This window comes from Scophthalmus maximus, chromosome 13, assembly GCF_022379125.1.
Source record: "Scophthalmus maximus strain ysfricsl-2021 chromosome 13, ASM2237912v1, whole genome shotgun sequence".
Taxonomy (NCBI): domain Eukaryota; kingdom Metazoa; phylum Chordata; class Actinopteri; order Pleuronectiformes; family Scophthalmidae; genus Scophthalmus; species Scophthalmus maximus.
The window spans coordinates 9,633,438-9,777,616 of NC_061527.1; the positions used below are offsets into that span (position 1 = coordinate 9,633,438).

The 144,179-nt window shown below is 42.2% G+C and overlaps 4 protein-coding genes and 4 long non-coding RNA genes across 13 annotated transcripts; 3 read left to right on the forward strand and 5 right to left on the reverse strand.

Annotated features, from left to right (window-relative positions):
• Positions 1-20,132: 20,132 nt before the first annotated feature.
• Positions 20,133-62,330, reverse strand: LOC124850923. 5 transcript variants are annotated; one of them, XR_007032016.1, is made up of 5 exons: positions 62,201-62,330; positions 61,981-62,092; positions 47,420-47,454; positions 39,793-39,882; positions 20,133-21,215 (listed from the first exon to the last, which is right to left on the reverse strand). It is a non-coding gene; the product is annotated as an uncharacterized LOC124850923 (long non-coding RNA). The 5 variants fall into 5 exon arrangements; XR_007032017.1 differs by lacking the exon at positions 20,133-21,215 and adding an exon at positions 22,155-23,388; XR_007032013.1 differs by lacking the exon at positions 20,133-21,215 and having other exon boundaries at positions 35,780-39,882.
• LOC118318400 lies at positions 21,962-31,623 on the forward strand. 2 transcript variants are annotated; one of them, XR_004795708.2, is made up of 4 exons: positions 21,962-22,059; positions 24,322-24,442; positions 24,750-24,862; positions 30,907-31,622. It is a non-coding gene; the product is annotated as an uncharacterized LOC118318400 (long non-coding RNA). The 2 variants fall into 2 exon arrangements; XR_004795709.2 differs by lacking the exon at positions 21,962-22,059 and adding an exon at positions 22,079-22,202 and having other exon boundaries at positions 30,907-31,623.
• A 32-nt stretch (positions 62,331-62,362) lies between the features above and the next one.
• On the forward strand, positions 62,363-87,607 carry LOC118318496. Its single transcript, XR_004795740.2, has 4 exons — positions 62,363-62,632; positions 74,720-74,833; positions 83,925-84,023; positions 86,609-87,607. It is a non-coding gene; the product is annotated as an uncharacterized LOC118318496 (long non-coding RNA).
• LOC118318497 lies at positions 67,610-85,843 on the reverse strand. The gene is made up of 3 exons (XR_004795741.2): positions 85,722-85,843; positions 80,475-80,532; positions 67,610-67,738 (listed from the first exon to the last, which is right to left on the reverse strand). It is a non-coding gene; the product is annotated as an uncharacterized LOC118318497 (long non-coding RNA).
• Positions 87,608-92,916: 5,309 nt separating the features above from the next.
• On the reverse strand, positions 92,917-101,498 carry ankle1 (ankyrin repeat and LEM domain containing 1). Its single transcript, XM_035648148.2, has 9 exons — positions 101,088-101,498; positions 100,338-100,490; positions 100,069-100,174; positions 99,818-99,941; positions 96,720-99,209; positions 96,224-96,395; positions 95,680-95,842; positions 95,453-95,585; positions 92,917-94,602 (listed from the first exon to the last, which is right to left on the reverse strand). The coding sequence occupies exons 1-9, from the start codon at positions 101,156-101,158 to the stop codon at positions 94,436-94,438; spliced, it is 3,579 nt and encodes a 1,192-aa protein (XP_035504041.2). The 5' UTR covers positions 101,159-101,498; the 3' UTR covers positions 92,917-94,435.
• A 455-nt stretch (positions 101,499-101,953) lies between these two features.
• Positions 101,954-108,026, reverse strand: alpi.2 (alkaline phosphatase, intestinal, tandem duplicate 2). The gene is made up of 11 exons (XM_035648149.2): positions 107,869-108,026; positions 107,301-107,417; positions 105,993-106,108; positions 105,629-105,803; positions 105,063-105,235; positions 104,452-104,577; positions 104,281-104,350; positions 103,848-103,982; positions 103,320-103,511; positions 103,084-103,200; positions 101,954-102,611 (listed from the first exon to the last, which is right to left on the reverse strand). Exons 1-11 carry the CDS (start codon positions 107,942-107,944, stop codon positions 102,340-102,342), a joined length of 1,569 nt encoding a protein of 522 aa, XP_035504042.1. The 5' UTR covers positions 107,945-108,026; the 3' UTR covers positions 101,954-102,339.
• A 1,989-nt stretch (positions 108,027-110,015) lies between these two features.
• On the reverse strand, positions 110,016-120,020 carry alpi.1 (alkaline phosphatase, intestinal, tandem duplicate 1). The gene is made up of 11 exons (XM_035648847.2): positions 119,835-120,020; positions 119,000-119,125; positions 117,165-117,280; positions 115,761-115,935; positions 114,869-115,041; positions 114,086-114,220; positions 113,923-113,998; positions 113,034-113,168; positions 112,599-112,790; positions 112,318-112,434; positions 110,016-111,220 (listed from the first exon to the last, which is right to left on the reverse strand). Exons 1-11 carry the CDS (start codon positions 119,926-119,928, stop codon positions 110,946-110,948), a joined length of 1,614 nt encoding a protein of 537 aa, XP_035504740.2. The 5' UTR covers positions 119,929-120,020; the 3' UTR covers positions 110,016-110,945.
• Positions 120,021-129,136: 9,116 nt separating this feature from the next.
• On the forward strand, positions 129,137-132,148 carry srek1ip1 (SREK1-interacting protein 1). The gene is made up of 5 exons (XM_035648415.2): positions 129,137-129,275; positions 129,959-130,006; positions 130,307-130,465; positions 130,581-130,662; positions 130,955-132,148. Exons 1-5 carry the CDS (start codon positions 129,263-129,265, stop codon positions 131,202-131,204), a joined length of 552 nt encoding a protein of 183 aa, XP_035504308.1. The 5' UTR covers positions 129,137-129,262; the 3' UTR covers positions 131,205-132,148.
• The last annotated feature ends 12,031 nt before the right edge of the window (positions 132,149-144,179 follow it).

The following is a 144,179-nucleotide window of genomic DNA, read 5'->3' on the forward strand; positions in this document are numbered from 1 at the left end:
GTGTGGATGTTGTTTTTTTTTTATGGAAACCCCTGATAAAGCAACTATGAACACCATCTTACTCTTCTGAGTGTAATAAGTGGTTAGTCTCTTTCAAGGTCAAATGCTAAACATGGGCATCTGAGCTGGTTGGTCAGCAGATAAATCCCCGACAAAGGTCCTGGGTACTGATGTCTCTCTTAGCTGCTTTTCCTCCACCTTTAGTTGTCTGTAAATTATTCTTATGTAATTAATTATGCAATGACAATGTGTGGCAAGCTATTCTTTCCTAAAAATGATCCTCATATCTGAGGGTGCTACAGGGGAGACATATGATCTATCTGGGTAAGAAAGAGTCACAAAAAACTGCTGAAATCAAATTCTCAACAGTCAATAAGTAAATGCATGATATTTACTGCGCTTAATCAATAAGTCAATCTAGCAACCAATTTTCTGCAAGGTTGCAAAATGAAGTGCTGAATACTTTAGCAATAAGATTGCAATAAATAAAAAGAATTGTGAAACATTGTGTAAGATTTACATTACAACATATATAAACTTTACATTCAACTTCATATAAACTTTACATTCAACTTTTTATAAAAATTTGGATTAAACAACAAAGCAATAAAACTTCAATTGAAGAGTGTTTTCAAAGATACATATTTTGACAAGTTTGAAAAAAAGTAGAGTAAGTATAAATCAAACATGTTTGAGTTGTCTGTTTAAAGATGTATTTTCCATTTTTTCAGCAGAGGCAGTAGGTGGCTCCGTGGTCGCGATCTACCACCATCTCCTCCTGATTGGTCCAACCTTACAGAGAGGTAATACAGCAACGTCCGGTAAATGTCTTTTGACTGACTTCCATTTCTCTGCGCGTGTGACCTACAAAATCAATACCATTTTGGCCCCTACTTGACTCTGACCTCAGTCTTTTAATAGTGTTTTGATATGCAGGCAAATTAATTCTCTTTAATGGAGAACAGGGGGTCAATGGACTTTGATCCCATTTGGGCTAAAGGCTGGGATGGTTCCATTTAGCTTTCCCGAGCCCTGGATGGTTTTATGTCTGTGTGCAAGTGTCAAATTGTGCCAAGCGGCCTCACTCCTCTTATCAGGACCCCTGAATTAATCCCCTGGGTTCAATCCACAGGAACTAATAGCTATATTATGCACAATTTCAAGATAGAACCTGTAACATAGATTAATTATTTTGCCATTACCATGACATCCTGTTATACAAATGTGTAAATATCCATCTTAAGCAGCTGAATTTGTCTACTTCAAGTACCTCTATCACTCCCCGGAAATAAGCAATAGAAGCCGAGCGGGCGAGCTTGATTGATTTAATCGGGAGCCCATTGACATCCAAATAAATTCGAGTTTGGGGAAGCTTTTCCGACTGCGCAGTGAATCTAGCTCACTGCGTCCCTTCGCCTCTCCAGTCCATTCGTATTGATTCCAATCTCTCAGCCTTCTCCAATAAAGCTGGGTTCATGAGTTCATTATTACAAGAATGGAGGTGTAATTGGCTTTCAGGCATATAAGAGGCTATTTGCACTAATCTATCTGGTGGGGAGATGTTAACGGTCACTTTGAATGGCATAGTGTGAGTCAGCTCTGCCCCGTGTTCCTGCGCTCTCAGAGCTTTCAAGTCAGTCAATAGGCACATAAAACAGATATACTGTAAAACCAAGGGTTTACTGATATGTTAAGGAAGAGGGGTGTTTATCAAGAGAAAAAATAGGAATTCAAAAATAACATCCAACTTTGAAAATAATACATGTGACAAAAAATATTGAATTTATCAGGAATAGCATGTTCATGTGGTTGCAGTTGTCCAAAAGAGGATGGTGCTGAGGTCTCTTCGGGGTTCTCAGTAGTCACACTTACACTCCTGTAGGTTGAAACTGCCTAAGAAAGAATCTGAGCTCACACATTTGTAAAAAAAAAAGAGGCATGAATCAATGGTTTAGTCAAGTAACTCTGAAATAAATGTCTAATAATGTCACTAAACTGCAGGTGTTAGATTCACTAAGTGTCTCAACAACCCCTTCCTGCTCACCTCTATTCCCAATGCAAACCACACAGATGCAAGCTGGTGATTGCAGAGATTCAGCCCGGACCAATCTTTTTTTTCCTATTTCCGACTGCGGAGATGGAGCCAGAGAGAAAGATTTCTCCCCTGCTTCCCAGCAGAGGCTTTAAAAAAAAAAAATTGGGGGCTGTAGGAGAGCAGGTGGGTTGGGTGTTTTAGGCAAGGGGGAGGAGGAGCAATGGATAGATGGATGAGAGCTGGCGGAGGGAGGCCCAGGCAGTTGTGGAGACTTCCTATGATGAAAAGGTCAGTGGCACCTGTAAATCTGAGCAGCTGGAAGAAATACAGGAGCGGGGGGGAGGAAGAGGAAGAAGTCTAGCTGCCACTGCCCCCGGCTGATTAGCACACACACACACACACACACACACACACGTACACACACACACACACACACACACACAGGTCCTCCTCCACTTGCTTAGTCTAAATCGAATTCTTCTTCTAACCAAAGCCATAAACTCAACTCAGTATCCTCAACTAACCCCCAAAAGTCAGAAGCATTCAAAATGACTTCCCTTTACAAAAAAACGTCAAGTCTGTGATTTTCAAAAACTTCAACTGCTTCTCACAAGGGTAGTGAAATTCCACACTCCCAAATACACTTAGTAGAGTTTCCTAAATAAGATTTTATGACAGTGTAGATTGGTATGTCGGTATGGAAACTTTGCTCACTGGCCAAATTAAGTGTCTTCTCTCAATCCAGGCTGTTGTTATGATGTAAATGGAAAATATATCTTCTGCGACTAATAGATCAGAAAAAATCGTAACTGCTGTTTGGTCTCATTTCACAAGTCGTCCAAGAAGCTTCCTCAGTTCCGATGTAGCCCAGACTCCCTTTAAAAGGCTCTTTGTATTGAACAATTCTGCAACAATATGATTCATGTTCAATGCCATCAGTGCCACTGCAGTTACCACAACAAAGAGTCAACATGTGGAGGCGGTTTGGTGCAGTATTAAAAACAAATTGTAGATAATAGTAGGATCTGCTTTTTTCTCTCCCTGTTGTCAGGAAACAGAAAACATGAAACGCACTGTTTAAGTAGTAACTCTGCCACCATGATAAAAGTGTTGATATATTTCAATCGGCGCCTTAAACATACACCAGGAGAGCTCCTCATGCGAGTGCAGGTGCAGATACATTTTGTGCGCAATCCAGCCATATGTGTGTGTGTGTGTGTGTGTGTGTGTGTGTGTTGCTGCCACTGTGGATTTACTGCCCACCCCTCCAGGGCAGCTGGGTGGCGGCGCAGGGCGAAAAAAGGCTTGGTCAAGGCTGCTTCCTCCTCCTGCGACCCAAAAGGATACAGCCTGCTGACAGATACCTGCTCTGGGCTGACAGAACACTTCCTACTCCGAAATATATACACGTTACATTTAGCTGACACTGTATCCAGAGCACACAGAGTTTGAAACCCGGGATGTTACACCTCTTGTCGTGCTCATAAAAGAAGAGCACAGTTAAGACTGGCAGATTTTTTTTTTTTTTCATAATGTAAACCATACGCATGGCACTGCCAAAGGTGAGGATTTGTTGGAAACAAAATGTTTTGGCTAAAATCAGCTGCGTAGTATCGTCATCATTTTACTACCACCAGACATTAGATGCCTCACAGAAGAGAAGCAGTTCCAACCATTGCTTCGGAGTAGTAAAGGATATTATAAAATTGAAATGGCCATAGATAGGAAAAAAATCTTTCGGTACACTGTACATTTCAGCATTCTCAGGACTGTTTATTAGCCTTTATACATTTTTTAATTAGGTAATGAGTTGAAGTATTTATCTTTCTTCAATCAGGAGGAGAAAAACAACTATTTTAGATCAACGCTTAAGTTTCTCATATTTTAACATGAGTAAAATCTACTAACATGTTTTCAAAACAATGAATAAAACAGAATGTAAAGTTAATAGTTTAAATTTTGCTTTTATACTGAATACCACAGTAAAAAAAGGTTTACCGTGGCAATGTTTGCCATGTCTTTACAGCACAACAATGCCAAAATGATCAGACAATTAATTTTTCCCTTTGACACACTATAATAAACATATTGCACTCGGACACTCACAAGACGCATCCCATGATTTGGTCACGCTGGCGTGATTGTATAGTTCGGAGGGTTGATCCTGACCATGGATAAGTATTTACAGCCAAGTCACTGTAGCTGGCAGCCTATTGTATCAGCTGCTGTATTTAATCCCTGGATTGTCGTCCAAATACACACCCAGCGGTGGGCTGGAGTTAAACCGCATTCTGAAGATGCATCCGAGGACAATAGCCCCTCTACGATTTCAGGTATCATTTGCAAGGAAACAATCTGTGCTGACCTTTTTTTTTTATTTCATGACATAAAGCCCATTGAGTGTCCCGAAGTTGTCACTTCTGATTATCTCTAGTGTTTGTTCCTCCACTTCTGCTCCTCCTGTGTTTTATTTTTTTGGTGGTTCACACTGCGAGCTCTTGGTAACGCAATCCCCCCACTGCGCACTTCAGCATGCCTCATGTCTGTCCAGAGAACTCTGGTCGCTGTCACAGGAGACCATTGTTATTTTGGAAGTAGCATGTGTTTGTCTAACCGAGGCTCGGGTTTCCTGGTCCTCCAATGCGACTCCACTTGCTTTGGTCTGCAAAGGAGCCATGACGGATGGTGACCCCGGCAGCCGCCGTGTGAACCCCTCCGCCCACAGCCCTCTCCACACATTCCCGTTCTTATTTATGAGAGCCAAGATGAATAAGAGAGGTGTGCAGCACTGGTAGCTGCGGTTAAGTGGTCAAATTTCATTTACTCGGATTAGGCTAATTTAAGTTGAAGCAGGTGTCCGGGTTTTAAGTCAAGATTTACTTTTTTAAAAATCTAATGTAATGATGTGGACAATATTCACATATAGGCCAAGATCGTGAAGACACGGCTTCTTAGGTCAATTTAAACATCCACCGAAGGGAAAAGTTTCTAAGTCTCCAGAAAGTAGAGTAAAATTGCACTGGTCTTCCTGGATTTAACAAAGAAACTCCCTAACCTGTTGATAACAGAAGACTATCTAGTTTTTATTTTCTATGAATTAAATCAACTTTGGCCCTAGAAAGGAAATTGAGACTGATCAGTCACGATGGGATCTTTACCTCGCTTATGGATGTAAGTGAATGTGAATCTGCCACGCTATGCTTCATTTGATAATTGATAGAGTGGGTTAATTACCTTGATCAAAGGTCAGACGTTTTAGTATTCTGAGGTTAGGCTGTAGGATTTGAAATGGACATGTCGAATGTTTATAAGATGAAAACCTAATGCAATCATGGGACACTGGCCAATTAAGAACATTAAGAATGTTTTATTCTAATCGACAGTGATATCGGTTGCAGACATCCACATTAAGCCTGATGAATATTCATGGTACCTCTTCTCTGAGCCTATGAAGCGCATATTAATTTCAAAAACATGTGTCTGGAGTCCGGAGACGTGATCACATTTCCCTCTGGCATCAATCCTAATATGCAGATGAATGCTCTTTTAAACCTAGCACGAGCCACTGAGGTACATTTGATATTTCATTCATGCGAGCGATGGTAAAAAAAAAAGGGAAAAAAAGAAAGGAAAGGGAAATGGCTAAAACAAACAAAAATACCCACAATGCCCCAGTGTGAACTCTCCGGAGGTTGCGCATAATTACCCTACGGAGCGCCTTACCTGCACACCTCTCGCTGCCTGTCAGCGCTGCATACAGACACACACACACACACACACACACACACACACACACACACTCACTCTTTCTCCTTTTTTCTTACCAATCCACAGTCACAAAACCCTCCCTTCTCCTTTCTCTCACACACATACACTTTGACTAACACACACACCAACACATAGACCAGTGCATCAGCAAAGAGCATTGCGGCTCTGCGGCTCTGCGGCCGACCACGGCGTCCACAGGGGAGAAATCTTCAGCTCGTTCCTGACCTGGGCTTCCGAGGTGTTAATTGCCCTCCTGAGTTAGCAGAATTTTCAGGGTAAAAGGTGCTATCCTTGATGGATCAGCACTGTTGCCACCAGTGACTGTTTCTTTCAACTTGGACGTGCACGGTGCATATCCTTCATCTCATTAAAACCGCCTGCAGCATGGAGAAAGAGGGCGTGTCGGGGCGCACATGTGCGTAGTCGGACACATTTGTGAGCACAAAAATAACTACATTTCTATGACAAAACAACATTTTCCATGTGAGAGCATTAAAATCTTCAACTAAGCGTGTTTTAACTCGAAAGGCTACAAGACAACTTGAAGAGTTGGTGCTTAACTGTGCCGTTAACTTAAACCTATACTTGTTTTTATAACCAGCAATCAAAACGATCCACTTTTGAGTGTCGTGCCTAAAGTCCCTTTCAGGTACACACTGAGTGCAGACTGCAGACTACATACAACATCCGGACGTCGGACGATGATGGTGTAAATATTGTACGTATATATTGTGTAAAATATTTCAACTAGAGCGAGTAGATTGAATGAGTTTCCAGTCTTTGCGTGAATCACTCCGCGCCATTCGCGCCTAATTTGCATCTAGCCGGGTCTTTGCAGTGACTCACCGCGAAACATTGACATGGCATTTGGTGTGAACACACCGTAAGCTTTCTGTTAATATTCATGTTTATTCTAATACTTAGTACTCAGATATAGTTGAATAGTGCCTGTTTTGACACCGCATTTTATTTATTAAAAACAAAAAAGTTTTCCGTGAGGTTTCAGGGCTCCAAGCATTTTGCACACGAATAGAAAAATAAGAAAAAAAAAACTACCGAAGCATAATTTCAAACACACCATTGCAATTCATGCAAAACCGATTCAACATTTTGCAGTGCCTGATACTAGTTAAATTAAAAGTCTGTCAATGTTTTCTGAAAATGTTAAGGGTGTGTTTACATCAGTCATATTTGTACAGAAAGGGGAAACAGACATTCATTTCCAATTATGATGAATTGAGAAAAACATCCACATGTTAACACAGCCTGTCAGTTATTCATGTGAAACACTCACACGAGCTTCATCTTTTAAGTAAGGCTATGTTTTGCTTTGATTCAGATCAATCAATTCAAAATGAAAACGCAAACATTTGCTCACATTTGATAAGTAAATGCTTTATTCCCTGTTTTTCCAATTTCAGGCTGATGAACAAGTCCCTATTTCAGATAGTGTTTCTGAAGGAAATCCTCATCCTGCACTCATTAAATTTAAAGCAAATCGAGCCTCCAGTCTATATCCACTCAATTTATATTTTAAACAATTTTACGTACAAGCATTAGAGTGTCTAAGGTGGTGTCGCAAACGTATTTTTTCCTTTGCTTAGAAGACAGCAAGTTGTACACATGTACAACACGTTTAGGTACGCACCCACATACAAACAGATGTTCACATGCATGAGTATGATGTATAAACAAAGAACCCACATGCACACAAGAGAGAGATGCACAGATGTCTGTGTTCTCACAGACACACACACACACACACACACACACAGACACACACAGACACACACAGGCACACACACACACACACACACACACACACACACACACACAGAGGTGTAGTGCTATTTAAGTACCAGAGCGCAACTAAGACGGTTAAGTTGTGGCTTATTTCATAGGTTATGTAACCACTGATCCAACGGTGGCAAGTTCACATGCATTAGCCAGTTTATGAATAGCATCATCATGTTGCGAATATTAGGCGGCAGTCAGACGAACATCTAGCTGAATAGTGTCAGACAATAGACGTACAGTAGTGGGCTGTGATAAGCATAACATTAAGCAATATGGATGATTGAAAAAAGTTTGTATTTGGAATGTTTCCTTGCCAATGCATGGAAAATAAAGTAACCGTCAGAAGAGTGAATAATATATGAAATGGTGTTTTTGCTGCCTTACTTTACCAAGTAACTTTAGCTAAGTTAAATAATAATTCACTGTGTTCTTTAGTGACAAAGAACACAAACAAAAAGAGGGAAAAACTGCAGGAAAACGAGAAGAAGACAGAATATCTTAATCAATGCACGAGTTGACGTTGTGAATCACTCAATATACAGTAAATGTCAGTATGACGACTTCGACCAAATCATTTGCTTTTATTGGCTCCAATTAACTCCAGTACGTGGTTTTTCCTCATTGCTCTCTTTCATGACATACAATTGGATGTTAATTTGATACTCAAAGGGAGATCCCGTCATTTCCAAAAGCATGCATATATTTACAGACAAATTTAGTTATATTATTCAATGAAAACATCCTCAAATCCTTACCTTCAAATCCTTACCCCACACCAAAGACTGACAACCTTTGATTTAGTAGGAAACAAAAAGAAAAAGAGCTGCAAAAGATCCCAAATGTTTGCAGAAATTCTTTCCCATGACTAGTGTAATGTAATATTAACTTTCTTTTCTGCACCAAGCCTCTTCCCTCAGCTTGGAATCCCCCCCCAGAATCTCGTGGGTATAGTGTAACTGCCCGTATATCTTCTCTAACAGTATTGAAATAATGACATGAAATATCTATTGATTAAACAACATGAAATAGATGCATTTGAATGTGATCCAAATTATTATACCTTTTCAGACATGTTTTTTTTTGCAATTACAGTTTTCATCATATAGACAGTGTATAGATCTATAAGGAGGAAGCATATACTGTACTTTCCATGCATTGCAGTAGTCACGAGTCATCAGCTGCATACATTAACAAAGAAGATTTATGAATAATTTCAATGTGATGCAATTATTATTTAACACCGGTGTCGCTGAATGCTGTTGTACATTGCACATTTTGAAATATTGAAAGTTAACATAAATTTACTAAACATTGACACATATTCGTACAACATTAATGCGAGATTCATTTTGGCCTTGAGGATAGTTTTTGTCTCATTGATTCAAGTGAGAAATTAATCTATTGGTGCAGCCAACCTTAGCAAAACATGAAAAATTGACAAAGAAATTGTAGCCTGACAGAGACATTAAGATTTAATGAGGTGTAATTGTCCAGTCGGAATCATTTAATCCACCAACAGGATATAGTTCAGATGTTATGAATAATGCTTTGCTCTGCAGTGTGTTGTTTTATCTGCAGCCATATACCATCATCTGTCCTCAGTGGTCTTTAATTAAACATGACATATTATTTTATTAAGCGTTGCAGGAACTTCATATCTTTTTAGATGACATGTCACAATATGATTGCAACATGAATGGATTCTTTGACACAGCGGTAGTTTCGGACAAAACTCTTAATTCCTATCTCGATGAAAAAGAAAACTGATTTCACCTCATTTACCTATATCCTTCAGAAGGAAAACACAAGTACATACACGAAATACATTCGTCCCACACTCACAAATAGAGCGTGAGAGAAAGACCAAGATAGAGACTGCGAATGCTAGTAGATGACAGCCCCGCATGCACACACGCACACGCACACACACAGTCAAGTGCAGCAGGGGGCCTGTGTGAACCGGGGCAGATATATGGCTGCAGGTCCATTCCCAGGCTCTGTAGGCTTTGGAGACTTCACTCACTGGTTTCCAGGCCCTGTGTCTCCCCTGTCACCAGTAAAAAAAAGAAAAAAAGAAAAAGAGGAGAGAACAATCCTGTAAAACACCTGTGCTACACATCTAGAGAGCAGCGGCACTGCACGGGTCAGTTATTACAACGATGTTCAGGGAAAGCTCATGGGACTATTGCTTGTTCCTCCTAACTGGTGCGGATCCGTCCATGTGCACGTGGATACTTTTTCCACTTCTGTGCCCTTTGTTGGTATTTTAACAGAAATATAAATTGAACTAACCAGCATCATTTTCATTTCAAAAATAATTTTCAATACTGTACTCTGTATGCATACTGTGTTGCTTTATTCTTCTCTATCTGATTCCAGGGTCTAAGGATTGTAAAGTCCGCCGTAGCAAATTTGTGACTTGTGACATTGGGCTCTATAAGTTCAATTGATTCATTATTTTGTAGGTGCTGATTCACTGCAAAATGCGTGGTGTATGGTTCTTACTGTAAAAAAGAATTGGGAGAGAAACATTTAATACATCTGCACTGGAATAAACGGCATATACGAACGGAACAGTTAAATGTGATAGCCGTGCTGTGGATGCCAACAGAAACAACCTTCACAGACAGAAAGGGGAAAAATATGCACTGCTACTGGTAACCAGTGATAGGCTGGGTTGCACAGGTCAAAAACACTGCATATTTTAACATGTTTTCGTGTCAGAGTGAAATGAAAATTGCATAAAAGGAAGGAAAAAGTAACACGGGAAAAACAAGCTTCATAAAATGAAAATACGCTATTTAATGAGATAGAAATAAGATAAAATAAATGTTAATATTGAAAAAAAAACACCTTTTTGGATAAAACGTCATGTCAATACTTAATTAAATTCTTTATCGACCTGAAAATAAACACCTGCCAAATTTTACACTCTAGGTGTTTGCAAGAGTCGCTTTTACCTAATGGACATCTCAGCGCAGCGAATGACGTGTTAACAGACTCATCATGGGCTGTGAGTGTTGAACTGGCCTATGTATAGTGACAACGGCACTCCAGCAATTTAGACTGCTCTAAATACACTCGGGCACAGCTCTGGTGGGAACTATTTAAGACGTGGAAATGATTTGGGGAAAAAACTGATGTGCCCCGTGAGAGACGCTGGACGCTGTCTGTCACCACCAGACATCAGACAGGCTTTGCCTCTGTGCTGTCGATAGATTGGCCGGGAGTTTTTGATGTGAACTACAAAAAGTTTGTTGTATTTTGAAAATGTATTTTTTTAAAACGCCCATCATTGTCACTTTGACTTGTTGGAGCAGAAAAAAACAGAGCATTTTATTCTAAAAGCATCACACCACACTAGAGTATTTTAGCACAGGGACACCATTAAGAGCCACTGATATAGGGTCAGCAGCGCTGCATGAATGTGTGTGAATGGGTGAATGTGACTTGTCCTGTAAAGCGCTTTGAGTGGACATTAAGACGCCAGAAAAACGCAATATAAATATAGTCCATTCGCCATTTGACCATTCTAATTTGATAAACAGAGTGAAAAAATAATGAGGAATTAACAAGAGATGTGGAAGCCGATCTGGAGGAGATGGGTTTCCTGCCTGTCCTTTACTAACACAAGACTGCCATCTAATGCCGGAAAGACCACACTGACTACATAATGTTCACGGGACATCTTCAGGCACTTCCTATTTAAACACACAAACACAAACACGTACATGTTCAAGGCAAAGACAAATTGTTTCCTCACCAACACACTTTTAATGCCATTGTGACTAAGGCCAGACATCAGACTGCCTCAATATTTTAGGGATTTGTAGCTTTAAACAGTATTCTACGGATTCAAACCTTTCTGTATTTTATATATCGAAATAAATATGTAACATTAATGTTCAACCAGGGTGAGGGAGTGTGCATTTGAGTATCCCTCCACACCATTTTAACTTTGAAAGAAGTCACTTAAAACCTTTATTTTAAATGTCAAGTACTTGACATCATGTGACACACAATTGGAAAAACTTAGTCTAAAAGCAATAAAATGTCTTCATCCATTGTCCATCCACTATTGTAAAACAATATTGTCCGAAAAACATCTTTATCTTTATTTAGGTCTCAGTTTTTGTTTTTTTTAATGTTGCATTGTCTCAATTTTGATTTGATTCCATTCTTGGATTAAAAAAAAAAGCCTCACTTGCTCCAACCTTATAAAATATTTGTTTGCCTTTTGTCCCCATGTGGAAGGCAGTCACCATAATGTGTAAACTTAAGTTCCCACAACATGTGAAATACATAGACTACACACACGCACACACACACACACACACACTCATAATATGTCTTTGGATTTGTGTATGGAAGTTTCAATGTACGTCCTTTGGTTCTTTAGGATATTCTAGGCTGTACAGCAGAACGCACGAAGGGAGACTGAGGAGGTTTTTAGATATTCGCTGTAAAGCTCGGAAAAACGGTGAATGAGCTGGAGCAGATTGGCTTTGCCGACTGCGTTCTGTGATGTAGTTCCAGAGAGGAGGGGCAGGCAGGCACACACACACACACACACACACACACGCACAGTTCTGATTCCTATCCAGGATCCAGACGAATGGTGTCTGGACGTGCACGGTTACGGCAGGTGTTGAACGATGAACCTGAGACACTGGCCAACAGGAAATTAGTCCAGTGGAAAGTAAGAGCAGTTGGACCGAATTCTTCAGGTTACAAAAGGAGGGGGGCAGCTGTAGCGTTACGACCACTGCGGGTGACTTAATGATCTGGCAGAGTTTGGTGGTTTAAACTGGCGCTCGCTGTAATTCCTGCAGAAGGCCCGTCTGGAGAATGAGCCTTCGGTGTGCAGGCGTCAGGTGAGTTGTTTGGTTGGGTTCAGACACAAATTGTTTAGATCATTGGGTTAAAATAACCATTTGTTACTGTGAGGTTAGGGGGTACTTTTGTCGTCATGGTTACGATAGTAAAATTGTAGGTTTCCACAACACAGGCAAATGTAGACAAAAACACATCCAGGAGAAAACTGCCTTACCAATTGTATCCAGGCCTAGCAAACCTCTAGCTGTTAACAGAAAAGTGTTATTCCATCAGACACACACACACACACACACACACACACACACACACACACACGCGCGCACGCACACAAAAGAAAACAAATGAGAAGAGTGACACTGCTGACCCCGAGCTGCAGGTCACTGGCAGGTCAGCCACTCTCCTCGTCACACTCATCTCCGCGGCCCTTTCATCGAATCCTACCTTTTTTATTCGCACTGTGATTAAATGTAGATTTGCAGTAATAAAAAGACAGGTCACAGGGTGATGAAAAAAAACCGTGAATGAAGGTGTGATTTGAAAAATATCAGGGGGCTCATAAAACACATCAACAGCTGCTCATCCCCATCACCATGTATTATGACATGTAACACTCTTTTCTGTATTACTACTCATTTCTTATATTTACTTCACAGTAACTGTTATTTAGAAGTCCAAACCTTTCCAAATGCTTGAAATTCCGCTCCCAGAGGTAATAACTATTTTAAATACACTGAAAATGATTGAAGATTGTGATGTGAAGATTCTTTATTTGCTGAATCACTGCCTGTTGTCCTGGCAATCCCCCGACTGCGTACATGTATGCCTCTCCAGTGCTCTTGATATTTGTATGCTTGCTGCAAACAACGTTCATACACTCCAACAACTCATTCCTTGTTACAGGCTTCTCCTTCTCAATTCCCTAACTTCCATCCCTCTTTAATCCCACGAGACTGTCCCTCTCTGCCAGCCAGGCCCCGAGGGACCCAGGCCACCCATCGGGGACTCATTGGTGGGGGATCGGGGCAAAGAGGGAGAGACGGCAGCAGGTCAAATCACTTTGTGGCCGAGGAGGGCCATCATTTACTGTAATTCGGGTCCTGTCAGACTGAAGGAGAGGGAAGGTGAAGTGGTGTGGCGTGCCCTGGCCCTCATCTGTCTCCCCCCCGCCCCCATTATGGCTGGCTGGCTAGTGGCTGGAGAGTGGGAGGATGGGTACTGGAGGAGGAAATATTACAGCCACAGGGAGGTGTATCAATTTTATTGTAGTAGCTGGGCATTTGTGTATTTCATTTTACACTTGAGGCACTTCACCGACTGCCTTGTTCCTTACAATGGGTGAGCAGGTAGGGATTAAGTGTCTTGCTCAAGGATACTTAAAATTATGTAAAAAAAAAAATAAATGAAATAACAATAGCTGGTGTAGCTTGTGATCCAGCCTGGGACCTTCAGAACAGTTTGATTCACCTGAGAGTCATCGCTGCTGTCATCCGCACTGTCAGTGATTACTGTAACTTCTAAAGACAGTGTGACAGTGTGTCCTTTTTTTTTACTCTTTGTCCTACTTGAGAATTTAGGAAAATACAACTATAAAGCAGATTGTGGGCTCGGCTCCGACCCCTGCCCCTTGGTGCGTGTCTTCCCCACTCTATTCCCCTTTCACACTAACAGTGTATTGTCAATAAAGACTAAAAAAGCCCCCCCGAAATATCCCCCCAAAACGCTTTGTTTAGCTTTTTCAATTGTATATGTATAATTTACAACAGTCTCTTCAAAGTAAAGCAACACACTTGAAAAATACGACTTAGTAGAATGTGGTGTGCTGAAAAGTAACACAAATACAAACGTGAAAGGAGTTGGTTGGTTTATGTTCATATATTTGCCAAAAGCCTTTTCATATTTGTCAAACAACAGAATCATCCAAATTTCCTTGCTGGCATCTTAAAATGTATTTACTCTTTGAATTCTTCTTGCTAAAATAGAGGGTTTGTCACTTGAAGGACCTGATATTGTAATTTTTCTTTAAGAAATGTGTTTTTTAGTACTCTTAGACATGGCAAAGATACAAAGAAAAAAACTGATGTAGGCATTTTAATTTCTATATAATCAACAACATCCTGTCCCATAATCATTCAGGCCTTTCTTCCCCCTCATTTCCTCTGAGCCTTCTAATTAACCAACTTCCTTGACCGCCAAAATTTCCAAAAGGGATTAAAATAATCTTTTCTTTAATCTTTAAATTTAAAAAAACTCCTATGGGCTGGTTTTGCTCTCACAGAGATGTTTATGAGAGAAGGGTTTTTTTTCAAATTTCATACTGGGCGATAAAGCTCAATTAAAATAAAAAAGGATGACTCCCCTGATATCTTGCTTCCTAGGAAGAACATCACATCTCACAAAGTTATGAGTCATCTTAAGATGTTTGCTTACATACCCGACTCTGACTGAATCCTGTCGGGCTGCAATGGTTTCCACCGTTGGATTTGTTCCCTTCCGTCTATGGACAATGGACTCATAGAGACAAGCTGCTGTGATGAGATTCGTCACTAGAGGACAGCATCTTCCTCTTTAACAACATCCACTAGGCCAAAGGAAACGCCCTTACAGTCAGGCCTCACACGACTGCTTTCATCTGAAGCACATCGCCTTTAAGTGTATATTTCCCTTGGAGGAAAAAAAAAAGGAGACGGAGAGAAAGGGACTCAATTTATCCAAACCTGGCTTTCATTCAGAATTCATTTGTTTTCACCATCATATACACATGTTGATAATGCTGTAGGTATGTTGGTTATTTAAAGGTAAACAACACATTCACTCGCACACGGTCCGTGCGATCAAAGCGTCACAGAAAGAATCACATGCAGTGCCTCCGAAACAACATTATGGAGGCTGCAGCAAATTACTGTTCAAATATCATCTGAGCTGACCTGATTATGAAACAGGCCCATAATCTCCGAATGCATGATGGCATTGATGAGCTGCCTGTTTAATACACGTCCTCAAGGGGGCGACGTTGTGCTCAGCTTGGAAACGTGGGACATTTTCTCTCTCCCTAAATCATCACTTCATTAAATAAAGCCCCACACAACAGTCACACCAAATCAGTTACTGTCAGCATTTAGAGAGTCACACCCCCCCCCCCCCCCCCCCCCCCACACACACACACACACATGAGAGCACGGCCTTTGTCTGGATCCCACCATTTAACAACACAATTCCAGCTTACAAATCCCCCCTTGCTGCATCCTTGTCGACCTGTTTTTGTCAGTCGTCAAGCGAGCAAGGTCTGTGGAATCGACCAACACGTTCCCGGCCCAAAAATAAGCCCTCTATGTCTCCCTCTTTGAAATGGGATCTTAAAAACAAGAGCTTGGCCCAGCCGCACTCTCTAATTAGAGAGGCCCACAGATGCCTGCATGCTCCCACACACGCTCACACACACATAGAAACCACACGTGCGCACACACACACAAATTACAGAAAGACAGGAGAGATCAAAGAAGAGAGCACAGAACAGTAGTTTGTGTATTTACAACACCGCTTCGAAAAAAAACGACGAGTTGTGAGTGTTGTAATTTTTGGGGGGGGGGGGTGAACTGATGCCGCTTGACGCCACCGAATTCAATGAATGCTGTCTCTCCTTGATATTATTGGCACACCCATTGGTTCCTGTGTGCGTGAATGAGCTGGCTGTCATTTTCTATCTATGCGCTTTTTCAGTAATGTGTCACATGATCGGCGAAGCAGCCCTAGCCAGCCTTTATCATGCTAATGTTTTTCAATTTCCCCCCACAAAGAGCATACATAGCTCGTACAAAAGATGGCTTCAGACAGGCCCGTAACTCTCCGTCTCCGTCCTCTCCCTCAAACACTCTCACACTACTCACACTCAAATGACAGTGTCCCATCTCAGTGGCCAGATACAGTCATTTCTTGTCCGATGCACACACGGACGCATTGAGGGCCACGCACGGACTACGCGAGACACACGTACACAAACGGAAACCGTGCGTGCGTTTGCACACTCAAAGAGAGAAACACACCAGCGCTCGAAACGCACACGCTCGTACTCATCCACACAGCTGGTCGCCCCTCTGAATACGAGCAAGTGGATCTTATCACTGGTACTTACGGAGACACACATACACACACACACACACACACACACACACACATAGTCCTACCTGACGAACAGTGGACTATTGGACAATGCCAATCAAGTTTTATACATTTTGAAAAATGTATTTTTTGACGTCTAATGAAAAATGTATAATATTATGACATTTGATGGGGTGTCCTCGATTAGCACTTTACGCTATTTAAGAGTAATACTGGTAATGTAGTATTGCATTGGATTAGCAAAGGAGTGGCCAAAAGGCACGCATATCAAGGAAAACCATAAACATATGTAATTTAAAATGTTATATATAGTATATATTAGCAGCTATTATTGTTGTAGGTTACTGCAGGTAGTTTTCTAGTAATATAACTATATTATAGGGGGGGGCAGGGGTGCTGGATCGGTTTTGGTACTCCAGGATTTTCGGAGACCAGACTAGATCTGAACCAGATGCTGCATCATTGGAATCTTAGCTGTTGCAAATAATTCCACCATGATACCGATTAAATTAAGAGCCTCTCCCTGAGCTCTTTTCAGTCTTTGAGGATGGACTTCAAAACTTCACTAAGCCTCATCAGCTGTGAACCCACACCCTCAGTACTTCCAAACAGTCCTCTAACTGACCAAGTTTCTTTTCTTAAATCCTTAAGTCTCTTATCTTGGTGTTGGACTTCACCAAGGATCGAACCCACAACCTCTAAACTTCAGGACTTCCTCACAACTCCCTCAACTATTTCGTCGGACGCAGTAGTGTTTCTCAGAGTATTTGAGTCTTTAAATGTTGAACTTCATAATTCAGTGAGCCACGTCCTCAACCCATTCATGCACTGTAACCCCCTGAACTATTAGTAAAACACACCTGACTGTCTGTTACTTGAATATTTGTTAGAGCCTTTGAGTGTTTTTCAAGGGAGAGTGAGAATTAAACCCAAGGTTTCAAAACCAACACCTCTAACACCTTGCAAAATTCAATAAGTTACCTCAGGATTGAACCGAATACAAACAAATTCTAAACAATTCTCATTTGAACCATTTCACCAGCCTCATTTTGTGCTTCATTTCATGGAGCTTTGACTTGTTCCTTTGGACACTGGACTTTAAAGTTTAGCGAGCATCATAATGGCCCAACCCTTGACCTCAAAACGTTCGTAAAAAGTCCTCTGAGTCTTGTAAAAATGTAACCCCAGAACTCGCTCCTTCAGAAAATTACCATTCATAAGTTTGAGGTTGTGGGTTGGATCCTCAAGCAACATGGTTACTGTTGAAGGTCCACTTACTGCAACAAAGAGGATTGTATCAGTAGCTGTCGTGTTTTGGGTTCGATCCCTGTGCAGGGATCACACCTCAACATCATCATTTCTTAAACAGTAAAGGTTAGGAAATAAAACTGCAAAAAGTCTGTATTCAATTACCTCAGGAATTAAGATGAGTTCAAACCTCAGGATCTGCATTGAAAGTCCAACACTCTGAGTATCCTTGTAGTGCACCAACCAAAGTGAAGATTGAAAAGTCGTCGGACAGAAGTAACCAGTGTGAAGGGTTCTTAGTAGCATGGTGGGTCTGTTCACGACCATTAGGCACCAGTGGTGCAGTGTCGGGGTAACCGGCCTGTTGTCAGTTCCTAAAACCAATTCTGCTTTGAGGGTGATGTAGGGGGCTTTGGCCCCTTCCAAGAAGAGAGAAGCAGAGTCTTATGTCATAGGAAACCACGAGAGGCTAAGAGGGAGAAGAGTTTCTCTCTTGTCTCTCTGTCGGCTGTCTTTGTTCGATCCCTCAAAAAACACTGTCTTTTTACCCTGTCCCTTTCTTTCATTCTCCTCCCCCTGATCTCCTCTGACCAAAGAAACATTTACAGATTTATTGTAAATTGGATATTTTTACCCCTCTAGAAAGTACACAGACAATATATTAAAACATTATCTCGGCAATTAGCACCATGTGCGGCTCACTTGCCAAAGCACTCAACTGAGTAAGTGAGATATGGGAATTAGCAGTTAAAGAGTACAATCATATGCATATTCTGCACGAGTGAAATGGGGACATTGAATTTTTCTGTTGATTATAGAAGTGTTTAAGGTTTTGTTTAGTATTTAATGTGTTGTACTACAAACTGAGATGTCCCTCCTTTGGATTTAATATATACATTTAATAAAATCATTTTTTTATTGTGCATATAAATGTAGTCTGTCAGATTAGAAAAGCAAGGGACAGTTGTCCTATGAGCCTACAGCTTTCTGACAGTCGACCTCGCTGCAGGCCATTGTGTCTTACAACAGACACGCACAAACACACAGATGCACACATGCATATGCCGAATCCCCCTCCCCCTTTGAATAAATCAACACACGAAGCATATAATTCTCCATGTTGGGGCCGATTAATGGGGCATTATGGCCCATTTTAAAATCTCATTAGCAGGGCAGCTGCACTTTGCACCCCATGCTGGTGACTGGGTCTCTCTTTTTGTTTTGCTTTTTTGTACAGGGGGCCCAAGCAGAAACATCACTGCCCCCGCCAACCTCTTCCCCCGCCACACATTCCCAAATGGAAATGCTGGCACACCCAGTGGCAAATTGTATAAAAAAAAACAAAAAAATACAGTATATGCAGTGGGAGAAAACTCCAAGGGTTCACACTGCATCGTCTGATGTTTTCACCTCAGTAGAAACTCACAAATCATGAATTTGTAATATAACAAATAAGTGAGCTTTTATTTCACCTGTGACAACTGTCTGACATCTAATGGTCTCTTAGCTACACAGTGACATACAGTATCTGTAATGGGCAAAAACAAAAGTCCATACATTTTTGTGGATTTTCCCACAGTGAAGTAGAAGCAGTGCTGCCATGCCAGCTCTTTGTGATCTCTAGTCTAATTTCTTCATTATTTTGAACATTTTCAAGTATTTGCTTATTGAAATGATGTCGCATCCATGATGTTGGCAAACAAAGCCGCCAAGTTTTCCCTCATGAAATTCAAATGAAAACCATATCTCAGTACTCCTCAGTTTTATACCATCGTCAGCTTCTATAACCCTTGACTACTGGCCTGTACCTGCAGCTACACTTAATCATTTTGCTTTTGTTTTTGCAAAATATAGTTATCCACAACAAACACATTCACCCTTCACCCATAGCTGCAACTACAATCCTGTTGTTAGGTTTGACAATGTTTACACCTTGTCACCAGTTTCTAGCTGGACACATTTTTTTTCTTCTGTTCAAGCATTGCTAAAACACGATAAGAAAAGGTGTGTGAAAATAATAACTTACACCTCGACTGAGGGCATTCGGCCAGTTCCCTTAAAGTATATTTTGGTGGAACAATACATCCCAGATAGAGAGAGAGAGAGCTTTGTACTCCCTGAAGCTTGCTTTTGCACGGTGGGGGCTTTGTATAGCCACAAAAAAGAACTCTGCAAGTGCACAAGTGCATTGAGGGTTAATATGCTAGGTGGTTGGTACACGCCTCTGGGCATATTATTGGCACCCTGTCCGTACGATACGCAACGAAGGATGAGGTGCCGGTGTTAGCAGTGAACGCCCCCCCCCCCCCAAAAGAAAAACATGAGAAAAAGAGAAATCCTTCCTTGACTGTCGAAATAATTCAGTGAAGTGTAGAATTTAGCAGGGACTATTTATAAACTGGGGGAAACTTCACAGCCTGTACTTTAAGACAAGGTCATGCGAGGCAAGATGGAGAGGTGCCATGAACGAGGTTCCTGGCAGATGTGGAGTTGTCATTTTGTCTCGTGTACTCCTTCTGCTTCCTTTCCTCACTTCCTCCTGTTTGCTTCTAAGACCGCGGGTATCTGTCTACTCTAACCTTCCTCTCCCGACCCCCCCGACTGCACATGTGTTCATTTAGTGCTCGTGAAAAAAGAGCACTGAAAATGACACTGTGCTCTCTATAGAAATAAATGATTTTGTTTTCAACTAGTTGGCGGCCCAAAAATACTGTTCACTCCTAATGAAACCAGCAGTGTACAAATGGTGCACTGGTAAAAATGGATGTACAAATGGGCGATGTGATGTTTGCTCAATGGCATTTTGAGTCAATATTGTTTTAGTGGTTACCAGTGTGCCAACAGTAGGATTCCGGCAAAACTAAGCAAATAATAGTTAATATCATTCAGCGTGAAGAGACCTTGAGTGAGTTTTTCTGCCCTCGTTGCAGGGGTTGCTCGCGTGCAAAAAATCTGTGCAAGTGTACAAGAACTGGCTTGTGCCTCTGAGGGATTATATGACAGGGGAGACGGGGAGATACATTTAAATGGCCATTGCAATGTTAAAGTGATAAAGTAAGCATTTATTTTTCTAAATTACTACATGATATGACCCTTGTAACTTTGATAAAACTTTAACTTTATTTCGACACACACACACACACACACACACACACACACGCACACACACCTAATAAACCACGTAGGATATGTATCTCCTTCCCCAGTAATTCGCTGTATGTCCTTGCCATGTTGAATGTAAAAATAGAGGGGAACAGGGAGAACATCAGATATCAGTGTGGCTGCATCCTCCCTACACCAGATCCAGCCAGATCCCCTGATAGTCGTGAGGCAGAGAGAGTATATGCTCCAGACAGGATATTAGAATGGACGTTTCCCTCCTCCATACGCCACAGGCAGGGCCCACTTGTCCTCTCTACAGAAAGACAGAGAGAAAAGATAAAGACGTGAGGAGAGCTGACAGGCTGCTGGAGCCACAGTCCTCTTTGCTGTTTGCATCTTGAGTCGCTTTCTGATTTGATCCTGAGAGGATGATTGTGATAGGTCTTATTTTTGGTATGTGGACGACAGATGGCAAGGGGACGATGAGGATCTCCGTGTCTGAGGTAGAAGGAAACTATTTCATGCTAAGGGACAATATTTGTCTTGCTTTAATTCAACCTTTATTTACCCATTCGGCCCCATGAGAGATAAGGAATCTTTTTATTTCAGGAGACAGGGTCAAGAGAGACACATCACGGTGCATTTATGGTTGTAAAAAAGCAAGAAACAATATGAAAAGGCAGATTACAAACAAAAGCCACGTGAGAGAAAATAGGAAAGGCCAAATTCACAAAGGGCAATGGTTAAAGGTGTCGCTTTTCTTGGAGCACCCATCATCTGCAAAACATATTTTTTTAAATCTAAGATTCATACACTAGGCGGTGGATTCACTGAGGCTTCTGTGACAGTTTTTGCTTTAGGCACATATGTGACTCATTTTGCCCCTGACGCGTGTGCTGTATATATCAAACATGCACAACATAGTGGAATTTGTGTCTAATTTTAGCAATCTTTCCAAATGACTTTGTCTGTTGTAACAATTATTTCACCCCAAATTAATTGATGACATTTGAATTCAATTTGTAGATTGATTAAAGTAGATTAATCTGAATAGTTGTCAACAGAGGGAGAGCAGCTACTGTGGAGCAGCAGTTTCAGTAGCTGAGCTTGAGGAAGGAGTGGGCGAATGTAACAGAGAGAGGACGGCTGCAACACAGGTTGGTAACCCAATTCATGTAACAACACTTTAATGCTCTCTTTAATACTCTGTTGGACTGACAGCTGACTGGATGCTACGGTGACTCACTATCACCTTCAGAGGTACAAAGTGATATGACGAGACGGGATGGACTGGGGCTAGGTGGGTAGCTGCTAATCTGCAACACAAAGAAGAGGCTTGTTTTGATAACTGCCTGTAACCTTTTTGGTAGAAACATTTGTGAAACCAGTTCAATCATATAATGAACTTTGCATGACCAGACGCACTTTGGCAGCAACTGTATCTAGTTAAGTGTGTGTGTGTGTGTGGGTGTGTGTGTGTGTGTGTGCATGCTAGTGCATTCATGCCTCTAAATTAGTCTGTATGCATGCCTGTGGATGGGCATTCCATATGTGTGAGCATGTGTGCATGCATGCATGTGTGTTCTATCACACATGACCTATTATTTTTACTGTACCTACATGCAAAGCTCTGAGCTCTATGCATTTGTACTCCTTGTGACTCCATAAAGTTTGGGACTACTTTGAATACATATTTAACCAGAATAATTTGTACTGGGTGTATATGAGTTTCCTTCAACTGCATCACCACCACCTCCTCACCTAGGAAATCCCCAAATTACCTTATGAACCCGATCGATGAACACCACTCCTCACTTTCATCATATTTCACAGACAACAGCTTGATTCTAACATGACCTCGTTAGCATGTAAAAGTGGATCCATATGCGGTCGCCGTGCCCGCGCATGTGAACTGACAAATAATTTACATAGTAAACAAGCAGCCGAGCGTGAATAAAACATGGGAACCCTAACTAGACGGGCAACATCCTGCAACATATGTCCCGATTGGATGGAGGCTCGTCCCTCTCCACCCCACTTCGTTTAAGTCTAGAGTAGAACACCTCAGTGCAAGAGCTGAAGCAGATGTCTTGCATTTTCTTCTTCACTGTATGATAGGAAATATGTATATATATATACATATATATATATAAACTCTCGAGCTGCGGGGGCACAGGATTTTATGGCACTTGGTGAGGTCATGGTATGTCCGGAATGGTTTTAGCTTGATGTAAATCTGGTGTTGAGCTACACAGGATGGGGCTGGCCAGCAGATAATATACATATGGGATATGTATATTATCTGCCGGCTAAAGTGCTTGAGTATAGACAGGGCCAACTTATGTTAGACAAGAGCGGGGATTTATGATAAAGCACATTCGCACCTGGCGTCTTCATTCTCTGCCTCTTCTTTCTCCGTCTCTTTGCTCTTTCTTTATCCCTTGCCCTCAAATACAATGCATGTGGACTGGTAATTTCCTGATACACTGTGAGTTAAAAGAGAAAATGTCAGGCAGAGGCAATCACCAGTTTCATGCTATTGGCTTTTTCAGCACAGATTATTTCATTGAATGAGTGCAAAAAAATTGGATCATTATAGAGCGGGTTTTTATAATGTGATACTGAGAGGGAGCATTAGAACAAGTAGACATGATGCTTTGTTGGGCTATTGCACTCATTTTACATTAATCTGTCCAGGAAAAGACATTTAGGGCACTTTTTTCAATAATGTAGTAGCAGTTTTTCTTTTTATTTGTACTTGATGAATCTTTTTCCAGGCAGTTCCAATGACATCAAGCTTTTTCCTATTTAAGGTCTGCTTTCAAATACAGCAAGAAAACATTAATTTGAAGATTGACAGACGGCAAAACATTTCAAAACAAATAATAATCAATCAAAAAAATATGGAGTGAATAAGAGAAGGAATAAGAAACTGGCAGCAAAGAGAAAAGGGAGGAAAGGAAAGGAGTCATCTTACAAATGGGATGATACTTGTTTTCAGCTGATGATGATGAAGACATTGATGAATATCAACTGTCTGGCATTTGCCAGTAAGTCTGCTGGGGTTGTACTGCACGGTTTGTTCATTCTTTTCAAAAAAGCCGAGCATTTAACTGTTTAGAGTTTGATAAGTAAAACATTTATTTAGGGAGCAAAAATATTAAAGCAGAGAAAGATAGGTTTTTCTTTTAAACACTCCTCCTCTCTCCGCTCCCCTTCCATAACACGCTTAAAATCAAGTGCACTCCTTCAGGCCTGGTTCCACAAACCAAGACATCTGTGTGGTTGGCATTGCATGGTCCTTATTTCCTATGTATGGTATTTTAAATGCATGGGCCAGACTGAGCAGACAAAGCCACTCTATCCAATGCCAGCAGGGCAGCACATAAACTCCTAATCCTGTCGATCTTTCCATCCAGAAAAGTGCTGGACGCGTTCCCAGAGTTACGGTAGGCTGAGGCTGTGATGACTTCACCCCAAGACGACCTAATTGTGGAACTGTCATGACATTACAGCTAACCCCCACCGCCTCAAATGAAGGTTTGACTTTGAATCATGCTGTAAATTATGGTCTTGAGGAAAATTCCTTATGGGATTTTCTTTTTTATGATTAAAAGTGTCAGAGAACGTATTGGTGGTGGGTCTGCGGAAAGGGAGGCAGTGGATCTGTGAATGGGTAATGGGTAACATCTGCAATCCCGGGCCCTGCCACCTAATACTCATGGCATGGTCCAAGGTAAACACAGCTGTGAAATGTCCTGAGTGACTGCACGAATAATAAATCTGTATGGGTGTAGTGGGCGGCTGCTGGGTTGCTTCTCCTCCGACCTCTCGCTCTTTCCCACAGGGACAGCAGCAGCACTCACAATCAGCAGTAGAATGCGGTGACTGTGTACGGTTGAAAGACGGCAGCAAATCAAGATGGATGCCAAGAGGAATGACAACACGCATGCTTCGGAGGTATTGAAGGTTTGGCTCCATCCATCCATTCACATTTACTCTCTATTTAGACATGGAGCAGCATCCTGCCAAGTGTGGGAAGCATTATGAGACAGAATGCATTCATGTGAGGAGAGTACAACGTCCTCGTAAGTACTATGACACATTATATGAAATGTTACCCCCGTGTCCAAATAGAAACTTATTATGATTTAAATCCAGATTTAGAAAGCCTCACAAAAAAAATAGTGCGTAAATGAGCATGACTCCACCTTTACTGGTGTGTGACAAAAACAATGAATGAAATCGAGTAAATATATACTTGATTCTTGGTTACAAATGCCTATTTTGACTAGTCACACTATTCCCTTTCCAGAAATGAAGCCGCCCCTGGCCCCCCAAAAAAATAATTAGTGAGTTGATTTTTAGAGCTACTGTCGACTACTGTACGACGACAACCTGACCCTTGCAACTTAGTCCCATGTTGATTGTCTAACCATTTATCAGGAGTAGAGTATAAATGGGGTCATGTTTGTTGTTTTTCCACTTAAGCATTACATTAACCAGCAGCACCTTCTTAATTCAAACCCTCCCTTGGCAATTGTCTCATTTTCAACCCTAACCATAAGATTCATACACTCTCTCTGACTATTAAATCATTTGAAAAGGTGAATTACAGATACATGTAATACAAACAAAATGTGTGCAGAGTCTGCACTCTCAAATCAAATACACAAAGATATAGTCTGGCAGAGAAACAACCAGGTTTTTAATAGGTCCTGGAATTTTGTACAAACTGCTTGACAATTTAAAAAGTCAAGAAATGCAGAAAGTCTATTGCACAGGTCAATGCTTGCTTAACCCATTCTGACACTTCTTTGTCGCCCATGTGTGGATATCTCCTAGAGGGGGATTCAAAGCAGGTGCAGGAACATTGACTTTGTCATTGCTTTTACTTATGCTCTTCTTGTCAAGAGGTGTTGAATACTCCCCCGTGTCGCTGGCAGTGAGAGCAGTGAGAGAAAGCCAAAGGTTCTTTTTTTTATTCTATTTTTTTTCAACTCATACATCACACACACCCAAAGCACCTACCGGACACTGACTGTCCATGTCAATAATGTCAGAAACATCCAGTGCTTGACCGGCCAAGAGCAAATTCAGTTTGACCAAATTCTGGGGGCGATTATGCAACGTTTCTGCCCTGAAATATGCAGATTCATGCCCATGCCTTAAGATAGTTCAGTCTGGATCACTATCCACCAAACGTTCTGACATCAGAAACAGCTTGTGCCAACAATGAAAGGTGAAGCAGTTTCCATGAGTCATCCGTTAAGTCAAGGACCCATCCCACAATATCCCAATGACAATCAGTTTGCTGGGCTAAAATTTACTCAAAGAGTACAACAGAGAAATTTCTAATGTTGTCAGTTATTGCGAAAAAAAAAAAATACCTTCAGAATCTCTGTTTAGCGCTTCCTGTTCCTGGCACGACCAGTCCACCACTACGTCCACCGTCTTGTCAAAACAAGCTTTCAAATTTATTTGAGTTTCATATGTTGAATTAATGTTGAGTTTTTGCACCAATTGTTTATGTATATATATATATATATATATATATATATATTTTCCCTGGACTCAAGGCTACATACACAGAACTGTTTTTGAAGACTGGTGTTGGTAGACGAGAAGACAACAAGATGATATCTGGGCCTAATGTCTCATTGTATATATTCACTGACGAATTGTTGGTCCTTCAGAGCCTAAGTGTTTTTAGTTTGAATGTAATAACATTCATGATAGGGTATGAGCACACAATTAAATCCTAGCACTCAAATCTTGTGGAGTATAATGGCCGCTTGAAGGGGAGATATAATCGGAGTCAAGTTATAATTTGCTTTTCCTGCATGAATACCAGCAAAGCACAATTTTTTTCACATTTGAGAAAAACGCCTTCTCTAAAGGAGATTAAATGACTTAAGATAGAGTGAGGTACTGTACTGGTCAGTGCTGGCTGCGGCCATGTTAATGAAAAGCATTTGGACATTTTTAATGTCTTCAAATAAAAGGTCACTTCGTCTGATTTCCACCTCAGTGACAGGGAACCGTCACGGTCACTCAACATTTGGTCGTGCCTTTATATGCACTTTCATACTTGGTTAAGACTTGCGTGTGTGTGTGTGTGGGTAACCGTGGTGTTGATTGAGTCACATCCAGCAGCGATGCTGTGGGTGCAGAACAGCCTGCGGTATTAGCATGTATAAACAGGCTTATAAATGGGGCACTATTTGGCTGTTCATTTTCATCCTCTTAACAGTAAACAAGGCGGAACAGGCCTTGACACCCTGAAATAAATGGAAACCAACGCACGCAAATTCGGCTGCAGCGGGGGAACCAACGAGGGTTGTTTGAGTTAAGGTCAATCCTGTTTAGATTGCATTGGTCATAGGCCGATTTTTTTTTTGTGGTTTGTTTGTTGAGCTTTTCTGCGAGGTTAATCACGTATTCATGTATTCTGAAATGTGATGTTGTAATGAATGTGACTGTGTTTGCTTGTGTTGTTGGGCTGCTTTTTATGTTGAGGTGTGTGTTTGTGTTTTGAGCGGGTGGGGGTGGGGGGGTACAAAGGATTCAGTACAGTGGTACTGATATAAATAGCAGTCACACTCCAGCAGAAGCTGTATACAATGCATTTTATGGAGATATAGTGCATGTGGATAGGATCCGTGTCTGTCATACACACTGTCTTCTGTGTTCATTTTCTGTTGTGTCTGAAATAATCACAGCTTTGGCTGGAGTCGAAATAGATTTTTAAGACTTGCTCAAGAAACTGACAGCTGTTCCACGAGTCAGTTGACCTTTAATTAACAGCATCAAAGCTGTTGCATACGCTGCTGTGTGTCAGTATCTTATATTCTTAAGTAGGTCATGCATCTGTTAAAACTAACAAATAAACAAACCTTAAACCCTAATTTCACATGCGTCTGAATTGAGGTCACGGCAGATCCAGAGCCACTGGGTCTCCCACTGCTAACTGAATAAATCAGATTACTGGCAGCTGTGTTCAGCAGACACACGCACAAGCCGAGATTGTGACACCTAAACATCGCAAAATGTCAACATCAAAGCAAAAAGGAGTTGGTCTGGAAAATAAAAGTTGAGTATTTAGCGCGCTTAAAGATCAACATACCAGAGTTTCAGGGTGAGTTAATGTTGCACTCAGATTAATCAGGTGATGCTCATTTTCTGCGGCCTCCACGATTAGGCAACTGTATGGTAACATCTCGATGAGATGCTTTACAATGAGGTGGTTGTGGTGTTTATATTTTATTTATGATTATTAATACAAAAGTGTAAATCATTTGGATTCACATTTATATGTTAGATTATACTGAGGAGCTGGACTGCCCTCATGAGCGTACAGTACAAATGCTGAATTGAAGCCAGAGACGAAGAGCTATTTTTACAAAGTCATTTGACAGATACATCCGACAACCTTCAGAAATACAAATTTGCAGTGTTTTTCTTCATCGGACGAGGTTTTCTGGACTTGAGTTATGCCACATGAAAGGATAATGGCAATTGTCAAAAAAAAATGGCGGACAGGTTACATATGAGATCTCCTTCCATTGAACACTATCAGTCTTTTCTGAAGAAGCCGTTTACACGAGCGCGCTGGAGACAATGCGGCGTGTCATTGTGATAGGTCCCATCTTGGCTTTTTACTGCTTCGCTAAAACAAAGACGGGATTAAGAGCGTGGATTGAAATGGTAAACCGCAGTCAAATACATTTGTTTCTCTAACACAAAATAGTCTCTCTGCTCCCTGGGGCGACCTGCTCCAAGTTATTTATGATGTCGAAATTAATCTCACTTAGCGCGATGAGGCTCTCGAAGAGGGGCCCTCCTTCTGAGTCGGCAGCCGAGTGAGGGATGAGAGAGAGATTGAGGAGAGCAGAGAGAGCGCACAGCGACCGAGGACTTATTCAAATCCTCCCTCGTAGATTAGCAATCGCAGCTTGACAAGCCGCCGCGCAAGTTATTATTTATTAAATTTTTGGAAAATTGAAGCTGTTTCTCACTAACATGTCAGCAACTGGGGGGTAATCCGTTTGGAATGTACGAGTGATAAGACAGGAGACAAACTCGCCAGTGTGTCACAGACTACCGAGGACGCAGGAAGTAGAATATTCAAATGAGGTCTGTGGGCTTTAAAGCAGCTGTCTGTTTGGTTGCTGCTCCCTGGCATTGTTGGCCTATGCTGGACGGAGGCTTTCATTGCAGGGGCCCATTAGGTGTACAAATATTATGATTCATGATTACACATGATCTGCGATTGTAGACTGACGCGAGGCTCTTTAAAATGCATCGTGCTCAGAAATGTGTACGTATTGCAAATATAATGATATTGGAGAATATATCACAATGTTCAGTTTAATGCTCACTGGTGTCTGCGTGTTAATAAAGATGAAAAATAAACATAGATTTAACTCGAGTAGTTATTGTGACGGCTCATGAAAAATTGCAAAGAGAGGAACTTGTGTGCAGGACCCTTTTCTCTTTCGACTAAGACTCAATCTATTAAGATAATCTTTGCGCTCAAACCAACAGAATGCAACAAGGACTGTCTGGGGGAATGAACACAGCTCCTTTGTTGCAGCTTCCTCACTGGGACAGTGTTTTAAACAGATAAACAAAGCGTGCAAGTGAATACCAGTCACCACTGGCACCCCTCTCTGCAAATACCGATTGTGATGAAATGAGTCGAGTTCAGTCGCTCGTATGGAGCCGAAGAGAAGCAACAGACACTGGCTCACGGTGACATCTAATTAACATGATATTCGGTATGTTGAACAATGTTTGCCACTGCGCATAAAATATGCCACTCGAGTACAGATTCTGTTGAACTTTAACTTGATGTAAAGTAACACTGATGTTGTATGAATTTAAATAAGTACAAGGGAAAGGTTGATTATTTAAGAAACAAAACACACAGAGGTTGTTGTTTTCTTTAAGTTAAGTTTTTAAGTTTAAAAAAGAATCATGAAATTCTCAATGTGGCCAAATCTAGATTCACATGGTATTATGAGTGTCCTGATTTTGTTGTTAGCAATGTTTGGAGTTAAAACACTGAAAAGGCAATTGAGTACAGTCCAAATAAAAGCAACTTGATTGCAAAATTAATAATTATTAAAAATAAATAAAAATGAATGTATTTCATCTAATGTGTGGATGGAAAATGATGCCAAAAACTTTAGATGTAGCATGTTATGTATTTTTGTTTTTTTTAACTCCAGTTCACTTGACAGCAAATTGCTTAAATATAGAGCTCAATTAATCTTGAGAAACAAGAGAATAGGCAAAAAAGAAAGAAAAGGTAGGTTAAATTCTTTTCCACCATCACCCGTCTCATTATAACTGGGACCCCTCGCAGAATATGCTGGCATCATTTGGAGGCCTCAGCTCCGTGACATTTATAAATATTTGACAACAGATGAGCGGGCTCCGTGGGATGCCACTCCAAGCACCAGTCTGCTAATAAAGCAAAGGCCATCAACCCGCTCCTGTGTCGAGAGTCGTGCTCAATGTCCAGTCGCCGGGATAGTTGAGAAAACATGCACATCCCCGGCGATGCACACGCCCGCGGACGCCCTCACCTCGCACAAACTCGCAGTGTCAATACACACACAGATATGAACGCACGCACGCACACACTGTCAAAATGTGAAGAGAGCAACCGAGAGGGTGTGCGAACCAGACATCACAATCAATATCAGAGCCAATGAAACCGCAATTAGACGCTTTGTGACCAACTGTGATGTGAGTAATAATATTGTGTGCTTCTCATTTTCTGATCCCCTTGTATTTTTCTGCCGCTACACTTGAGACAATTTGTAGCGAATAAAGTATGATCCTATATGATCACACTTGCCGGATGAATAATGCAATATGTGTGTGTGTGTGTGTGTGTGTGTGTGTGTGTGTGTGTGTGTGTGTGTGTGTGTGTGTGTGTGTGTGTGTGTGTGTGTGTGTGTGTGTGTGTGTGTGAGCATCTATCTTCTTCCCAGACAGCTGTTAACCTTCCAGGTCTGAATGAGAAGAAGGTGGGGGGCCGAGAACACGCTCTCGTCTCAGAGGAAACACCAAAACAGCGTAATGGCTTACATGTTGCTAATAATGCAGCAAACATCGCATGATGAAGTGATTTGGCGTGTTTCATTCACTGCCACATTACACACAGGCCAAAGTTAAGAACATCTATGTTAAGTAGCAGTCAACGGGGGGAAGCCCGGTTCGCTTTCTCCTGAGCTGCCCTCTTCCTCTGCCCCGCTTTACCCAACAAGTGCTTTGATGTTAAATAAATCGATAAATAATGAATAGATGTTGAGTAAAGCTGATAGTTATACAGTAGTCTGCTCGTGTGTTGAGAGTTAAATATGGGAATAGAACAAAAATCGCATCCACATCTGCCGTCTTTCGTAGCTTCTCATATTATTCTTTTGTGAAAACGATGGTATTTCTAATTTCCATGAGCAAAAACAGTAAATTCTTTATCCCACTACAATGATATATTGTTAAATGTGAAATGGAAACATATATAAAACATCTACACGGTGCAGTTTTGTCTTTTTGCATTCATTCTTCTGCTTCTTTTATTTCCCCCTGTCTTCTTATCGGCCCCTTCATCTGTGATTACTCCCCCTTTGTTCTCGCTCACTCGTCTCCTTTTCCTTCCTTCCATTCTTCCATCCCCCTCTCTTTCTGTCCATCTGTATATGTTGCTCTCTCTGTGTTGGCACGTGCATCGCTGTTCCCCTGTTGGTTCGCGGCCAGCTCCCCCACTCCTCTGTTCTCGCTCTTGTTCACCCACCCCCACCTTCCTCGTCCTCCTCTTCTTCTTCCCATTTTGCATGTGTGCCAGGGTCCGGGGGGCTCGGCACTGTGTACAGCCCAGTGGCCTAAAAGTGAATACTTACGTAATTGCCAACTGTCTCCAATCATTAGGGGCAGCCCTTAAAAAAGACATGCTTCGCCGACAGCTGCGTCCCCTCGCCTTTGCCAGCCTTTCAGATCGCATTTGCTTTAAAGGGGCTCGTCCACATTATATTTAACCCCAGAGCGCTGTGTGCACTGCGGATGACGGGGGAAACAGATAAAGGGTACGCTATTTATGCAGAGTTCTTCCACATGAAGTATGTATGAAAACAAAGTATAGATTCTCTCAGGGGGCTGATATGCACTAAAACTGATTGTGTTTATGTCTAATATTACTCCAAGTGATGTAGCAGATATTGTGACCTCGTAAACACAAGGTCCATCGCTGCACATTCATTTTCACAGCATGTGCGGCAACAGTATCTGGTCATGAACACAGCTGAGACACACAACATGACAAGTTTATTTATTTTTTTAAACATTAATCACGGTTGAATACATCCTTTTCCCATCCATATACGTGTAAATGTACCAACAGGTAGGACATTCAGTTTGTGTCCAAAGGAGACGTCACATGACCTCTCATGTACATCGTCCAACCCTGCAGGAATCCTGAATTTAATCCACAGCTATGATATGAGAAATTAAAGTTTAGACGTGCTCAGACGAGACCCATTTGTTTATATTAACTTCTGACAATTCCCTGCCAGTTCCTGCTGAGAGACAAACGGACATTTTTATTTCCGTGCTTTCAGAGAGACCTCCCGCAGTATAGTTTGTGACAGCTGGGTCAGGTCCCCATATATCGGGGACACAGCTGCCTGGCAGACATGTACTCATGCACACACACACACACACACACACACACATATGCACGCACACTCGCATGTTTCGGGCAAACAGGAACAGGAAAGCAGAGCATCTGAACAGCCTCGGAGCAGAAACTTACAACCACATTTCTGTTCCCTGACAAAAGCAATGTATCTGCAAAACGATATTTTAGCAAAGAACAAAAGAGTGCTTAATTTCACACCGATCTCCATGTGTTTCACAGAAAGTTTTGCAATACAAAAGGTTCTAAAGGACTACACATGGCAATGAACATTTTCAGCTTAGAAGAGAAAATATTTAAAAAAAAACCCTGGTATGATTCATCTCTTAATTTGCCCACAGTATTTGTAAATTGGTATTTATCTCCTTGGCTAAAAATGTTGCTTAAGGAGAGTTTTTTACTGTACAATGAATCCTCTCTTATCAGTCGACAATTAGCCCTGGAGTAACTGACACGACTAACACTCATATCGAACAACCTAAGTTAAAATAGCTAAATATAATGTAATTTCCTCGCCTTATTGTTGCCTTTCATAAGCACAAATGCACAATACAGTCATACAGTATGGCTATTCAAATACTTATAATATAAGTTTTTTCTAATCACCGGCTGAGGTGACAGAAACCAGAGGGAACAACCAAATGAAGCTACATGCCAAAATAGGATTGTGTCTGCAGTTCATGTCCACTGGGTCAGATGTGAAGCTTTAAACTCGCAGCCAGTCCTTGAATTTAAATAAAATGAATCAACTGTTGATGATACAATGACACTATGCTAAAGGAATAAATAAGTTGAGGCCTAAAAATGTCTCTGTAAGGTTTAGGGAAAGACCATATTTTGGAGGTCAGTGAACCTTTGTTGCCATGGTTACACATGATTCAAATTATGGAACAACCAAGGGACTGACAGTTGGAAAAAAGGAAACCGACAGTTTTGTTGACCCATGCATCAACCCTGACCTCCTTCCTCCATGAACTTTGTCACTCGTCACCTGCTTCCTCCTTTGCTCTCGTCACTGTTACTGTGGCCACTACGGACTTTGTCACTTAAATTTAAACATATTTGCATTTTGTGGCATTTTGATTACTGTTTGTGTCGTTCTTGTTGAGAGGACAGTGCAAACTGTCACTGCAACTAGACTCTGCAGCCTCCCACTGGAGGTCAATGAGACAAAACTCATGTCACTTTATCTGGAAGGAAAGTTATAGTGAACATTTTAAAAATAGCTGTTAGTTTTTCAAGCTGCATTAAAAACATTTTATTGAAAATACTTGAAAAATATCTGCTTTTTCATCTTAATTCATCAATTTTTTTGCGATACTTCAGTTCAAGTTCACTATGCTGCAAAATGTGAGGAACTTTAACTATTTTTAGAAAGTACCTATCTACTGAGACTAAGGGAATTTGAGATGTTCTAGAAAAAATTAAAATGATGCGCAAATAAGTGTGTCAGGCTGACGGCTTGTGTAAACGGTCCCCTAACAGAAGCTCAGAGGGCCATGAATCAACCATGAAGCATAATCAAATCAAATGCAAATGTGGTTTGTTTGAATTTCTTTTTTTTTGTTGTTGCTGATGCTTGATGCCCTGAGGGGCCCTGTCAGTTGTACAGGGAGGGGCCGTACATAATGAGGGGTCACGCTCAAGGGGCCCTTTGTAAGCATGATGAGTGGGAGCCCTTTTCTTGGGGACAAGATTGTGGAATTAGTCCAAGACAAATGGAGGTGTGAGCAAGGAGGACCCCCTCTCTCTCTCTCACACACACACACACACACACACACCATGTCCTTCTCATTCTCCACCGTGCAAACTGCCATTCATGAGACTGAGAATGTGTATGTGCATGAGACAACTAGCGAGGGGCCCATGGGAGGGGAGTGGGGGTGCCCAGGCCTTCGGGATGAGAAATGTGGTTTCATATCAATATGCTAAAGTTGGACATTCCTGGAAATCTGGGAAAGTGCTCTGAGAGTGGAGCTACATCCAACAGAGCTATTGCCATCTGCTCTTGTGTTGCGAAAGTGATGATGACTCAGATGAATTCTGGGAGGACCGTCCTTCTTTTGTCATTTATTTATTTAATGGAGTTTTTTTTTTATATAGATAAGTTTGATGTTGCGAAAGGTATTTCAACCTTTTTTCACATTCATACTGTCATTGAGCTGAGTTGACATCATAACTCTTCATAATTCTAAATTAACCGTTATTTTCATAATGGCTGTTACCCACAAAAAAATTATAAATAAAATAAAAATAAATGTAAGGTCAAATGGACGTGCACAGCAGCAGATACAAAATGTGCCAAGGCAGCTTTGGGAATCATTCCTCCTGTCCATACTGGACGATTAAAGATCCGCCTAAATGTAAGGGATGAGGACAAAATTCAAAGTCCTCATTCATGCAAGATTACATTCCAAGTATATCTGAGGCTAATATGAGTTGTCAGCAGTCTGACTGAAGCGAATCGAATGGATATCGTCCAAAGTTTTGATCTTTGTAGTAATATATTTAATCTTTGTGTTTCCCTATTTAGCTGCAGTGAAGGGATAGCATTGGCCTGCACTGAATTACTGTGTTATGTGCTCATTTTCAACCTTCAACAATGTTTTTGCTATTATTGCATTGCCAACCTCAGCATTAACAGCTGAATAATTACCAGTCAAGCATGAGCTATTTTCAAACATTAACTCTGGAAAATGGAGAACGCTGCAGGAGATTGTCCGAGCCGGACGCGTTCACAACAGCAGGAACATTCAGGCGATGGGCGGCACCTGGGTAGAGCGTCAACTCGCTCACCGTGAATCTTCCGGAGATTCTCCCACTGTATTCTCACATGGGCTCAATTGGACTTTTTTCGAGAAATTCTACTTGTGGACTGGTGTGAAAAAGGTTCTGGAAAATGCTTGGACCTCAAAGCTGACAGAAATACGGCTGAAGCAGTTGGCAAATGGCCATCATCATCATCATCACCACCTGCTCCCTGCAACAAACGATGTTCAGCAGCAGAGGGAACTTACATAAAGCACCTTTGAGCAGTGCGACATTAGTTTCATAGAGGCCAAATATATCATATTCATATGTGTATTCATGAATTAAAACCTAAATCTTCATGATAATGACAAGGATTGGGACAGAAAACGTTACTCACATGGTTTTTAAAAATCATACAAACACACAATAAAGCTCAAGTTTATTTCCACCGTAGTCCACCCTGAAACATTTAACAGTTTTCAGAAGTGATATCTGCGGGTTTCTTGTGGCATTGTTCCTAGTGGGCTGGATAGAATGTGTCATTCCCCCCAAACAGAGAAAAACCCCCGCAATGTTAAATAGCTTTGAGCCTCTCACCCCAGTCTCCTAAACGTCATGGCAGCGCAGAAACTTTGAGTGGGCAGGATGATACAAAGTCAACAATAGGTTTCCTGAAACAGCTGAAGTAAACTGAGTACAGTTGGACAAGTTGAGACGTGAGTTCATATTACTGTAAAGTGACTGGATCATTCATTTTGAATCAGACCATACTGCCATATCACTTCAGAAAAGTCACACTAGAGCTTCTTTTCACTGCGATTCGAAAATGAATAATCAATTAAAAAAAGTACCTAACTTGACTGAGCATTGCACACTGCTTAGGATAATTTGTCTGGTAGTTTTGGCACCAGTTAATCCACTGAATCAAGAAAAAAATAAACACACAAAGATGCAGTAATTTAAATGATTGTCTCATCACCCAGTTGCATTTCAAAGAAAATAGAATATCACCATGTTTCCAGTTTCCGTACAAGAAATATTCTTACTTGTAACATGACACATGGAGAGAAAAAAATGCAAATCATCAATATTTACGAAATATAATTCAAACCACTTGAAATGTCTCTTATCTGTGCTCTGTTTATTCACGTGAGTTGTAGACCAGTCGCCTTCATAAAGTTAAGAGCATTGTAACCAATTTATTCTGCATCCATCTAATATTTAGAGGGACATCGTTAGCATGGTAAATACAGCCTAAGCAAAGCTGACTTTAACAACGTGGCCCAGTTGATTCACATGCAAAACAGGAGGCTCTCTTTGTAGAGCAGTGTGGAAGAAGGCTTGTACGTAATTACAGAAGAGGGGTCTCAATGCCATCGTAATTGGAGGCAACGCCCCGGCCCAGAAAGGGGCCATGGGGCTCCAAACATGTTGAGAGGTTTATTGCAATAAGGTCCTCAGTCCACCACTCTTTAAAAACCTCAATGGAGGAGATTGGGGGTAACAATGGTGGGTTAACATGATTGTGCTTGTGTGTTTGACTAGGCCCTGGGAGCTCTCTGTTGTTTTTCTCTACGCTACCGGTGAAGGGGAGGTGAGGCGTACTGACGACAAAAGCGACGAGTGCTTGGGAGCATAAAGGGGCTGGTTCATCACGGCTCTAAAGTACAGGAAGTGTCTATTCAATGAAGCCTCAGGCAGCCAAGCAACGGTGCAATCTGGGCACTGGGGTGGACCGGGGCTTAGCAGGTCCAGAAAAGGTGGCGGAAGAGGAGGAATTGAGTTATGACAGAGTTACAGTACAGTGCACAGGCCTTTAGGGTTGTTGTAGGGTACAGTTGGACTTGCTTGAATTGCTTTCATATTTGTCTGGGCTACTTATTAGCATTGCATGGATTCTGGTCAGAGTACATATATGGTTTCACCTTCTTCTCTGTCTTGTGAAACCTTATTTACTCTATTGCTCCATCTGTGAGTCTTCTGACATTGCCCATGGGACATGAATGCATTCCCTTTCGGCTCTCATCTTTAACCCTCCAAATATAAACAAAATGAATTTTAAGTCCTTTCATAGTCACGTTACACCACAATAAAAAATTAAAAAAACCATCAAGACAGCAGAAGCCTTTTAAAGCAAATATGTGTCTTCCTCTTTTGGTGTGCGCCCATCCTGACTAACTGCTGAACAGATTTTCTGTGTTGAAAACATATTAAAATCTCTTTCTGATTCCGCCGACTTGCACCGGAATTTGTCGGGCTGAAAATAATGAATTGCCAGTGCCTCACATACACAAACGCATCTCTAATGAGCAGTGTCCTACTTGTTCAATTCATTACAGAGATTTTCTGATGCTTTCATCTTTTTGCACATGCCTCTGCGTATGACTGCAAATCGGGTGTGCCACAGAAGTTGTCCATGCTGCGTATAGGTCTGTGTGTGTGTGTGTGTGTGTGTGTGTGTGTGTTTGTGAGTAGGATGGGGGGGTGTTGGTAGTTTGTACACATCCGCATTATCTCTTGCTGCTCATCCGGCTGAGAAGCTGGCCTTAATTACAGCTGTCTGCCTGAGTCACTAGCATGCTCCCCTACCTACACAAATAGACAGCAACAACAGGCAGGATCTCAAAAGAAAGGCAAGAGTGGTTTCGTCTTGAAGCCGGAGGGCAACTTCTCCCTGCCAATGAGATACAAAGGTACTGTGGGTCCCAATCCAAATGGATCCCTAAACCATTTTCCCTTGGGTCTTGTTGACTTCCAACTGCTGTAGAGGGGCTGGGAGTTTGGATGGGCTAAATCCATCGTATATATGTATTTTTGCCTCTTGGTTAAGTGGTTTTGTTCTCTCATCTCTTTCAAGTCTTTTCAAATCAGCTATATGGAATCAACTTTGAGCTCTGAAATTGTGGCAGAGGGACCGGTTTACAATTAGGCTCTAAGTTTTCAGAGAATATACCTCGGTCTAATTCAGACCGTCATCATCCCAGAGGCATTCTGCTGTATCTTGTATGGCTCTTTTGATAGACTCTTTATGTTTAGGCAGATTTTCTTTTTTTCCTTAACCCACTCGCTGTTTGAAACTGTCGACTCAAATGAAAAACTTTACATGGGAACTGACGGGGCTACAATTAAACATCTGGAAATACCAGGCACAGCCCAGCTTGGGTGGAAATCGGGTTGAGGCTATAAATAAATTCCATACATTTTCTGTGGCCGGAGCCTACCCCAGCATGCAAAGAATTTCATTTCATGCTACCATACAGTATAACAAGGCTTGGATTTTGGCCAAGTCATCATCTTCAACCACAATGTTTTAGTAGCTGGCATTGGACCACTTGCAGGCAATACGATCACAATGAAATGGCAAACCATACACATCTGTGTGGATGAATGTATGTCCATGCAGAATAACATGTGATGCAACAAATACACCTCTCAGCTCAACTAAAATGAAAAAGGAGCTAATCCACTTGCAGAAGAACAGCATCTGCCACCAGCTTCAAATATGCAAAGAAAGGTTTCGGTGTTAAATAGACAATTTCTTCATGTATGAGTCCTTTTTTTTGACCGGCACCATTGTTTTCCATCCAGTATGTCTGCAGCTCTGGTTACATTGGCTAAAGTTTGAAATTAATAATTGTTAAAAAAAACCAAAACAGTAATTTCTTAGTGCCCTCAAAATTAATCCTTACTCACATGATTATAAAAAGTGGCTTGACAGAAATAATATAAAAAAGAATAATGAATCAATATTTTATAGCCACTGTAACCTGAACAATGCCAAAATCCTGTGATTCTTTTCATATTTTAGGTAATAATACTATTGTATGCACCAAAATGTTACCTTATTTGTTCGCACTTCCAGCATGTTTGACATTTTTTATGAAGATCTGTTTTTTTGCTAATTAATTATGGGATATTTGATGACCATAATACAAGCAGGCTAAGATGTGTAAATGGGGGAGAAAGCAGTCCAGCTGGAAAGAAATAAAAATATAACAAATATTTTCAGATGAAATTGGAAAAGTAATCTAACAACCAAGGATACCTTTAGTGAATTTTTATCTGCATTGCAGATAAGGAATAGTTACTTCTACTACTGTTGAACTATATCATATACAGTTTATTGTGGAATTTAAACTATTGATACTTTATTTTGAAATTGTTTGAAAATATCGCAACCAGATAGTTCTTTGTAATTTTGATATAATTCCGATATAAAAGCAAAACGTTTTACCAGAGAGCCACAATCGAAGTGCTGCAATAGTTCCACTGGCAAGGAGTAAAAAAAATAGAAAATAGAGGACAGTCAAGTTCCTCAGATTGCAAATGTGATTCTGAACACATAATAGCATTACGAATGTCACCGTTCTGCGAGCCCAGCACCTACTGATGCTGTATTATTACTGCTCAGAATGGAGTTTGTTCAGTCAATCACCTGGTGTGAGGTGGCCGCTGTCTTCGCTTGCCCGGCCGCTCCTCGGCTCCTCTCTCACTGCATTAACAGCAGGGAGTCGACTTCCAAGGCCTGTAAAAGACACACTCCATTAAGTCTCCTACAGGACCCAGACGCTACTTGGATACATGAGGAGAAGAAGTAAAGAAATTTGCACAACACTATATCAGATATGGACTTCTGATGTGCGCATAGTAGTGATGACATACAGAACAAAGAAATACTCGATTATCAGCGTAAATGAGAAAGCGTGTGTCGGTATACAGTATACTCAAATATAAATATACAGTACTATAAAAAGAAAGAATGCAGCAAGGCAAGGTAAGTACTGCATGTTGACAGACAGACAGAGGACGTGTGGGGGTGTGAGAGTGTGTATGCGTGTCGAAGAATGACAGACGGCGGATGTGCATTACTGCATGTGTTGAGGGGAAAAGAAAATAGGCCATGTGTTTGCTTTTGTGTGTATTTTTGTACATGCTTGCATTCGTGTAGACCTGTAAAGTTGCATGTCATTGCTCATTTTATATCTGTGAATTCCTGCAAAAAATTGTTTTTATAAGGTCAAGACCAACTCAGACATGTTTTGAATGAATTATTGTGACAATCACTCACTATGAGGACACCCAAAGATATTTTTCATGGGCACAGGCGAACTGGTTGTTTATTTTTGGCTTCTCAGACTTAAGAGATGAGATTCATCCTCTCTAATAATGACTGAACGCTTGGCGTCACCCATCTCTGTAGCTTATTGTATTATTGTGGTGTGTGCAGTTCAAGTGTTGGCTGTGCACATTTTAAAAGTTCAATAAAATACATGTCATTTTGGAGTTGTCACACTTCTGTGAAGTTGACAAAAAGGGGATTGATGTTGATGTCCTTTAAAAATCTTTCTTTTTTTTATACATATTATGTATAAATGCGTAACTCCTCCACAACCCCAAAACCTTTCCTACGTGTGTTTTAAACTCAGATTGTCATGCGGGAGCAAACGCAGCATCTTCATAAAGACCACAGTTGGCTGGATATCAAGAGACAGAGGCAGAATCAACCTCTTCCTCATCACATGCAATGCATCAAAATAATTGGCAGTACCCAATTACCCTGTGATCCGTGTGCAGGAGATCTGAGGAGTCGCCCGAAAACGAATGTGTAATCAGGTACCCTCTGGTATGAATCACAGATGTGACGCTGGCGTGTCAAAATGTTGGATGAAATATGGCAGTGCACCTGGCAGAATGACAAGTGTCTTTTTAAAATGTCACATCAAAATCCAACAAAGAAAGATAATTCACTGACAATAAGCGCAAGTTAATGTGGCTTAATCAACTGTGGTGTTACTTAACAGTCAATTACAGCTGTGACCGTTCATGCTCATGACTCTGAAGCCAATGGAGCTGAAGAACAAGTAGCTGTTATACAAGAGTCACATTGTTGTCAACATGGCTGAGAGTCAAACGGTGCAGAATGCACATGACCAAACCATACATATAACAGAGTTGTCTTTACTGGAGGCAAAAACTCCTTGTATGCTGTGGTTTATTTTTACAGTGTTTATTTTAAGAGAAATGTAGGGGTTTTTTTTCATTAAAAGAGAGAAGGATTAACTGTAATATCTATGAATTTCGAAGTGATTCGACTCCAAAATTGTACCTGGACTACTGCTGGTTGTATTTATGAGAAAGAAGAGGTGAATGAAGTGTAGAGGTACCGACCATAAGAACCTACTTTCACTACTTATATTCGATATTTTACTCTGTATAAGCAGAGACATGGCAACATTTACTGGTAGACACCTCTCTGGCTCAACTAGTGTAGTTAAATCTCAATGTATGTAACAAATAAATGACTCTTCAAAATGCATATTGGCTAACTGGCTAACTTACGACAAAGTGAAACACATCAACACCATCATCACAATGTTGGCAGAGAAGCACTATGCCCATTGAGGTCAATGGAAATCAAACCAGTGACCGTGTCAACTACCACCTACACTTGACCTACGAGAGCTTCAGCGTCTATTCTAACCTTTTCCAGCAATGGACATTCAGGAAATTGGCATAGAGAAATAACAACGTCCAAACCCAAAGATGACATGAAACGTCAAGAAAAATGTCCGAACACCTCATGTGGAAGGACACGGTGATAGGTCAAGCTTGAGTCAAAGTCCTCTGAATGAATGCCTTCTAACCATGAAATGTCGTCGCTGTCAATCAGTGGTCGGGTGAGATTGAAACTGGCACTGGCCATGTCACAAGGTGCCTCCTGTCTAAGTGGGCTGCTGCTTCAAACAGGAACAAATACTGAAGACTATATGACAGACTCTATGATTCAAATGACAATCGCTGGAATTGTGTTTGTTGCCACATGACAAACTAAATGTATGATGGGGTTAAAGGAATCATATGAGTACAATGTGTCTTTTGTTGTAAAGGGTGAACATGATGCTGCTCTCCAGAATGACTTGGACCATGATTCTATGGTCCAAATACGTTTTGACAATGCAAATATTTTGTGCAAACTATGGAATATAAACACGTGTGCTTTCATACTAATGCTAACACGCTGTCAAGCCTTCATCACACATCGTCAAATCAGCATTTGTAAATCCTTCTTAGTTGAGGGTGTGACCTACTTGGAAGATGGCTGGCGTTTTGTATCAAAACGGACTTGAATATTGATACAAATTCCTTAAATATCCTTGCTGATTAGAAGTACTAACTATTGGGAATTGTATTTTGTACGTTGTATATAGATGCAATAAAAATCTGGGACAGAAAGTGGAAAACACTGGCCTCCTCTTCTATGTTCAGGATGTGGGATAGTAAAGCAAAACAGATCTTAATCTTACAAAATAACTGCATGTGGGACCAAAAAGCCTCTCATGTGGATAAACATGACCCTTGAAAATGGCTTCTTCTAACCCCGTTGAATGCAGACAATAGGAATGTTCTTTAATTTTTTCTGTGGTTATTGTCTTCTACAATGAAATCTATATCCATGCTGTGCACAAGTGGAAGAAGTAAAAATAAGGGTTGGAGAGTGATTATGTAGAAATCACTTGTATGCCTTGTGTACATTGATTTTTAAGTATGTGGTGATAAAGAAATCAACAAGAGTAAATGTGTTTTCTTTTTTAAATTCTCATGCTTATTGTTCATCACTCTCAAAATAAGAGTGGATTCAGCTCTTTGAGAAATAATTCATGTCACACTCCCCCCTGAATGCCGTCCTCCTTCTGCCTGTATTCCTCTTCCACGTGCCCCTATGGTTAACTCAAAAATGCACATATATATTTCATTTATTTATAGACCTCTTATTTTCTTATCTTAAATGCCCTTCTTATAGCCTCTGGCAGCACAGATATGACGTTAAATCTGTTGTAGCTGGCTGCTGTGGCTCTGAAACAGACCTCCTTATTGGCTCTATTTGTTGTTGGAGAGCTCTTGATAAAGCTTGTTCTAATGTAGTTGCTCGAGCTAAAGGCTTTGAATCTAAACGCACAACAAAGTAGCTAACACTATTACATGTAATACATAGAAATATCTACTTAAATTGCCACTGTGTGACCCGAAAACTGTGAATTATTTTCTAGCACATTACAGAACCCCGTCTGAGATAAATGACTAACTCTGGGTTGCAGCGCCGGGGAGACAGAGGCTACATCGGCTTATGCTTGAGCGAGCATGTAGGCCATATACGCCACGGATGCACCACACACCCGGAGGTGAGTGCAGCAGAGCTTCTTCTTTTTTTTTTCTTTATATATAAACGTCAAACAAGCTTCACTGCATCCCTGTGACACAACCTCTAACTCAGAGAGGAGTCAGCCCCGTGCTGAATGGAAAAGGCCTCATATCAGCACGGAATATGGTAAATTGTTAAGGATGAAGATGAACAGTGTTTGGAGGTGTGAGTGTTGATATGATTATATTTCAACAAATTTCAATAATTGTGCAAATTGCTGTAAACCAATGTAACCAATTTGATGATAACAATACTAAAACTACTGTAATACTACTACTAATAATAATAAACAATTATTCTAACTTAACTGTAATTGCGACATTATTTGAAAATATTAATTTTGGTAGTAATGCTGAACCATAATCCCACTAGACATATGTTATTATAGTTTCTTCTTATTTCACTGTTTTTGATTAGTAACTGCATGATTCAACATAGAAACTCTGACTCTCGGCCATTTAGAAATGATCTCTTCTATTCAGTTTTCTGAATGTATTTAATATTTTCCGTATTGTCAGAGATTTTTCCTGTTGAAATAGATAGAGGAAGGTTCAAATCTTATAAACCTGTCACCACTTTGAAATTCAACATGTCAATATACTTTTTCTTACAGTTTTTAAGTTTATGACTTAAGTCTGCGGGAGCAGGTCCGAGTGGGTGACATCATTCAGAGATGCCAGCTGCCAGAGAGGAGACGCTGCATGCAAACCCTGCTTAACAACCACAGACTGTATATAAAAATGGACGCAGTCACCGTTTCACGAAAGTGAAGCTAATGCAGAACCAATACAAAACCGATATATAAATATACCAAGGGAGATGTAGTTACTCTGTTGTTAGGGGATGTGACCTATTACATCTTTCGGTGGGGATGGGCACCCCAATCCTCTTTTCTCGTTAGATATCAGTATTGAGATTAGATGTGAAATTTGAATATGAATAAGGGTATCTGAGCTAATTATAGCCCCTCATCTCACTGCTTCGTCAGCACCGGGCGACATTGAATGGAATCAAAAACGCCTGGATGAGAGGAGGAGGAGGAGGAAGGCAGGAAGAGGAGCGATAAAGAAAGAAGTGAGGAGGGAGGAGTCCAGAGATCAATCCCTAGTTTGGGATTACGTGTGCTCAGATAACATCCTCCACTCCGCCCACCCCCACAGAGATGTGCCTATATTCAGGGCGAGTGTTCCAAGGCTGCACTGAGTGATTCCCTAACCAATCGACACACACTCACATACAAACACGTACAAAAGCACCTTCAGTTAAACCCTGCTCCGCTCATCCGCATAATGCTGCTGGCCAAGTTTACACCTAGTTCTGCCGCCACGGTCTCCAAATGCGATTAGCGCTTATCTGAAGGAAGACCGAACTACCTTCACCATCGCGTTCATCATCATCACATCCATATTCATAATGTTCAAATCCCCTGTGGAGTAAAAGTAAAGGGATTCAAGCACCTGAGAACATGTAGCGCTTAGTGGAGAAGGAAGGGGTTGTAGATTTCATTCTATTGAGGTCACAGCGGCGTATAAGACAAAATGGATTTTCTGCCTACCAAGAGATATCCACCATGGGAGGAAAGTGACAACTCTTGTCATACAGCGATTGGCTGCACAAAAATGAGAACAATTCAGGGAACTACCTTTAAAATGAAGTGGTGTAAGACATTCCTTGACAAAGTTACAATCATTTGCGGACAATCATCTCTACTTTTGAGAAATACCCCTGTAATAAGATTCTTATTTGCACAAGCTTGTATATTCTGTAGTTTTCTGCTAACAATAATGTCAATTGTTATTATCATTATTTTTATTTTTATTTCATCTGTTTCCGGTAGTCCAGCACGCAGGTCTTAAAATGATGGATTCCTTCACAGGGAATTGGTGACACTGTTAAGTTTAATTCATTGCGAGAGGAAGAACAGGTTTGAAAACACAAACCGCGCTCCATGTGTGGCAGCGCTGCTGGAGACCGGTGGTTAATTCGAAAATGAGAAAAACCACCGAGTTTTATTGAATGTCTGTTTATTCCCCCGAAAATGCGTCGTGTGTTTCATGTTTGTTGGCTAAATTGTGACCATATTTCCACTGTAATCCTATCTCGGAAACTTTGTCACACCAACATCCGTGAGAACATCTTGTCTGTGTCCATACCTGCATGCTAGCAACAAGACACGCTTCTTACTGGATCGACAGGGATAAAGATTGACAGGTAATACAACCAAATGAAACCTATCATCTGCAGCATGAGCCCTGTTGCTGTCACAATATGCTTTCCAACCTACTGTAGCGTCATTTGTACAGATTGCTGATTGGCTTTCTAAAAGTTGGGCTCCAGCTGAGAAAATCAAGGCGATTGTGTTAAAGAGTGTCAACCTCTTCTCTACCAGAAGAGAACATGGCTGCTGAAATGCATGCTCAGATTTTAAGAGTCAACAGAAAACTTTTCGTGCCCTAGTGGCTCCAGGCGGTATTCTTGTTTGGTCACCGTCATAAAGACGGCGGTATGGACGCAGGTCATTTTCGTCAGAGCCGCCTCCGGAGGGAGTTGAACACAGCACTTTGGAGATTAACAGAGAATAAGGAAGAAGTATGTACACTGAAGCTCCTACTTGGTTCTGCTGCTCCTGGCATTAACGATTGGTAGCGTTAACATCATGGCTAACTCAATGCCAGCAGCCTGGCTACTGTCCGAAGCAGAAAGAAGGCCTGTATAAAATCCCAATTTGAACAAAACCTCAAGTTTGACATCCAGTAGTGTTGATAAGTAAACTGACTTTGTGAATTACTTATCTATTGGAGATTAGTGCTAAAGATGTTTCTCTATTGCCATTACAGTGGGCAATCAGTTTTACCAAACACCCAAAAAGTTGTCTGTTTCAGTTTTAAGTACGAGGTACAAGTATGAGGTGCTTGTATTTTTACTTACATTTAACTGTTAAACCAGAAACAAAAAAGGTCATCCTTTATCACATGTTGCACTTGTGGCTTTACAATGACAAAGCTTTCTCTCTCACTCTTTTGCTCTCCTTTCTCTTCTTTCTTTTGTCATGCACTGTGTCTCCAATATCTTCTTGTATTCCTTTACTTCGTCTTCCTATGTCATGGCCACAGCTCCTCTGCCCAACTGTAACGAATGTTTCCCATCATCGGCCACATAGACCTACCTTCAAACCACGGCCTTAACGGTTTCCTACCGCTTCCGACTCCTTTTGTGCGTGTGTGTGCGTGTGTGTGTGTGGGGGTTGGTGAGGGGGTATGCAGCACGCAGCTGCCAAAAGTGCTGTCAAAACCCTGATAGCATCATCACACAGGAAAGAAGCTAGTGAGCTAGACACTAGCTGGCGCTGCTCAATGTGGAGGAAAGGGGAGAATTGCGGTTCAGTGCTAATCTGTCTCTTTGTGGATAAAACAGATGTTCAGCAGGCATGGGAACTCTTCAAACTTCTTCACTGCGGCTTCTTTGTGGAGGTCAGGAAAGCGGCAAGTCCTTATCCAAAGTTTATTACCACTACTAATTAGCCAAGATGGATGCACAGTGTGCGTAAACCAAATGTTCACACTTAGGCTTTAGGCGGGTTTCAAAGAGAAGATGAAGTTACAGCCAGAGTCTAAGGCTTACAGAACGCCCACCCTGAACACACCCATTCACGCTGCTTACAATATCTGTCAGAGATTGCATGCATGGTGCCATTATTTGTGTGGTGCAGTATTCATCTCATTCCTGCAGGTGATGAACGTTGTCAAGATATCTCCAGTGTAGAGCTGCCAAGGGGTACTCGTGTTCAAACATCATGCAGTGTGGAAAAGACAAACCCACAGTACTGAAGCATACTGAATAAGACATGTGATCATCGTCTCACCTCTTTCCTAGGATTTCTGGTAAAGGCAATCACATCTAAAAAAAAACAAGACAGAGCAATAAAGGGCATTAATTAATTATTGCGCAACATATCATTATTTTTTTTTTAAAGCTTCTTCTAACTGAAATCTGTCAATTAACAATCCAATGTCACTGGCATGTGTTACAGGTCTTTGCTAGAAGTATTATAACTAAACCATTATACTAAATATGGTTATATTGGCTCTAACATTAATATGTAAATGGTATTGGTGATTTTGTATAATTTTTATTTTATCTTTGTATATCTCTTGGTCATGTTTTTTATATAAGCCATTACTGTTTTCTACCACACTACACACGCACTTTTACATTTTATTCGTGTAATTTGTATTTATGTTGTGGAAAATAAACTAAACTAAACTTAAAGTAAATACAATCAACAAACTCTTATACAAGAATTTGTAATGGATTAGATTTGCCATAAAAAAGTGTTTACTTAGTGTGTCTACTTCTAATGTGCGAGGGTGAAACTTCCCTTGAGCAATTCAAATGTGAGGTGAGAGGGATAGCTGCGCACACTAATTGTTACAAGTTTCAAAGTATGTACATTATGTAAATGTTGTTGTGTTAATCTGCATATACTCCAATCAGTTTTTTTTGTGGCGCTTCTATCTTTGGTGTCCATAATGGAATTTTCCTTTATAAACTAAAGTCACCCTGACTTCTATCAAATTTTAATAATTATTCCCAGGGCAACAGATGCATATCGGACCACAATCTAGATTACCAATCAGCATATCTAATATGCTGCAAGTGAACTTTGTTCTCTCCCCACATGTTCAATCCCGCGCTCCACTGCCACACCCCTCGTGCTCTTTTCCCTTGCTCCGCATCTTTCATCGTTCCACGTCCACAGGGGAAATGTAGAGCTTTTGGAGTAATTTCTCCTTCATAAACGCCTGTGCAATTAACTTTGCTATTTCTCCCACTGATTTACAGCAGCCATGTTGGAGACCGGAGTCAGCCAGGCCTTCTGGGTTTCAAAAGGTTTAGTTGGATAACTTCCCTCCCTCCTTTTCTCTCTCTCTCTCTCTCTCTCTCTGTCTCACACACACACATACACACACACGCACTTTCAACCACAAATGCAGACGTATTCACATCTGGTTCTCTGAAAGGAAAATGATGAGTGAAAATGAAGGAAAGAAAAGAGCAATGGGAGAAGGCGAAGAGGCATAATGGCAGAAAAATGGATGATTGAAAGCAGCAGTGCAAATTGATCTGACATCAGCCTACTTATAAAGGTGCATATTCAAAGTCATAAAACACAAGTATTATAGGGCCTTGACACATGATACATTAACCATAGAGTAATAATAATAATAATTCTGCTCCGGATAAACAATAAAAGAGTGATTGTGTTTCCTTTTACTTTATGAAACAGATGTGTCAAATGGACACATCTGTCAAATGGACACATCTGTGAGTTTTTGTCAAATCCTTTCATAAAACAAGCTGGTCTGGCATTAAAGTGCACTGTAGGAGCGTTGGCACTCACAATTTAGGAAGAAAAAAAATCAGGGTGTATTGGGTGACCCTGCTTTTTTCCTCATGGTCATGTCCACTACAGACTTTGTTTCTCATCATTCCTCTCAAAATATTACTCTAGTACATAAATGTGGACATGGATAGTGACAAAATGCAACGGGTTTGGTACAGATAAGGTTAAAAACTAAAAAAACATCTACATTGCTTAAATATTGGATAATACGGCTGGTGTATAGAAAACACCTGCAGTTTTGGTGGTTTTCTTCCTTGAATTGGAACCAGCTTTAGGAACTTTGAAGCCGTGGTGACGTTTCCTCTTTGCTGTAAATCATCACTCTGGCAGTTGTTTTGGATCAACATCTGTGATAAAACTGACCCTCTTCTGATAATGCATGGATGCAGATGGGTGGAAGATGTCAGAAAGAAAGGAGAACGAAACAATAGGAAAAAAATGTCCTATGACAAAGATTTGTGTATGTTTGATTAATAATGATGCTTTGTGTCTGAATAAAAACATTAAGAATATCGTAATAAATCAACCTGAAGCAATCGATTGGGCCTGATGATTGAATAGAGCAGTGGGTCAGATGACGCTGTTACTGAAACATCACATAGAGACGTACGCCGACTGCCCTGCCCTGAAGTGTCCTTGAGCAAAAAACACTCGCAGTTACACCTGTGCTCTCGCTGTAAATCGGATCAGCAGTGTCGCCTGAGTGGCTTTAAAGTTAAAAGAAACCCTGACACGGTGAAGTCAGATTTGGTTTCATAATCTTAATCACAGTTAAATGTTGGAGTCGAAGCACAACTGTGACGGGTTAAGAGGCTGACTCTGAAGCACCTTGAAAATTAGAGCAAGGGGGAAAAAAATGGAGATTCTGAAGACACAGTTCATTCGAGCCAGAGTTTCATTCTTTACTCGGGTAAAGGATTAGGATTACAGAGCCTGCAGTTTCCGCGTCTTCTCATAGAATTAACAGGTTCACATTTTACAGCTACCAAAGACGACTGCATTGCCACTGATTTTTTGTCGGTTATCATCCATATAGTTCTACACACAAATGTGCAGTTTGAGCCCAGAAATCCAGTAATAATACATCTCCTATATTTCAAGGCAGACACAGACCTGTGGGCATTATCTTGCTGCGTTTGCCGCCTCTGTGAAGTTCAGAAGAGTTTCAGCTGACAGGAAGGTGAGCAGACGATGACAGAGTTTTCATTTTGCAGGCAGTGTTTTTGCTCAAATCCTTTGAGTGCTGCTTTTAGACAAGCGTCTATATTTAGCACGGAAACAGTCGTAATTTTAATAATTTATTCCCAAACTGGTCTATCAGGATCAACCCTCCCATCCTTCCAGGGCTTTGTGCTGCAGATGCGACCACAGATCTCCCAGTTTGTCAGAATATGACTCCCAGAATGCCGTGGCTCCTATTTACGACTCTGTCTATTTACTCAAATGGATTTCAGACGTATAGGGCCCGGGCCCCTCCCAAAGCCTCCCCACATTTCCAAGCCCTCTGCGCTCCCAACACACACGTTACACGCACACACTCACACACACATATGCCCCTGCAAAAACCCCAGGCCCTGCCCTTGTCTGCTGGCCGCCTTGCTGCACACTGGCTCCATTCTTCCAGGCCACAGATTGAGAAGGCTGGTGCGTCTGTGTGTATGTTTAGGAATATATTGGTGCACACAGTGAGGGTGTGCTGGAAAGCCGGCGTATATGTGTTTCATGTCTTTTTCCTGTTTTTTTTTCTTGGTGATTATGCTGTTAGTGTCTGTGCAGAAGGCACAGGCTGCAGATGGTAGACTAATGTGTGCATGAGTGTCTGCATGTGACAGTAGCAGGGAGGGAGACAGACGGATGCAGCATGTCGCGATGTGTGCAGTAATATTCAGGCATATGACCCTCCACCCCCTCTCTCTTACCCCCCTGGTCCAACCCGCCATCCCTCCACGCTGCCCCGCCGGCAAACCCATCCACCCCACCCACATCTCCACCCCGCCACGCTCAGGCCAGGACACAATGTTCTCACCGAGGCTGGCCTGTCACGGCACAGGGCGTCAAAATGGATATAATTGGTTAGGGTCAGCCTCAACTTATGCTTTCACTTTTTGCTGGATTATGGCAAAAAATAATATGACACAACTTTATTAGTTCCCATGAAGGAGAGAAACTGGTAGAGGAACAGTACATGGAACACAATACTAAAATGAACATTATAAAAACATTTATTTCAAGGTTAAACTTTGATTTTCAAGGCATCACACATACACAAAGTCACAGTCGAACACATTCACTCTGTCATGCAACAGTTTTCCTTTAAGAATGAAAGCTATTTAATCACCTGTTGAAAAAACCTTGGTTTGAATTTTTAAGAAAGACATGTAACGAAAAAAATTTTGCCAAAAAATCCTATCACTTAATGTCACAATTAAAGATGTCTTTGTCGTTCCTCCTTTGCTTCCTGGTATTTCTCTGATGATCGAGAAGAAGTATAAAAACATTTTTTTTAAACCTAGATTGAGGCAAAACAAATTCTTACAAGTAGACAACTTTAAACATTATCGTAGCTACATAGTTAAATAATAATATTAGAATGGTGATTTGTTTTTTTCTTTTCTTCTTCTTTCTTTGGGCTGTAAAGTCCAATTCAGTGGCGCACAATATTCAATAGAATCCGATGTTTGTCTGGGCGTTGGTATGATAGTTGTGTTTGAGTTTGAGCTGAACACGGACAAAAGGCAGCTATTTATTAAGATACATTTTTGGTTCATGAGTAAAAATAGAGTGGGCTGTAGAACTGTGAATACACAGTCTTTGATCACTGAATGAAAAAAATCACCGAAGTCGTTTGTCACCGAAACAAAAATCACACAGTGTGCTGCAGAGAGCCATGGTGCTGCAACCCTGAACCTGAGAGCTGCCATTGCTCTCCACTGCTTGCACCACATGGCCACTAAATCACAGAGACAGGAACATAACAGCAGCTTACCTCTGTGTCAGCCCAAGGCACCGAGCACCTTCTCCCTGCCCACACCTCCACTTTGTAGCCCATGCCAAACAGTGTCACCCCAAATCTCATACTAACCTGCCTCCTTATGGCAGCGGCGCTCGATCAGAAGGAGACCACGGTGGCATGGCGGCGCCGCACGGCACCATCTGCTGCTGCGGGGGCGCGTAGTGGAGTAGAGGGACGGGCGTCTTCCCTGCCTCACCCGCTCTCTCCCTTTTACCTTCCTCATCCAAATCCTTCATCCTACCCCCCCCCCAAAAAAAATCCTCCTGATCATTTTCAAGTCCCTGTGCGCTGGGATTTATGAACTCCTGCAGTAGCCATAGCAACCATGGGCAACTTTGTATTTGAGGAGGGGAATAAGGGGGGCAAAGAGGGTGTTTGGTTGGGGAGGATGGTAGAAAGATGTGCGTGTGTGTGTGTGTGTGCGCGCGTGTGTGCGTTTGGAGGGGGTGGGGGGTCTTGCCGAGAAAGAAGAGGCATTGTTGTAGTGGTATTCAGGGTGTCAGCAAACCAGAGTAATTGCTGGGTCTTTATAAAGGGGAAGAGGTAAAAGCTTGTCTGGGGGGGTGCAACTCTCTAAATACTCCCAGAACATGGCTGTAGGGAATAAACACTCATTCTGTTTATATTGCCTGTTGACGGAGATTATTTTTTGAATTTTTTGGGGGGGCACAACAGTGATGGAAGGGTCAACTCAATTTGTCTGGGAGGCAAAATGAGACATGGCGTTGCATCCTCTATCCTTTATCATTGCAAGCATTCACAATCCCGTCACTAGGCTTCTAGGTGCAAAGGAAGAAGTTGGCCGGCTATTTACAGTCACCCTCTGCTAAAACATCTGTATTATATGCCACATGTAAATCCTAGAAACATAATGTACGTGATCTGTTTTTCTGTCTCCCTGACTGTGTCTCTGCAGCTCACTCCAGGATGTACATATCTGCTTTCAGCTTCTTATCAGCGCTCACAGTGCTCCCTGTAAAGCACAGCCTCCACCACTATAGAGACGTATTTGCTGTGAAAAGATGAAGTAAGAGTAAGAGAGAGAGAGGAGGGGGGGTGGAGGAAGGAAAAAAAAACTCCTGACACCTCAGACTCCACTTCACAGCCAGTGAAGGAAGAAAGTGAGCGAGCCGCTAAGCCTTCCCTCCCCACAGCCGCCTGCAAGGTGGAGATATTACAGTTCACATTTGGACAGATGTGAGGATCCCACTGTGGTGTGTTTGTGTGCGTGTGTTTGTGTGTGTGTGTGTGTGTGTCTGTGCAAGGGTAACTGTCACTGAGATTTCCATATACACTAAAAGTTTATCACTGTTTGATTTTGCTAAGTAACATTTCTCCCCCCCTACTCACAGTCTCACACAAAGATGCAGAGTTAAGAATTGATTCAAAGCATATCGGTAAGCTTGTCCTTACTTGTTGTGTCCGTTTCTGCGCGAACTGTGGTTGAGGTAATGGTCAATTTAGAGAGACTGTAAACGTTTTTGTTATGGTCATATTTTTTAAATGCACAGCAGGATTATTTCTGAGTGTGCGCTCGGAAAGGCTTTATGATTGAGCTGCCAGGGGGAACAAAGCAAACATGCTGCAAGAGACAGGGGCCCTATTGGGTGTAATACTGTGTACTTAGAGAACAGCAAGACAATAATAGCACAATCAAACATGACATGATCTTATTGTCCTCCAAATGTCAACTGCTGAGAGCAAACACTCAAGACCTCTTACTCAGAGAGTAGCCAAGCAAAGGAAAAAGAAGAAAAAATGCACTACGGTGGGCAAGAAAAGGCTGAAAAAGCATGTAAAACAAATACTCAAAAATAAAAACAGCTGCAGTCAGCATATGAACCGGCAGAAAGTGGATAACTAGGAGGAAGTCTGAGTGACTTGTCCAAACCCAAGTCTCATGTCTTATGCACTTTCATGTTGCATTATATTTAATTATAGATCATACTGGGGCAGCCCTGAACAGGGCCTGCTTGCCTCACAGGTAAAAAACAGTTGAATAATTCAGTGGCCGGCGCGTAGGATAGGATGTGGTGTGAGTGCAGCAGGAGAATAAGCTCACTGTTTTCCAAACCCTCAGCTCCATCTTTGCTGCAGGACAAAATGGATATTCAGTGAGGTTAAATGGCAGATTTTTACAAGCGCGTGCCTGGCAGCATAACCTATCGCGGACATCCTCCACGTATCCAGCTAGAGAAATACCAACCGTTACGGTTTATGTTTTACTTTTAATGCCACTACAAGTCATTGGCAAAGGCATTAATCTGAAAATCAATTGTAACACGCAGCAGCAAGCTTCGGAGCATTAAACCATGTCCACGTTCTTATACCCCGCAGTTTATTATGGGTTGCCAGTTGACTGCTATTACTTTCAGCCGCGCCCCCATTACAGTTTTCCAGTGCACCTAATATCTTTTTACACAATCGCAATTATGAGAAAGCAAATTGCAGGTGAAGCTATAAATACAAAGAGGGATCTTATTCTAGCTAGAAGGATGCAGAGACCACTCTTTTTTCTTTTCTTTTTTTCATTTCCTTTTTTTTTTTGCACACATTTATGGACACTGGAATAGGCTGCAAGAAACGGCAAATCTAGTGGCATATGATTCTTGTGATTCCTTAGTTAAAACAATGTGTTTGCCTCTCAGGTTTCTGAAAAATTACATAACATTCGATGTGAATTCAAACCAATTAATGATTGAAAATTACAAACAAAATGAAAAATAATCATTGAAAATGGTCCAAAAAAAGTGTTTTTGTGAGTGGACGACATTTACAGAGCTCAAGTTAGATAATAATTGGAGCTTCAACAAAATATTATCCAGTAGTGAGGCATAATTTGACTTGGCATTTGTGTAACAAGTGCCAAAGTTGCAGCAGACAGAAAGCTGCTTCTTTCATTTAAAAAAAACCCTAAACCTATTGATTGGTCCTGCGTTTGGAGTTCAGTAATGACTCTGGTGATTTCATCCTTTGATTTCATTGCTTTCCATTGTTTTAAATTGCCCTGTGATACGTGTTATATTCTCATTAAATAGAAAAGGTTTAACACTGTGTCTAAACTGGAATTAAGAATTCTCATTGTCTTTATTTGTTTTGCCGTTTGGAAGACTTTGATCAGATTTGACCTTTGACCCCAAACTGTGGCCAGTGCAGACACATGCAATATACATTTGAAACTGTCTCATTAAGTTTCTGATTAAAGGGCAGACATAACCACAAAGCCTATTTAAATAATGTTGTGTTTGCTGCTGTTAACCTTGACTTTCAGCTCGACACGAGACAGTGCTACAACACATCAGTGGAATATAGTCCCAAATAGACAAACATTCAGTATATGTTGGGGATAAAGTGCCATTTTGCTTTGTCTGCACATGGCTGACAGCATACGCAGTCAATGCTGTAGGAATACTGTAACATTGTAATTTCACAGCGCCGGCACACTTTGGGGAAAAAAAAAAATAGGCTAAAGACACAAAATCGGAATAAAGGAGGATGCTTGTAGAAGCATTTCAGTGTTCCCAGCTGCTGTATCTCCGCCGACTCTGCTGAGAGGCAGCTTTGGGATGCACAGCAGGAGTCTGCAGTGGTGGGAATGTGTTGTGCGCTTCTCAGTGGTTCCTGCTGAAACTTTAGAATGGGATTTCGTGTCTTTGTCTTTCCCCCAACAAAGTAAGCTGCCCATGTCCGTCAGCATATATATATATATATATATATATATATATATATATATATATATATATATACACACACACACACACACACACACACACACACACACACACACACACACACACACACACAGGGGATATGTAGGAATGTGGTTCTATTTGCTAAAGTTCAGACTAAGATGCCCCTACGTCTGGTCTTAGTCTAATGTCTATTTAGACATTCAAATGTACAACAAATGAGAAGTGTCAGCATGTGTGTGAGAAAATAGATGGTAAAGAGGAAGTCATAAAGAGGTGGGGGTTGTGGGAGTGGAGTGACAGATAAAAAAAAAGAGAGAGATAGAGAGAGAAAAGAGTGGATGCAATGAACAGGAAGCATCCGGAATGAATTCCCAGAGATGACCACGCATGGCTGGGCTGAACTGGCCTGGATCCGGGAGGAGGAGGCCGGGTGTGTGTGTGTGTGGAGAGAGGGGGGTTGAGAGGCTCCTGCACGTCCAGCTGGACGGAAAAGAGAGGGACAGGGAGGAAAGACGACAGAGAGAGAGGGAGAGAGGAGGGGAGAGACGGAGGGAGAGAGAGGCCCCCGGGCGCTGACAGGTGTAGCCCTCCACTCCAGCTGAGGCCTCACAGCTGACCTGGATCTCTGGATATTTCTCTCTGTGTCTATGTCTCTCTTTCTCACTCTCTCTCTCTCTCTCTCTCCCCCTGTCAAAACACATGCTCTGACTCGGAGGGTTACACACACGACAAGCGACGGAACGTTACGCCATGCTCGCTAGTCTTCGTTTAATATGGCGAGTCCCCCGACCAGGCCGAAGCACAGTCACAACTCATCACACAATTGCTTAGAGTTGAAAACTACCACCCATTGTTCGTGACTGGTGTGAAGTCGGGGCATACAGTGGCGGAGCACAATGACTCCTCAGAAGGCAGTTAACTTTTCACAAGCAGGGGAAGTGAGCAAAACTTGGTTGGTTTTTTTCCCCCCTCAAAGCAATTCCTCTTGACGGATCAAACAATGAACACCACGGGTCTGTATTTCTCACTCATTAAAGCAGCCGTCTGCGGAGAAGGCAGAGAGACTTCTTTCATTTTAATTCATTTTTCTGCCTCGGCCGTCGATGGCAGGCAACAGGAAATATGGGATCGACGGGGAAAAATGTCTTTGGACGCATCCACACCGAGGACATGTAATTAAAGACGACAGGACCTCCAGGCTAACTGGACACCACACAATCACTAAACGTACTCAGTGTGCAGGTACTTGACGCGGCTGCTGCTGAAACCTAAACTGTGCAGAGTGTAACACATGCACGGTGCATGGCGTCCAACAAGAGTCCAAAGCTGTCTGATTATCCCTGTGTTTGTCGCAGCACTTGCATTGTCGCTGCTGATGTTTCTGAAATTGAAACCTCTTTTTATTTTTCACTCCACAACACAAAGGTTCATTCTCTTTGCCTCTTCCTGTTTTGTGATGGAAAGGAATTTCAAAAAGTTCCCACTAAATCTGGTTGATAAAGCCAAACGTCGATTTCCACAGCAGTGGTTCTAACTGTTGCTGGTTAATGAGCAGATTTACTCCTCAAAATCAATGGGATAATGATTAGCAGATGTAAAAAAAAAAAAAATAAGATGAGATACGCATTAATTAAATACGGCTCAGTCAGTTCAGGTAAAAGAGGCCAGGTCCATCTTGTCCACTTCTGAAGAATTATGTGTACAACTAAAATTAATCCCTTCCATCTCAAAAACATTGTTTTTTTTACCAATTAGTTTTTCTTTCATCATCCGGACCTTTTTGTCATGCACTGTTACTTGAAACGTCAACACAATTAAAAGTAACCCAGAATTAATTTAATTTGCTTCACTGGGTCGTTACGTGAGGCGACTCTTAACATGACGAGTAAATGACTATTCCAATATGACAAGTTAAAATGATAAGGTCAGTGCTGCCGAACAAAGAGGGACAGTTTTATGTCATTCGACAAAGGACTAGATTACGCTCATGTTAAATAAACAATGAATTTGAGCGAGTGAACAAGGACAGATTGATTTGCAGTTAGCCGCACGGCAATTAATCTTACACCGCAAGTGAAGGTACAGAAGAAAAAAAGAAAGACACAAAGAAAGAGAAAAAAAATAATACAATGAGCACCATTGTGAAAGCAGCATTGTTTCATGTCATTGTCAAATGTAATGTGCGGTACTTATTGCATGCTTCGTGTTTCCCTGCCTAACAGCGAGTTCACACTTCGTTGTCGTCTAATTTCATTTCCTTAAAAGAAGTATGACAATGTGAAAATTGGATAATTTTATTTGTCTCCCGTGCAGGTTTTTGTGAGGACGCTAACACATGAGGCAGATGAGTCCATCAGCTTATTGTCACTCAACTGAAGACCCCTTTTTAAATGCGTTACTTGCTTAGAAAATAACTAAGCATAATCACAGTGTCAGAATTTGGTTCTGGATTAAATTAGTCACACAGGCGTTTATGCAGAATTGCAATTTATTTGCTGTTTATGTGAGTTTTGTTTTTGTGTTGAGCCATTCATGAGTCCTGACAGCGAGGGCATTCCTCTTGAGGAAAAATTTCTGTACACACTTGTGTGAACATTTGGCACCACACTTTGCAACTCTTAATACTTTGGGGACGGGCGTTTTTTGTCTTAGCTGTGATAAGTGACTATTTGGACAAACATGCAAGTGTGGGCATCGGTGCATGCTCTACTCATACCCCCACACACAAACACACACACATACACACACCCCTGAAACACACACACACACACTCACCCATCCATCCACCCCCCCCCCCCCCCCCCCCCCCCCCCCACCCCCCCAACACACACACACACACACACACACACACACAATATGTGGATATTATCAGTGGTGCTCAGCTGAGGCTCCAGGTCCGTCCGGTCCCCACGGCGTTGCAGTGACCAGGGGACGAAGAGCTTATCTCGACCCCAGGCCCCTCCCTCGGCCCCAAGCCTTGGCTCCGTGGAACTGGGAGGCAGATGCCACGCAGGCCCCCAGTGTGGCGTGTTTCTGTGGCCAAAGCGTATAGCGTTTAGTGCTTGAGGGACACGCTTTTGAACCAGACAGTCCATCTTGTCTGTGTGTTCCTGTTTGGATGTGTGTGTGTGTCTGTGCAGGCCACACAGCAGATGGAGGTAAAGGCTTTCAGTATGACCAACTCTCCCTGGCCCACCTGGACGCGATCAGAGCATTTGGTAGTGTCACACAAACACACACGCACGCACGCATGCACGCACGCACGCACGCACGCACGCACGCGCATACACACACACACACACACACAGAGGTAACCGTCTGTCCTCCCTGGGTAGTAATACATGGGCCTGAATAATATGTTTTTCCAGGAATACGTTCTTCCTTCGAATCCGTAAGGACGCGATCAGTGTGAAGGGATGTCGAATCACACGATGATGGAGAAGACAGAAACGAAGGAGATGACTAATCGGGCGACGCTGTCGTAGACACCGAGGGCAGCCTTTAAAACCAAGGTCCACACTGTTTTTTTGGAATTGATTTCACTTATTACCCTTGTGAGCAGATGGAAGATTCATCCACCTCCTCACATTCACAATATGGTCTCACTGTCACACAATGCGCCATCACCTCCATTCACAACCAACTATTTCCTCCATTGAGAGGGAGAGCACTTCATGGGGCGACAAAGGCGAGAACAGGTGTTTTTTTTGGAACGCTCGCCCGAAAAAAACTCCAATCGAGTCTTAAGGAGACGAGGTTAACAGCTTCCAAAAGCTCCTTTCGTCTCAGCGAATTATGCTAAGTGTTCACAAAACACTGGTCTAAATATAGGGGCTGGAACGCGCCGCAGATTAGCTTGCACAGTGATGGCTCCATAAGACGGCAGCACAGAGCTGTCCTCCCGTCTTTAACTGGCAAGGCTTTGAACCCCACAGCTCAAATTCTCTCTGCAGTGGGTAAATATCTGCAAACGTGCGCGTGCGTGCGTGCGTCTACCTATCAGCATCCGTGTGTCTTCATCCACGAACCAATGACCAATGGTTTTTCCTCTGTCCCGAGCGAAGCCTGTGCGTTCCAATGATTGGTTGAAACTGCTGTCGTATAAGCTGTACGGAGCACTGCGGTAGAATAAAAATGATGCTACTGGAGTTTGTTTCCGAGCGAGAGCACCTTCCTCTTGGCTGTTTGAAGGTATTAAAAGAGAGATTGACATTGTCGTTCTCGGGGCTAACTGTATCATAGAAGCTCGCGACCCCCCCCCCCCCCCCCCCCACCCCCCGGAAAACACTGAATGGTTCGACTTGCTCAAGTCCCTGTTCCAGCGGAGACACTCTAATATTTAGTCTTTCCTTTGATGTGGAATCAGACATGCGCATGTCGACCGCTCACACTCTCACATAGGCACAATGCATTTGCTGAGATAAAGTGACTGCAGTGTATGACCCATTTTGCAGAGGCAGGGTTTTGCTTTCATAACGATGGGGTGTGAGCGAGAGCGCGCGCGCGTGTATGAATGTACAACCAGTATCATACACCGGGATGATGCAGCACGACAGGCTTTTAAAATCTTGAAAAGGAAGTGCAAGGCTGGTTTCTGATAAATAAAAAAAAAAAGAAATGCTACTGTCACACGTCCAGTCTTAATGCCGTTAGCCATACTCCCCCGCGGCCACAGGCAAGCGAAAGTACTCACAAGTGGCAAGAAAAGGGGAAGCATTATCTTTCAAATTCCCAAAAAATATAAAAAATCTAGTGCAGATGGTGTTGTGAAATGAATTTCATGTTCCTTAAGTGTGACGACGAGCCACGTGAACCCCCGAACATGCTCCTCGAGCGGCTAATAATCACTGTTCCGCGGTGCTGGAGGAGCGCGGTGGAGATAATGCCTTGCGTCTCGATAACGCGCTGCCTGGTTCCCGCCGCCGCCTGTTTACGCACGAGACAAATGGACGGGGGGAACGCCTTGGAGCCATCCAAATGAGGGTGGCTGCCATGAAGTGAAGTAAAGTGAAGGAGGATGAAGAGGTGGAGGAAAAGGGGTGGGGGGGGGGGGGGGGGGGGGGGGGGGGGGGGGGGGGGGGGGGGGGGGGGGGGGGGGTTCAAGTGCCACAAAAATCAGGGGATGCGGCTGCCCGGCCCTCATGGCGCATCACGGCAGCAGTCAAGTGAATGTGAAAACAAGAGAAAGCTTTGCAGACTATTGATTTAATGCCGCAGCCTGAGCAAGGGAAGATGCGGGCTCCAGATTACACGCGCTCTATTTCCCAACCGTACAGAACCTTGAGTTCCTCTGCCTCCACACTCCAGAGAACCAGAGAGAGACCGACCGACTGCGAGAGAGAGAGCGTTGTGCCATGTGTCGGTGCCCTCTGTGAGGTCCAAGTGTGAAGGAAATCAATGAGGAGACAAAAAAAAGAGGTAGAACAAAGAGCTTAGAACAGCAGAAATATGTAAAACATAACATGTAAAAGAGAATATGAAGGGACACTCTCTCTGTAACCACGGGACCTATAGGGTGTATCCCATCCTGTCAGATACCCCCCTGTCCCTGACCCCTAAATAATTAATTTGCGCCAGATCTTGTTAGGATCATAAAAATGATAGTAAAGGTTCCTTTAGGTATTTTTCCGCGGGGGAAACACGAGGAAAACATTCAATCGAAACCCAATGGCACTCTTAGAAAGATGAAATGTTAAGTGTATTTACATTTCAAACCCTCTTTAACGGTATTCATGTATGGATTTTTTTTGGTTATATCATCTTTGAGTGGAAAACGACTCGCATTTGAGGGCGACCTGTGATGATTGCTTTGTTAAGTAGCTTGTTAATATAGTTTCTGTTCATCGGTTCATTATGCCACACAACGCTTCACGAATCAAACTATATTAGCCTGAATGAGATGATTTAATCCTGTCCTCATCATCAAGTATAGTCATGCCGATGTGAGTTTTATGCCACATCAATCACAGATAGATACAAGAAGTGGGTTGAGTTTGCGTAACTATTTTCCACAATAAAAACGAATAGTGTTATCAGTGCTATCTCAATTGAAAAACAAATCTCTGCCAACGCTGACATTTATGGAGAGAAGGTCGACTGACTGATATTAGTACAATTGATGTGAAACTCTTAGTGTATTGAACTGCCAATGCTCTCTTGTTGTCTTTTTGGAAGATGCTTCCAAATAGATTTAGTTTTCCTCTTTGTACTCTTCACTATATGAAAACTTAAAAATCATATTTTGCCTAATTTGGCTTGAAGCATTCACATTTTCAAGTTGACAGCCGTTCAAAAGTTGTTAGGTATAGACTCACCAGGCATTTCCCATTCAGTTCTCTTTTCTTTTCCTTATTTTTTTACAGGAAGCAGAATTGTGTCGATTTGTCTTCGCTGCACTTCGCGCAAAGTCTGTGCGCAGATGACAACCTAAAAAAACAGAAGATCTTTGGAACAATTTGTTACTTAATGCACCCCCCCCCCCCCCCCCCCCCCCCCTATGGCTGCTGAAAATTATGAACAGTGAGCCTCACTCACATTCTTGCGCACGGCGCAAGTGAGGAGGCGCCTCCGCTCCCGTCCTGGGCCAATGGCGCGCGGCGCAGCCTTATCGCGCCGATCCCCGGCTGGCCAATGGCGCGCGTCTCCCCGACTCACGTGACGCCTCCGTCTGTGCGCTCGCTCTCCTCTCAGCGCACGATCCCGGCGAGTGCGGGCATCACTGAAGACCTGACACCGGCGGAATCGGACGTCCAGTTGTTGGCGGCAGAAAATCAAACCAGGTGTTGTGCTGCTGAGCAGAGACGTCCGTCGCCGACAGACCGAAGCCGACGCTCCGCGTCAGTGACAACGACGCCGCTTCGCCGGAGGAGCAGCGGTTTCCCCCCCGTCTCCAAACGACCGGACAGGCGCAGGGGCGAGACAAAAAAAAAACAAAAAAAAAACGCCCAGAAGTTATTGAAATGAATCGTAAGTAGGCGATATTATAATTTTCATCTTCAAATCTCTTTTTTTTATTGTTACCAAATAGAAGTTATTCTGTATGTGTCGTCTTTTTGTAGTCGATTTGGTTTTACGCGTGTGATTACAACATGTGTCACTTCTGCTCCGTCTGTCCTTTCTGTTTTTCATCGAAATGAGAGTTAAACGTTAAAAAAAACAAAAACAGCTTCTATATGCTTTTCATCGCCGCACCATTTGACCTCCTCTTGCAACTTGACGACCTCTAAGTTCACCCAGTCCCGTGCACATTCTTTGTGCGCCTCTGTGAATGTCTCGCACCGTGGATGCGCGCTGCTGTCTCTCCGCGCGCAGCGCCATAGCATGAAATATAGATTTAAAAAAAAAAAAAAAAAACCCACACGGCAAACCCGCTGACCCCAGGCTGGGAGGCAGTGCAACCGGTCCACGCGGCTCAGTGAGGACAATTAGGGGGAGGGGGGGGCAAGAGGGGGGGAATGGAGCGCTTTAAAGCGCACGAAAAGAGGGCTGCACTTCTCCTCAACCAGCCGCACAGGATAAGGGTGGATCTTCACTAAGCTTGTGTCATTTCCAACACAGGATACGACAAAAAAAATAAAAATAATTATTATAAAAAAAAAAAAACGTCTCTGAAGTTTAGACTGGGGTCAGACTCAGAGAAAGAGGGGTGGACAGAAAAAATGCTATATTAATTTTTTTTTATCTTAGAAATGTCCAAACAAGCATTCACGTCAAAATTCCAGTGAAATAGACTGACACTCCTCGAGGTCATGTCATTCACTGAACCCTTGTATTGATTGGAGGTGAGGGAGGTTGTGTGTGTGTGTGTGTGTGTGTGTGGGTGTGTGTCTGCAAATTTTATGTACATGTGGGAGTTAAGGCGAAATTGGGTACCCTCTGATTTTCCATGATTTTTTGCACAATCAGAGGGGAAGGAGCGGGGGGACCGGGGCCATTGATGTTTTGAAAGGCTTCAGATGGCTTTAATTAGGACCTATAAAATCTGTCTGCCCCATTCTACTGAGGCGGTGCTCTGGAGGAGCGAGGAAGGGAGGGGAACTGAGGAGAGAGGGAGAAAAAAAAAGAAAGAAAGAAATAAAGAAAGAAAGAAAAGCAAACCGACACAGAAAGTCACTTCAGCAAAGGATCGTCTAATCAAATTTTTATAACCCTCCTTTTTTTTCTTCTCGTCGCTCCCCCCCCCCCCCCCCCCCCCCCCCCCCTCGCCTCACACCCTCCCTTCCTTGATGCTGGTGGTATGTAGGCAGCCCTCTCATTCCCTCTTTGTCTGGCTGCTATGTTATCTACACCCCCAACCCTCCCACCACCCTCAACCTTACTACCACCAACAGTCGGCCCGACCCCAGTCACCTGAAGGCTAGACATAATGATCAAGAGAAGTTCCTGTCCGTCTGGAGTGCAGCCAATCTTTTTCTTTCTTTCTTTTTTTTTTTTTTTTTTTTAAGTTTTTCTTCTTCTCTTCCTCCTTCTCTTATTTTTGCTTCTCCTGCTGGCCTGGCTGGCCCTGCCCATGCCCCTGGTACTTCTTTCCTTGTCTTCCATCCACAATCAAGAGACATTGTGATGTTTGCGCGCGTGTGTGTGTGTGTGTGTGTGTGTGTGTGTATTTGTGTGCACAATATGAGGGTTTGCAGCTTTATCGCTACTGCTGCTATTGCTGCCTCTGTGTAGCCTATATGGATCTTGGATGTTGGGTGGGTGACTCACACAGCTGCAACACACACACACACACACACACACACACACACACACACACACACACACACACACACACACTCGGGAGAAAACATCAAAGACTTCTTCTTTGTGTGTCTTGTGTGTGAGCGAGTGAGATTTCAGCTCTGCTGTTCCCGTGAGCGTCTACAAGACTATAGCTATGGCACGGAGCCTGTAGTTATTTGAATCTATTTCATGTTTTAAATGTACTTTTGGCTCTCTTACGTTAATTACTAGATGAATACTTTATCACTTTTCAGATTTGTCTTTTGTCTGTGCCACACACAGGAGGCCCTGAAGCTTGATCTTTTCCGCGTTTTAAGGTTTTCCAGTGCGATAATAAACACTTGATCTTGGAATTCAAAAGGATTGGGTACAATTATTCCATCGTTATTGAGTAAAGGTTGAGTCTTTTGAGCTTCCGAAATGAACATGGCGCACGCTCCCTGCTTGAAGATTTGTTTTTTGTTTTATGTACTGGTGGTTTTAAAAGGAGGCCCTCGGATTCTGTTGGTCACACCTCGACTCTGACGGTGGGCGTCTTTGAGTTGGCCAGGTGGCGTCTTAAGGAAGAAAGCAGTAATTAGAGGCAGGAGCAGGTGAAAATGCGTCGATGTGTGTACTTTTTGCGGCAGACAAATGCGCCTTCTGCGGCATTTTCCTTGTGAGGAGTACACGTCTTTGTTTTCTCAATGTGCGTTGGTTAGGGATTACATCATGTGTCTGTTGCTGGGTTGGCTAGATAATAAACTCCCTTGCTTTATGCAAAATGGCTGGTTGGGGTGGACTCTTTGTTGGACATTTTTGCTTGACAACAGTGAAAATCCGACGTAGCGTTGTGTGGAATCCCCCCCCCCCCGTTTACTAATTGAATGAGGCTAATCATTCTATGAACATTCCGAGTTGTTTTTCTCGAGTGTCCGTTTTGGCTAAACTTGTTTGTCAAAGGATTATCCCCCTAACAGCTGGAATGTGTTCTCTCCGTATCCGCAACCAGTAATCTTCTCAGACGTGATGTTTTTGAAGAACATGTGTTTGTAAAATTTGCACAGGGCCGCAGTCAAAATCCCACCACTTGTTTGTGTGTTGGTTTTCCGAAAGCTGACTCTGTGTATCATGGCATCAAGGAGACGGAGGACGTCTCTTCCTCCGCCACCACCCTTTGAAGGGGGAAGTAATAAAAAGCTCAATGGGTGCAGCAAGCTGTTCTGCCCTCCTACACTTTGAGGCTCTCTACCTGAAGATGAATAGGAGGCCCCTCCATAACGAAGGGGCTGAGGAGAACATTTTATTGAAGGCTGAGGATGTGGGGGGATGCACCGTAGCGTATAGACACTTGGTGTGAAATAGTCCGGTTGTACCACTTTGCGGGACAGCCATGTCTACTCAGTTTGACAAGAGAATAATTGCCGTTTTAGCTTCTGCAATGGCATACTGTTCTAAGAACACTGTTGACCTGTCAATATGTTTGAGTATGAACAATGTAAATCTGTTTTGGTTAAGTGGGTCAAAAGGGTGTTGGGTAAACATTGCCAAATTGTCCTGTTAAATCTCGTTCCGAGTAAAATACCGTCTTAATAGCGAAATAATAAAACATCCATGATAATGACATCGGACGATCACATAGCTAAAGATTAGGATTTTCTCTAACCAGATTTATGCGTGAAGGAGTGAAGTCATGGTCAGGAATATAAATGGCGGAGTCATTCAATTACCGCCGTGCCCTTTCCTGGGAAAAGACTCCAGCCGCGAAGAGGTTAATTGTTTTTGAATCTCCATCCAAGGGGAGAAAATGAGGGGAACAGGAGGGATAATTGGGCCGCTGATAGTTGAGTGGGTTATGGATTACTGCATGTTTCCAAAAGGAGAAAGGAAAAAGGAAGTGAACGGGAGAAGGAGGAGAGAGGCGAAGGCGATCGAGGCGATGTGAAAGGCCTATGTTGTGCAATGCAGCCGCGGGGATCGTCTGGCCCTCTTAGGAAGAGGGAGAACTCCAATCCTGACCCGTGACCTCTCGTATGCTCCTCCCTGCTCCAGGTGCAAGCCCTCACTGCTGGCAGCTCACACACAGACGCAGACTATACAAGCTAATTTTTCACACACTCCCTGCACGCACTGGGGGGAAACGCTGTATGAAAACGCAGATCCTTTTCACATTTTCACCCCCCTGCCTCTTTTCCTTCATGCCATTCTATTGTCAGGGGTTAAAGAGCCAAGCCGTCTTGCTGGGGTGGGGGGGACTGCTGCGATAATATTGGGCCTCTTTCTTTTTTTCTCTCTCTTCTGCTCCTTCCTCTGAAATATTTTCTCGCCAAGAAAATGGATGACTGTCTTTTAAAAGAGGTGGGGGGGAAAAGAATCTGGGGATCTGACATGGTGCAATAATCACAGGAGTGTTAATCAGAGGGATGTCATGTATAATTAGTGCAGTGTTTGATAACACCACAGCGCACCACCTCAGGCCATTAGCGAAAGTTTCTCTGTGCTTTTTAATGGGCGTTAATAAAATTCAAGAAAACCCGGATTGAATGAGCCCTCTGCATGGCCCACTGGTTGACGCGCTGTAAGGTTAATGAACCAATTTACATACGTTCTGCTGCCATCTGGGCGGAGTGATGAGGCAGATGCTCCCTGCGCTGTACTGTTGCGTTGTACTGTTCAGCATGGAGGAATGTGTCAGGTCTGCAGAGGTCGATGAGCACATTTAACAGTAAGTCTGCTGTCAAAAACATGCACGAGTGTAGAGTTAAGCAACGACCGGGCTGCTTTGTCCTGCGGCATGTGTTTGGTTTTTATTAAACCATGTTGCAGATGGGTGGGAACATGAGAGCTTCTCTTTCGGGTGGATGCTCAATGTGGTCAGGTCACCAGCCCGAGCCATTGTTCTTCATGAAAAAGGGAAACTTGAGCGTGGCTCATACCCTGACCCCTGCTCATGTCGGGGAGAGGGGAGTCCTCTGGGCCTCAGGTGACGAGAAACTCCAAAAGGGCGACCCACAAAAAAAAAAAAAGAAATCACTATAGACGACGGTGGAGTCTGTGGGTAAAGAGAGGATTAGTGTCGGTCAACCTCGCTGCCATCCTCATCTGGGTGATCACGTTACAAATAGAGCATTCTCAAAGCGCTGTTCTAGCAGAGGAACAAAATGAGGTCTGTCGGCGATCAATAAAGCGGTGTGAAGGCAGTGGGATATACTTAAAAAAAATCAAAGGCTCCGGCTGACATGGCCATCATCCAGCGCCGTCTGCTGGAATCAGATAAGGGAGCAGGGCCTTGCAGGAAAGGTTGTTTGGCCCCAGGGCAGCTCGACTTGACGGATATCCCTCCTACTGGCACCCAGTGCCGGCTGATTTCATCTGCAGATGGGCAAAAGCAAAACATTTCATGATCTATCTGGTCCCTCTTTGATAGTGTACACGTGGAAGAGCAGCGGAGGGGAGAGATGGGTAAAACATAATCCATGCAGCGTGTATGGGGAGAAAATGCCCAGTTTTTTTTCCCTAACCCCTCTGTTGTCCTCCGTGGATGATGGCGTCTACCTAATGCCTCACTTACATGATTTTTCGAGAAAAAAAAAATGAAATCACCCTGGCTTTGGTTTGACAATGTGTCGGAGCTGGTGCGAGTGTTCGTCTCAGATTAGTTCTTTGTGCCGTGGGGAGAGAGGAGAGACTGGGTACAGGGGAGGGGGGGTCAAGGATGGGGGGAACAATAACGCTGCGATCCCAGTTGAAAGAAATCGTTTGCACAATTTTATGAAAGCCGTATTTGTCCGGTCGGATGGTTCTATCAAAGCCTAACAGCCACGGGGCAACATGATTTAAGTGACGGGTTGAGGTACAAAGCCGGCAAGATGTCGGGCTGGAGTCGTTTCTCAGCTGCACGCTCTCCAGGTAAATGCAGATAATGCACTCTCAAGTTCTTCTTTCGCTTTCTTAAAGAAGTCTAATTTCTTAAAGCGGCTCTGAGCTGACACCAGTGCTGTCAAAGCTTCTGTTCTCAGCGCTGAGCTTGTACAACATTTATGTGGTAAAGATGAAAAGACATCATGACTACACTTCACGCCCGTTAATTCATCCCCCGAAAAACAGGCTCAGAAATGCCAGAGTTTCTTGTTCTTCTTAAAGTATTATCGGGGATTTTTCCCTTTTTTAAAATGCCTCAAATTCCGACTTATAAAACTTTAAATACCAGCGTAGTAAACTTGAGTTCAGGTAAGTGAACAGGAGATGCATTACGATGATGAGTGCAATGTCTCAGGTTGAAGCCTGCTGTTCTCTTGCAGTGCAGATAAAAGAAGATTTGCCCACCCATGTCTGCTGTTGTCTTCGGTTTCAGAACCCCCTACAGTATTTCCTGGTGACTCACTTCTTTCCGAGCCATTTATGCTCAAAAAACTTCCTGAGGAGGAGCCGCACATATTCGCGAGTTTTAGCGCTGATGAGGGACCATTGGGCATAATGAAGTTCTGTTTCCCAGCGTGAGTTTGTGAGGCTCGTGATTACAAATACTTCTGTCATTGTGTACCATCATCTCCTGCCTAATTGAAGACAATATAACTAGACAATGGGGTCTCGCTCATCATTCTGCATCAATGGCATGCTCTATGGAACGTGCCAGTCTGTTAAAAGCAGGGCGATGGTGGTGGGAGGTGTGTGTGTGTGTGTGTGTGTGTGTGTGTGTGTGTGTGTGTGTGTGTGTGTGTGTGTGTGTGTGTGTGTGTGTGTGTGTGTGTGTGTGTGTGTGTGTGTGTGTGTGTGTGTGTGCGCGGATACTTGAACGCGCTCGAGCTTGTTTAATTTGGACCAAGAAGATGGACAATTAAACAACAGCTCCCGGGGGGGCTGTTCATTTTTGGTCCGCTTCCCACTTCATGGCCGCCCGCCCTTGTAAACGCTCCTGGATGTGTCTGGGTCATGCGTCAGGGGGTGGAGTGGGGTTAGTAGGCGGGATGGTGATTGGGCGGGGGGGACTGCCTCTGGAGGCGTTGTCTCCGATGATTAGGACAGCCAAGTGTGGAGAGTCCCTCAGTGCCTGGCCTCCTTCACCTTCCTAATTCGCACTGAATAAGTCCCCCTCCGCTGTGCGTTTGTTGTGGGGTTTGGCGGGAGGTGGGGGGGGGGATTATGTCTGGCCATGGTTTAGGAGTGTTTGTCATCTGCCCCCTCGAGGCCTGCACCAGCTCCTTTGTCTGAGTGCCAAGCGTCGACACAATGTCAAATCACACAATGTGGCTATGCAATCAGGGCATCTCGGGTTAGGAACTGACGCAGGATTTAATGTCTGGATTTTACTTTTTTCTGTAACTTAATTTTAGGGTCAAGAATTAAAACAGAGCATGTACTCCAAACACTGTTACATTTTATTTTATTTTTTCTGTTTATTTCTTTTTAATTTAATTTAATTTATAAAAAAAACTATCTACAAATCATTTGAAAACTTCAAAAAACTGCCACACCGCACATCGATCCATTCTGTAGTTGCATTATATATATATATATATATATATATATATATATATCATTCGTTTATGAAAATGACTCATTGCCTCACATGTGACTAGGCTATTCTCAGAATATTAGAAGCACATTCTATCTAACAGGTTTGGTTATGAGTCGGCGAAAAACAAAAAGATCACCGTCCAGTGTAGAAGAGGAAGAGATACGCACGTCTCATCTTTGAGACGATACGGTGGCTTGTGTGATTAGTCGAACAAAATCTAATAGCGCGCATTTCTCATTCTTGTAATTTGAACATTGTGTCACAGTGACTTTATTTAATGTTGAACTTTCTGTAGTGCCGTCACTACTTCATGTGAGAGAGCTGGTGAAAAAGCTTTTTGAAAGATGCAGGATCAAAATCAATGAAGCAGGACTAGTTGAGGCAGTTGTATTGTATTTACCATGTAATAGTATGATATCATGTAGGGGTAATGCTTGCTTTATATCAGTGAATATAGAGAGCCCATGTGTCCACATACAGTACGTACAGTCTGAAGTGCACTTAAATGGTCTCAAAGGTGTTTCTATGTATCACAGTCAGTGCATCTCTGTATGGAACTTGGAAGAAACGATTAATTCATCTCAAACAATGGCTAACAAAGAGGGCTCTCAGCCCCGGCCAAACAACAGAAGTTACATTGGGGGGAAAAAAAGAAAGAAGCAATGCTCTCGCTGTACACTGTGGAGGCGAAACCTCCCCTTGAGTGATAGCAGTCCTGCAGGATTTGGCGTCTGTGGGATAAACTGCTTCTGTGGCTTTGCATTCAAGTCAATTCCGCCATTTGGAGCAGCAGGAAGTGACACACATTCCTCCATCACAGTAACGACAGAATACCCAGATTTTGCTTCCTAGAGTTGCTGCATGATTACATCTAAGATTTCGATTAATTACCTCGCCAGAAATAGTTAAATTAATTGATGGCCTTAATTTCGTTGCACTTTTTGGGGAAAGACTATGACCTTTTTGATAGGACTTTAAAAGTTCATTTAATTGCTTTGTGCAAGAATTCCTCCATCATAACTGGTTATAAATAAAGGGATTCAAAAAACATTTTTACACATGGTTGAGTGTTTTGATATCATATGTCTCTCAAATAGAAACAGTGTTCACATGTTCTTCTATTCAGGGAGCAAAGCTTTTTTTAACCTTAGCATCTCAGCATTTAAGATTGGGCATCCTGAATCATATTTTGATGGGAATATTTTTTCAGTCTCACTTCAGCCTTTCTGCTAGCCAGTCTTGTTACTATTCCTGGCTTTCAACTGCAATGACTGATTCTATCCCATTCTCTTGTCACAACATGCACTTGTTAATAATATGCACCAGAGGATGAACCTTCCTGCAAATGAGTACATTTTTTATGAGGTAGATTAGTTTGACAACCAACAAGCCACGTTTGATCACGATATGTGTATTGGGTGTTTTTCCCACACCTGTGTTTGCGGTCTCACAAGTTCATTAATTGACAGAAAATATTTCCAACTATGAAAATATGTAACAAGTGCACTCGACAACGCTGCCTTCCCCGCTCGTGTCAAGTTATTTTTAAGCTTCTAAGTAGTTTCCACATCATTTGACTGTGCCTGAAGGTACATTAAACCATTTTCATAACGATTTCTGAATAAACCCTTGAGATGTTTTTTTATAGCTGAGTTTTTAGATAGTCCCATCAAATTGGAGTGAGGGAGCAGAAGTAATTACAATTGTGTGTGTAATTGGGTTTTCCTTGGTTTGGGCCGAGAGTCTCATCTGACCAACCAGCAGAAATGTGCCCATTACTCCTTTAAAATATATATATATATATATATATATATATATTGTAGATGATGGAGAATAGTTGTGGAATCAAAGCAGTTTCATACTCTGCGTGATTTTTTTTTTGCGGATATTAAATGCTTTCAAATTTAGTTGCACCTCTTCCCACAAACCGGAGTCCTTTTAAAAAGGTGAGAAAACACGGGAATTAAATTAATTTTTAGGTTTTTTTTTTAACCTACACTGCAACACGGACATTCCAAAATCTCCATCTGTTTTTCTTCTTTCATCTGTTGTAGACATGGCAGGGTTGGAGGAGGTGAGGTTTAATGCACTTGCAAATATATCATTGTGTGCAAATCATCTATCAAACGGATTCAGACTTTCTTTTTCTTGTGGTACGAGAAAGCAAATCCAGTGCAGAGGATGTGTTGGCAGGAAGCCTTGAAGGTTTGCATCATGTCTGCCACATTCTCCTCGAGGGCATTCTAGCCACCTTACATGTAGGAACACACACACACACACACGACCCACGCACACACGTTTTCTTGCACGCATGCTACCATTCTTCCATGCGGCACAGCGGGAGTCTGTCTTTTTCTGTGCTATTGATTAATGAAGCAGGCACGGCGGGGTGTCCGAGAGAGGTAGGAGTCTAGATCAAGGCTGTGAGCGGCATCACTGGCAGCCACAGTCACAACACACACACACACACACACACACACACACACACACACACACACATTCACTGTCTCACGCACTCTTTCACTGTCATGTTCCCTCTGTGTCTGTCACAGTAGACAGTGAACGCACCGGCGGCCGTGACACACACACACACACACACACACACACACACACACACACACACACACACACACACACACACACACACACACACACACAAGTGTACACACATGCATACTGAGATACTTGACACACCCAGCAGTGCAGACACACACGTGTCATCATAACTCACAAACGTACACCGTATCAAATGCGCACACTAACATTCAAAATGAATTACCATAGCTTGGCTGTGCACGCGCCTAAGCTGGGGATAGGCGTTTTCCATAAACATAATGTTTGCAGATTAGTTGGAGTTAATGATCCGATTTTTCTTGGAGCTGCCGCAGCGTTCACGCGTGTGTGCGTGCGCACGCACATGTGTGTTTTTGGCTGCGGGAAAAAGGCAGCGTTCTACTGCGCCGTCTCCTTCACTTCCAAATGAGACATGCCCCAGGCACCATTACAAGAGCAGTATTTATGCCATTAGGGAACTGGGTTTGCCGCGCTAGAAGCGGTAGCAGAACGAAACGGCTAAAATTATGTCTCGACTAACCTCAGTGGGCAGGTCCAGTGTTTTCTTTGCGTAAATGAAAAATTACAAGTTATGTATTTAAAGGCTATTTTTACGGATCGCCTGTTGGAATATCACGCACGTTTCATTTCAGTGCTTGTCTTTTCAGTACAGGAATAAAAATCCAGAGTCATGAGTTTTTTGGGGGGTTTTTTTTTCCTCTTCCCCATCTTTACTTTGGAGTTTAAAATTAGATCCCTATAGACCAAACCAGAAATAGTCGACTGTCAATTACTCTTTGCGAGTCTGAGTCGACTGGAGTTGGTGGGTTCAGCGAGGGTGTGGTCTCGCCTCGCCTCAGACACGCTCTGAGAAGGCGCTTTCATGTAAGGATGAATGGACCCAAAAGTACAGAAATGAGAGAGATGGGGGAAGAACGACTGAAAGAATGACTTGAAGACCCCTTCTCCCCTCCCGTCCCCTCCCCTCCCGCCACGTACATATTTTCCTCCGGTCCCACCCTCCATCCTCCGCTCCCTCCCTCCCTCTCCTCCCGGTGTTCCTGTTGAGGCATGCCTCCGTCCCCGCTAACCAGCGTCGTCTGTGGCAGGGTGAGGGGAGGGGATGCGGGGGGGTGGGCAAGAAAAGACGAGTGGGGGGGGGGGGCACAAACAAAGGAGCACTGTTGCTGCTTTGCCGCGGGTTTTTGGGGAGGGTCGACACCAGGCTAGAGGGGTGTGGGTGGAGGGGTACAGACGGAGAGAGAGAGAGAGAGAGAGACAGAGGAAGTTTATCATTAAGAATAGAGGATAAAATGGATGGGGGGGGGCAGGGGTGTCTGCTCTGTTCACAGTGATAAAGAGGACAAGCAGTGCCTGTCATTTTTTCACACGCACCCAGACGCACACACAGACACACAAACACACATTTGACACACTCTTAGCAATGCTGCAGTTAGTGTGAATGAGTGTGTGAGAGATAGGAGAGGGATGGAGCTGCTCCATTGTTTCCTGGCCATTGTACAATATTTGCTTAACCCTGTTGCTTTATCTGTGCAGCTGCACGCTGCAAAATGAGATGGCGAAAAAGTGCGCAATGCCGGCTGTCACAGCTGTTAGCAATTTCATCTTTGCACAGTAAGACACCCCACACGCACACACGCACGCACACACACACACACACACACACACACACACACACACACACACACACACACACCACACACCCGTCAATCAGTGTGGCCACGATAAAATCGTCCTCTGAATAGCACAATTACACGTCAGCGTAGCCGCATGCAAACTGAAAGACGGACGGCAAAATGGACACAGTGACGAGGCAACGCAGGTATGCAAACTGTATATGGCAATCATGCAGCCATATAGGTGCATGATAATAGGAATAATAGGAATAGGAATTTGCCTTTCACTTCTCCCTGACCCCCTCATGAACCTCGCTCCTTCTTACGTTGAGCGCGATTGCTCCACTCTGCAAATATAAGTCTGGCCGCTGTCGCTCAGGACATCGCAGCATTGCTCGGGTTTTTCGGCTCTTTTGGAATGGTGACTCGACGTTTGGGATGGGGGGGAAAAACAAAATAATCTTAACTTAAATATTTCATGATGTAGACCACGAACTGTTCATTTCAGTTTTTTTCCTACAGCGTGTGTTAAAAAAATGTTCTTTTTTTTTTTAAAGATAACCGAAATTCGGAGGCGATAACTGGAATCCACTCAAACAGTTTGTTAATGGTTGGTTTCCCCCTATCTGTCCTCTTCCGTTTCAGGTCCTGAGAGGGGCTGACACGAGAAGCAGAAGCAGAACGAGCACTAGCAGCGTTGGCCTCCGCCGCAGAGGGAGGGAAGGGAAGCAGAAGGCAACGAGGATCCGAAAGAGAGAGGTAAGAGTTCGGTTTGCCCTGGGGTTCACGTTGTCTTGTCTTTGTCTACGTCTCTGTGTCTGTCTGTCCTCTGTTGCCCTCCCACCTGGTCGCCTGAGTCAGATGTGTACCTGGGGTTGATGTAGTGTTTCCATGCGTGTGTGTGTGCGTGTGTGTGTGTGTGTGTGTGTCTGTGTCAGTGTGTGTGTGTGTGTGTGTGTGTGTGTGTGTGTGTGTGTGTGTGTGTGTGTGTGTCGTTGTTCGTGTTATGCGTCTGAGTGCGACTGTTTGCTTTTGTGTGTGTGTCCCTGGCGACGAGCCACGGCCGCCAGGTGAGGAACGTACCGTCGGGCCTGACTCACCTGCTTCATACAGCGGCCGTGGCTGTTCTTTATCTCTTCATCTTTCCCCCCCCCCCACACACATCGTTCATTTCTTCTTTATTCATATGATACGATATCTAGAAATCAGAGGGAAAAAAAGTGGGATTAGTTGATGGGAACTGCTTTTTACCACGACTGTGTCTTCTGTCTGTGACCTTTTATTAAATATCACGTATTTGTGACCTTTTTTAAGATGAGGGTTTTCTCACTGCCACAGAATAAAAGTCTGAAATGGGATTTGATTGCACTGCTTGTATTCAGTTCGCTTTAATATTAAATTAGCATCCACAAGAATTTTATTCCATAAAAATCTTTGCATTGCATGATTACCGTAATAATGAAAACTGAATTTCTGTACAACAAGTAAGCTCACAAGTGGTGTAATGTGAATATGTCTTTATCAGTATTGACTTTAATGGACCCATATCTTTAACCTATAACCTGTGTTGTCTCAGATGGTTTGTCCTTATTTGTCTGAATACAGAGAATCCATTTCATGTTGTAAGGATCCGACCTTTTCTCTCCAGCATTCGTTAATTAAAAAAATATAAAAATATATATGTATAAAAAGAGAAAATGCAATAAGTCAGGGATGAAAAAATTGAACATTACCATGGAGAGCAGCATAGCCAAAAGCCCAAACACAGGAGTGAAACTGGGAGAAGAGCCACCTTATTGTCTTAACTGGGTTTCAGCGATTCCCACCGTGAGCGTCTCCCACAGACTAATCTCCTCGCTCTCTCGGTGTGAGGCTGAAAGCAGCAGTAAATCATTTTCCTGCCATGCAGGCATGGCCAGTGTGGCTGCCTCCGCACACAGATAGGGGGATGGTTAAAGAGGGGAGGCGGCGAGAGGAAAAGAAAATGTTGTCTTTCTCGCTTCGTCTCGTCCTCCTTCCTTATGAGACTCCCTTTCACCTCAACCTCCCGCCCAGAGGTCACAGAAGCCGTGGTGGGATTTTTCTTGGAGCCAGGACCAAGAAGATTTTGCTGGACGCAGTCCAGGGCTCTTACCTCCAGACACTGGAGGTAAGAGTCGCACATTTCCGACTCGCCTCTGTTCTTTCTCTCTTGAGCCACCACAGCTCCCCCCACCCCCCACCACCCCCCCATTTTCTCAGGTTAACAAGTCCTTATCTTCATTTACATTCTTCCAACACCGTCTTTCTGTCTCCATGCTGCACTAGCTGCGTTATTTTAGAAGACGAGAGATGGTGATTATGAACGAGAACAGGTGGATGAAGTTGTTTTAAAACGGAAGTGGTTTTGAACTCATTTGAGAAATAAATGACTTTAGGAAGAAAGAAAGGGAAAAGGTGGAGGATGTTGTATCCAGACATGCCACTGCTCTTTCTTCTTTCCCTCTTTTCTCCCAATTGTGTCTTGTCCTCTGCTCCGGTGGAGGAGAGTCTTTCAAGAGCAGCCAAGTCTGTCTAAGCTGGCGCTTTAAAAGCTGCCGGATTCAAGACGCAGCAGAGCTCTCTCTCTCTTGGCGTCCATTTGTATAATGTGGACACGGGGGTTGCGAGGCTCAAGCCACAGTGTGTCACAGTTTCAAATTTCAGAAATCGCATATGGGAAAATGACAGGCAAATGACTCACTCTGTCAAGTCGTATTGATCCGCCGCATGACCCCGGGGACAGAGCGAGTAATTGTCAGTTTCATGCTCGCACAATATAGTGGGCAAATGATGGATGATGGTGTACAATGGCGAGGGGGATGAAACATACTTTGTTGGGGAGAGGGCATGAAATCCTGATAGACAAGTGTCGAAAATGGTAACATTTGGATGGATGGATCAAAAGACTGAAGGGCATGACGGGGCAGGGATAGAAAAAATTCGACAGAGAAAGAAGGCGGTGGGCATAGGTTAGGGATAAAAAAAAAAAAAAAAGATTTCAAAGTGAGGATGAGAGAGACCACAAAGGGAAGAGATACTGTAGAACTGGTAAATAGAAAAGTGTGTGGGGGGCGGGGGGGGCAGTGAAGCGATGTCCCTAATGTCTTTATAAGGCCATAATACTCTACACTTCCTGGCCTCTTTGTAATTGCTGGGAGGAATAGGAAGGGGGAGATTCGACTTTTACCTGCCTACGAAATAAGGCCCCTAAATCCTCACTGCTTCGCCTGGGGGACGCAGAGAGAGAGAGAGAGAGAGAGAGAGAGAGAGAGAGAGAGATAGAGATAGAGAGAGAGAGAGAGAGAGAGAGAGAGAGAGAGCGCAATTCAACAAAGGTCTATGTTTGAATATTCTTCATTGTTTTTCTATTTGAAATTTAAGTTGAGAAAGAGATAAAAAGGAAGAGAGAGGGGTAAGTTCTCCCCTTAGAGTCATTTTGCAAAGGAAAAAAACCCAAAGAGATGAGATACGAGTGAGATTATAATGTACTCGTACGCTATTCCTTACAATAACCACTTGAAAAACGAGGCTGTGAAAGAACACACAGGAGTGCAGGATGAGGATTTTATAGGCTCAGCGGGAAAGAGCCATAGAAATGGTTACGCCTCCCCAAGGAGCTGTATGCTGAACTCTTAAAAACGTGAGAAGTAGCGCTCGCCGTCAATTGAAAAAGAAAACATTTTCATTTCATAAACTGCTTGTCTAAGGGACCCTGCCCCAACCTCTAACCCTCGAATCAGCACAGGACCGAACAGAGCCGGGGAACAGAGGAGGAGAAGAGCTTCTTCTTTTTTTGTACGTCCTGGTGAAAGGGAAAGCAGACATTTGTTCCAAAATTTTCCGCAGATACCTTCAGATGTACTTTAATGCAAATCTTTATATATATAATATTTATGAAGTACATATACTTCATAAATTAGTTTTGAACTGAGACATTATCAGCTTGACATTTATTTGTATATTGTGTTATATGTTAAGCCCACACATGTTGTGGTTTTGTTTTAAAATTAATAGTGACTTAAAACTAAAATTCCATGCTTCATTTTTACCCTTTTCTGTGACTTATACAGAGTCTGTGAGCTGCCGCCATAACTTTTGCTCATTTTGATGACATGAGTTCAGGGTGGTTTATTTTGTCTCAGCTTTGCCACGCGACAGGAGCTGTATTACATTTGCTTTTTTTAATGTGTGTGTGCGCCGGGTTTTATCAGTGGGTGAGAAAATGAAAAGGAGTCAAAGGCAGCCCCCTAAGCTTTCCATAATGCGTCCCGGGAGGAGACAAAGGCCTGCATTCACTGCTGGGTGTCGATAAGACCAATCATTAGTCTGCCATTGGAGGTATTACCAACTCACTGACGCACTTAGACTCACATACACAGGGTGCAGTAGGTTATTCACTCCTCTCCCCATTCTCTTTTTCCACATACACACACACATGCATGCATATTCGTATATGTGGCAGAGAAGTGAAAGAGGCATTTCTGACTCGACTCGGATTGAATAAAAGGCAGAGGAGTGGACTCCCTGCTGCTTTCCCATTGCTGCAGAATTCACTCAGCCTCACATTGTCGGGGCGTCCACACACAGCTATAGTTCATCCACATGTGGATGCCACTTTGACTAGATGACGCTACACCAACACAGCAATAAAGAATGCTCAGGTGATGAAGAATCTTTACGTTAAAGAGGTAAAAGCCGTTCAAAAGGCTCCCTTGAAAGTGGGCACGTGTTCCTTAAACATTAATATCATATTAATGGTTAGATTGATGCTGGTTTATTGCCATAAAAGTGCAACCATTGGCTCACGCGCTCGTGTTAACGGCGTCTTTGTAAAGCATTTTGTGCAGTAAAGAGTACGAGCAGACGCGTGTGGTTAAACGCTGTTGAGAGCAGGTGGAGGCTGCCAGCCATCTTGTTCACAGTAATAATAACAATCGCTCAGAGTTAATGTTGTATTGATTTGTTGATGACAAAATGCAGCACATAGTACATTTACTTAAGAGGACGGGAGTAAAATTAGATGCAAGGAGAGAAAAATGGTTGGTTTTCCCATTTCCTGTGCGTGTGTGTGTGTGTGTGTGTGTGTGTGTGTGTGTGTGTGTGTGGACTAAGGGAGGGACGGCAGCACTGCTGTCTAGGTCCTAAGTAGATGATGAACCGTAGCCCGTATTCCCATTCCCTCGCATTAGCCCCCACCCTCCCACAACCCCCGAGTTTCCCAGCCCAACGCTGAGCGTCGGCTCGGGGTCATTAGCCTCGCTGCTTGGAACAAATGTGCTCAGCTAATATAAAAGAGAAGCAGATTAACCCCTTGATCCTTGGAGGCTGTCATACTGAAAACATTAGGACGGAAGGAGTGACTATTTGTTCATATTTATTTATATATTTTTTAGTTGTTTTTTTTCCCCCAGTGTCTCCATCTCAACTTTGCTCTTTAGTTTTTGTTGTTGTTGTTATTTGAAAAAAAAAACAACCCAAAACCTTCTTATACTTTGCGTGCTTGGAATGTCATTGCTCTTCGGCTAAACATCACAGTTGCTTGCCTGAAAACAAAAAATGCAGAGAGACACAGAGAGAGAGAGAGAGAGAGAGAAGAGTGGGCGGGGGATCAAACCCGAGCAGGATCTGTCTGGCAGGTGGTCACTGGGGTCCAGCCTGTGCACACTCTCTCTCTTTCTATGTCTTCATGTGTCTGTCTCGCTGGGAGTGCAGACCAGGAGGTTGCTCCCGCGCATTGCCAGCTTGAAAATTCTAGATCATGACTCTTCCACCCTTCCATCCGAGTGCCCGCCCTGTGCAGGTTTTGATATTTGGGTTAATTCTTCGCACCGCGCACAATTCACCCGCTCGATTTTTTACATTCTGCGGATTTTACTGTTGAGCGTCCACGGGAAAGTTTTAGAGTCTGGGATCATTTACGAGGGGCAAAGCAGGAGATAATCCAACAATGAACAACGTAAAAATCAGTTTAGCTTCGGTAACCTCAGTAAAAACTACTCCACACAGCAGTGAATACGTGTATTTCCATCTAAGGTCAACGTGTCCACCAAAAAAGTTCTTTCCATAAGGTCTCGGTGAGGTTTGCGGCCTGTTGGCGGTGGGGGGGGTTGGGGGGGGGGGGGGGGGGGGGGGGGGGGGGGGGGTTGCTCAGATGTCTGTTTCGAGCAGAAAGACACGCCCAGAGGATGGATATAATTAAGACTAGTGACTTTTCTTTGTAAGTAAGGGGAGTGCATGGGTAACGGTTCTGGGTGGTCTAGCTCTACATGTCTGCACTAGTTTTTTTTTTTATTACAAACAGGCATAATATGGTAAGAACACCAACACATTCTGACACAGCACAAAGATCAGCATATATAATGTGTTCTGACATAAATACCTCAGACGTGAAAACAGCCATGTCACCCGTTTCCTGGCCTCGTAGCCGTGTGGGTTGTCTGGACGTGGAAGAAAAAGAAAAGAAAAAAAAAAAGATATGATCAAAGCAGTTTTGCAGACATACCTGATATCCATCGGGCTGCACAAGTGATTTGCTGCTTTACTTTACAAAGAACAACAGACAAGAGTCAGTGCCCTCTGCATTTCATCACAGAACCAACTTTAGCCGTCCACCAAAGTCTCTTACGGTTTCATCCAAGCCTTTATTGAGGCATTGAATAGAAGCTAGATGATCCAAAAAAGGGTTTTCTGTTTGTGTGGGTTTGTATTGTATCATGTCTCTGTAGCAGTCTGTGTGGAGGAAAATATCCCCTGGGTCACCACAAATAAGGTTGTTTGACTTCAGGCATGCTGCTCTACCATTCCTCTACCTCCCAAACTGGACGCTCCCCGTGAAATGGAGAAATGAAGATACCGTATTGTCTCAACACTAACTTTGTCTTCGTTATTTGTTAGCAGTCAATTTGAAAGTGCAACACATCTAATTGTTTCATACACACAGTCTCTTTTTTCTTTTTTTTTGACGCAATTGGAAACAAAGTGTAGTTTATACGAGGCTTCCTTGACTTTGTGGAAAAACCACAAGCCGAACAAAAGCTGCGAGGCCAGTCGATGCCATAACAAGGGCCTTTCCAGCAGCCAGTCCTGATTGATAGCATCTTCTCGTTAACACATAAACACCCTCTGTACCATCAAAACGTCTGTTCATTTGGAACTTTTTGTTTTTGCCCCTTTCGCGTGAATTGGCTCATTTAGCTGGCAGGGAGAACACGGCTCTTTATTGTTGCATTTTGTTTTGAAGGGGCCTAAACACGTGGGTGGTCCCTGGGTTGTTGTTTTTTTTTGGGGGGGGGGGGGTTGTAATGTACCGAGCAGCACATGGATCCGTTAATGAGAGTTTAAATTGGTGACTCCGTGTCGGGACCTTAATGATGGAGGTGCCTTCCCCGGTCTTGGCAAAGTCTGCTTACTGGGGCAGACAGAGGGATGAGAGAGAGAGGGATGAGAGAGAGAGAGAGAATGAGTTAGAAATGGAGAGGTTGCAGGGATATGATGGCGGAAGCGGTTTTAAAAAAAAAGGAACATTGAATGTAGCAAGGGACATACTGTAGAAAAGAGTAGTAACTGAAGGATACATCTCTGCTCTGCAAGACAGAAATAGTCAATTGCATGTGTATTCTGGCAGATGCAGGGAATTGAACAAAGGGCGAGTTTCAGAAAGAGAATCGAGGGGGCCATTTCTTCGGCGGCATAAAAGGTTTAATTTCTCCTTCAGCTGTGGCGAGCAGCTTTCCTGTGCTGCCCTGCGCGGTTACTGTATTTAACATCAAAGTGGAGTATGAACAATTGAAGCAATATTTCATCAGGCCAAGGTCAATTATTGTTCTGTAGATCCGGCAGAGGGGAATTCAGAAGAAACCATATTTCGGTGGCAAGTCTATATTAGCGATTCAACCTTTCAACAGCCCTGTGGGCAGATTTTTTTTCTTTTTCTTTTCTATTTGTAACATGGTTTTCAGATTGTACATATGATTGCTAGGAATGTTCAGGGTCCATTTATCACAGCTGGGGTGTAGTTTTCTTTAGAATGGTTTTCATCAGAGTTGTCTAGACCACTACTTACTTATGAAAGAATAACTAAGATTGAGGTGCGAGCTTAAAATCTTACTGCTTGATTTTTCAATAAATTTTAAGGTTGACCTTTCAGATTTGGCACAAAGATTTGTAGTGTAGGATTGAGGGCCTGCTCCTGTGTCAGATTTAAGCTCCAAAATGTGTACATGAACCAAAAATGTAACCGATTGGGACTTACTTAATCGCCACGCTTAAATACTGCACATTCTGCATATCTTTATCAAACCATGACCCTCGTTTGAGTTTTTGCTAAATGGTTCTTGAATCAAAAATTAAAAAGTAAAAAAAAATTAATCTGAGGGACTTCTTCAATCTACAAACAGCAGGGGTGCTCAAATAAATTATTCATACGGCTTAAGTGGCTTAAGAAAATATGAATATGTCCACTGTCTTTTTGATGCAGCAAAACAATCTATTTGAACGTGTCAAGTGTGAGTTTTGTGGAAAATTATGTCGAAACTTTTGATATATTTTCTAACATAAACTATTCAACCGACTATCCAAGAAATGAATCATGAGATCATAATCAGTAACGGGGAATAATAATTAGCTGCAGCTCTGGTTAACTTGTGTCTTCTTTCTCTGCGGTTCCTGTAGAGAAGTTGAGTAAGAGGGAAAAGACTGACTGTATATTTCATATCTTTGTCAAAATAAGTTAAATACAATTATAACTATGTTTGTTTTCGCAATGTCTCTTTTTTTTTCAAACACATTCAATTATGTATTGGTTTGGTTAAATACTAGGAAGGCACATTCGCTCCCCGCTGCATCTCCAGGTTATACTCTGGATTTTTTTTTTCTCTCCTTTTCCATCTGGTCAACCTAGGATGTTACACTCAGAAATTCTTTCTGATGATTCATTCTGTCTCACTGCACATCACTCCCAGCCTCATCATGCGGCGGCGGGCATGTCAGACACCCGGCTCCATATAATACATTACAGCCAGTGCTGTCGTTATCCGTGAATTCTTTATTGTGTTTAGGGAACCGCATGAAAGCACACCAGTGGCGTTGCAGCTTGCTTATGAGAGACACAATGACCGTCACTGCTCAAAACCACCAGCATGTTTCTATGGAGATCTGATTTTACAGACTGCAAAGTGGCTTCAAAGGCCGATTCCATATGTTTGTGTTAGCGGGGCTGGAGACAGCACGGTATTTCTTTGTTTTAAAACACCTTTAAAAAAAACAACAACTTTAAGATGAATTGTGTGTTAATGTACACACACTGCGGCTGCTTGTCATTATTTCTCAAGACCACCCGGCGTGCTTACACAAATTGGGTTCTTAGTGGGCTTGTTGCACATATAGAATTGTGTGTGAGTCTTTGGAGGGGGTGAAGTGCAGATTTATTTTTTATAATAATGTTACACATGCGTCTGTGTTGTTTAATAATTGAAGTGAATCATTGAAGACATCAACTCTGCAAACCTATTATTTGGAAGTGGAAGTGTGACGAACTGCCTGGTGTGAAAAGAGCACATTGAGTTTGTTTGTGAAAAGATTTTGTTGAGTGTGTGTGTGCCTGTCTGTCTTTTAACGTTTACGCGCATGTGCTTATTTCTCAATCGCCGTGTGTGTGTGGTGTGTGTGTGGTGTGTGTGTGTGTGTGTGTGTGTGTGTGTGTGTGCGTGTGTGTGGTGTGTGTGTGTGTGTGTGTGTGTGTGTGTGTGTGTGACATTTTAATAACAAGGTTTACCAAACAACACCTTCATTTATCCTGTGCTTTCTTCTCCTCTGTATGTTGTCTGCCCAGGTCCAGACATGAAGGAGGCGCACACACACACACACACACACACCTAGAGTCTGTCTGCGGTCGACGACCAGCCTGCCACACACAGGCATGCCTGTTACGGTAAGAATCAGAAACCACAGTATCAGGCGTGAGGAAGACATTAACGGTGTGAATGTGAGAAAAACTGATTCATCATTCGCTGCCGTTTTCTTCTCTGATAAATTTTTGACTGCTGTGAAATCTGTAATTTCAGAGAAATTTAAAAAAAAAAAAAAAGAAGAAGAATTGTTTGAATACAGTCAATTAGCATCACAGGAAACAGTGACAGGTAGTTTTTTTGTGCTGTTTAATAGGCTACGAAAATAATGTATTTTTATAAAATCGGAATGTCTAAATTACACATGCCATTTATATTGTGCCCATGTGTGTGCTAGCACAGAGACCCCGAGTCTTTTTTTTTTTCCTGTTTCCATCAGTCAAAACCAATCGCAAAAGTCAACTTCAACAGCTGCACCACCTATCCCACAAACCCCAACAACCTACCCTCCCTCACCAACCTGCCCCTCCCAGGCTTCCCAGCATCCTCCCTCCAAAAAACAATCCAGCTGAAATTAGAGCGCGGCGTTGTGGGAAACCCTTCCCTCCCTTTTATGTCCCGTAGTTGCCCTTCTTCTCCCTCCTTATCTTTTTTTCTTTCTTTGCGTCAATTTGCATCAAAGGCGACAGTAACAATAGATGATATTGAGATTAAGACGGTATTAACGTAGTCCTTAAAAAAAAGACTGGTGTCTTTGTATTGATTAGTTTTTATTTGCTCATTACAACTGCGCTGCTCTTCCACATTAGACTTTAGTCGTGTCATCTGTTAGGTGATTATTGCCCCATAACCATACAAATAACTGCTTCCGACTAACACTGCTACTATCACTCATTAAGACAGCACTCTGTAGTATTTCACCCTGTGAACCTTCCGGATTAAAAAAATTTGCTTTTGCTCTGAAAAGCTTTCTTTCTCTCGTTATTTTTCGCAACAGATGTAAAAGAAAGTGATTGGCAGAAAAGGAAAGGCAGAAAAATCCCGCAGTTGACAAGATTCTGTGACAAATTGATAGTGCACGAAGAATACGGCGCAAAATGATGTGGCAGCAAAAAAGACTTGGCCAGAAGAATAAACGATTAAATATATAAATCAAAAGAAGAAATTCTAGGATCGCTGCCTGCTGTAAAGCTACTCAAATCAGAGCGCAGCCCCCCGTCAGCTTGGTTTCAGGCTGCAGGTTAACTGATGGGCGCCACCCTCTCAGCGAGCGTGTTCCTAACCAGCTGTAATGACACACTCCATCAGTTTGGCGTCGCCTGCGCGGGGCTGACTTGGTTAACAGTCGTCCGAGGTTGCGTGCGTGGGTGTGCGCGTGTGTGTGTGTGTGTGTGTGTGTGTGACGACTATTAAAGCACTCAGAGACGAAAGGACTTGGCGCTGCTAATGGATGTGTCTATCGATGTTCCCATTTAGCGGCACACTGTAAACGATGGGGCAATGATTGTGTTGAAGACAGAAGGAGCTGGAGGAGCGTAGAGCGGTTTGGCTGGGCGATGATAATGACAAGGAAGGTTATTATACGGCGCCCTGCGGAGTCTCTCCCTGCTTTGCGTGTGTGCGAGAGAGCGAGAGAGGTTCTCTCTCTCTCTCTCTCTCTCCTCTCTCTCTCTCCCTCTCTCTCCCTCTCTCTCTCTCTCTCTCTCCCTCTCAGCCTACTGGCCATTATTTACTTCTCGCTTTTTCTCACCAATCTGCTCCTCTCTCATGACATTACTCACTGCTGCTAGTCTCACATCAGTTGCGGGCGTCTGTCTATCCACCACTTCTACTTCTTCTTCTCTTTTCTCAATGACTCTACCTTTAGAAAAAAAAGAAGAAAAAAAAGAAGCACAGTCCAGATAGATATCTTTTGTGATGGCAGATGAAATGGCAGAAAAGGAAGTCACAGACAGAATAATGCGGCAGAGGCGGCAAAAGAGTTTCTCCTCATAACATTTTTAGAATAGCAGGTTGCCCTTGAAATATTGATTTACTCACCAGTAGATATTTTCCCCCCCAACTGTGTGTGCGTGTCCTGTCAGTTCCAATCAGTGTGTGTGTGATGATTATGAATACAGGCAGCCTGCCTGCAGGTTTGGCAGGAGACCTCCTCCAGCTGGACTCAGACCCCTACTCAAGTGTGTCTGCTTGTGTTTTTTGTGAGCGTGGCTGTACACGTCGGCCTGTATCCGTCAGCGCCGTGACAACCTGAGGATGAATTAATGACAAATACACAACATGACGAACGCAGAGGAAGAATTCAGTTTCAGCATCAAGGGGAATTGAACCCTTTTCCCTAGTTACTGAGACCATATACAGATTTAAACACAATAAAATTAGATATCAGGAAAAGGAATTGCTCGTTGTGATCAATTCTGACAAGGGTTAGGAGGTTTTATGTCCATTTTTTTCAGTGAATGCAACACTGCCTTTGAAATAATTACTGTAATCAACCTCGTTGTTTCCAATCCATCTTGTCAGTGCCTCTGTCTGTGTGTGTGTGTGTGTGTGTGTGTGTGTGTGTGTGTGTGTCGTTTCTTGTAGAAGATTTATAGTGTTTCAATCTGTAAATATCTTGTCGGTGTACTAAAAGTCCATCTCTCATTCTGTGTGTTTGTAATCGCAGGGCAGCAGATTAAGTGGGCGACGCCATTCCAGCTGTGAGGAGACGGAAGGAGTCAAGACACACACACAAACACGCACACAAACCAGACGCACGCGCACACACACACACACACATGCACGCACAGCCACAAACACACAGAGCCGGAGGCGCGTGAGCATTAAGTCAGGCAGCTAAACAGATCACGTCGCGGTATGATATCTGCAGACAGGCAGACAGAGGAGGCCGGTTTGTACCTGCAGGCAGAGAGCAACAACTCCCAGCGCCCTCGCCAGGAATTTCCTCCCCCTCCTGAGAGAACGTGAGAGAGAGGGAGCAACTGACGATAGAGACATAAAGTGGGGTTTCCACTGTAAATGTTCTTCTTTTTCTGATCTGAATAGCCTCAATGTCACAACCTATTTTAACTTTCAACATGAAGCAGATGTTTTTTTCTGTTGATAAGTATTTTTTTTTATAAAGTAGTGGAGAAACATTTACTAACAAAATGAGGTCTATATTCAAGCCCAGCAGTTTACTGTATCTTCAGAAGAGGCTTTTGTCACAGAAGTTCTAATTATTACTTGTTTTTGCTTGTGCTCATGTGTTTGCAAAACATTTTTGCCTTTTAGGACCTTAAAATATTACCAACGCGTGGACCTTATTTGAGTTTTATAGCTATGTTTAGGGTTTTATTTGATCTTTTTTCTTATTCAGATTTTTTTATCTTTACGCCAACTTTGTGAAACAAATCCTACCTCGCAATTTTCTTTTGTTTGTTTGTTTGTTTAATGCATTTCTTTCCCCAAAGATTTCCTTTGAATGCTTTAAATGAGCTTGATGGAGAGATACTGATGCAGAGTTACAACTGAGGACAGTGAGATGGAAGAGATGAAAAAAAAAAAAGCCTTCTTGCGTCACAATTCAGCCCAACATTCTCCTGTACCTCTGCCGGTGAAAGGATATCCTTTGACATTAAAGAGGACCAACTCATTCACACGCTACTGTGATATCGAGCGCAGACGGCCCTTTTGTTACGTTGGCGTAATCCGACCACCTCCCGTGTGTCTTTTCTGGAATGACGAAGGTGTTTTGACAGGGTGCGCTGTACTAATTGTGAAACTTTTGACGGTATCTGTTTACGCAAACTTGTTCGGCTAGTTTGCCATTGTTAACGCTCCTCGGGCCGCTTTGAAATGTTCCCTTTTAACAGCTTCCCTTCCATTCACAGTCTGCTCAGCATAAGCGGCCGTTATCTGTGCTGTCCCGTGTCACGTTCATAGTTATTCCCCCTTTGGGAAATGCCCAGCACAGTGGTTGGCTACTGAGCAGCTTCACTGAACCAACTGTGGGTAGTTACAGAGCCACCAGGTCCCCTAATTCACAGATTCCCCTAACTGGTCCAGTAATTCACTTCCCCACAAATGTGCCTCTCTCCCCTTAATCTGCCCTTGTCCTTCAACTGGGGTTGTGTCAGTCATTAGGGACGATCAGCCATGTTCTGTGCTCCGCATCATTCCCTTGCTGATGTTTTGTTCTCGTCTTTCTCAAAGCTTTTCATGTCCGCAACTCTCCGCACCACATCCACTTATCTAAAAATGATTCAGTGGTTAAATGTCAGAGCTGTCTGTGCCATTAAGGCCAACACGTTTCAAGGGAGGACACCCTCTTCCCCTTCTTAACCCCCTCCCTCTCCCCCTTCTTCATCCTCTCTCCCCTTAGCTCTCTCACCCCCCGCCCTCTTCCAGACCCGGGCTGGTTCGAGGGCTGATGGGCAGACCTTGTCATTCAGATTAAGGCCACGTTGTCAGCTCAGGGCCCTTCTCTCTCTGGTTGCGTGTCCCGGATCTTTCTGCCTACTGTCACCCTCTTCCTTGCGGCCAGAGAAGACCTTATAAAGCAACATTTCTTTCTCATCCACTTCTGTCAATTCCAACACTGTCACTCAAATCACTGTTCGGGAGAAGGGAGAGAGAAGCCGAGTTTAGCGGCGGGCCCCTCACAGCAAGGACTGTGCTTTTTGGTCCAAGCTTGGGAGACGTGTCAGCAGTTAGCAAAAAGGTTTCTTTTATATATTTTTTATCAAATTATTTTGAGTTATGATATAGTTTTAGCTTTTGCTCACAAGTGACAGCCTTACAGACTACATCAAGATAAATACACAGGAAATGACAAAGTAGAAGCGGCTGTTGTGATCTAAAGAAGAAGAGAAGCGGAGATGCACACTTTTCACACATGAAAAAATCTAAACTTATTTTTACTTAATGCGATTCTGCTTTATAGCCGACTAGTGACGGTGTTAAATTTAAACTCTATGCTTTCTGTGTGAAAAGTATTTGGCAAGAGGAATCCACCGCACCACGTCACCCCTTATCCTGCCCGGTCACCGACTCCGTATTTATCATCCCACCACATCTCCACTCACTGCCGCAGCTTTTATTGTCACATCGTATCTTGTGTAATTGCTGCAGCAGCTCTGTGGCATTTGATTGTTGCGCTTCTCCCTCACACACACACACACACACACACACACACACACACACACACACACACACACGGTTGCTCATCACTTTTCTCATGATGAGCAACAGTTATTAAGCACTGTGCAGTGTCTATCCTGCAAGGTGGTGGACAGTTTCTTTACTGGCAATAGCACGAAACTATCCAGTCCTAAGCCACGGTGCCACATCATAGTGAGAACAACAGACGCTATTGATCTGGGTGAGTCTGCAGTTTCATACCCAGTTTCTCCCTCATCCTCCACCTTGCATGAAGCCCTCAAGGCATCAGAGTGCCTCTCTAGAGGCTGTGCTTCAATAAAGCATATGATGACTGGCTGCAGCCTCCGCCCAGGTGCTGTGTTTACTAAAACCCGCAATGAGTCATTAGTTTCGAGATGACTTCCCCTCTTCTAACTGCTACTTTTGAAAGAAAATGCGTTCCCATACACTGACAATGTGTTCGGTGCCATAATGGTCAAGTTGCCGTGGACCTTACTCAAATGTTACCATTGCCAGGATTTTAAGAAGAATCTTCTTCTTTTTTTAACACAGCATGTGGGATAGTGGGAAGCACGGGGGGCAGTTGTTTTTATAAATTGAATTCGATGTTTGTCTGTTCCTTAATATTAAATCCATTTCTGCCTCTTATCCTCAGGTTCAGTGTTCGAGCGGCCAACTGTGTTGTAAAAAAGCAGGATCATACCAGGAGGTGTGAATTAAAAAAAAGAAAAATACAAGTAAGACCTTGTATATAAATAGGAATGGAAGTATTGTTCCATGTTGAACTTTGTAGACATCTGATATGGCTTAATCAAAGTGTGGTTAAACACTCTTGACTCCTTTAGTGTCCTTGGTCAATGAAAAAGGGGATTTAGTTGCAAAGGGAGAGAGTTAGTCGCTCCTCCCCCCAAACTGAAGACTTTCTCCGTCTGCCATCATCTCTGGTCACCATCAGGTCTGTGCTCGCCCCAGTGAACATTCAACGCTGTCGGTGAGTTTAAGCTAAATTGAAAAACCATCGACCGTTGACTGTACCCTGTGGCCAGCCTTTTGTCACCAAGTTTCTCGCGAAAGGAAGTCAAACTCATGCAGAAGCCTACACACACACACGGCTGGCGACTCCTTAGAACAATCACCCGAAGAATACCGTGTCCCTCCTGCACAAACAAACAGAAAATATACTTCCAGCTTCCAAACCACAGCAAAGGTCACAATCAACATTCATTGCTGTCGGTGGGTTTAACTATGTGGAAGAGCTCACTGAACGATGAATGCAACTGTGTCCCAGATTTCATCCGACCGTCACAAGGAATAGCGTCTCGATATGCTGATGATGGCATTATTTATTTCTCCGCCTGTCACCCCAATTCCCTTCGCCTCCCACCGACAACAGGCGCTCCCGGGCGGCGTGAATTTGGAGGCAGTTCAGTTTGCATCTTGATCAAGCCGACTGGGGCGGAAGGGTCCAAATCTGGCTACAGCAGCTACGGATGAATAATAAAGATGGAAGAGATAGTCGGGGAAGAAAATGACCTTTGAAGAAAAAAATGCAGGTTTGTATTGTATCTATGGTTTGGTAAATTAGTTGAAATAAAAATAAAAACATAAGATTGTGCTGAATATAAACAGATGCAAAATGATGAACGACCTTTTAAGCCATTGAAAATCCGAATCAGACCACCACATTAACCACTGAAATGTAGACGCATGGCATATATTAAAATGACATGCTTTATTAACTGTTGGTAGAAGAGGAACTTTTAATATCTTTTAGATGGTGGACAAGCCATTATGGAACAAAGCTGTTTATATTATATGTACTAAAATATGTACTTTGTTTTCAGGTCTGCTTCATATGTTTAATTGTCAGACAAACCATTAAAGAATCATTATGTTACACATCTGTCCTGTGTTTTCCTGATTCTTATGATGCTGTGTGACTTGTAGTTTATCAAATAACTTTTCACTAGTTCAGGCCTCAGTGACGCAGCGATTCTTTTGCATATGGTTGCTCTACTTTGGTTTGGTTAGAGTGATTTGGTTGAATTTATTAGTCAGACCTCTGAACATTCAGAGCAAAACTGTCAGCGGTAGATTGTTAGAAAAAAAACCTACTGACTACTAGCTACATTTCAATAGTAATTGTCTAAGGTTTGTTCTTTTGAACTAAACGATTTTTCATCACTATATACCACGCCCATTTATTTTAATATTTTTTATTGCAATATTTCTTGAATAATGGATTTTTTATGTATAATACACTATTTATAATTCATCAATAACAGTGGTTTAGTATAAATGGAGAATAAAGTATTATATTAATACACTTTAAATTGTTAAAAAGATTAGTGTAAATTGTCTTTCACAAAATTGTCTGTATGTATTATGTACTGTATTTTTTAAAATAAAATATCAAAATGTCACAGCATGCAAAAACCACACTACAGTTGAGACATAAATGTGAACGTACAACCCAACAAGCTGTCGGAGCAGTCAGCACATTTAAAATGAAAACGGCTTGCAGCATGTGATGCCAACAACCTTGTGAAAAATCCAGATTTCTTTTTTTCCACTTATAATCTGAATTCAGACAGACCTAAATTAAGACAAGATTTCTATCCAACATTTTATGTAAAATTAAATATTTCAATTTAATTTGAATGTAGCGAGGGATGTGATAATGTAAAATGAATATAATTGTTTTACTGCAATACAAGTTACGGTAGCTGTTTATTCAGCTTGCGTCATTGAAACATTCTGCAGTTCTGTAAAATTAGGTTTTAATTAAAATATTAGTCATTTTATATAATTTGTACTTTACCCGTGTGTGTATGTGTGTGTGTGTGTCCACTACAACCATAAGTTGTTTCACACCATGAAGCAACAAGAAATAATTGAAGAAAGACAGTTTCTAAATTAATGTGATTTGTTTTGGTCTATTAATGTTTCAAATGTGCTGATAAAAAAACTGCAAGAATGAAGAAGTTTACTGGTGCAACTGGAAAAAAAACCCTTTGCTACATGGTCTTCATACACTCATCACTGTAATTTTAAACACTTTCAAAACCCCTGAAAGTATGGAAGATGTAGAGTATGAATATTATTGATGATTAAAATATCCACTTATTTTATGCCTATATTACACAATGTTTAGCCTGTGTGAGTCCAACTTTTGAAACATGTACATAGGAAATCATTATTATTAATATTCAGATGAGAAATGCAGCTCTGCTCTGTAAGGTACTACTCATTGCTGACAGCCGACACCCAGAGGACATGCACGGTGTTCATTGTATAAACCATGATGATGTTTGAAAATAGAAAAAAAAATGGTTAACTACGACCAACCAGTAGATGTATGAATCTGAATCAGTCATAGCGGTAACTGAAGAACATTGTTCCTTAATGAGATGTGCATCTTTTAACAAGATGAAAAGACTGTTTTTGCAAAGCAATGGCAAGCAGGTTTGCAAGCAGCTAAATGTTTTTTTTAACAAAAAAACACCTCTCCATGAAATAACTGCAATATTCATTAATTATTGTATATAATATTTGTTATTGTAGCTAGTATTAATATCTTATCGTTTTCTATTCTTATTTCATATGTTATTACATTTTTTTCTATTGACCTGCTTCTCTTTTCTGCTGCTGTGTCACATTTGAATTTCACGTACGGGCATTGTGAGCATTAAAAGGTACATCTTATATAAGCTTATTCAAAATCAAACACCATCAATGTGGACGATCTCACTACCGCATGAAGAGACTCATTCCAGATTCAATGACCGGCTGGTTCCACTAGAGGGACACCAATGACCAATGAACAGGATATTAAAAAGACCAGAGCGTTCAACTTTATGTCTTCTATATTTTTACAAGAATGCAAAATAAGGGGGTGGGGGTGGGGCATAGCATTAACAGGAAACAATAGATCATAATGAAAAGATTATGTATGCAGAAATTATTACATTTATCGTTACACAACTGATAATCGATCAAGAAAACACAAATCACTGATCACACTAAAGGGGCTTTACCCTGAAACCTAAAAAAGGCATCTACACACTTAATCAACATGTATGATGGTCTCGAGCCAACAGGGGGATTGAGAATTAAAAAATATATATATACATCTTACTAAAATACAAATTCATTTTTGTAAGTTAGTCTTAAAGCGTCCCGTGTGAAATAAAGACTGTGCAGCTTCCAGATAAGTAATTAACTGTGTTTCCCAGAGGAGATGACTAATGGGTTTGAAGCCCACCAACCTGATCAATAATGTTTTGAAAATTCAGGATAGAAGATTGTTTAAAATGGCAGATACTGACAGACTGAAAAATCTCAATTATTATTTTAGTTATAAAAGAAAACAAACAAAAAAGACTGTGACAATAACAGCTACTATAAATAACAACTACAGTCTGTGAAATAACACAAACTAGTTCTGCTACTTGGACATTTTAAGGTTTTAAGTGCTGATGCACTACTGGCGAACTCAAGCATCTTGTTTCTACACGTTCTACAAAGTCAGATCAAATTTACGTCTCTGTGCACATATCAAACACCAATTATAACGTCAATACAAGAATACAAGAAATGAAATGTAAATCCAGCCATGTAAACAAATCATACTCCATTTTAAGTCCAAACTTCAATAATTTATTCATAAAAGAAAATCGTACTAAGTACCAATTACTGGCCTCTGATAAGTTCACCACCAAATCTTTTTTTTAACACTATAAAAGTAAAATAATTTAGTACTAGACTTTGTCTTTTAGCACCACTCTCCTCCAAGCCTCTTTGGGAAAAGCTTTAACAAACGTTTTCCCTTGTTCAGGTGTAATGTAGCACCAATTTACTAGATCATGCCAAGTATTTCAATTTGGTTGTCGAATGAGCTGAAAACGTTATTACAGCAGATGAGAAGAAAATGTCCGACTGGGAATAATGTTTATGGAAAATAACGGTCGTACTTATTTGTTGTAATGAAAAAGCAGTTACAATTTTGATTTTCACATCATATTCATTTTTCATCCACATTTTCCCTTAATTTATACAAAGTATTAAACAAGATGATCTTCAGAGACAAATTCACAGGATGTAAATATTACCAGAGGATGTCACGTGTGTGACAAAGCGTATTTTGCTGAGGGAGTGATCAGAGTTTATGTATAGTATAAAAAAAAGAATGAAATGCCACGTGACAGCTCAAGGGATCCTCAAGTTGAAAACCCCACTGACCTTTTAGATGTGAAACTGTTCAGTCAAGGATTCCTTTTAGAAGCTGAACTAGTGGCATTTCCCTGTGTTGGTCTTTCGCTGCTGTTCATACTCCTCCCCAGTGGGGTCGCTACTGTCTGATGTCTGCTGGTCTGAGCTGTCTCTCGCCCTCAGCCAGGAAGATCTGCATGGCCCGGTAGAGCAGGTGGACTCCCAGTTCCCGTTTCCGCCTCATCTGCCAGTTGGACACCACCCCGTAGAAATCGCCTCGCTTCTGATTGGTGAGCATCTTCAGACCTGGGAAAGTTTTCAGAGAATTGTGTGATTATTGACGACGCTGCTCCAACACAAGAACATCATTGACAGTGGCACCATCAATGGGCAACACTGATAGTGCAGTGAGGATCAGTCAGATTCATTCAAAAGTCGATTGACAAAAACCTAGTTGACTAAAACAGCACAAAAAAAAATAAATCAACATCTAATATGACACCTATATGACATCTCGCAAAATTTTGAAAAGGGGTCCTGAACTGAAGACAAAAAGAGCTACATGTTTCCATTAGTATTACATTTAAAGAGCATGTTTAACTGTATTTATGACAACGGACAAGATAAAATATCAGTAGCGCATCCATTGTCATCTTTGCTTCTCCTCCACGTCTTTTTCTTCTTTTATTGTTTAATATTGTCTCAACTTCCTGCACTTGGTCCGAAAGTCCAAATCAAATCAAATTTTTTTTCGACCTGCAAACGAACCAAACCGCGGTTCTTTTCTGAGACCACCCTCTTTTGGTCTGTTGTTCCAGCCTGTGGTCTTGAGGCAACTTTCACAACTGTGATTTTGGTTTGGACTAAACTGAAAAGTGCGATGCTCCGGACCAAACGGGAGTAGGTGTGAAAGCGCCGAAAATGACCCCAATATTTAACAGTTCCAGCCTTTTTTTGCCGATACTCATTAAATCCCTCTACCTCTGTCACATGATATATTTAATACGTGAGCAATAAACAGCTGATCATTTTAATAATAGGGTGACATGGTGATCTAAGTGCCTGATAAACAGCAGATGAGGAGAAGAGAGTTCAGTTCTCCGATGGATAGTATCACTGTTTGCCACTTTATAGAGAGAACCTGTGATGTGCTCACCGATGGCCTCCACCATGCAGGCCTCTCTTGTGTAAGCCTCCACTGGAATGACGTTCTGGAAACAATGCAGAGAGACGACGCCCTGCCCGGCAGTCCACACCTGAAGGATGTGCTGCACTTTGTGGCACAATTTCTGTCACGGAGAAGAGTAAAGGTCAGTGTTCGGTCGATATATATTTCATATCGGATTGATTAACCAAAGACTGATGAGTGTGTGCTGCCCTCACCTTGGCCGTCTTGTCCCCTCTGTAGTACTCTAGAGCCTCATACATGTGGCTGTAGGGGCGGGAGCGTTTCCCCTTTCCCACATAAAATATGGCGTGGACAAAAGTCTGAAAACACTCCTGCGGAGTCATGGTGTGACTGCGGAATGGGAGGTTTTTCGTCACTCTGACAGAAGAGAAAAACAGAGATCAATTTAACTATGAATATAAACATGTTTCAGTAACACAACGCTGTTGGTGGTTGCAAATCAATAAGAACAACACAGCCATAACGGTCCAATGTGGAAAGTGCACAGTGGTGCTACTATTGTTGATGTGATTTCACATATCTACATGGCCAGTAATGAGCAAATAAGCACATTTTGATGGATTAGCTTTAGTTTGGTTGCAGCTGCTTCTCACTCATTGATAGCAAGCAGTGGATTGTAGAAATTATTTTCAAGCAAAGATAAAAAATCACACGATCTCATGACATCAACATTTTGTTGCTGAGCTGGCAACGTTGCAAAGAGAAAAAATACACAGAGCAACATGAGAGACAGTTGACCTCGGATCGAGCAGCAGATAGTTGAAGCTGGACTTGATGATGCCCTCCCTCCACTTCCTGTTTTGATCTGGTTGGTCAAACTGCAGACACAGATCCTGCTCGTCAGCCTGGCAGTCGGGCAGCTGGAAGGTCCGCAGGGCCCGACACAATTCTGGACTATAACCTAAATCAACTTGATATAAAATATTTAAAAAATATTAAACACATGAAAACGACTGTGGTTGTGCTAGTGACAGTGCTGATACGCTAAATGATAGTAGTAGGTGAATCAATATGCCTACTTTGTTTAGTAGCTCTAATCTAATCTACCTCAATATAGTGATTGTCATTCTCCTGCTTCTTTAAAAGAGCGTTTTATGGTCAACTTGAGTCGAAACTTTATCTACTCACACACTCCCCATCTCACCGCAAAACTGCTCATACTCTTACCATAACCTAATATTACCATAAGTTGGGGTAAATAGTGACAAGAAAAAAAATAATAATAAAGCATCACCTGCTTGTGGCTGATCTGATTGCTTCTGGTGATGTGGTGATTGGGAGCTCGACTCCTGCAACAGGCGGCGCAGCCTTCGGATGTAGGTGGGCCTTGTGCGGCTGCTGATAGGACCGGGACTCTCCCCCAGCTCGACTAGCCTCAATCTCAGGTCCTTGTCGGTCATCCCTTTAGTGGCTGGCAGGAATTTGTCCGCGCCCCCCTCGTCGTGTTTCTTTATCTGCAGCACCACCTGGGGCTTTTGGTTTTCCTTTTCTCTGTTGTCCATCAAGTCCATCTGCATGTTACGCCAGTCGTACAGCACAGTCTCCTCGCTGCTGGTGGTGGTGGTACTCATGCTGGAGCTGAGTGAGGTGTTTGCTGTTGGCGGGACGTGGGTCTCAATCAACTTGTGGCCCTCTTCGGTGTCAGTGTAGAGGTACTCCACTGGTTCTTCCAGATCCTGAATGAGTGGCCGCCCTCCGGGTGTGTAAGACAGGTTGGCCAGGTGCTGTGGCCTGTGGGCGTTCGACAGCCTGCTCATGCTGTACCTGGGGGTGCAACCGGTGCTTGGGGTGCACGCCAGGTCAGAGTCTTCCCTGGACCTCCTTGGGGAAAAGTAGCTGGAGCTGGACGAAGATGAGACAGAGTCCGGCTGAGAGCTGCAGTCCTCTGTGATCCACACATCTTCGTTTTTTAGGCTGCCCACTCCGCCCTCGACTTTTACGTTTCTCGTCGTTGACGCCTCATCTGTACTTGTCAGATCGTCTGTCATGAAATCCCGTCCTTCGGCAAGATCCCTCTCTTTGCCTCGGATAGCAAGCACGATCTCTGCAAGGTTTTTCTCATAAGCATCAATTGAAGAGTCATGGCTTTTCTCCAGTGCAACTGTATCTGACAAAGTCTCTGATTCGGTAACGCTGCCAGTTACACTCTTGGAGAGGATGAGGGTATCCGCTTGGCTATTGCTAACACTTGGGCCAGCTCTCAGGGTGCAAGACTGTGACTCCTGAACATCTGCAGGCAACGAGTCTCCCCCTGTGCTACCCTCCGAATAGGAGGGCGTATGATAAGGAGCACACGGTGAACTGTAGTAGTCTTCACTGCTCTGAGACCTGGGCGTCTGGCGGCGTGTCCGAACTGGTGTAGGCAGGGTCTCCTCGAACAGAGAAGATGTGAAGAGGAGGCTCTCGAAAGTTTTGCTTGTTCTCAGTGAGCAGCGACTCAACCTTGAGCGAGTCCTGCCAGTTACAAAAGGACTGGGCGTGAATGGAAGGTCAGCTATTTCCTCTAACATCTCCACTGCATCATTAGCTTTTGTGTCTTTCGTCAGCTTTGTAGCCGCCATGTCAACACCACCTGCATGTGCAGTATCCACATCAGGACCTTTACAAGCAAAAGCATCAGTGCTTGGATGTTTTATCCCATACAAGGTCAGGTTATCGAGGATTCCAGGTAAGTGCTCTATAGTTTCAGGTTCTGAATCCATCTGCGGTTTAACAGGTGTGATGTTCCCATCGCTATAGTCTGTAGAAATCTCAGTCTCTTTGCCAGATTCCCCAGAGACAGAGGCCTCCTCTTCTGCGGGGAATAAAACATGTCTGGGGTGCATGGAAGCGCCCAGAGCACTGGTGTAATGGTCACTCTCACAGCTGCTGTAATGACTGCTAGCAGTCCCACTGCTACTGCTGCCCCCACATAAAAGAGCTGGTCGTTCAGCTATATTCACCTGAGCCTCTTTTACAGTTTCCCCCTTCTGTTCGTCATCGCTCTCTTCCAAAGCAACGTGGCTGATGACGGTTTTCTCCATGTCCTCCGCTGCGCTCTTTCCGTTCTCCCTGCAGAACACATAGACGTGATCCGGCGATGTGACGTCAATGCCCTGCTTGTGCAAAACAGTGGCCATGCGTTCTGAATCCAGGAAGTCGGAGTACTCAGAAAGGTCAAAGGGCAAGGTCCTGGTGCACTGGCTGCCATCAGCAGCCGGCTGCTGTTTGGGAGACGCGGGACTAAAAACAGGGAAATAATCATCTACATCCCTGAAACTCACACTCTTGCGACTTCCTCGCCTGGAGGGAAATGCCGGAAGAGTGTCTCTTGTGGAGGGAGAGATTCTGCCGTCAGTCACAGCAGCATGATCATTTGTCTTTATCATGAACACTTCATCATCAGTACATAAATCATCCTCCTTAAGAATTGGCATTGGAGCTGCAAGTCCCACTGCAGACATACGAGTGCTTGATAGTATGGAGGGACCTTCAGCTGCCCAGTGTGCAAAGGGATTGTTCCAGTCCTGGTTGAGTTGCCTCTTCGTGTCCACATCAGGGAGTCTGTTATATGCTATTCCTCTGCAACTTGGCCTGCTGTTAATGTTAGACAGGTTTAGAAACGATGATCGCCTTGTGCTGCTCAATGGGGCTTCACCAAAGTCACTTATCATAGACGAGTGGGAACTGAAGCTGTAGTCGGAAGCAGGATAGCTGGACGTGTCCGTTGGGTCTGAATACACAGCTGTGGAGAGCAAGAAAGAGACATTAAGTAATAGTTTTGACAAAGTTAAAAATTACCACAAAGAGGAATGTATCTGATCTTGTCTTTATACACCACCGGACAGTTTGGCAGATGATGAGCTTTGTGTTCTGTTTGATTTTATTTGAGTGGAAAAATAGTGTGTGAGTGTTATTGGTACACTTTAAAGTAAATAGCATCAGGTTGCATTAATTAATGCAAAAGGTATATTCTATATATCTATATTCTATGTATATATTTACGGAATTCTCACAATTACATATTAAGGTTTTCACCTTAATATGTAATTGTGAGAATTCCAAGGATTCAAACATGTTGTAATTCCATTGTATGTAAACAATTTAATAAGTGTCGTATTACAATCTGCTGACAACCAAGAACAATATTAAAAACCTAACCTGGATAAATATATTTTACCATAATATATCTCAGTACCAGTCGTAACACCACTGGTTAAATATGATTTTCTTTAATTTCATTTATGGAAATAATACAAGTTGGATAAAACAAGTTTTGCACACAAGTGGTTTTTAAGATTGAGCCATTTATTTAAGCCCAAAAGTTCAACACTTTCATAGAGATGATCTTACAGTATTGGAATTGAGGAACGTCGTCCTCCTCTGTGTCTACTGAGCTGGACTGGTATTCCTGAAGGAGCAGGGCACATTTCCGATTCTCCTGCTGCTCTGCCAGCTGCCTTGGTGTATTCCCTTCCTACATGAATGAAAGAGACGACACTCATGAACCGACCAAACCAATCGGACGTTAGGAGAATTTGTAGTTACTGTTAACAACAGCATGCGAATTTCCAGTAAACACTGAGTGAGATATTGCTACTTACATTGTCTTTAATGTTTGGGTCCCCTCCATTCATCAAGAGCATCTTCAGATTTTGAAAACATCCCCACAGTGCAGCAATGTGAAGAGGAGTCAGGCCCTCTGATGTCCTGGGAGAAATGCAAGTAAACACAACATCTTTACAAAACATTACATTAGTATTATGATTTTAACAAATCACAAGTTATTTCAAATAAGCGGAGAAGCTGGTAAGGAAAAAATATCCAACACATTGACCTGGTGACTTTTCATTTCCACGTTTTGTAACCACACCTGGTATTGGGGTCTGCTCTGAACTGCAGCAACGTTTTCAAGCAGCGCGTGTTCTTCTCCGTCTCTTTGCCGGCAGCCAAGTGTATCGCAGCCGCCCCTTTACTACCCACCAGGTCGGGACGTGCACCCTGTGAAAGAAGCAGCTGCACAGATCTGCCAAGGAAGAGAGCTGTTATTATCTGATATATATATACAGTATATATATCCATATATATCTATATATCTATATAGATATAGATATATATATATACTGCATTGTGGGGGCTTTATTGCAAACAAGAATATGATGTCCCATCTTCTTTTTTTTACTGGAAAATAAAGCAGAATCATTTACACAATAATATTGTCATAGCAGTTCAGTGAGTGTTTTTAACGGTGTCCTTGTGCCACTACATTAACAGAGCAGTTTCTAAATGACATATCGTTTCACCATGATCTCTGGATTTTAACCCACTTCCACATGAAAGAGTTTTGATTTGTTCTCATCTCAGAAATCCAAGACGCATTTAACGGTCGCAGACTGAGTTCCTGTCACTCAACTAGAAGAGAAGGATGTATTGTTAATATGTTTATATTCTGATATCATAGTTTTCGCCGTGTGCACCTCTAGCAGCGACCACACCACGGAGCATCTCTGCCTTGTTGATACTTCGTGTTTGACTCAAGACAACATCTTGTGGATAACGGTGCTAATCTTCCCCAGGGGGCATGTCTGGGCACAACAAGGAGAGAAGGAGGGCAGGGCATCACCTGGGTTCCCCATCGTTGACAGCTTTGCACAGTCGACTTTCCAAACTCGTCGTCCTCCGATCCATGATCATCGCTGTCCGTCTTTACAAAATCACCAATGATCGTGTATCCGTATCTTCCGATTCAGGCCGCAGGCTAAAGCCGCGCAGCCGGCGGCACATTCACTGTTAACAGAGGCTAACGTTAGCTAGCGGGGCTAACAGCGACTGAGACGCTACAGAACCCTGATCGCTCATTTCTTGTCGTGAACTACATTGTTATACACTTAACCAACATTCCACTATAGCATATTCCGTTGTGCCTCTTAAATACTAAAAAAGGATGTTTTCTCAAACCCATTCAAAAACATTCATCGGCTATTTATCCATGTATTGTGCGTGAGTGCTCGGGTTAAACTTCCCTCCAAGCACACGAACGACCCTGTTTTGCCGGAAGTCCCGCCCACTGACTTCGCTCATTGGACAGTCGTTTTATTTTCACCAATCAGGTTACTTGAAAGGGAGGCGCCAGTAGTGTACGTGTGTGTGTGTGTGTGTGTGTGTGTGTGTGTGTGTGTGTGTACTTGAATAAAAGATGCATTGTCTCCTGCCAAGTTTAAGTACATGTAGTAATGTGTAAACAGAAAGACATAAAACAACAGAATGGTACACTTTCTTGTTGGGCCTTTAAGAACTAACAAAATACATCAGAAATTCGAATGAGTTAGTGAGTATGGGAGAGAAGAAAATGACTAATTTGCAGGTGACATTTGCTTTTTTTATACAGCAGGCAGATTTGCATTTTTCTTTCAAATATGGTCAGCACAGCAGAGCAAATGGTCCCCTCAAGACGCCTTACAGCAAGAAAAGACAATATTTTTACTAATATCCTTGGGAAATCACTCCTTTATTCAAAAATATTTACAAAATAGTGAATATATTTTCATATAAATAAACTCAGTAGTGTTCAGAAGTCATGGCTCTATGTAGTAAAAAAAAATCAATAATTTTTTGTGTTTTTGTTTTTATTTGTTCTCCTTGTGAAAGCCGTCTTTATTTCTACTGCAAGGTGCTATATGAATAAAGTGAATATTTATACCTGGACAAACAGAAACTATTCAAAATGGCAGTGATCTCGAAGTTGTGCAACTATACGCAACTTTGAATCCCAAACAGAAAATACAATGTATACAAAAAAAAAATTCCAAGAAAAGTTTCTGATTTCACAGATATTCCAAGCTCAGCAACTTTGTGCTGAGGCTGTGATCTCCGACTCAGACAGAGTAGAGCGAGAGGAGAAGAAGGCCCGTCAGGAGGAGCAGCAGGCTTGGGCGGATGGCTCCAGCGTGGTTGGGCGGGGGCAGTTTGCAGTCTTCGTAGGGCTCCACACAGGCAGCGTAAGCCATGACGTGGGCAATGTAGTTCTGCTCCTGGACCCCATGGAAGAGGTGCGACATGGGGCCTTTGGCAAAGATGGCTACATCCTCTATGCCGTGGGTCTCTGAATCGAGAGGGACAGGAGCCTGCTGCCGGTAATTATTATTCGCTGAAGTGCAATGAGACAAAGGAGCACCAGATTAGACACATCAGAGTTTTCTGGCTAAAGCCAAATTATAAACCTACAGTGAGAACACAGAGGGCTAATCGAAATAAAATGATGCGCTTTATCAGATTATCTGTTAAAACTAAATAATATGTACAATAACTCTAATTTTGTTGGCAGTAATGATCTATCCTGTTTGTATTTGTGACTGAAAAACTATATCTGATGTGCTAAGCTTTTCTCAAAATACTGTAGACAATTACATACTTGGTACATTTCATACAAAGGGCATAATTGATATAAGTGTTACATTGTCATTGTGAGACGAGTTGAAAAAGAACTAACATTTTAACTTTCATATTTGAATAAGTGAGCATTTGGGGGTTCACTGTCAGAACTTCATTGTGCCTCTACAGCAAGTACACTGTTGTACCACAAAGTGGAGCTACTTCATCATTTACCAATGTTCACTTACATGAAATTGTGTCATTCACATCTGGGCGAGTTCCATTGGCAATCTGGTAGCCTGGTCCATTTCCATACACAGCAGTGGTGAAGCGCTTATTGTCTTCAGCTTTTAAGCGAGACACTCCTGTAAATCACAGTTGGTATCCACGGGTTTATTGAGACTTGGAACAGCGGGCGATTTTCTCTTTTTATACTGAATCCTCCCTGAACTTGTCGAAGTCTGAAAGTGCTTTTTTTTTTTACCAAAAACAGAGTTTCCTCGGACAGAATGTCCTCCGAAGGCAAAGACGTGGGAGTGGTCAGCAGTGACCACAGTCAGGGTGTCCAGCTCACTGGTGAGTTCAGCGGCTCGCCCGATGGCCCGGTCGAACTCAACAGCCTCATACAGGGCTCGTTTGGCCCTCCCTCCATGGTGACCATGGTCAATTCTCCCGCTTAAGGTAAAAAAGAAAGTCATTGATAAATTAATTCTTTAAATTAATCTTAAATTAATTTTTTTTTCACTATTATTATAAGTAGTCAGATATTTTTATGATTTGGAAAAAGAAATCATCATCATCAACTCTAACAATTCTACCCAGGTGACCCAGGTCTAAAATGAAATATCCACTAAACCGGGATCCTGATATAATGATCACTGGCGTTAACAACAATCTGTGACACGATTATATATATATTTTTTGGATTTAAAAGTGATGTAGCAAACATTGAACTGTTTAAATTTGACAGATTAACACCGACAATGACAATTTAATGCTTGGCAACACTTATCTTCCACAAAGAGGAAAAATCCTTTAGGGTTCTTGCTCAGAATCTTTATTGCTTTCTCCATCATCTCAGTGAGTGACGGGTCCATGGAGGAATCACGCTCCAACTCATAACGGCAGTCTTTGGGCTCAAAAAGACCTGAATGGTGGAAGAAATTACAGGCCTCATTTTCTAACAAATCTTTAAAGATATATAAGCTTTTTCTGTAAACTGTAAAAAAGAAAATACATTTCTTTTTTAATGATCAAACTTGTTACTGATGAATTTTCTGCCAAGTAAAAAAACCCCAGCAGAAACTTGGTGGTTCACATGAAATCTGCATCCTAATTAAAGACAGTGAAGACATCTTTCATGAGAACTGTATAGTCATCTGCCAATGTTTACTGTATACTGTGAAGTGAATATGAGTGACAGTCTTTAAAACTGTTCTTCTCACCCATCAAGAAGTCTGTACGGGAAGGTTTGACAGCGTCAAAATCAGCTTTGTTCCAAACATATTTCACATTCTGTAGACAAATTATAAAAGTGGTTAACACTCAGCCAAAGAGCAAATAACATGTAATTTACACTCAATCTGATGAGCACACTTGTAATCTCTATTATTTACCTTTTTGTTCTTAATCCACTCCGCAACCAGATTCTGTCCGTCCAGTCTGTCTCCTCTATAAGATGGATACTCTGGGTCCTGCATGTTACTGGGAAACATGTACTGACGACCTCCACCAAGAATGACCTGGATCGAAACACATGGTGACAATTCTTATGTATTTCAAACTCAATACATTTGATGTTTCTTGCTGATTCTCTAATCCAGGAATGGTGTTCGTATTATGCCCTTATACTGACCCTTTAGTTTACTGTTGAATTTAGTTCTTACAGAACTCTTTGCATTCTTAAGAATGTATAGATTAAGGGATAAAGTACTACTTAACTGTTGTTTGGGATATTTATGAATGATGTATCATAAGTTAATAATCAAATCCTATTTTGCCTGGTAATGATCAATCATTTCATTTATTATAGCTCCTCAATCATTTTTGGGACAATTTTTTCTATAATCTATGTTCAAATCAAGAAGTAGCATTCAAATAAAAACCAGACTTAATCTTTGTTTAAAGAGATTTCACCACTCATGCCCAGATTCTTCTTTGCTATTCATTTTTTTAATGTACATTTTGCTGCTGTTTTCCTACTATATATTTTTATACTGAGGCTCACATTTATCTCAACGTTGTGGATCAGCTGATATGCAATGTCACGGCATCCATTTTGGACGGCCTCAGGTGTGAGGTCAGAGTCAGAATACCAGCCGCGATCGGCGCTGTGAGCATAGTTTGCTCCGGGAGAGGCGTGCTGCACTCGGGTTGTTGTGACAATTCCCACAGATTTTCCTAAAGAAAAGAAAATGTGAGCAATGTGGTCATAATCAATCCATTGTTTTGGGGACACCATGCAAATCCCCTGGCACATGTACTTAATGTTGTATTTGGAAAGAAAGCCAGTTTCACACTGCATACTGTCCTGTAAATCATACTGGTTCAGAGTGCGTTTTATGGAGCTCTTAGATTACAATTATGATTAAAGGAACAAATTTTGTCAGCAGGAGCGGCCTTACATCAAAACGTTGTACAGAGCAGAAAAATGAATTACAACAGAATAATACTGTTCTGTCTGAGCAAATTTCCAAAGAACACGCCAACAAGGACCTAGACAGAATTGGAACAAAGTCCAAGGGTAAATGAAGCCAGTATAAATCGAAACTTTATGGAACTATATATAGTTACCTGCTTTCTTGGCACGGTGCAGAACAGATGTGACTTCATTCCCGTAGCTAGCACTACAGTTGGACCTTGGCGTGGCAGCGGTGACACCCAGGGTGCCGTAGTTGGCTTTCACACCACATGAGTATGCTGTGGCTGTGCCAGCGCTGTCCGGCATCTGCTGATCAACATTGTACGTCTGCAGGAGGCAAAAGGCAATCACACACATTAACACAAACAGTGTTGGCAGATTCAAATTTTAATTTTTAATTTTCAAGGTATTTCATTGGATGAATGCGATATTCACATTATTAACCCAATGGTTTTTTCAATGGTTTGAATACACTTTCCAATGTAGCAGTGAATGTGTCGGTCAGAGTGGGCTGACCTTTGACAGTGCCAGGTGAGGAAAGGTATCCATGACCAGACTAGTCTCCTCTCCGGATTTTCCTGCCAACTGGCCTTTGAGGATCCGGGCCGCAGTCACTGTTGGTACCCCCATACCTGGAAGCAGGTGGGAGCACAACTGAGGGTTAGATAGAACAGGGGCGCACAGACCTGCCATTGTGCTCAGCAAAACTCATAAGGCTCGGCTGATGTGAGAGTTTAAATTCCGGTGAAAGACGTCCAGGTCATTTACGCTCACAAAATGGTGGACGATATGCAAAGCAAATACAGTAATGTTCCACATTTCTTCTCCTCTACAAACCTGATTATAATTCCCTTTATTACATGAAAAATCCACGAGATCTTGTACAACATTCCTTGTCAGAGCTTGTCCTGTCTTTGGGAATTTCACTCTCTAAGTGCACATTATTGAAGCATTAGCAATTCTTTTTTTGAAATGATTGGCCATGGTTATGGTTTATGGTAGAAGATGACATTCCTCTGTTTTAAATGAGCCATCAACATCAAGAACTTGGCAAATTGTTTTCTTACTCACGTTCCTTATAGGGGCCATTTAAATGTTACTGGTTAATCCAAGACACTGATAAACTCTTAAACGAGCGGCTATCAGCGGTATGGAGAGGTTGCCATGACCATAAATCTACAACGCATCATATATAAATTTGTGGAGAGGAGTTTCCATATACTGACTTTGGCTCTTCAAATGAAGAGAGGCAGTGAGTCCTTTATCTTTTCGCAAGGTCTGGGGGTCATGGCTACAGTTCCCAGGAAACACCTGCTCATACTGTTGACCCAGAATATGATCTTTTTTCAGCTTGTAATAACCCATTACTCGTAATTTAAAGAAACTTGTATATTGAATACCTGTCTTAACTGGTCATCCACCAGTTTACCATTGATGGGAGTTTAAAATAATTAAATAAGCGACCAGTTGTCGCTTTCATCAGTTAAGGACACGGGAGGGGATTGTATAGACTGTGGTTTAGCATTGGCTCATTATGTTATGTGTGGCTTTCCAGGCAGCAGTAACTGCCGGTGATCCGATGTCAACCTTCATCTCCTTCTACCCATAAGCCCATGCTCTTTGGGGTCGCACAGTGCACTCAGTTTAGAAATGCAGTCTCATTCTCTTATGGTGACGCAGCCACCATAATTATGGGAGCCACACTTGCACGCCCCGATTGGCTGTCTCTCATCTAAACAAACAAATTGAACTCAAAGCAGAAAATATTCCACAGCTCAAAGAAATGAATCTTGAATGGAGGGAGAGCTCCTTTCTCAGACTCACCGTCCCCCAGGAAGAGGATGACGTTCTTGGCCTGGTGGATATTAGGCTGAACATTCAGGGCAGCGTGAAGAGCCTGCCTTGCTTTGTTGTTCCAGTAGCTGGCATGGAGCTCTTCTTCTGCGAACGGGAAAAAGACATTGTATATGATATGACCTTGTCACACACAAGGTGGCTTATGTAATTTAACTTATAAAAAGTATACGTAATTTTACACTGTAAAAATGCACCAAAATAAATAGGTGGTTCAACATCACAGAGATAAAAAGCAAAAATCATAAAAGACAGGCCCATTTCCCCATTTAATGTTTTCCCCATTGTAGAATGATTATACACAACAAAAAGGCCATGATAAACTGACAGGAAGGAAGAATTAAAATGTAAGTAATAAATAAATTTAAAAAAAAGCATTGCCAGATGATTAGCTGTATCAGGTAACTCTTTCATTGCTTAAAAAAAGTTAATGTGACAGACTTCATGCATTCAGCTTGTGTCTTGAAATATTGCTTTATAATCCCAGTGTGAATTTCTGAAAGATACCTAACAGCAGCAACGTGTAACAGATCCTTACCTGAAATACACAAACTCCACTTTACTGCAAGGAAAATCAGTAATCCGGCAAAAAGGAGCTTATGCTTCCTGGCCATGGTGTTGACTTTATGTGAATGTAGGGAGAAAAGCAGAACATTGAGTACATGGAGCACTCGTCCGCACTATGAGATCCCTTTATAGCTGCATCCAAGGAGCAAAGGGCACTTGAAGTGAGCAAAAAGTTATATTGAACACACACATACACACGCTCACACACGTGTCAGGTCATTTTGGGGGATATTATTGCGTAGACTTGCATTCATTTCCTGGAGACTAACCCGAACCATAACCACCCCTTGCTTGCTTCGAATCTTTAACCACCGCTTTAACCCAGAAATCCAACTTTTCCCAAATGAGGACAGTCCTTTTGTCCCTAATCGGACAAGCCGTCCCCAGTTAACTGGTCTTCAGTCTGACAATTGTCCCCAAAGACAGACACACAGTGGGCAGGAGAGGAGATAGTAAAATGCATGCTGTCATCTAAAAAAACAAATAAGGCTAAATTATCATTGTTGTATCCAAATATTTAGGGTGCTATTATGGGAGTTCACCATGCCACGTGTCACATGATATCACTTCTGTTGGCAAAGATGTGGCAAATTTGCCAACTTCCCGTCCAAAGTTTTTTGATTTTTAACAACAGGTGCCTTAGTTAAATGCATTTCTTGTTGACTCGGACCAAGTGCCTTTGTGCAACGAGGTCACAACTAACTGCTGAAGGCAAAGGATTATCCAAACTACTATTATCTTTAATTGCTTTTCATACGTGGTGTTCTCAGTAAAAGCGGCACAGGCAGGTCTATTAATCATTGAGCCTAACTGTGAACTGATGAATCCATAATCTGTTGTAGTGTTTATTAGTTCCAAGTCAGCTGAAGTGCTAACACTGCTGGAAAAGAAAACAGGATCTGGTGAACCAGCAGCAGCTTTAATCACCATTGTGTTATTGCTTCCATAAATCCACATATAGTGATGATGATAATTATAGTGTTTTATGGTATTATTACCTTGTAGTCATATTTGAGCTGGCCAGAGTTTAGCCAATGTCTGAATAGTTTAAAACAAACCGACCACTCGTTTGAATTTGTGGCAGAATTAATTGATAACACATGGGTCTGTGTGAGTACAGGTGGGTCTGACTGCACATCTGTGGGATGTTTTCAGCGGTGTGGTGCAGACATACTCAGCACTCTTGCACTGCCTGGCCTTGTGGTTCAGACAGACCATGCAACACAAGGTCATTCAGTTTCCCCCCCTCAGTATCAGCATTTTAATGTCTTGCAGCTAAAGACCTCTGAAAGACTTAGTGCAGTGAGCTTTCTGTCATATGCGACAGAAAATGCGTCATGTAATAAAAGTCCTCATAACATTTGATCAGTTTATGCTCGTGGCCCTTTCAGAAGATTTGTAGTGCGGCCTGGAACTTCAGTGTCTTTTCGGAGACTTTGTACAACATGTCCATGGTGATAAATCCAATATTGAATGACTTTTATGGTCGTTTTTATCACGTTTTTCAAGACGTAAAAGGCTACTGTTGTTGTTTGCTGACTTCTAGCCATCCATCTTGGATACACTTTGACCAATCAGAGATTTTGTTACAGACTTGTACCAATCAGACGCCGTGTTGTCGAGTGGCCGAAAAAAACAAAGATTTTACACTGAAAACAGGATCTCTCACTCCTCCTGTTTACTCATACTACCACTACTGACACTAATCTGTGTCACTGCAGAATGGCACAAGTGACTTTTTGGGTTAAAAAATCAAAGGACTTATTTGTAGAAAAATGTACACTTTTGATTTGCATTAGTAAGATTGTTTTGAATTGTTTTCCCTTATAGCCAAGGCTTTCAAGAGGGAAAAATCTTCATCATTGTTGTTTGGTGTGTCATTATAATGAATGTCTGTGAGATTCAATTTCCGTTTTGTTTTTTCATTTGTCTTTATGATCATATAACTATTTATACATTCACGTGATATCACTGAAGCATACATATTCTGATAGCCTAGGTTGTCCTTAAAAAAAAAGATGAATAGAACTTGACTGTACAGTTTTCAGGAAAGAGGGTAAAATCAGGTGTTGGCAATAACAACAGAATTGATATTAAATGAACTGGACAATGGCATCATCAAGAAAAAGTGATTTTTTTTATTCTTATTTAAGTAACCTTTGCAAAGTAGTAAAACACAGTATAAAAATACATTGACAATATTACTTACAAAATACATTCATTCATACTTACAATCCAAATAGATTATATCCTGCATCAAGAGACAAACAATCTGAGAGAAAACAGATGTGCTATTTGGAGTCAATGAGGTCAAGATACAAACATAAAAATAAAAAAAATCTTTAAAGCTACATGTTTGCCACTCCTATGGTGGTACAGTATCTTGATGTGTTCGTGTAAGGTCTGTTGGGTGTCGCAGCTTGACATGGCACAATGGCTCATAATTCAGGTTTCCGTTGCTGTCGTACACTCGTAACAGATGTCCACAAGCTGGACAGTAAGCCTGCTTCAAGTTATTCTGAGTAAAGCCTCGGATCAATGTGTGAATAGGAAATTACAGCTCATCCAGGCAGAGATTGTGAACAATTTGAAACAAATGAATCCCCCCAAAAAATGAACTATACTGAAAGGTCAGTGAAAGATTGTAGTCACGTTACAAGTTGGAAATAGCCTTAGCCACATCCATACTACCACATTTTAGTTCTAAGTTTCAAAACTAAAAAGATCTCCTTCCACACAAGCGTTTTAGCTCCTTATCAGTTTTAATCCCTGCCCATACTAACACAATGTCTACCTGTTACTATGATTGTGTATGGATGTTTATGCCTGCCCTTTGCATGTATGGTAGATTATGCCTGCATATGGAAGCAAAGGAGAAAGAATTGTTCAGTAATGACATACAGTACCATACTGTATATGTTTATCCCTGCTTTCTGACTTGTGTGTGTGCTTGTATGAATGTTTAGTGCATTGAGTGTCTGTATTGCTGCATGCGTACAACGTATCTAAGTGTGTGTTTTGACATGTGCATGTGTGTGTGTTTTGGGGTCATCTGAACAACCAGAGGAGGACAAGTAAACCAAACAAAAAGCTTGAGGGTACGTTCACACACCCAGTTGAGGTGTGGTTGTGGGGGTGAGGAGGACAGTTCGCGTAGGGCTCCAAACAGGCAGCGAAGGCCATGACGTGTGCCACGTAGTTCTGCTCCTTGACCCCGTGGAACAGATGAGCCATTGGGCCTTTGGCGTAGATGGTTACATCCTCTCCCCCGTGCGTCTCAGCATCTAACGGGACGGCAGCCTGCTGCATGTACTCCTCATCATCTGGAAGGAAACAAGATGAGCGTAGAATACATCCAAACACAGTTTTACATTATGAATATCATGCACAAAAGTATACTTCACTTAACACTTTTAAATTCTGCCTTTACTACCCTGACCTATATGTTAGCTGTAACAAGAGACTGCAACGGGCTTTGTTTGTCAGTTGAGATACCACCCACTTCAGAGATTATCTCTGGATCTCTTCAAGAGCAGATTCACCTCATACAGGTTTTTGTGGCATAAAATGGTGCCTTGCAAATCTTCTGTAATTTACCCAATTAAACTTGATCACAACATTTTAAAACCCCAAAAGGTAATTAAAGTCCTTTTGATAAAATTACAGCATTTACCGTCTACTTACTGTCTTTTCTGAACAGAAGTTTGATGAAACATGAAACAACATTTTTCTTCGCCGAAACAAATGGACACAAGCACAGAAAATGTAAAAAGTTATGATGTAAAAAATCCTTTAGAGGGGTCCCTTTGCAATATTGTGGAAAAATTGTTGCAAACATCTGTTAAAAAAACTTTCACCAAGTCCTCATCGGAACGTAGGTGCTGACTTTTGCAGTGCTTCTTATTTCTCCAGATGGATACAAAAAGTTTAAACATAAATCTCTCACTCGTTTAAATTTACTTTAGGTGCCAAATAGGATGAGTTTGCACTCTTGGTACACAACTACTGGTTCCAGAAACACAAAGTGAGACCAGTCCATTGAAAAGAATAAAATATGGGATTTTAAAAGTTGATTCATTGTGTGTGTGTGGATAGAGCTATTTCCTTCTTCGAGGATACACACTCTCACTGCAATGACTGAAGCAAATGGTGCAGAACAAGAGAGGGAGGACCCAGATCATTGCTCTCCAGTGTTCCACGGAGAAACACAAATAGCCTCTAAAAGTGCAGTTACATGTACACAATGAGGCCTGTGCACATGAGAGAAGACAGCACGGTGCCATGAACATCATAGTTCATCTCTGCTTTCCAGAGAAAAACACAGGCATGAGTCAGACTTAACCACATCAGTTCACACTCGCTGTACACACATCGGCGCAGATGAGTGCTGCATCTGAAAGACATTAGTTTGACTGCTTACAGTAATCCACCATCGTGATGTTTCCTCTGGTTCCATTTATGTGGACATAACCGGGGCCGTTGGCGTACAGGATGCTGGTGAAAGGCATTTTGTCATCCGCTTTCTTTGGTGCCAGACCTGAACAGCGAAACACGTTAGAACAGGTGAGTAACAATACCATCGCATATATAGGTTGTACAGATGGTATAGGTTTTGTTATGTTTTACTCTTCTCTTGTTGTACTTTGAAGGGGGTTGGATTTTTTCCTACTCATGTAAGTTTGGTCGACATGCGAGGTTTACCAAAGATGGGATTCCCTCGAGGCGTGTTACCACCGAAGGTGAAGACGTGGGAGTGGTCAGCGGTGACCACAGTCAATGTATCAGATTCCCTGGTCATCTGTGCCGCGCGCTCAATGGCTCGATCAAACATCACAGCCTCCGTCAGGGCCAGCTTGGCAATGCCATCATGATGACCGTGATCAATTCTGCCTCGTGCTAAAATAAAAACAAAACTAGTGAATTAGACCTTGACCCAAACATTTGATCTTGACCAATGAATTGTGGACTGCCCTGTTTTCTTTATATTACAGTCATAAAATTCAAGTCAAAGGCCAAATGTCACCCCAGGTATAAATCATCATTCCACCATCTTGGCCATAATTAGTTATGATGCTGATAATGACATGATTGATGGCTTTTTACCTAAGATGACGGCTGATATACAGTAATACTCATCTTCCACAAACAGGAAATATCCCCTGGGGTTCTTGCTGAGGATTTGTATGGCCTTCTCTGTCATCTCCACAATGGAGGGGTCTCGTGTGCTGTTCCGGAAAACCTCAAATCTCATGTCCTTTGGCTCAAAAAGACCTGAAGCCACAGAAAAAAAAGGAATAATTAAAGTTTAATCAGATAATTGCATCAAAAAGAGAGGCCAGCAAACAGGAATGTTGAGTTACATCTAAATGGGCAGAATTCAAAATGTTTTAATCAAAAGAGATTGGGAGATAACGAAAGACTAAAAGCCAAGTGCAAGAGGTAAGACAAGACAAAAACAATTGAAGTGAACAACCTTAATCTGTACATTGTTATCAAGTAAATTAATGCTTTTTAATTTACAGTAAAAGCTACTAAAGTCGCTACTAACATCCAGCCACTATGATACTTATTTGCTGTCTTTTGGGGACGCCATTTACAGTCTTTCATCACTGTACAGATGCAGGAATAATTTCAACCAGTGCAAGTATATTAGTTACATGAAAACATTATAAAATTGCAAAATTATAATGACATCTGCTGCATCTCAATTACCGTCTTGCACAATGTTTTATCGCTGTGGTAAACGGTGATAGTATGAGCTACCTGAGACTTCATAGTGCTTGTAAAAATGAAAGCTGGCCTTACTGGAACCCTGTTGCTTCAAAGCCCTTACGAAGGTTTCGTAACTTAGATAAGAAGAGAGTACGCATGTACACATACCACACACACACACTCACTCACCTGTCTATCAGTCTTTTGTGCCATGTGCATGGTGTCAGTGTGTGTGTGTTTTGCAAACTGAGTACATCCATGTGTGTGTTCACCTGCTCTGTCTGACTGTTTGTTAACACGCCTGTATACCCACCCATGAGCCGGTCAGTAGTTTTGACATTAATCTCATCAAACTCCTTTCGATGCCAAACATAGTGTGACCTCTTGTTCTGAAACACAAAGCAGAGGGATACACAAATCTGTGAGTGTTTATCCCTAACGTATGTGGAAACGGCTGAAATATGAAATGACCATACTGGCTTAGCCTTCAGCCACACGTCAATGAGGTTCCTCTTGTCTTTGCGGTCCCCCTTTCTGGAGTTGGAGGTAGGGTACTCTGGGTCTGGGGTGCCTTTTGGTGTCATGTACATCCTCCCTCCCCCCAGAATCACCTAAAAGGAAAACCAGACACAACAGAATCCTTACATTTTATAGTGACAAATGATATTATTCGATTAACAAAACAGTACAGTGATTTAGTTATTATTAATTAATTACTTCTGATTTTTTTGTTTTTAAATAACTAACAATTTCAATAATCTTATATTGTCTGAAATCTGAACTCTGATGAGTTTAAAGATGGATATAGTTCAACTGAACTAAATCTGAATGTATGTCCTGGACATATTCCTTGTATGCATTATCCTTTCAGGCCCTGCCCTGTTGTTGTTTCATTATTATTTTTTACTTGCACCTTGTCTGTCAGTCTATATCATTTAAGGTCTTTAAACATTTAACCAGATCAAACTCCATGTGGACACAATGCACTTTGAAAATAAAATCGTATCCTAATAAAATCCCTCATTCACTTCAATTACGTCTGAGTAATATAAAGTCAGATGAAATTGAATTGCTGATTATTTATCTGAAATCAAACAAATGATAAAAGGGCGGCTAATTCAGATGAGCACAATATGTTTGTGCGGTCAAGCAAGAAAGAATAAATTTGCAACAGTGCGCCAAACAAGTGTTTCATAAATAAAATGAATCCAATATGATCACTTAAAAAAAAGGTGCCAAACAGAACAGTTCTTACATACATCAATGTCAACGTTGGTGACCATTTGGGTGGCAATGTCGACGCAGCCCTGTCGGCGGGCGCCGGAGGGAAGATCTGCATCACTGTACCAACTGCGGCTGACAGAGTGAGCGTAGGCAGCAGCCGGGGAGGCGTGCTGCACACGGGTGGTTGTCACTATACCAACTGATTTACCTGGAACAATGACACATTCAAATCAGGAATAAAAGTGTACACGAGAGAATAAACACAGTGTGACCAAGTTTATGCAGACTGCTTTGGATGGATAAATAAAGACACTTGTTCAGTTCTGTGTGGGTGGGTGCCTTTTTATAGTCCAGCAATGAAGTCGAGTGTAGGAAGTAGAAACAAATAGTTGTTTTCACAGCAAAGAATAAGTGAGAAATTTCAAGAAATGACAATTTGCATCCCCTTTGAAAACCAAATTCAATCATTGCGATTTAGCTTGCCAACTGCCTTTATTAAAATATATGAGAACTTCATGACTTTAATAAAAGACTAATCAAATACTTGAGAACTTCTTATCATCTATGAGACACAGACACATGAAGACACTATAGCAAAAAGAAAGATAACGTTTAATCAATGATGCTGCACAGAATGATTCAGATTTTTCCACGTAATGACACACCTTGACACAGGAATTGTGAAAAGTGGTAAGTGAAGAAGGTTGGTCGGCGTGAAATAACAAACACGTCGGTAATTCTGAACATTGAACCCTCAAGCAGCAGCCAACGTGTTTATCAGAGGATTGTTTTATTCCTCATATTTTATATCGAGGCAGATTTGGCCAGTGCCAGTCTTCAGATAAAATAAGAAACTGATTCAGAACCATTCACCCCTCCATTACGCGGCACACCCACCACTTAGCCGAGCCGGTTACTGCCCCTTACCTCGCGCCTTTGCACGTCGTAAGACCGAGTAGACCTCATTGCCAAAGGTGGTGTTGCACTCGTAGGCCACTGCGTTAGCGCTGAGTCCGACTGTCTTAGCGTTGGCCTTCACCCCACAGTGGTAGGCTGTAGCTGTGCTGGCGCTGTCTGCTACCTGCTTATCCACACTGTAGGTCTGTGTAGTGGAAAGACAAACAGATTTCCGCCCCCCGTTGGTTGCTGAGTGATGAGCAGAGGTTAACTCACTCAAACAGTGCAAAATGGAAAAAATGGAAGATCACGTAGTAGGACCCAGGGTGACTTTCATTACTAAGGTTATTCATTTAACTATTCCAAACAATCCACTGTTGTATGTTTATTTATCTAAAGCTAGTCCTGAACAACTGGCAGAGAATGTTCCTGGGAAAGGTTTACCAAACCATAAGAACGTTTTTGGGCATTTTTCTTGAATAAAGTCAATGTAAAACCCTGTTTGATTATAGGTTAGAACACAGAGACACTAAAGACCTTGAATTCTGCTTGGTCAGGAGACCGACTACAACTACTATCATGTGACTTTAAATCTGTTTTCGCTGTTTCTACCACAATGTCAAAATTTTCAAGTAAAACTGTTGATTTAGCTAAATCCCCTGAAGCTCTTTTCAGACAAAAAGAGGGGGTGGCAAGAGTCAAGAACGCACATGCTAAGAAAGCAAAGTGCGTGAAAAATGGACACACACCAAACCACTGACCCATCCCTTCTTTATTACAGGGTATCATCAGTAGTTTATCTCTTTCTCTCCAGCTCTCTATCTTCTCTTTGTTTCTCACTCTTATTTTGACTTTATCTCTCCACGTGTCACACTGTACTGATTTACTAAACAATCGCAGAAATGTTCAAAGATTTCCATGCATACAAGGTCACAGGGTGATTTATTGGCCTGCTTGAAAAAATTTTTTTTTGCTTTGTCCATTGTCCCTTTCTAACTTTCAAATCCAGTGTTAAGGAAATGTAGAGGAAAAAACTTTCAACATTAAACGGTGAAATACATGTGAAACCCTACACAGGCAGAGAACATGTGCAGGTATTTACTGGTAAATATTGATTATGTTTATTTATATTCCAAAGTATTATTGAGAACTGTGAGAAAAAATAGAACGGTGAGAAAAACATTTTTTTATTTGAGTAAATGGTGCATGGGATACACGAAAAAAGGTATTCATCAGGCCCATAAGACTGTATATAAAGATGGACGTCCCCAAACGTGAAGCCAAAACCTCTTGATCGCCCCAAGATGGCTGACTGCACTCTTAGTTAAAAGCCCCGCCTACTCCATGTCAGCATAGAGATTTTAGCAAGTCATAGAAAATCACAAAACACAACCACATGATGTGATGACCAGCGGGTTTGTGTTGTGTTGTTACCTTAGACAGGGCCACATATGGGAAGGTGTCCATGGCCAGCATCGTCTCCTCCCCTAAGCCACCCTCCATCTGACCTCGCAGGATTCGAGCTGCCGACACGGTGGACACGCCCATCCCTGGGAGAGAATGATTTACAGGTGAAGGTCCCTGATATGCTCCCATCTAATGCTGACATATACAATGATGTATTAAAGATGAATAGAACTACAGTATATACGTATGCACGTGGTGTTTTTGAAGGTTGTACTCGTCTAACCCCACAGAGCATAGGACAACTGCTCTCTGTCCTGTTTGTGAATATACAGCAAATATCCAGGCCAGAAGTATTAAAATGTCTGTTTTGTTTGAGTAGCTCAGCCTCTCACTGCCACATTGAGGAACAATATTGGTTCAGTATTCCTCTAAGCAAACAAAGTCAATGCGCGCATATGTCATCATCTGAATCTGCAAATGGACAGGACAAGGCAGTGGTTTCCAGAGAGAACCACAATTTTCAAACAAAATCATCACACAGGCCAACGATGACTCTTCTAGGCAACTATTCGGATCACTGTTTGAGAACATTTAACAGATTAACCTACATTATTATACTGCTATGTGACTATATTGCATACATTAGAACGGGCTCTGAGCACGATGTTACAGAAGACATGCAGAAAGAAAACTCAGGCACGACCACCCAGAAACATGAGTCTGTGGGTTTTGATTTAAAGCAGATATTCTAACAGTTAACATATTCTACCACAGTCCCCCTGACAAAAATAAGTTTCATGCCTCAGCAGCTGTAAATATATCACATAAGTGACAATGAATGTGAAATATGTTCCTCAGAAATACAAATGGAAAAGAAACACAAGACTGCACAATGAAGCGGTTGGAAAATGTGGCGTGTCACAGCATCATTAGTCTTACCACCTTATTTGTCCCCCATAATTCCTGATAAAGTCCCCACCCTGAGCAGGATAGGTTCTTCATCAGTACCTTCCAACATTAGTACTGATTTGGAATTAGGTTTGTGGCCACCTGATGATTTCAAGTCCAACATTTGTCCTCGTTTTAGCTTTGGGTTCCTCCAACTCCTGATGGAAATATCTGGCACATTAGCTGTTAAAAACTCCAGTGTATTCACCAGTTACTCACTGACTTTCTGTCTTTGGTTTGGTGCTTTGTGCTTCATTGTTGTAGTTGAAATTGAACTACAGCATTGAGCTGAAGAACACTGAAATGTTCTGTAGAACCCTCAAGTCAGGTAATAATCATGTGTCCGTTCATCACTGTGAGCGACTCCTTCCAAATCACATTTTGTCATTTAAGTTAGTTGTTATCTTGGTTGAGGTCAAAAATCACTTTTATGACCAAAAGACAGTCAACGTGCGCACAACTCTTTGCTTGTCAAATCCATGAAAAACTAGAATGACACTCAGTAGACCTCATACCTTCATTCGTTTTTTGGCTTAATCCTTCCGACAAAGAGACAGACGGAGAGAGGTGAAAAGATAACCTCCACGGCGAAAGTAATTAATTTATGTCAAGCTCTTTTGAACAACTCCCCAAAGCTGTCCAAGGTTTTATGACTGGGTGTCATGAGCTGGTTTGTTGATCTTTACAAATCTAGAGACACCCCTGCACTTCGACTCATACACAGGCCACTGTCAATGCCAAGTTCCATCAATCTATTCTGAGCACAGCAACAAACAAAAAAAAGTGTAACTTAGCATATTGAGCTGTATTTGTCAGTGCGACTGAAAGAAGCATTTGCTGTTCAAAGTTCACCCTCAGCCGAGTCAGTATTGAGCGTTTGCTGGAAGAGAATCAATAATGATAGTGTGACCTACCATCGCCGAGGAACAGGATGACGTTCTTGGCCTGGTGATTCCGAGGGCGGAGTTTCAATGCAGCATCCAGTGTTGCTTTCGCCTGGGCATCCCAATAAGCGGGCTCCTTCTCCAGTTCATACCGCGCTGCGCCATGGAAACACACAACAGGGATGTGTGAGATGCGTGCGTGGGGAGAGTGGACGGATATGAGTGGATCTCAGAGATAACAAGGCAGGCGGTGAAGACGGCATGTGTGTCACGTTCCCCGCTCAGTGTGTGTGTGGTGTTTGCATATGTGCAATGATAAAGCTCCGGTGCACAGAAGCTTAAGGTGAGTTCAAGAGTGTCAGTGGGTGCCTGCATGCTCATGCATCTCTCTCTGCCTCTCTTTGACACTTTGAATAATATTTTGCCTCTGGGGAGAAAGGGTTTTCTCCAGGAGTGTCAAAAAGACAGAAGACACTTTGGTTTCTGTCTGTTCATGCCCAATGAGACACTCACGGTGGAGGAAGTCAAAGAGGAACATTCCTCTGGCCGCACACCAAAGCAACGGAAAGACAAACAGTCCATCCCACATTTTAAATAACCAGGTATAGACACAGGCAAAAATATACTCACACAGGCTTTTGTGCATGAACGCCAACACACTCTCTCCATCACACCTACACACCTGAGTCCGTGCTCATGGACCACAGCAGCTGCAGCTCTCAAACACAGCCTGTCCTCACACACTCACCCTTTGCCGAAGTTGAGGTTACCTGCCCGACACCACCTGCACGTCCATTTGTCTGCCCACAAAGTGCTACTAATATCCCAACCTCAGGCAGCAATAATAACTCTGTCATTTCCTCACCTTGGCTCTCCACAGCAGCCCGGCCCACCGCCAGCAGGATGGGGCACAGGAGGATGAGCGTGAGATCGTTGGCCCTGCACTGTGGCGGCTGCATCTCTAATCCAAGCAATTCGAGAGGCTGCAGAGGTTGACACAGCCGGCTCTCACAGCAGCACACCGAGAACCAACAGGCACAGGCGCAGGCGGAGAGTGTGTGTGGCTGCGAAGACCTCCAGCCCTTCCTTTTTAAAGCCCCGCTGGGTGTGTAGTAAGGAAGGGCCCATGACAGCTCATAGGCTTAGAGCCACAAAAGAGGGAAGAGAAAATGTGGGAGAAGGAGGAAGAGCCGTGAGGGGAGAGACACGCGAGCAAAAAGACCACACAAGAGCATCGCAGCCCCTCTACTCATTTCAACTCCCGCAAGTGCACGACCACTTTTTCATTGTTTTGAAAGGTTCCTTTAATTTACTTCTACCTCATTTCCCCAAAGTGTGCATGATAGAAATGTAAATGTTCCTTTGATGTGGTAAACGAATAATGGGTCTTTCTTTTATCCAGCAGCCCCCTTTAACTGGGAGAGAGAGAAAAAAAAATTGCTACCCAATTTGTGTTGGCATCCATAACACACAAATCATAACCATGACTCTTTCCATCCCCCCCCCCCCCCTCCCCCCGTTCACTGGAAAAACAGTCCAAGGGAAGAAATGGAACGAGGTCCAACCTATTCTTGAGAATATCATGATTGAGTCTTGATTTTGTACTCTGCTTTTCATGTCAGGCGAATGGTCAAATTTCCACCACTGCCACCCGCGCACCCCCCACATGAGATATTTTTGTATTTGAAAGACCCCAACATTTTCCCCCTCTCGCTCAGTCAACTCGGCTGTTTTTCTCTATGAGAAGTGAAGCAGGGTGAGCATTTTTCTCCTGTGAGGTAGTGGAGACCGCCTGCAGAAAGAAAATGTCTCTTCGACGCACAACACACAACACTTAATGTGTGAAATAAGGTGAGCCGAGCCAGCTTTGCTCCACACGACCAGAAGAATCAAATTCCCGGAGAACGGCCCTCGCCTCGCGAACCCGCAAGGCTGAATCTGGTTACCAGTCGCGGCGCAGGAAGACCTCTGCTCTCCGCCAACCACTCACCCGTTGCCAACAGGGGTTTGCAGTTAGTCACATGTGCCTAATCAAGGGTGCAATAAAATCATAGCAGCAATCCGGGTAAAGAGGCCTCACATGATGTGGCCCACACCACATGAAGTGGAAACACCAGCAGCAAAGTGCCGGAGCAGGGAAACTTGTGGAGGCATGACTGTCTGTCCATTTGTTATGGGTTTTGCCTCCGAGTGAAAGTCTAACCTATGCTGGGAAAGTCAAATTGGTTTCCTGCAAGACATGTGTAAACACCTTGTGGGTGTTTTAGGGCTCAGCGTGGATCATCCATCTGCCGAGAGGTGCTTAGGCACTTTTGTTGGGCTGATCACATGGCAAGCTTGAATGCCACTGGGAATGCAATGAACTCCTGGGAATTTTTCCGAAGACGAAACAAAAACAAAGCAAAGCAAAACAAGAGTTTCAGAAATCTAATCTGATGTATACTTTACATACATTTCGATTGAGTATCTAAAATTAAAGACGTACCTCTGATCCAGTCTTATTACCAGAGGAGAAATGAATATTAAATATAACTTCATCTTTGATATATTTAAGATACAAACACTTGTTTACCTTTGGAATACATACTGGGGTAACTTTCCTGTTGACAGCAAGAAGATATTTATTATTCCACCAAGTAAAAGAGTCACCACTACTAGCATGCAGGAGGCGTAAGGTGATCCAAAAAAATATCCAATAGAGAGCAAGTGTACATGGGATATTTGTAGTATAGCAGATGAGAGATGACGAAACAGAAAAAAACATTTTTTCAGAAAATAAGTATTATTGTTTAAATCTGAATTTATGACTAGAGTAAACTGTAGTCGTAGGGATACATGAACTATGTTTACTAATGATAAAATGCCCCAAAACAAATATATGTGACATGCTTTTGGCCTTAGCCCTGACACTGGCCATGTAATGACAGCATTTCCAATTTGATTCCGGATGGGGATTTTTTATAGTCTTTATAATCTTCCATCTCTCTACTTCCACTTGCCGTCTAATAATGGCAACAATCGCCCTTAAAATGGAAGAGCATGCATGTACAGTAATTAGAACAATTCCTTCTCATAGGTACGTCCCCTTTAGGAGCTGCCCAACAGTATATGGTTGATTTGTAAAGATCTTTTTAAAGCTTTTTGAAATACACACTGGTTTTACAGACGCATACCTCTTCACACAATCCCTCTTTCCAGCATCTGGATCCCGAGTCACAGTAAATTACAAATGTCTACCCCCCCTCTCAGCTTCCCTCCACTCTGCTCCTAACATGCCGGGATCCTTTGACCTAAAGATTCTGTAAATTACAGTGGTTAGACATTACCAGTCTGGGTCTAGATTACAACTCATGGAAGGAAATGTTTAGGTTCAGGTTGTCAAAGCGGGGATATACATGTGGGTGGTGCCAGACCACACAGCCACATTTTCAAAGAAGACAGCAAAATCCTTTTCCCCCGGCTTCTTTTTCATAATGGTGGCTTTTAATGAGACTCATTCAGATTGGACAAAGATAGAAGGAAGAGAAATTGGGCCGAGGATGTTGATGGTGAAATTAGAAGATGCTTGAGATGGTATCTTAAAGAAAGGAGAGCATCAGACATCCAGTGTGGAAATGAAAGGGGGTGAGAGACAGAGACACTGCCAGATCTTGAAGACAATAAAACACAGGAACAGCTCTGGTGGAACAATTAAACTGTTGCCTGTGATCTATTTTGGCCTCAGCCTAAATACGAGCCCCTACGCTCCAAACATAAACTCAATAGTGTGACATCGACGAGACACATGAAGAATGCGTCCGGATCAATTTAAGGAGCTTCCATAAACGATGTAAGTCTGTTTTATGTGAAGCACTGGTGACTGAGATCCCAATCTCGGAGCAGTTGGAAGGGGGTTACATGCAAGTCAATTGGGGGACAATTAGAAGGGGAGTACTGACAGAGCCACGTCCCGACTCAAGGCATCTACTAACTGCAGCTTAGGCGAGAGACTGCTACCTCAACATCAAACAGTCTGGCAGCTTTGAGAAATGGCCCCACTTAGTTTTTAATTGGACTCATAAAGGAGATATGGAGTTTATCGCAATTAGGTTCAAATGTGTGTGTGTGTGTGTGTGTGTGTGTGTGTGTGTGAAATGGTACAGAGTCTGGTTTAGCAAAAAGGCAGAGAACAAATGACTGAGAGGATCTAAAGGAAAGAAAGTTGACACGTGCATAAGAAAGTTGGTGTGTGTGCGTGCGTGCGTGCGTGCGTGCGTGCGTGCGTGCGTGCAAACGTGCAAACGTGTGCCTGCCCGGCTCTCTGTGATGTGTTATAATTGTGCATGGTTTGTTATGTCTGTCTTCAGACCTACAAGTTATGACATGGAAAAAAAGTAAATTGCAGTAAACTCATATCCAGACTCATAGCTCCAGTTTTATTGTGAGCATTGAAGACTATATTGCATTTGACATCATGTCATTAAAAAAATGCTTTCATGGGCACAGTGTGACCACATCAAATCTTTGCTTATGGCTGTTGGTATAACCTTTGCCCTTTTTATCGCTCTCTTAGCAACATCACACACACAACTCACCTGCACCGCCACATCCAGTGAGGAGAAGTAAACTTATCAACGCTATCATCTTGCCTCTGAGACTTAAAACCTCTTCAGCTGTGAGACTCATTATTCTTTTCCAACGCAACAATAGTTTTCTCCACTTTCCTCTTCTTGGCTCTCCACTTGTTCTTTTTCTGCTTCCTCTGCTTCCCTTGCTCTCTTGTGCCTCCAGAATGCTAACACCTCATTATTATCTCATTCTTACTGTGTGCGTCCTTCTGCGAGAATGGTATCTAGAGAGGTAACAAATGAATGATGGAAGGCAAAGTTATCGTCCTTCCAACCCTAACACTTTGTCATCTTGGCTTGCATCTTCTTGTGTGAGACATAGGTAGAGGAGGAGGAGGGGCAAACACACTTATTTGGACACACACATCTCTGCAGCACTCACCTTTTTACCAGTTTGCGTCAGAAACGTCCATCAAATCATAGAGCGGACTCACTTCCCTCCCTGCGCTGCCCATCTCTCTCCCCCACAATGCATCGCCTCAAAGTGTCTGTCTCTCTTGGTCCTTTGTGGACACTTGTCTGTCAGCAACCCACACAGGTTTGGGCTTTTTCAGTATGCTGCAGGAGACGTCTGAATTGGTGTCAGAGGAGTCAAAGCGGGACAGAGAGAAATACACAAGTGTGTGTATAGGGTATACATTTCAAAAAGACAAGGACATGGAAATAGAATTGTAGTAATGAGATAAATGTTGATTGAAACACCAGGATTGTGGAAATCCAGAGTGACACATTCATCTTCAGGATGGTCGAGCGTGGTCTGATGGGGAGAAAACAGTTTTTACCTGCCTCACATTCCTTGCCTCCCACTCAACTAAGCACTCTGCCTACCCTGGATCTCCTCCACATCAAAGAGACCTCATTACAGAAGCCATCACACATGCACAGAGAGATGCAGGGCGGGAGAACGAGAGAGCCGGGAGGGAGGAAGGAGGAGGGGGTGGGGAGATGGAGGGGGCTTGGGGGAGAGCAGCCACACTCCCACGGCATGCAGAGATGTCATTCAAATCCAATCAATTTCAGCAGCTATGTGCCTCACCTGGCAAGACCGTGGACGAGACCCGGCAGATACACTAGGAAGGGCCGAACAGCATGAATAGGAATGCTTACTCTTCTATCTTATAGCTCTTGTTTTACCATTTCGAAGAAGGACACCAACGAGAGTTCCCTTTTCCCTGCACGGCCACCCAGGCGTGATGCTTGTGCTTGTGGCAGGAACATTGTGTCACCGCGACTGGCGCTTGAGGTCAGACGTAGGTTTATTTTCCTAGTCAGGCCCCTGTCCAAAAACATCCTCTGCAACGTGCTCAGCGTCCGCCAGGTGCCGACCAGACAGAGTCCGTTAACAGTGCGAGGAGAACTGCTGAGAGATTGACTGCTTCTTTCATTCGGCTAGTTTTGAGCTGTTTGGTTTACATTTACTAAAATTGGGCTTCCCAGGTCACACACTCCTGCACGGATCACCAGTATGCCTGGCAGTTGAGATTCCTCAGGGACCACACATGCGCGCGGGGAACTGCAAGAACTGTGGACACATTTTGAATTTACAAGTAAACTGCAAACCTTCACCTGTAAGCACGGCAACAACAACAACCCGCATGTCATCCGTTTGACTTACAGAACTATTTTCACAATGGGTATGAGTAATCTATCATATAACTCTTGTACAATGGTTTGGGACAAGGTAACATCACCATGAGAACTTGTATAGCCAGAACACACATTGGGGCGTCCTTCTGCGGTAATCCGGGAAATTGAACCCTCACCGACTCAGAGTAAATGTTGAAGAAGCAACATAGATGTCACTGCATATTTCTTTTTGGTACCTCTGCCAGGTTATGTTTTTATTGACGTTTGTCTGTGTCTTTGTTCGCAGGATTATTCAAAAACTACCACACCGATTTTCATGGAATATAGTGGAGGTGTGGGTCAATGACGCCATGAAGAACCAATGCTTGGATCAGGGGATTTAGTTTTTTCACTTTCTAAATACATAGGGAGATAGGTCACCCTTCTAGTTTTCATCTGGAACCTGTATGTTTTATTGCTTAATTGCCCTTTATCTACTACTCTCAGCACCCGTTACTCACCTGACGGGGTGTTGTTCTCTCTTTGTGGCCCTGCCAACATTCCTTGAAAGTTGTAGCCTGGTGTTAAGAGAACAAAGTGGGAAATAAAGAGAAACCAAGCCGGTAAGAGTCTGTTATTTTGAAGCTTTTACACTGAGGTAAAATAGTTGCGTAATGTTGCTTTAATGGTCCTTTAATGTTATGATGGCATGCGAACATTCAAAATATATATTTTGGTATTTTAGCTTTCTTACCTTAGCACAGCCTCATAGAGCTGCCACGCATGGCTGTAGACTAAATAGATAGATGACATCAAGAACACTTCACAGAAAACTTTTTTTTTCTTCTGATGTTCATACCTAAACATTCTGCTGCCCCCAACCCAGTTCTCCAGATGGTTGTTGGGGCAACATAAAACTGGGTGACAACAACATTCAGCCTGGGAAAAGGGTCCAGGGAACCACCAGAGTACTTTGTGTGAAGCCACTGTTTGAAGCCTGTCTTTGACATGTGTTTATGGCATGAAGACATCGATAATGAATACGAGACCTTGCGAAAGCCGCAAACAGAGAAGCACATTTTTATACTGTATTGACCGTGAAGCATCCCTGTGGAGTAGAGACTTTTTCAATCTTTTGTTTTCAATTCTGTTCATATGTGTCAAAAGATCATCCAAAGCATTTTGTAATGATTTGACATGTGACCTCATAAAGGCCATGATTAATGTCAGTTGAATAATTTTATAAATCCTATCAAGGCATGATAATAAACAGTATTACCCTTATGCACATTTTATTCATTCATTCATTCATTCATCGTCTACCGCTTTATCCATTTAAGGGTTGCGGGGGGTCGCTGGAGCCAATCCCAGCTAACATTGAGCGAGAGGCGGGGTACACCCTGGACAGGACGCCAGCCTATCACAGGGCCACACACAGAGACGGACAACCATTCACTCTCACATTCACACCTACGGTCAATTTAGAGTTTCCAATGAACCTAACCCCATTCTGCATGTCTTTGGACTGTGGGAGGAAGCCGGAGAACCCGGAGAGAACCCACACATACACGGGGAGAACATGCAAACTCCACACAGAAAGGCCCTGGTTGAACCGGGAGTCGAACCCAGAACCTTCTTGCTGTGAGGCGAAGGTGCTAACCACTACACCACCGTGCAGCCATGCACATTTTATTGATAGTATTTATTTTATTTTATGTCTTTGCATTGTTCAACAGCATCAACATCTGACGTACAAAGTGCGTGTGTGACTAACAAAGGGTTTCTGTCCCTGAGGGGGAATTTCTCTTTGTCAAGCCTCTTCAGTGCCAGTGTTATTGTTTTCATTTGAAATGTTTTGCATACAATGCCACTTTTGATTTTAGTATCAGTCAAAACAATTATTTACCCAGAAACAAACAAATTGTTTTCCTTTTACAGTTCATTGACTCATGCTGTGAGGCGTTGCAGAGAGAGACATTCACGTGTGTTTTAGATTTAACAAAATCTCTTAAAAGGTACGTGGTTAGCAGTGTGACTTTTTAAAATATTGTAGCATTGACTTTTACTGATTTACTAGGACAAAACATTTTCACAACTACGACTCCCCTTTGCTGTTTTTGTAAAGTAACAGAAAGCAACATAGAAGACAGACGTTGTAGACATGAGGCTCGGATAAGAATGAATTGAAAATAGCAGCAGCATAGCAACTGATGAATGTTTCACAATGCTGTATGATGTGCCGACATGCAGACAAGTTTGTGAACCAGCCTGTCAGCAGCTACCAATAAGGCCCCCCTTAAAGGCCCAATCCTTGTTTTTGTGATATATATATATACATATTCATTTGAAGTCGAATCACAGTTAAATAGTTTAGAATAGATATGGGAAATAAGCAGTTTAGTATTCATGATACTTCAAAATTCAGGCCATCAGCCAGCGACCTTTGGATTTGATTACTGGCATCACAATTGACTGTGACCTTCAGATAAATGCAATAAAACTTTAAAGATTATTAAATTAAATAATTCATTTCAAGTGGAAAGATTATATTTGACAGAGACGTGTGAGTTGGAAAAAAAAGCATACAAGACTTGTGAAAGCACATCTGGAATAACAGTTTGAGATTACACTACTTTGAATGTAATATGATATATACAGTAAATTAGTGGCTGGCAGTCCTCTCAGACTGGAGGTATGCATTCCGTCCACAGTGTGTTTGTGTAGACAGACAAATGACTAATATAATTATATATGTTGTTAACTGTGAGTAAGTTATGTAGCTTTCTGTCTGAAAACTACTGTAGATCCTGCAGAGGCACAGTTGTTATTGTGTCATTTGTCCCATTTGTATCTATTCTTGTTTCCCTCTCTGCTAACTGACTAATATTAAATTAATTGCTTTACAATTACAATTCATTTTCTGCCAAAGGTCTTTCTTTTAAGGTTGCTTTGCACCTTCTAGTGGCCAGAAAGTTCATTTAACATTAATCTACAGCGATGAAGTCACCAAGCAGCAGACAACTGCACAGGTTTCTGACCTGAGGCAATAAACTTGACACAGAGATAAAGAAATAAAGCAAACACTACTAAATTTAGATTTTGTTGCAAATAAAGGGAATTACATCATTCTGTCAGAATCGTCACTGACATAGATGGCACCGTCGAAAGACCAAGATTTGTGTACGTGCCACAGTCACAGTCGCTGACTTGATGATGAGAACATGTCTGGGGGCCACACATCTGTCGCCATTTTCCATCTACCAGTCTGACTCTGGCACCCTATAACTAAAACCACAACTGGCTCTGCAGAGAAAACAATCAAGCAGTCTACAACTATTACATTCATTCTTAATATTTTAATCAAGTAAGTTGATGCATAGAATTACCCCGGATCAGGAAAATTCAAGAAGAAAATAAAATATGGACTTTATAGGTCCAATGTGTGGGGATTAAGTGGTTGCTGGTCTGATGGCAGAAATAGAAGTTAATATTAAATGTGTTTTCATAATTTCATGTTTTTTATAGGTTCTTCCTTGGAAGGGGAGGATGATGCGAAAGGTACTCAGTTTATTGCTATTTGCAAACTCTCCATTAGATGCCACCAAATTCTGAACCTTTAATGCAAACTGTTCCAAACTTTTCTGCAGACATTGCGCCACTGTCATTCCCGTTATCTATGTAATTATTAAATCATTTTAATTATACAGAAATAGTATAAATATAAAAGGGGACAGTGGCTTTCAGTTTTTACTGTGATTTGTAATCGTTGTTATTTTTAAGTTGCTGGTTTTTGTTAGTTGGTCTGTTAGTTGGTCTCTTGTTTTTTAGTTCCTCAAAAAAATGTATTCGTTAAGACATAAAGGAACAAACCCTTAAAACCAGTGTAAGCTATTGCACCAGACTTTCAGACCAGTAGGGGGCGATAATACACCAGTAGCACGGTTTTGAGCCAGTGAAGCGGCGAAACAGAACAAGACGCCGGGCGGAACCCAGACGTTTCCAGAGCAAATGTTTCCGGACGACGTTGTTTTGAGTGCGGACCGCCGGTGGAAATTCGGTCGAGTCGCGCTCAGACATCAATCTCTTGTGGGGCTTTTTCGGCTTTACCGGGACAAAAACAATGGCTGTTCCAGGTAGATACCATAATTTTGTAGTGTTTTTAAGCGTTTATCCCCAGATTTATCTTGTGGTTCAACTCCGGAAATGGTTACGAAAGGAGTGCTTTGGTCTAACAAAGTGGCGCTAAACTTAACGTGAGCCTAACGCAGACTCAAACAACTCCGGGGAGGAACAGTTCCTCTCTTCCCTGTTAGAATACTCACTGGGCGGTATTATACACGCAGTGAATTCCTACCGACAGTGTGGCTGCTCATAGGGAAGAGGCTGTGACTCTGTTGAAAACGATTACAAGTGGAGCCTCACGTGTTACAGGACAGCCGTCCGCATATCCGGACCTCATGCAGCATCGTGCGAAGGTCCTCGGTTCCGAAAGTGAAGTGAGGCTGCGTTTAACGTCTAATGTATCAGTCGACTTCATACTTTGTGCAGCAAACGGAACCAGATCAGTGTTTGCTGAGCATCTCTGGGAATTTGCCACAGTGGGTTCAGACGGTGTCAACGTCTCCTCGCGTATTGCCAGACTTACTTCCTGTTTGGGGTCATTGTGATGCTAGACAGAATGTAATTGGGATCAGTCAGACGTCTCCCTAATGCTATCGATAGATAAGAATACGAATATATGTAAAGTGACTGTAAAAGGTTTCAATAGTCTTGTCAACACGTAACACATCCTCTCCTCGTAACTCTTTTCTCACAGGTCCCAACAAGGACAACATCAGAGCTGGGTGCAAGAAATGCGGATATCGTAAGTAAAGTGTCGAAGCACAAGTTCCAAAGCAAGTTAATGGAGGTTTTTGTTTGTGTGTGCATGACCTGGTTTAGTTGTGAGTCATGATAGAATCTGTTTTAAAGCTTTATGGTGTCAAACTCTTACAGCCGGATGGCACCCAGTCATTCACACTTAATATGAGTAGTCAAAATATGTTAAGCAATATCTTCCAAACACCCACATGCATATTTCCTTCATGGCGATTGTAAGGGTAAGGTTTACGATTCCAAAATGAAAAACAAAACGATAATTTCTATGCGTCATCCCTTCTCCCAGCGGGCCACTTGACATTTGAGTGCAGAAATTTTGTCAGAGTCGACCCCCAGAAAGACATTGTTCTGGATGTAAGCAGCACCAGCACTGAGGAGAGTGAAGAGGACGAACCTGCACCTCAGCGCAAAGTAAAGCAAGTGCGAAGTGGCCAGCATCGCAGACGTAAGAAATACGATCCCCTTTTTTAAAGCACTATAAAGCTGGCTCTTACATTGTGTGCCTGTGTACAAGGTAAATACGAATCTTGATTGTTCTGGCTATACATTTTGTGTTTTAGGTTCCCGTGATGATAATGACGACAATGACGGAAAAGAGAGACACAAACGGAAAAAGAGTGGAAACAGAAAGTCAAGAAAGAGGTGAACTTTTTCCTACCTTGTTATTGTTCTGTTTTTTTCCACACTGAGCCAAAATATCACCTTAGCAAACATTCAGTTCATGTGAGTGGATATACTTAAACACAAAATGAGCTATTATAGATTAAGTCAGTGATTCTGATGTAGGTTTTCGCAGACGTTTAGTCTTTTCAGTTACTTATTTGGGGCGACAATATTTGTGTTGTAAAATCCGTGATTGGTTTTCTTTTATTAGTCATTCCACAGGTTTCTGATCTTTTTAATCATTTGCTCTTTGTTTTTGTTACTCCCCAAGATCTGCTTCATCATCGAGTGACGAGGGGACCACGAAGAAGAAAAAGAAACCTAGCAGGTCCAGCTCCTCATCCGATAAAGAGGAGAGGAGGAAGAAAAAGAAGGTGAAAGGCCAAAAGAAGAAAAGTAAGAAGAACAAAAAGGAGCACGGGAAACATCACAAGAAGAGGCAGAAGAACAGAAAGCAGGAATCTTCATCTTCTTCTTCCTCCTCTTCCTCCAGCTCCGGTGAATCATCAGACAGTGACTGAGACGGCTTAACCGTGTGGTGTCTGGAGATCCAACATGTTTATTCTCTAGTCAATGAGAAGTGTTTTGCAGACCATACAAACGTCAACAAAGAATCCAATGAAGAGAAAGGGATTTGATATATCAGCACCCAGACTAAACTGTACACTTAACACAGACAGGGAATATGTTCTGATATAGGTTTTTTTTTTGTACTTCAAAGTTAACTCCACTACAGTCCCATTGTCATGTCACATTTGACAGTGTTTGTGCAGTGGAGTCTTCATTGACATAATGCAGTGTCATACATGACGAGTAATGTCAGCGTAAAGTTTTTTAATTTAAGAAAAAAACTGTTCTGTGTGTACTTGATTCATGTAATAAGTCAAAGTCAAGTTTTACGTCTCTTGATGCGTTTTTTTTGTGTCCCGTATACAATTTGTGTCTTTAATCTTCTTTTAAATTCTACCAAACCATTTGACATGAGTGGAACATGATTCCACTCTCCAACTTCTGTGGATGACTGGGAATAATAGTGCAGGATCTCGGTGACTGATTGTTGTAGCTGGCATTGTTGGAGACGATAAACAACAATGAGCCCATTTCTTTGTCAGGACTGACGACTTGAACTGCTGATAAGCATCAGTTGATCAGTTTGTCTTTATGTATGGAATTTTTTTAATGTGTACACTGTACTTCTGCTCACAATGCTTTGTTGCACAATGAAACCAGTGTAGTCTTCTGGGGAGAATTTTCTCATTTAAGCAATGATACCTTGTTGAAAATGCTGTGGACATTTCCAGTCTTCATTCCAAAACATTTATCCGCGGTGATGTTGGCAGCTGCAATTGCCTGAGCCTTTTTATTTCCTATTTCCTATTCACGATTTCCTATTGCTTCAGCCGGTCTCTTTGGTCCTCCGCAGTTCCTGTGCTTTGTTTGAATTAAATGTGTATTTGTATCAAAACCTTTAGAATTATTCATAGTCGTGTCATTGCCAGAAGTGACGAGGCAGCAAGTCATTGTGGTTATTATGATGAAATATGAGATTATGAGAAGTCTTTTCCACATTTTTTGGTCAAGGAGCTGATACAGTCATATGTCCTGTAGAGGGCAGCAACATACATTAAATATGTCAAAACCTCTCTGAAAGGAGAATGATCCTAAAAGTGGGTGAAAGAAAGCTACATTTGATGTGAAGTATGTAATTCATTTGCACCATGTGGTGGTTTCCGATTGTTGGGAAAATCAAATTATTCTCTCAACCAAGAATAAAAGAAGCAAAACAAATTTTTATAATCCTTTGTATTTCACACAAAGTAGAAAGGAGATAAAACAGTACATTACATAAAAAGGGGGGGGGTTATTATTTCATATTCATGTAATCTCTATATTATCATGTTTTTAAATATAAAAGACAAGTCACTAAAAAGTGGCTTGAAAAAAAAAATAACACTGAACTACATCCTTTCTTCTTTACGCACAGTTAACACTCCACCTAGTGGTCATCATGAGAACATTCAGAGGCTGGACGCCTCATGTTGCTGCCTGCCGCCATCTTTAATGAGAATGTGGCATGAAGAAAGACGTCATGTTGTTGAGTAACAAGACTCTGGCTCGACTCCCTGACAACAGGCGCCTGAGTCGAACATCAGTGTCACTTCACACAGTGAATGTTCTGATGGTCATTTTGTATATTTCAACCTGACAGGGAGACCCAATCAACATCGACATACTAACACATGCATGACACATTCATAATTCATAATTCATGGTGACTTCCTGGTTAAACCTGAAGGAGAGATAAAGGCCACTAAGATCGGCACCATGGTCGCCCACAGGCAGGTGCAGCAAAGCATGTGAAGCATCCATTTGATTTTCCTTCTTAATGTACCTCCACGCCGCCAGGATCAGTCCCCGCCAAGACATGCAACAGCAGAAAAGAACAAACCGCGAAAACCAAGGACTTTTGGAAGCCCTTGTGTTTTGTGTGACAGGTGTTTATAAAAGCGCCATTAATTTCACTTTTGCCTCGGGGAAGGGGATATCGTTTTGAGCATCTGCAAACATCTTGACAGTTAAATGCATGGCTGCTGATCAGAGCCTGGTATCATGAAATATCCGCTCCTTTATCTCATCAATGCACCGGAGGGGAGATGGTTTTAATTTTTTTAAATTATGACAGATTTAGCACATCTAAAAACTGCATGAGTTGACCCGAAGTCCTTTACAATCATGGCAAACGAAGGAGCAATACGAGGACAGATAAAGGCAGAATAAGTTGTGCAATGATAAAAATCCAAATCACTGCAAGGGAAATCAAAGGTTGAAGAGAAAATGAACAAAAGACAAAAACACAGCTGATAAGTAGTGGAAGACAGTAGAGATTTCATTTCTGAGGATTAGGAGTTTTTGATGTCCGATCAAAAGCAGCTTCGGTGAAAGATTTGGAGAAAACTGTTTGTCTGGGGAAGATCTAATTGGTTTGCAAGAGCTCTGCTGGCCCTTACGGTGGCTGCATGCAGGAAAGCATGCCAACTGGCTAATTAAGCAATAACTTATCCACTTTCTCTCTTGAGATAGGATGAGGTGGCCGCCACTCTTAACTTTGTACATTAAATACCAAATGCTTGCCGGCAGATCAAACTTAGCTTAGTTGTGAGCACAAAAGATGTTTCCATTGACGGGGGGAAGTCCCCGGGTCTGGAAAGGGAAGCCAATGCGGAAGTGCCCCAAGCCTGTGTTCTCTGGAATCACCAGCAGACGGCGACTCCGCAGGTTGCAAAAAGAAGTTGGTTTCTATAAGAAGTCTATGAGCGAATGGCTGTACTTCTCACTTGATTTATAGCATGAGTAGATTATGGATCCTATTGAGAGTAAAATAGAGGATGAGGCACAGTATGCATTGGGGCGTGCATGCTGTGTGAGTGACAGTTTCGACCGTAGGTGCATGAATGTGGGTGTAGGTAGACGTGCAGCGGACAAGCTCTCAGTCAGCCAGCCCCCTTGCATACACTCACATAGATGTTTCAACATAAGAGCAGTCATTGTTTTTTCATTATGAAATAACTATGACATGCCTGCTGCACAACATGTTAATACCGTGCGTGTGCACACTCGAATCGCGCTCTTGTAAAGTGTTGACAAAAGAAACTTGGCGAGTGTGAAAACTTCCTAATTGCCCAGATGGTACGAGGACAACTCGATACAGGGGAGCAAATGAAGTCGGAAGGATTTGCCGTCATGGGCAGCCACGCTGAGCGAACCATATGCTGTTTGTATAAGACAACAACAAGGTTTCCCTCTTTTCATCAGCTCATTGGCTTTTATTGAGCCTGTTGGGCTGCGGGAGAACGGAGAGCAAATGGCTCTCCGCTGAGCCATTTAGATGAAAATGAGACGGTCAAAGTCACCGTTTAGGGAGTTTAGCAGCAGATGAGAGGAGATTTAGCCTTGCTTGTAAGCATCTCTGAGGCACTGATCGCAAACTTAGTGCAAATCCGTTTTGCAAAATGGCTGACCGGAATGACTATACCATGAGGGTAAATGATCTCTCTTTAACACAAGGTGTGTTTCTGAATCTGTTCATATAACTTCAGCAGCTCAGGCGTTGGAAGCGTGGTATCTTCTGCAGTGACGTCTGCTTTTTTTTTAACCTTTCCTGGAGATTTGAGCACACATGGCCTTCTTTCTTTCTTTTTTTTTTTTTCCAGCAACGCCCTGCTTCATATTCACACAGTTACATTCATCCAACCTGGGAGCGGCCCAGTACAACCACAAGCCATCGCACAGCCCCAATGGAGATGCAGTTAAATGCTTGGCTCAAAGGCACCTCAGTGGATGGAGCATGACTATTTCTGTTTCACTTGCCCTGAGAATTCTAACCTGCCACCTTCTGGTCATGAGCCTATACCTCTCTTAACCTTAAGGCCCATCACCACCACACAGGAAAGCATAATATCTTCCCAGAAATAAAGTGAAAATCCCTTATGCTGCACTTTGGTGGGAACAACCCAAGCTGAGAGATGGCGCCGTTTTTTTGCGTCTGTAACCACTGTTGAAATATTATTTCAGAGACAAGCCGTCCCCGCGTCTCGGCGCATGTTGAGCAGAGCACTTGAAAAATGCATTAGGGCCAAGGGGCAAGTTGGAGGCTATACATTTGCTACCACTTTAGTTCCTGCATCTTGGATTTCGTTTGTTTCTTCCTCTCCTGGCTCCGAAACCAGGCCTAATGTAGTAAATAACCTCTAGGATAAATAGACAGCAGGCTACATGACCCCAGCCATCAAAAAACGGAGGATGTAATAAATACGACATAGCTTTTACAGGAAACGTGTTCGACGCTCTCCCAAAACCTGCAGGGAAAGAAAAACGAGGGGGCGAACGGGGTGAGTCTCTGTTCACCGCTCTCTCTTTGGTCAAAAGCTTTTTTCCTGAGGTCTGTTATTACCGGCCTAGTTCCTGGGTTCCAATTCAGAGTGGAGCTTGTGCATATAAACCTTGAGGTTTTGTGGCATCGCTGGACTAACTGGGTGGCTTTCACCAGGGAATTAGCACAGGGTCGCACTGGATCACGATCAGTGGGCCCTCTACACCTAACCTGTATTGGACCGGGCTGCTTGTGGAGCTGGTGGTGGTGGTGAGGACAAGTTTCCTGGCTTTGGAATATGGGTCAGTCAGAACCCAGGATGCGTAGGCCCAGGTCCTGTAAATCACGAGCCCGTCTGATGCCTTGCTACATACTGTATGACTTCTAAATCATGTGATTTAACCATTAACCATTTTTTCCAGATTAGTCTTGATGAGGGTGATTGGGAATCTGGGCTACTTTAAGACCTCGCTTTTTATAGATGGAGGAAGTACAGTGTATGAAGCAGCTTAGTGAGACGACAGAAAAGTTTGAGGCCAGAGAGAACTTATTAACAATGAAAAATGATTTATGGTGAGAGTTGTCGATGTGATACAATTTATATATATATATATTTATAATATTTTTAGCAAGAAAAGAGAGGGTGGTGTAAATGTTCTTTGTTCTTTTATTTGCATATAAATGTTTCACTGCGATGGACGAACAGGGAGATGGTATTTACCCTATCCAACACTGCCTGTCATGACACAGGTCAGCGTGCTATTTCATGGTGTTTTATCGCTCTTCCAGCACCATCCATCAACGGATGGTATCTCTCTTGTCTGCTGAGCACACGCCAGAAAGATTCACGATTTCGAACCTCCGTGACAATGATGAATTGAGTGAATGAGGTAAATACATGAAATTTGTTTTTGCGAACGATCCAAAACAAGACGATTATAATCCCTGTCCCATTCAGTCTGATGTTCTCAAAGTAAAGTTGTCTGACTCTGTACGTTGCTTAAGATCAAGTGATTCAGCCGATTGGAAAGAGTTGCTTGGGTGAAAATCGACATGCCTGGTCCTGTAGTTTTTGATAAATGATAAGTTTGTGTCAGCACTATTTGTTCGTCATGGTGGAGATCGTACTCATCACAGTTCCCCACGAGACTTCTTTTTTTTAAAAAATAAACTTTTTTACTTCTTCAACCTGCTGCCTCTCTCACTGGCAACACGTCAGTGGTTGTTCGCATTCCCCCTAAATCATTCTAACCTTTTATCGCCTATTTCCATTTCATGGCAGTTTTCAGAGCAATACCAAGTTTGTGGAGAGAGAGAACAAAATCGGCAATGACAACACTTGACTCATACCGGGAACAAATGCTAAAGAGTAATTTGCCGTGTGCCGTTTGGGCGCGATCTGTTGGCTGCTGCTGATTCTTTCTCCTTTCTTTCTGACCCGATCCATTCGTCCCACAGAGATCCAGAAGGTGGCAGGCGTGACACTGCCGACAGCTCACCAGACAAGACAACGGCCCAGCAGCTTCAGCACCACACACTCTTTCCCCTCTGCTGCCCGGATGACGAGAGACGTTTTACATGTCCCCAACATCAGACTCATGTGGCTTTTTCAAAGACGTACGACATGGTGTCATCCCAACCCGGGGCACATCTGCTCACTCTTACTCTGGGTTTTAGTGTTCTTTCCACTGCACATTTATATGGAAAGTGTTTTGCGCCTTTGTTCTGTTCCGTGGGGGGTTTCTGTCCCTTTTGTCTGAGAGAGACATTAAACGGGGCCAGAGGGGCAGATGATGGCTTGAACATGATCGAGATGGTTATTTATTTTATTTTTATTTTCGTTCTCTTACGCTGTCACTATAGCCTTCGCTCTCTCTTTTTTTAATCCTTTTTTTATTGTAATGGAAAACTTCATCATAAGTCAGGAAAAAAAAGAGAACTGGCACAGACGTCATCACTCGTGTTTCACGGGTTTGTTCGGTTGACTTCAAGTTATGGGTTTAGTCTTGGACATAAAGTTGCTGTTTCTTTAACACATCCCACATATTTACTTGGCACATCTATTTTGTTTTTTCTTCTTATCTGTCAAAAAAAGGAACTGAGCTTGATTCTTGTACAACAGATTGCAGCGTTATGTCGGGGCCTGCGGAGCTCCACTGACCCCAGTCGAAGCAGCTGCAGGGTTCGGTGCCTTGCTTCGCGGCACCTTAACTGTGGTTTTTAAGTGAGCAGAGAGTGTTACTCATTTTCCACAGACAGTTTCCGAGCCGTTAGAGGGATACAAAACAGAAACCCTCCTGTCACTGTGTTTTTCTCCTCTGTAGCAGTTCCCAGGACCATCTAGAGCTTAACTGCCTTGCTCACGGCCATCTCCGCCGACATTTGAAACCTGCGACACTTGCACTTGCTCTGGAATACTGTGTCGGCTTCTACTGTGCTGATCGAAGGTGTATAGTCGGAGGTATTCCTGCTGCACAAGTACACTTGTTTTGAATCTGCAATCTCGGGTTCACAGAATGAAAACACTACATACACAAGGGTTTTTGTTTTTTTTCCCGCATTAAAGTAACACATCTGGATGCAGCGGGGTCACAATAACTCAGAATGTTCAACTCATCACCCGAGGAGAGCCCTCTGGTGGTGCTTCATATCGAAATGATGTTTTGAGCTCATGTGTTGTTTTCTCTGTTAATGGCAGAGCGAGGGAACAGGAGGTGCACAGATGAAGGGGAATATCTAAGCCACTGGGAGAAAGAAATATACATATTAGGTTCCACAAACTTTCACCGATACAAAATCTGAATATTATATTATAATATATTATATTCATGGGCTATATCCGTCAATGGATAAATATATGAGGCTGACCTTCTACCTGAAGGTAAAAAAACTTTGTGAACAGCGTTTTATGATCAGCCTTTTCTGCTCTTTCATGAACACATTGTTTCTTCTGGGATGCAGTATCTGGCCCATAAACTGCCAAAAGGCAAAATGAGCAGACGTCTGTAATAGTCTGTGTATGTGTTTGTAAGACTGGAAAAGAGAAAAGGAGATCGCAGAAAAGAAGAAGGAGGAGGGAAGCCGTTATTAACCAGTGAGAGAAAAAGTAAGTCCTGCGTGGGTGTTGTTTTTTTTTGCGTGGAGTCACATGCCCATGTTTTTTTTATTTTATTCAAAGGATCAATTATTCCTTTAGGCCTGTGACAAGCTTAGCTTTCATTCCTGAACATCAATGCAGCATAATATTCTTACAATTAATAGGCAAATTCTGGGCTAAATGCTCTTTTTCTTTGCAGTATCACAGAGAGCAGCTCTGTGGGAACATTCTCGTGGTTCATACAGGAGGCTGGTTTTATCTTCAACTTCATGGGGCTTTGTCTATTAACAGTAGAAAATAGAAGTTCCGACTCCAAGAGAAGAGCACAACACTCCAACACTACCTGAATCTCGAAATGCCTCACAACCTCCATCACTGTGTACTGAGCAAGATGAAAAACTATGAATACAGTGTTAAGTCAAATATGTCAAATGATGTCACTATGTCGTCTTGGAGCTGTTCAAATTCCCACCCTCCTGAGCACTTCCTCACATTGCCTTCAAGTTGAGATTGACAATTCATTGAGGAGAAGGCAACAAGAGTTGACAAAACCAATTCCCTGAGGTCTATTTACCAGGTGTTCTTGAACTGTCAATCAGCGGAACTTTGTTTTTGCCAAACGGGCCAAACTCCATCTGATGTGGAACATGGTGGGATATAAACCTCCACACAAGAAACCAATGGACCTGTTTGAGATTGTTGTGCCATCTTCTTTTAAAGGTCAATGTTAGGAATTGACTTTCAATCTCAGGTGCCTCAGTTATGACATCTGCATGTTTTTTTTTGGTTCTCTTTTTGAAATATTCGTGGTCCGTTTATGCCGTAACCGAAACTGAAAACTTTCGTTGACCTATCGAACGACCCCAGCCTAATCACTCTGTGGACTATGTGGGCTCTGTAACGTCACACTTCGTCCTCCTGTCTCCCTGAAGGAAAAGTCATAATTCCTATACAGCCGCTTAAGGGCCTGCACTTCCAAGGATGCCTCTGTTAAATGCCCGGTCCATTGAGAATAGGTCCATATCCAAGTTGCCTTCGAATACAAACTTTTTGAAGAAAGTTGTTGCTAAACAGTCAACAAATTTGACAGATACCAATCCGTCTTTCGTCAGAACTATTCCTCCGAAACAGCTTTTCTCAAAGTCTCCAATGACATTATGATCCAGGAAATGATCGGTCTTGGAGCTGTTGGATCTGATTGAAAGGCTCAGGCAGTGGCATGGTGTCTCTCTGGGAGTCGACTGGTGTGCCATACGTGTTTCAGGTAGGAGCCCTTTCTTTGTCACTAGGTCCATCCAAATTTGAAACTGATGGGCAGATTTTTGGGACAGCATGCACTGACCACTTGTTGATCTGCGTAACATACCAGAAATCTCCTTGATATACTGTATACTGGGCTCTTTTAATAAATACTTCCGCTTAAGACATCTACAGTCTCCGCAATTAGCTTCAACTCCATCAATTTTTCCATCGCAACACCTTTCCCCGCTCTTTCTTGAGGGCTTTTGCAAACCCTCGTTTAAGGCATTTGATCAGAGATATAAGAAGGAAGGTTGAATACCGTCCAGCACTTTCTAATTGCCAGTGTGAGAAGCTCTCAACGACCTTTTTTTTTGATTATTGTCATTTTTCATTCATGACTTCAAACGAAACCACTTGTAAAAATTGGTAAAGAGCATAGCCACAGAGATGGTGGTAACCAGAGATGTTTTCTCAGTAATTCCCTCTTGGGTTTGGATATAACCACGCCTGCAGCGTATGGGAGAGGCAGCTAACTGCAACAGTGAGAAAAGAAATAGGAGATTGAAAGAGACAGAGCTAATAAAGAGAGCGGAGAGAGAAAAAGAACACGAAAGACTAGAGCAAGAATTTATGAAAATGAGAGAACAGGTGACTAAGAGATAATAAGAGACACAGAGTGACTCGACGAAGTTCTGCTTCCAGGAACAACACGTGGACAGTGATGATCCTCATTTGAACCACTGCAAAACAAATAAAAACTTAAAAAACAAACTTGATTCTTCAGTATAAAATGTCATGCTCAATAGTGTGGAGTTACAAACTGTACAGTTGCATAATTTAAAAACTAAAACCACTATTGGAATTTTTTTATATTTTATATTACAGAATCATATTCACTACAGTCGCTAGAAGTCACTTAGTAAAACTCAATAAAATGCAGCTATTACTATGGTTGAAATTTTATGAGCTGATTTCAGAATATTTTTTAATTATTTAATTTCTATAATTATAAATTGGACTATACCTTTGAACATAGAAAATAGTAAATAAGTTTATGTATTAAGCATTTGAACCAGGAAGTTTCATCCTGACACTCTGGAGAACGGTTTGTATCAAAATGTCAAATATAATGTACCTCAAAGTGCAACTGAATAGTTAACTGAATCACTGAAATGCAAACTAAATGCAAGTCATTTTAAAAATAACAGAGATCCTGTATGATGACGTCAATACTATATTTCAAAAAAATCCTGGCTCTGGCCAGAGCAATTTGATCAATAAAGGAAGGTTAAGTTTGAGGGACACTGCTGCACTGTCTTTTCTGAGATGCAAGGGCTGTTTCATACTTTCTTTGTGTGCATGCTGCCAGTGTAAAGACCATCATCATCGTCAGTATCTTCACTTGTCAGAGGTAAAGGGATCAGTTTAGAATGTGTCTGCTTTGAAATGATTGACACTTTCAATTCCATTTTATTTGCATAGTGCCAAATCATAACATATATTATCCCAAGGCACTTCACAATACTACAGAGAAACCCAACAGTTCCCACAGTGAGAACTTTGGATAAAAGCATCCTCCAAATTGACGCATTACACGTTCAGCATCAGCAACAGATGAGATGAGATTTAGCTGCTGTCGATATGGAGGGTGGGTGGGCAGTTATATTTGTCGGGCCGGCCTGTACAGGAGCCACATGTTTGCAACAGATTTGTGTGTGTAGGGGGATAGGGGGGGCTGTACTGTAGCCAAGGTCATTCATCAGTGCAGGGTGGGCCTATTGCTGAAAGAGCCAGTGTTGAACCGCTTTGATTGATCTGTGCAGGAGATTGGTCATGGCCTGGAGAGGGGCATGTCGTTCTCTGCTCCGGCTATGGCCAATTACATCAGTGGGGGTTTTGAGTTATGCAGTAGTTCAAAATACAGCCTGCTTTTCTTTTCCCTGGGAAAAAAGCACAAACTGAACACCCAGCATCATCTATACGCCATGTCCGGTCATTTTTCATTTAATTCTTTTTGACTGTTACATAAATAGCCAGCTGCTATTGGCTGTGTGTACTGCTGATGTTTATCATTGAATATTGTAGTTGCATTTTAAAATAAAATGGACATTATGAAACAATACTTTTAAATGATAACACGATAACTTTTGAAAACGATGAAACTACAAAACTGTGTAGCAAAACAGGTGCTTTGGGAAAGTTCATGTTTGTGTTCTGCTTTATTAATTAATCATTCATTAAAATATGGAGCAAATTAGATCAATCTAAAAAAAGAAAAGGTCTACTACATTTAAATGTTTAAAGGTTTGCTGTGATCATGTTCAAAATGGCATCTTAATTTTGTGTTTTAGCTTGCTAATATTCACTTATTAGCAATCCAGCCGAGGCTGATGGGAATGTTTATAGTTTTACAAGTATTTGATAATGCACCAAATTATTGTACAAATGACATGAATGTCTGCACCAAATTTCATGGTATTCCATCCAATAATGTTTGAAACATTTTAGTAAAAACTAAAAAAGTCAACCTGCTGGAGGTTTGGGAAGAGTAGTTGGCCATTAGTCATTAGACTTGCAATTTTCATTGTTAACAATTAATGTTATTTCTAATTAGCTTGTAGACACATTCATATTCAGTCTGGACCAAAGTGGTGGAGCAGCAAAGGAACAAGTCAACATTGCCATCCAGAGTTATACTCCTAGTGTGGGTGCAAATAATAGAACAACAACAATAATACCATCTGCCCTGTGTCTCTACTGTACTCTTGTACTCTGTCTTTATGTCTTTACAGTTTTAATCGCTGGAGGATAGTGAGGAAAGTGGACACTTCAACTCTGTACCAGGCGGTTCAAAGTCGCGCGACCACAAGCTTCATCGCAAGCATTTACACGTTCAGTGCTTTGGTTTTATGTGTGGCAGGTGTTGTTTGTGTAATGTCCGATTAACAAAATGAACTGACGTAATTCTGGTCCTGTTGCCATAGAATCAGGAACGGCACCGCAGTGTAAGAAAGCAAGAAAAATGGGAGAAAAAGGGGGGAGGCAAGGTTGAATAGAAGGACTGGGGTAATGGATGGCTGCAGAGTGTGTGTGTGTGTGTGTGTGTGTGTGTGTGTGTGTGTGTGTGTGTGTGTTTGTGTGTGTGTGTGTGTGTGTGTGACTCTTTGTAGCACCAGGTTGGTTGTCACCCTGCTGTCCCAGTGTGTGTTGGACGTCTGAACTCTGAGGGTCACTATCGAAACGGACACACTCCTACACCCTCCACTGCTCCGCAGCTTGACGTTTGCCCTTAAGGCCACACTGGACGACAAAAAGAAAACTCACGAAGCAATAACACAGTAAGTGAATTATATTTTGGCTTGGAGGTTGATCCAAAAGCAGAATATATTGTTGATTAATCTTCTGAGATGTCAGGGTTTGGAAAAGGTCACGGTAATTGGAAACCAAAGCAGTCAACCTTGAGCGTTTTCCACATCCCTGTCTTCCCCTAAATCAATTTAAACAATTTTAAATTGATGATGTCATTATTTTGACCACAGCAAAAGTTTGATCTCATACTTTAGAGAGAAAATGTTGTATTCAGTGAGGGGTACTTGAACCAAAAGATTAAACCTGTTTCTTTTGGACCCCCAGTTTGACAGATCGAAGTCGATTTCAAAGCGGTCGGGTGAGGGAATCATTTCCCTTCGGTGAGACTGAGCAAAGTGAAAACCTGCATAACTCGCTAACCCTTTGACAGGATCTCTGATCTCGGTTCAGGAGGTAGGTGCTGTTGTGTCTGTCTCAGAGAGCAGTTCACACACAGGACACGGAGAAACCAAGCTTCAGTCACAGAACGGTGCTGAGACCAAGTGAGCCAACGTTTGAAATTAGAATGGGACTTTTGCAGTACCTGCTGAAAAGGTGCTTGCATAGTTATAGAATAGTAAAATATTCTATACTGCTTTATTATTATATTATTAGTAGTATTATTATTAATACTACTAATAATAGAGTAATATTAGTATTATTATTAATACTACTAATAATAGACCCTATTTGTTGGATACCGGATCAGAAAATATGGGATAACAATTTGCTGTGACACATACACTCACTTGCCCTTTTACACCAGTGCTCCAATAAGTCCTCCTCTAACCAGGATTAATGTTCCGTTTCTATTGAATCTGTTTGCAAGAGGTGATGATTTATTCCAATGATCATTTTGGAAGCTTTAGTTTGTGGAGCTGTTGAGCGGTATTGGGTCCAACATTCTGTCCATCCATTTATATAAATGAAGGTGGACAA

Excerpts from the sequence above, each read along its gene's own strand:
- ankle1 (XM_035648148.2), bottom strand. The coding sequence starts at position 101,158 with ATGATCATGGATCGGAGGACGACGAGTTTGGAAAGTCGACTGTGCAAA. Across the intron at positions 99,942-100,068 it reads ACCCAAACATTAAAGACAAT|GAAGGGAATACACCAAGGCA; the intron begins GTAAGTAGCAAT and ends TCATTCATGTAG. Across the intron at positions 95,843-96,223 it reads TATCTGCTGCTCGATCCGAG|AGTGACGAAAAACCTCCCAT; the intron begins GTCAACTGTCTC and ends CTCTTCTGTCAG.
- alpi.2 (XM_035648149.2), bottom strand. The coding sequence starts at position 107,944 with ATGGCCAGGAAGCATAAGCTCCTTTTTGCCGGATTACTGATTTTCCTT. Across the intron at positions 107,418-107,868 it reads GTGGAGTTTGTGTATTTCAG|AAGAAGAGCTCCATGCCAGC; the intron begins GTAAGGATCTGT and ends TCCCGTTCGCAG. Across the intron at positions 104,351-104,451 it reads AGTGGATTAAGAACAAAAAG|AATGTGAAATATGTTTGGAA; the intron begins GTAAATAATAGA and ends ATTTGTCTACAG.
- alpi.1 (XM_035648847.2), bottom strand. The coding sequence starts at position 119,928 with ATGCAGCCGCCACAGTGCAGGGCCAACGATCTCACGCTCATCCTCCTG. Across the intron at positions 117,281-118,999 it reads CATCCTGTTCCTCGGCGATG|GGATGGGCGTGTCCACCGTG; the intron begins GTAGGTCACACT and ends ATTCTCTCCCAG. Across the intron at positions 112,435-112,598 it reads TCGAGGGAATCCCATCTTTG|GTCTGGCACCAAAGAAAGCG; the intron begins GTAAACCTCGCA and ends TTCGCTGTTCAG.
- srek1ip1 (XM_035648415.2), top strand. Across the intron at positions 130,007-130,306 it reads GTGCAAGAAATGCGGATATC|CGGGCCACTTGACATTTGAG; the intron begins GTAAGTAAAGTG and ends CCCTTCTCCCAG. Across the intron at positions 130,466-130,580 it reads AAGTGGCCAGCATCGCAGAC|GTTCCCGTGATGATAATGAC; the intron begins GTAAGAAATACG and ends TTTGTGTTTTAG.